This window comes from Ziziphus jujuba, chromosome 4 (genome assembly GCF_031755915.1).
Source record: "Ziziphus jujuba cultivar Dongzao chromosome 4, ASM3175591v1".
NCBI classification, from domain to species: Eukaryota; Viridiplantae; Streptophyta; class Magnoliopsida; order Rosales; family Rhamnaceae; genus Ziziphus; species Ziziphus jujuba.
Window position 1 is genome coordinate 12,649,720 of NC_083382.1, and position 139,983 is coordinate 12,789,702.

The 139,983-nt window shown below is 33.5% G+C and overlaps 19 protein-coding genes, 1 non-coding gene and 1 pseudogene across 32 annotated transcripts; 15 read left to right on the forward strand and 6 right to left on the reverse strand.

The window, feature by feature from the left end:
• The first annotated feature begins 8,612 nt into the window (after window positions 1-8,612).
• On the forward strand, window positions 8,613-16,825 carry LOC107416972 (calcium-transporting ATPase 12, plasma membrane-type). Its single transcript, XM_048471766.2, is given in 3 exon segments — window positions 8,613-9,218; window positions 9,834-14,737; window positions 16,231-16,825. Coding segments are annotated over 2 exon segments (3,177 nt in total). The 5' UTR covers window positions 8,613-8,783; the 3' UTR covers window positions 12,576-14,737; window positions 16,231-16,825.
• On the reverse strand, window positions 13,714-18,068 carry LOC107416977 (probable pre-mRNA-splicing factor ATP-dependent RNA helicase DEAH2; annotated as a pseudogene).
• A 1,422-nt stretch (window positions 18,069-19,490) lies between these two features.
• Window positions 19,491-20,521, forward strand: LOC107416999 (chlorophyll a-b binding protein 151, chloroplastic). Its single transcript, NM_001323867.1, is given in 2 exon segments — window positions 19,491-19,701; window positions 19,864-20,521. Coding segments are annotated over 2 exon segments (795 nt in total). The 5' UTR covers window positions 19,491-19,558; the 3' UTR covers window positions 20,516-20,521.
• Window positions 20,522-20,698: 177 nt separating this feature from the next.
• On the reverse strand, window positions 20,699-23,517 carry LOC107416998 (pentatricopeptide repeat-containing protein At2g29760, chloroplastic). The gene has a single exon (XM_048471848.2). The coding sequence runs from the start codon at window positions 23,365-23,367 to the stop codon at window positions 21,310-21,312; it is 2,058 nt and encodes a 685-aa protein (XP_048327805.1). The 5' UTR covers window positions 23,368-23,517; the 3' UTR covers window positions 20,699-21,309.
• A 1,763-nt stretch (window positions 23,518-25,280) lies between these two features.
• On the forward strand, window positions 25,281-34,153 carry LOC107416997 (pentatricopeptide repeat-containing protein At5g65560). Of its 3 annotated transcripts, none has more exons than XM_025073080.3 (4): window positions 25,281-28,831; window positions 29,002-29,101; window positions 29,849-29,925; window positions 30,975-34,153. In XM_025073080.3, the coding sequence occupies exon 1, from the start codon at window positions 25,530-25,532 to the stop codon at window positions 28,299-28,301; it is 2,772 nt and encodes a 923-aa protein (XP_024928848.1). In that variant the 5' UTR covers window positions 25,281-25,529; the 3' UTR covers window positions 28,302-28,831; window positions 29,002-29,101; window positions 29,849-29,925; window positions 30,975-34,153. The 3 variants fall into 3 exon arrangements, with proteins under 3 accessions (XP_024928848.1, XP_024928847.1, XP_048327552.1); XM_025073079.3 differs by lacking the exon at window positions 30,975-34,153 and adding an exon at window positions 30,038-30,413; XM_048471595.2 differs by lacking the exon at window positions 30,975-34,153 and having other exon boundaries at window positions 29,849-30,413.
• Window positions 34,154-37,240: 3,087 nt separating this feature from the next.
• On the forward strand, window positions 37,241-44,056 carry LOC107416986 (heat shock protein 90-6, mitochondrial). Its single transcript, XM_016025538.4, has 20 exons — window positions 37,241-37,518; window positions 38,646-38,825; window positions 38,913-38,986; window positions 39,559-39,684; window positions 39,798-39,891; window positions 39,992-40,075; window positions 40,194-40,337; window positions 40,459-40,572; window positions 40,676-40,735; window positions 40,854-40,928; window positions 41,023-41,127; window positions 41,403-41,543; window positions 41,645-41,737; window positions 41,843-41,920; window positions 42,348-42,602; window positions 42,686-42,788; window positions 42,942-43,116; window positions 43,204-43,309; window positions 43,394-43,483; window positions 43,731-44,056. The coding sequence occupies exons 1-20, from the start codon at window positions 37,411-37,413 to the stop codon at window positions 43,887-43,889; spliced, it is 2,364 nt and encodes a 787-aa protein (XP_015881024.1). The 5' UTR covers window positions 37,241-37,410; the 3' UTR covers window positions 43,890-44,056.
• Window positions 44,057-45,791: 1,735 nt separating this feature from the next.
• Window positions 45,792-49,541, forward strand: LOC107417007 (OBERON-like protein). Of its 2 annotated transcripts, none has more exons than XM_016025564.4 (3): window positions 45,792-45,950; window positions 46,946-48,103; window positions 48,821-49,541. In XM_016025564.4, the coding sequence occupies exons 2-3, from the start codon at window positions 46,969-46,971 to the stop codon at window positions 49,432-49,434; spliced, it is 1,749 nt and encodes a 582-aa protein (XP_015881050.1). In that variant the 5' UTR covers window positions 45,792-45,950; window positions 46,946-46,968; the 3' UTR covers window positions 49,435-49,541. The 2 variants fall into 2 exon arrangements, with proteins under 2 accessions (XP_015881050.1, XP_015881051.1); XM_016025565.4 differs by lacking the exon at window positions 45,792-45,950 and adding an exon at window positions 45,977-46,285.
• Window positions 49,542-58,794: 9,253 nt separating this feature from the next.
• LOC107406671 (histidine kinase 2) lies at window positions 58,795-69,032 on the forward strand. 2 transcript variants are annotated; one of them, XR_001580599.4, is made up of 14 exons: window positions 58,795-60,044; window positions 60,974-61,240; window positions 61,898-62,440; window positions 62,996-63,271; window positions 63,943-64,112; window positions 64,246-64,458; window positions 64,535-64,721; window positions 64,934-64,985; window positions 65,071-65,300; window positions 65,404-65,502; window positions 65,642-66,306; window positions 66,827-67,336; window positions 67,820-68,244; window positions 68,397-69,032. XR_001580599.4 is itself a non-coding variant. In XM_016013839.4 (13 exons), the coding sequence occupies exons 1-13, from the start codon at window positions 59,649-59,651 to the stop codon at window positions 68,067-68,069; spliced, it is 3,858 nt and encodes a 1,285-aa protein (XP_015869325.1). In that variant the 5' UTR covers window positions 58,795-59,648; the 3' UTR covers window positions 68,070-69,032. The 2 variants fall into 2 exon arrangements, 1 of the variants encoding a protein (XP_015869325.1); XM_016013839.4 differs by having other exon boundaries at window positions 67,820-69,032.
• A 132-nt stretch (window positions 69,033-69,164) lies between these two features.
• Window positions 69,165-70,853, forward strand: LOC107406672 (glucan endo-1,3-beta-glucosidase 4). The gene is made up of 3 exons (XM_016013840.4): window positions 69,165-69,584; window positions 69,839-70,096; window positions 70,638-70,853. Exons 1-3 carry the CDS (start codon window positions 69,521-69,523, stop codon window positions 70,670-70,672), a joined length of 357 nt encoding a protein of 118 aa, XP_015869326.3. The 5' UTR covers window positions 69,165-69,520; the 3' UTR covers window positions 70,673-70,853.
• A 5,904-nt stretch (window positions 70,854-76,757) lies between these two features.
• On the forward strand, window positions 76,758-79,646 carry LOC107417002 (scarecrow-like transcription factor PAT1). Of its 3 annotated transcripts, none has more exons than XM_016025557.4 (2): window positions 76,758-76,916; window positions 77,578-79,646. In XM_016025557.4, the coding sequence occupies exon 2, from the start codon at window positions 77,750-77,752 to the stop codon at window positions 79,394-79,396; it is 1,647 nt and encodes a 548-aa protein (XP_015881043.1). In that variant the 5' UTR covers window positions 76,758-76,916; window positions 77,578-77,749; the 3' UTR covers window positions 79,397-79,646. The 3 variants fall into 3 exon arrangements, with proteins under 3 accessions (XP_015881043.1, XP_015881044.1, XP_048327358.1); XM_016025558.4 differs by lacking the exon at window positions 76,758-76,916 and adding an exon at window positions 77,003-77,160; XM_048471401.2 differs by lacking the exon at window positions 76,758-76,916 and adding an exon at window positions 77,143-77,164.
• An 808-nt stretch (window positions 79,647-80,454) lies between these two features.
• LOC107417003 (WRKY transcription factor 1) lies at window positions 80,455-84,440 on the reverse strand. The gene is made up of 5 exons (XM_016025559.4): window positions 84,081-84,440; window positions 82,591-83,300; window positions 82,339-82,504; window positions 82,061-82,219; window positions 80,455-81,356 (listed from the first exon to the last, which is right to left on the reverse strand). Exons 2-5 carry the CDS (start codon window positions 83,186-83,188, stop codon window positions 80,774-80,776), a joined length of 1,506 nt encoding a protein of 501 aa, XP_015881045.3. The 5' UTR covers window positions 83,189-83,300; window positions 84,081-84,440; the 3' UTR covers window positions 80,455-80,773.
• A 2,845-nt stretch (window positions 84,441-87,285) lies between these two features.
• LOC107416985 (uncharacterized) lies at window positions 87,286-89,169 on the forward strand. The gene has a single exon (XM_016025537.4). It carries the CDS (start codon window positions 87,500-87,502, stop codon window positions 89,030-89,032), a length of 1,533 nt encoding a protein of 510 aa, XP_015881023.3. The 5' UTR covers window positions 87,286-87,499; the 3' UTR covers window positions 89,033-89,169.
• A 1,943-nt stretch (window positions 89,170-91,112) lies between these two features.
• On the forward strand, window positions 91,113-94,311 carry LOC107416987 (probable serine/threonine-protein kinase WNK11). Of its 4 annotated transcripts, none has more exons than XM_016025539.4 (3): window positions 91,113-91,321; window positions 92,343-92,860; window positions 93,497-94,311. In XM_016025539.4, the coding sequence occupies exons 2-3, from the start codon at window positions 92,357-92,359 to the stop codon at window positions 93,881-93,883; spliced, it is 891 nt and encodes a 296-aa protein (XP_015881025.1). In that variant the 5' UTR covers window positions 91,113-91,321; window positions 92,343-92,356; the 3' UTR covers window positions 93,884-94,311. The 4 variants fall into 4 exon arrangements, with proteins under 4 accessions (XP_015881025.1, XP_015881027.1, XP_015881026.1 ...); XM_016025541.4 differs by lacking the exon at window positions 91,113-91,321 and adding an exon at window positions 91,475-91,699; XM_016025540.4 differs by lacking the exon at window positions 91,113-91,321 and adding an exon at window positions 91,476-91,660.
• Window positions 94,312-95,286: 975 nt separating this feature from the next.
• On the forward strand, window positions 95,287-98,632 carry LOC107416978 (BTB/POZ domain-containing protein At5g48130). The gene is made up of 4 exons (XM_016025530.4): window positions 95,287-96,246; window positions 96,368-96,437; window positions 96,589-97,740; window positions 97,822-98,632. Exons 1-4 carry the CDS (start codon window positions 96,152-96,154, stop codon window positions 98,518-98,520), a joined length of 2,016 nt encoding a protein of 671 aa, XP_015881016.1. The 5' UTR covers window positions 95,287-96,151; the 3' UTR covers window positions 98,521-98,632.
• Window positions 98,633-98,775: 143 nt separating this feature from the next.
• Window positions 98,776-100,170, reverse strand: LOC107416993 (thymidine kinase a). Its single transcript, XM_016025549.4, has 4 exons — window positions 99,908-100,170; window positions 99,607-99,751; window positions 99,371-99,492; window positions 98,776-99,284 (listed from the first exon to the last, which is right to left on the reverse strand). Exons 1-4 carry the CDS (start codon window positions 100,087-100,089, stop codon window positions 99,002-99,004), a joined length of 732 nt encoding a protein of 243 aa, XP_015881035.1. The 5' UTR covers window positions 100,090-100,170; the 3' UTR covers window positions 98,776-99,001.
• A 3,679-nt stretch (window positions 100,171-103,849) lies between these two features.
• On the forward strand, window positions 103,850-110,783 carry LOC107416979 (heterogeneous nuclear ribonucleoprotein 1). The gene is made up of 5 exons (XM_025073085.3): window positions 103,850-104,277; window positions 104,385-104,527; window positions 104,883-105,110; window positions 105,369-106,560; window positions 110,087-110,783. The coding sequence occupies exons 3-5, from the start codon at window positions 104,889-104,891 to the stop codon at window positions 110,098-110,100; spliced, it is 1,428 nt and encodes a 475-aa protein (XP_024928853.2). The 5' UTR covers window positions 103,850-104,277; window positions 104,385-104,527; window positions 104,883-104,888; the 3' UTR covers window positions 110,101-110,783.
• A 1,666-nt stretch (window positions 110,784-112,449) lies between these two features.
• On the reverse strand, window positions 112,450-114,661 carry LOC107416992 (cytochrome b561 and DOMON domain-containing protein At2g04850). The gene has a single exon (XM_016025547.4). It carries the CDS (start codon window positions 114,235-114,237, stop codon window positions 113,026-113,028), a length of 1,212 nt encoding a protein of 403 aa, XP_015881033.1. The 5' UTR covers window positions 114,238-114,661; the 3' UTR covers window positions 112,450-113,025.
• On the forward strand, window positions 112,645-112,725 carry TRNAL-CAG (transfer RNA leucine (anticodon CAG)). The gene has a single exon. It is a non-coding gene; the product is annotated as a tRNA-Leu (tRNA).
• A 911-nt stretch (window positions 114,662-115,572) lies between the features above and the next one.
• On the forward strand, window positions 115,573-122,007 carry LOC107416988 (GCN5-related N-acetyltransferase 9). Of its 4 annotated transcripts, none has more exons than XM_060816598.1 (7): window positions 115,577-115,807; window positions 116,031-116,102; window positions 116,742-116,829; window positions 117,330-117,462; window positions 117,700-117,738; window positions 118,175-118,228; window positions 121,538-122,007. In XM_060816598.1, exons 1-7 carry the CDS (start codon window positions 115,618-115,620, stop codon window positions 121,550-121,552), a joined length of 591 nt encoding a protein of 196 aa, XP_060672581.1. In that variant the 5' UTR covers window positions 115,577-115,617; the 3' UTR covers window positions 121,553-122,007. The 4 variants fall into 4 exon arrangements, with proteins under 4 accessions (XP_015881030.3, XP_060672581.1, XP_060672580.1 ...); XM_060816597.1 differs by lacking the exon at window positions 121,538-122,007 and adding an exon at window positions 118,979-120,621; XM_016025543.4 differs by lacking the exon at window positions 121,538-122,007 and having other exon boundaries at window positions 115,578-115,807; window positions 118,175-118,551.
• A 5,919-nt stretch (window positions 122,008-127,926) lies between these two features.
• On the forward strand, window positions 127,927-129,737 carry LOC107417005 (cytochrome b561 and DOMON domain-containing protein At5g47530). Its single transcript, XM_016025562.4, has 3 exons — window positions 127,927-128,613; window positions 128,807-129,061; window positions 129,178-129,737. The coding sequence occupies exons 1-3, from the start codon at window positions 128,002-128,004 to the stop codon at window positions 129,505-129,507; spliced, it is 1,197 nt and encodes a 398-aa protein (XP_015881048.3). The 5' UTR covers window positions 127,927-128,001; the 3' UTR covers window positions 129,508-129,737.
• A 1,177-nt stretch (window positions 129,738-130,914) lies between these two features.
• On the reverse strand, window positions 130,915-134,932 carry LOC107417006 (putative MO25-like protein At5g47540). The gene is made up of 11 exons (XM_016025563.4): window positions 134,623-134,932; window positions 133,905-134,066; window positions 133,621-133,739; window positions 133,460-133,534; window positions 133,236-133,329; window positions 132,414-132,473; window positions 132,039-132,107; window positions 131,794-131,892; window positions 131,638-131,682; window positions 131,437-131,539; window positions 130,915-131,318 (listed from the first exon to the last, which is right to left on the reverse strand). The coding sequence occupies exons 1-11, from the start codon at window positions 134,740-134,742 to the stop codon at window positions 131,209-131,211; spliced, it is 1,056 nt and encodes a 351-aa protein (XP_015881049.3). The 5' UTR covers window positions 134,743-134,932; the 3' UTR covers window positions 130,915-131,208.
• Between the last annotated feature and the right edge of the window lie 5,051 nt (window positions 134,933-139,983).

The window sequence follows — 139,983 nt, forward strand, 5'->3', positions numbered from 1 at the left end:
GATATATTTGCTTATTGCCATCCATGCCCGATGCAATATACATGTACCCTTTGTATTTCCCTTTCAATGTAGTTGCATCAACAGCCAATACGGGTTTTATGTGGGATTTAAATCCCCTAATGCTTGCTCCAATCGCCATAAAGAAATATACAAAATTATTATTATCGTCTGTTTTGATACGTGTAACAGTCCCAGGGTTCTTCGACACTAACTCAAAACAGTAGGCAGGTAACTTAGCAAAATTCTCCTCTGGAGATCCCCTAACACTGTTAAGTGCATACTCTTTACCTCTCCATGCTTTGTTGTAGCTTATATTCACCCCATATTTCTGCAAAAAATCATGTTGAATTTCTTTGGGTTTGTAAACACGTGCAATACCTTCATATTTAGATTTGATACATTGCCCGATAACCCGGCTACTGGCTTGCTTGTGTTCTCGATGCACGATATCTAACGAGCAACTGTGTACATTATCAAAAATTCTCACAACAAATATTTCTCCATTTTTAAATGTGGTTGCACGTAGTCGCCATTTACAAGTATTTTCCAAGCATACAACCTCATACCGTTGTGTAGTTTACTGTGTCACCTTGAACTCCTTATTTTCTCGCATGCAATAGATACTCAGTTTATTCTGTAGGTCACGTTTGTTGCGAAATAATTGTCCAACTACTATGCTCTCACAGCCAGTGAACTTTGACGAAAATATGGCCATAGAACCACTTCTGTTGCTCGATGATATGTGGTCACTTGTAGCACGATGAACCCTAACATCATCAACTCCTTCATTGTTCATTTCAGGATGCATATCATTATCATTGTCCGGCAACTCATGATCAAAATCTACATCATTATGACCAACATCATCCCCTGCTGCATTGTAATTCTCATCATGATCAATATGATGCAACTGCTCATACTCCTCGTCGTTAGGAAACCGTTCAGCATAGTCACCTCCAACATCAACTCCTTCGTGAATGTTAAATAATGTCCAGGCCCCCCCACGAACATCAACTTGATCTCTAAACTGAGTTTCTTGAACCATAATTTCCTGAGATGTAGCCTGAATTGGTTCAGTACCGGAAGCTTGTGGTAGACGACCGCCAATTGGAGGACAAGAAAAAGAATGAAGATTACTCCCACTATCCGAAGCAAATGCTGTTTGATGAACATTTCTACATACATGTTCAACTTTTGAAATCACCTCAACATACAATGGAGGCCGCATCATTGTCATCCCTCCATTCCTCACTTCTTGAAGAAAGCATTTCACATCCCTATCACATCGTATTTCTGTATGATCCAACTTTTCTGCACATCGTCCATATATCCATTTTAGCTTTAGCAAATATTCATTTCGATCTATCTCAATACAATTGAAAATCTCATCCTCTAACTCTGATTTTGTGCATCTCTTGCCGACGGAAACCATTACATTTTTACCATTTCGATATTCCCAATCACCACTATCATTTTGTACCAATGTTCCATTGTATAAAACCGCAATTACAATGTCATTATCTTCCATTTGACTACAAAATTAAATGAATAACGTTAAACTAAATCAATAAATATATAAAATTTTGAATAATATTAAACAAACATATTAACTGTATTAAAAAAGTTGATTCTGTTTTTTTTTTTGGGCCAAATATAGCTTTTTCCTACTGGCGGAAAACTGGCGGAAAATTGGCGGAAAAATGGCAGAAAATTGGCGGAAAACTGGCGGAAAACTGGCGGAAAATGGCGGAAAATTGGCGGAAAATTGGCGGAAATTTGCGAAAACTGACAAACTGGAGGAAATTGGCGGAAATTCATCCTTTTCGCCAAATTTCCTCCGTTTTTACTGTTTTTCGCGATTTTTCAGTTTTACACAAAATTTCTCCCATTTTCAAACCATATGCCACCTAAAGTATCTTTAAAATCACATAGAACATCTCATAAATCAATTTCTTGCATACCCATATCAAATAAAAAGCTTAAAAAACCCTAAACTAATAAAACTTACAAGAAAAAATAGAAAGAGAAAAAACAAAAAAAACACATATATCCGTACTTTCATCTAATAAGAAAAAAGATAAAATTTTTACCTGATTTTTGTTTGAGATATGAGAAAATACAAAAAAATGAGAGTGAGAGGCGATGAGATGCAAAGAGTTTAGAGAAACCCCACGAACAGTTTTGTATAAACCCCACCCCCACGAACGAACGGCTGTGTAGAAGAAAGGAAAGCTTTTGTGTAATTTTCAATTTTATCAAGGGTATTTTTGTCCCAAGGTGGCTAGTTTTAAAAAAAAAAAAAATTTTGCTATTTTTCTAAAATGGAGTTGTAAGGTGGCTATTCATGGGAAAAACCCTTATATATATCGGAAGAAGAGAGTGTTAAATATTGGGCTACATTTTCATTGAGTCTCGGAATATCAAATAGAGAAGGGTGTACGCCCAAAATAGAGTCAATCCGGCCCGAATTTAGACATCCTAAATTGCATTAAACTATGCAAATTGTGCGCCCATTTGATCCTTTTCTTCTTTCTCCCTTGTTTTTTCTTTTTTTTAATTATGAGAAATGGTTTTTTTTTTCTTTGAATAAATTAATTAAATTACAAATTATTTAAATTTTCTGTCTGCTGTATAATTCGATCTCGTATTTTTATAAATATAAATAAAAATATTCAACCATTGAAATTAACCTATTTTGCTATGAAAAATAGTTGGATGGATGGATTTACCAATTTGCATGGACCATCATTTTTACTTAAAATAAATATGGTACCAGTATTTAAGATGATTCTTTTAATAAAAAAAATGTAAAAAGTAGCGATCCACATATCCTTAGAATTTTGAGCGCTCGATCCACTCAAAATGGTAGTCAAATTTCTATTCTCGTAATTGAAGTCCAACAACTTTATCAACCCATTTATTAGCATTATGAAATATTATATGACTATTCTATATTTTGTAAAATTTTAAAAAAAAATTTATTGTTTTTTGAATAAAAATTATGAAGAAAATAAAATACAATGTAAAAGTAAAAATATATACATCTAGATAATTACTTAAAATACTATCATTGCAGTTTGGTTCAAATAAATAAATATATATATATATATCCTTTGCACTTTATGTCAATATGTAATAATAGATTTTCTTAAAAAATAATCACCCTTGCACCATAAACTGTCAAAATATCTTCTTCTTCTTCTTCTTTTTTTTTTTTTTTTTTTTTTTTGTATTGTGTTTTCCATTAAACATCTGACAGCATTTGCACATTAATGACATGAAATCTACATCAAGATAATTATTTATTGCTCTGAGCATTTTTGTCACATATGCTCCTTAATTTCAATTCTTAATTAAGTCCAAACTTCATTATTAATACAATGAGCATATAAATCAATAACCTTTAGATAATATTATTTGTAACCATTAATAACAAATATTAGTGTTGACTTGCATGATATTTGGTCAAATGGAAAACTGAAATTTTGGGATTTCCAAACCCCAAACTAGACTTGTCTTGAATGTTATTTTCGTAAACCTTTTGCACTAGTGCATGCGAATTTTATAGGTCCATCAACGATCCAACCAAAAAGTCAACAAAAGCGTGTATTCGTGACACCATTTTATTGGGTACTCTTTTTCCATATCACTTGTCACATGCTTAGGTATATATAAAGTTTGATATATATATATATATATATATATAATAAAATCACATCGTTTTTTGAATAAATGATAATTTAACATCATCATTAATTTAATTTTGTCACTAAATTATTACTTCCTCGTGCATATACACAGGTACTAATTACCATCTGAAGCATGAACAAAGCTCAAAATTCTCCCAAAAAAATATTCTTTAAGGGAAAAAAAAAATGTATAATAGACATTAGTTTTGTAAATATAAGGTAAGTTATACAGGATTTCATCGTCTACACATGCAACCTCCTCCAAGTCCTTATAAATCTGTGAACAATCCATACAAAAAGTCAACAAAAGCGCATGTTCATGACATAATTTTATTGGATATCTCTTTTTCATATCATATATTAGATATATATATAATTTAATATATACATTAAATTCACATCCTTTTTGAAATAATAGTAATTTAACATCACCAATAATTTAGTTTTGTTACTAACGTACACTTCCTTAAGCATATATATATATATATATAGGTATTATCATCTAAAGCATGAATAAAGCTAAAAAATCTTGTAAAGAATATTTTTTATGAAAATTTTAAAAAATGTATAGTACATATAATTTGTGTAAATATAAGGTAAGCTTAGAGTTATACAAGATTTCATCATCTACACAAAGGCGGAGCTAGGATGTTCATCTTGGGGGCCAAGATTCTTTTCATAAAAATTCAAAACAAAAATGTTAACATTCAACATTTGATTGTAGAAATATATATATATATATATATAGTTTAAAATCAACTTAATTAAGTAATGCAAATTTATATAGTTGTTTTTTAATTAATTTGTCTATAAGCTCGTTGAATTTCATCGTTTTAGGATAATTCCCTTTTTGTGCATGTAATTCAATAACCCACTTTAAAAAACTAATAGCATCAATTAGTAATTTGCTTACATAATAATAATAATAATAATGGTTCACAAACATGTTATTCTCTACCAAAAAAAATTACCTGATTTCCTTGTTCTTATGTGGATGGAATTAAAAAAAGTAGAAGACTAAAACTACGAGGTTAACATAAAAGGAAATTTTTGTATTGTGTTTCCGTACATGAGTAGAGCAGGATGGAACATGTGTAATTTGTCCAGACGATTTTTTTTTTTTTTTTTGGGGCTCAAATTATATTTAGATTAGGGTAAGTGCTAGTATCAAATAATAAATATATAAAAAAAAAAGATTAGGTAAGAGATAGTTATAAAATCTTTAATATAAATATTTTATAAGAATAAACTAATACCTAATTCAAAGATTATAAGTGCCAATCAAAAAAACAGATTATAACTGAATGGAGGCCAAAGAAAAAATAAAAAATAAATTTTAAATTGGGGGGGTGACGCGGCCACCTAGGGCAAGTAAAGAAAATACGTGCAAAATATACATTTGAAAAAAAAAAGGGGGGCCAAGGGGCCCCGGTACCCTTTGGGCCGATGCTTGCCACCGCCCCTGCCTCACTGCACACGCGACCTCCCCCAAGTCTCTATGGATGACATACAAAAATTCAACAAAAGCGCGTATTCATCACACAAAGCCAAAAAAATCCAGTAAAGAATATTCTTTATAAAAATTTAAAAAAATAAAAAAAGGTAATATATATAAATTTGTGTAAATATAAGGTAAGCTTAGAGTTGTATAGGGATTTCGTTCGTCTACACATGCAACCTCTTCCAAGTCCTTATAAATCTATGACCCCACTCAAACCCCCTTTCACAACCAATTCTTCTTCTTCTTCTTCTTCTTCTTCTTCTTCTTCTTCTTCTTCTTCTCCGTTGCTTTTTGTAACATTTAGACAGTATAACTAAAACCGAGGACTTTACACTCAGCAAAAAGAAAAAAAAATATATATATATATATTGAGGACTTTACTTGTTTATTTCTTTTTCTTTTTTTTATTAATTTTTCAGGTTAAAATTTCGTATTTTAGTTGCTGTTTTACTAATATAAAAAAACAAAATTGTCTTTTTTTTTCTGGTCGAAAATGCATATAAAATTAATTGTGCCGGCCCTCTTTCTTTTCTCTCCCCACACGTTAAGTGTGTAATCCAACTTTTAATTTCTTCACCCCCCAAAAAAAATAAAAAATCCAACGTGGTTTTAATATTTTTCTTTCAGTTGTCAGGTGTATATATATATATATATATATTGGTTTATCAGCGGCCAGTTATTTACAATTTAAATTATTTAATATAGTTATAATACATACCTACAGCTAAATGATAGTACTTCTTTTTTTAAAACAAAAGAAATAATTGATAGCGATTGTTTTGTTTTAATTATTGATAAATTTTCCTGGGAGTTCGTTGGTTTTAATTACAAATTTCTTTGTCAAATCATATAATATTCGCTAAGGTATTGATTTTTTTTTTTTAACCAATTTTTCTTTCCAGAAAATAAAAAAAAATAATAATGATAAAATAAAAAACCACCTAGATTTTTTGGGCTCTATGGCTATTCTGATTAGCTAGGTTATTTTCTTTTTTAAAAAATAAAAAGGTTATATATGATGTAACAAAACATTTTTGCATTTTTGTGTATTTACAAAGTAATTAAATAATAAGAAAGCATTGGGATCCCCTGGAAAATTTTCATCGATCTGCCATTAAATTTTACTTAGAAATTTCCATTGAAAGGGGAAGGATAAATTTGAGTTAATTAGGACTTTATGCGACTCATATAAATTAATATTTAAAATGGAAAACAAACCCCTTACGCAACATTTAAGTTTCTCTTATATTTTCTGTAAAGTCAAATCAATTAAAAAAAAATATCCAAGAGAAGCTATTTTTAAAAATTTAGAAGACCATGATCAACATTAATAAGGAACACCAAAATCCAATTTGTTCAAGTACAAACTTCTTTTTCTTTTTCTTTTTTTAATTTTTATTTTTATGTTGAAGTACCAATTAGAAGAGAAAAGAAAAAGGACAAATGGTGGATAATATAACATCATCAAGGTCCCCTTTTTTGGTCTTCGCATTAAGATCCGTTGAAACAAATTTTTTAAAAATTTGAAAAAGTTAAAATAAATGAAATACAAAGTATATATTGTTATTTGTAAATAAAATTTATTTGAGTAACATTAAATAAAATCGGTAAGGATTCCATGAAAACCTTATGATAACACCTCCTACATTGCAAATTGTCATCTAAATAATACTGTAATATCACACAAATATGTTAATCGCCACCAGAGAAAGCCTGAAATCCCAAGCAATCCTGATTTCATCAGAGATCGGTTAACCCTTTGCTGCACTTCTTCTTCTTTTGTCTGCGCCTAAATCCCCGGATCTTTTTTTCCCAGCTCCCAAACATTTTTTCCCTAGATTTTCTTGATAGCGAGACTTTTGCTCAAGAACCCTAATTCCTAACCCTCAAAACCCAATCATTGGTTATTCCAAGAGCTCTTGGCCATCCTATTCGGTTCATATGTTCAATCAGATGAGGCTGAATTGCCTAGACCCAAATAAATTTACACTCGCATTCCTGCTGAAATTGATGTCAATGATGAAAATCATTCTATCTTTGGTTGATTTCAAACAAATTCCCTTCTTGTTTAAATTTCTCAATGATTTTGTGTCAAAAACGTTGCATAATAGCCAAGTGGAAGTTGCTATCATAAACTTTTTAAAAGACTTACTACCATTTCTCTGAAACATCTTTGGATCAACCAGCATACCCACACCATTTTAGCCCAGCACTATTATTGGTAGTCTTTAGCTTTTTTTTTTTTTTTTTTTTAATATATTTTACAATTTTCGTTTTAGACCTCATACATTTTTAGATCTAGGATTGTTGTTGTTGTAGATCACTTGGGAGGAGGAGGAGCTCTTAATAAAGCTGAATAAGTAATTTTTTATATTATAATAGTGTTTGCCAAAATATTAATAAATAAAAGTGTTTATATGATATTAAATATATAAATAATTATTAATTTTTTATTTTTTTTTTCAATTGTAAGGATATATTTAAGTAATCTCATAATAATATGTAGGAGGGAGAAATTTTTTCAGACAAAAGTTAATGGACATAAAGTGTTTCAAAAGAAACCCGATCCATATAACAGTAACCCTTAAAGTTATTATGTCAGCCTTATCTGTTTTGTTGAATCCCCAGTGGACGCCACAAAAGCTATAGCATGCCAATTATTTTTTCGTCTTGAGCAATTTTGTCACATAGGCTCTTTAATTTTAATCTCTTGATTAAAGTCTAAACTTCATTATTAATACAATGAGCATCTAAATCAATACCCTTTTTAGTAATATTATTATTTATTATAGTAATAACAATCATTATGGTTAGCAAAGTGACAAACAACTTACTAGAAAATTAATAAAGAATATATATTTTCAATTTCTTTAATGTTTATTTTACTTATCCTCCAACCAATTTATTATAATGATTTTACAAATAAGACATTGATTGTATTGATAGCTGTTGTCGAGAAATAAAATACCTATTAATATTCTGATTTTAAAATAATAATTCAGGTTTATAGCTAATTAGATATAACCATCATGTAAACAAATAAAAAATTATTATAATGATTTTTTTTGAAATAATATAATTTTGGCTTTCTTTCCCCAGCTATGGCGTGTCCTTAATCTCTAATTGCGTCGATGAATTTTATACGTCCATCACCGAAACATGCCATGCAAAATTTCCAAAAAAACCGTGTACACGTGGCAAATCTGCTTGTACTGTTTTTTAAATATCATCATTTTAATTTAATTTGGTTGACTAAAAGTACCACCTACCACCTAAAGCAGGACCCAAAGAAAATATATATTTTGTGTTAAAAAAAAAAGAAAAGAAAAGAAAAAAAAAAGGTAATGTTAGAGTACAAATATTCTTTTGTGAAAGAAAAAGAAAATATATATTTTGTGTTAAAAAAAAAAAAAAGGAAAAAAGGGTAATGTTAGAGTACAGAGGATTCCATTGTCTGAGCATGCAACCGTCCCCCACTTATAACTAGAACTCCCACTCAACGCAGTTTTGCATCCTCTACTTCTTCTTCTTCACCGGTATCATTTTCTTCTTTCTTTTTCTTCTTCTTCATCTTGTTTCTGGCTCTTTGTAAAATGTGCCCGTCAAACACCAATACCGGCAGCGACGATAATCTAAGTGCCGGATTAATCATAGCCACCACCACCACCACCACCACCACCACCCCCAGCGACACCAAGCTGGCGGGCAAAAGATGCTGGCGGTTAGCTCGGCATATAGATATTGGCGTCGTCTTTTCTCTAAAGAGAGTCCCTATCGAAGCAGAAGAAGCTTCGGCTTCCTATGTTCCTCTACCAACAACTCCACCGGCGTCGGCTCCGGCTCCGGCTCCGGCTCCGACTCCGACCTCAGGGGAACGTCACGTAGTGATCGAGGTCCCACCTTCCGAGAGTCAGAAGCTTTTGGAAACACTCAGTGCCATGGTGACAAACCGAGATTTGAGTCGTCTGCGAGAACTTGGTGGTGTTCCCGGGGTTATGGACTTGCTGCTAAGGCAATCTTGTTTTCAGGTATAAATCAAATTACTTTAATTAATGTTTTCCCTTATTCGGAAATCCCACAAATTTATAAAAATCAAATTACTTTAATTAATTTTTTTCCCTTATTCGGAAATCCCACAAGTTTATAAAAGGTAATTACTTTTATTTATTTATTTAGTTTTGAAATCAGAGTATAATTATTAATGGTCTTTTTTTTTTTTTTGGGGGGCATAAAAAAGCTGTAATCAATGTTTATTTAATTTGTACCTCATTATAGGAATTTACTTTTTTTTAATTAATATTTAAAAGTTTAGTATTTAAGTTTTTTTAAGTTTTTTTCGTAAAAAAAAAAAAAAGTTTTTTAGCTTTATGTAAATTTTAGCATCTTTGTTTTTATATTTTATTATTTTGTTTTTGATAAGTAAAAAATAAATAAATGCGTTGTATATAAAAAGTCAATTTTCATTCTTTCTTTCTTTCTTTTTTTTATTTTTTTATTTTTTATTTTTTTATTTTTTTTGTTGGATAAAATTGATCTGTGATTTGTTTTCGGTAGATTTTAATGTCAGAATTTTCAATTCAACATGATCATAACTTGATTGACAATGGAAAAGTAAAGGGTAATTGTCTGGTCACCAATTTCAGCAGGAGGGAAGTGACCCACAAGCACGGATGAGTGGCAGCAACACTACATGGGAATCAAAGGGTTTCTTTTACTTTTTAATACAGGCTTCCAATAGCTATACAATTCTTCTTCTGTTTGTATCAGCTGCCTTAGCCTTTGGCGCAGACATCACGGATCAAGGACTCAAATATGGTTGGCACGATGGGGTTGCCATACTCATCGCCATTTTCGTGCTTGTTGTTTTCCCTTCAGTTTCCAACTTCTACCGTGAAAGGAATATGTTGAAGAAGCTTTTGAAGGACAAGAGAAAATTGGAAGTGAATGTTCTAAGAAATGGAAATACTCAATGTCTTCCGATTTCTGATGTGAAGACGGGAGATCGAGTGTTTTTGAAGAAAGGTGACTATATTCCTGCAGATGGTTTGTTTGTAGATGGTGAAAATTTTATTTTGGATGAGATATTGAACTCGAAGATTGATCATGTTCGAAACCCATTTCTGTTTGCTGGCTCTAAAGTTATGGATGGCCATGGAAGCATGCTTGTGATATCAATTGGTGCAAACACTGCCTGGGGTGATGAGGTTCTGAAATTGTTTAGTACTCATGGTTCAAACGAGAAGAAGCTATTTCCATCTTTAATGGACAAGTCATATGCTTATATGGACACTCTGTCTCTTTGTATTTCTGTAGTAATTGCTTTGGTGGTACTAATACGTATACTAGTCTCTAGAAAAGAGAGCAACCGTGATTTGCCAGAATTAAAAGGAGAAGTTTCGATGAAATTCGTAATGGAAGTGTTTGAGAGAGTTTTATTGAAACCTCAAGGCAAGGTTTCCATCTTGGCAAGCATGCTCGTAACAATTGTCATAGGGATACAACATGGAATGCCCATTGTGATTACTTTTTCGCTTTGTTGCTGGAACGAGAAATTAGAGGCAAATCAGGTCAATCCTCAAAATATATCAGCTTGTGTCTCAATGGGACAGGTAACAAGGATATTTCTGGATGCAAGTGGAATTTGTAAAGAAGTCGAGGTTAAAGAATTCTGGGCAGGTGAAAAGGATATAATTAGTAATGAACTGGGCAATGAAAATGATGGAGAGGTTCTTGCTGCTCTGCATCGAGGGATTGGATTGCCGCTGCTGCCTGAGGTATCTGTTAGTCCAAGAAATGCTCCACTAATTTCTTGGATGGAGGGCAGATGGAATTTGAATATGGAAATTTTGGACAAGAATTTTATCATTTCTAATGAAAGATTGAACTCTAGTAGCAGGGTTGATGGGGCTTTAACGTGGAAAACCAGAGATGAAGGGTACATTCATTGCAAAGGGGCTGCATCGATGGTGTTAAAAAAATCTACACACTTTTATGATACCGAAGGGAAAAAGCATGCCATAGGATCTCAGAAAGGATCATTTGAAAAAGTGATTGAGAATATGGAAAACCATGGTCTTAGACCCCTTGCATTTGCTTGTAGAAAAACAGAAGATATTAAGGAGTTCAAAGAAGATGGATTGAACTTGTTGGCAATATTAGGTCTGCAATATTGACGTATACATGGGATCAAGTCGGTGGTGGAAGCTTTAACAAAGGCAGGAGTAATGGCTAAATTAGTATCAGATGATGAGCTATCAGCAGTGAGAGCCATTGCTCAGGAACTGGGATTCTTTATAGAGGGCACAAACAATGTGGCTATAGAAGGTCTAGAAATTCGAGAAATGACCGAGCCAGAAAGGATTGAGAAGGTGGATCAGACCACTTTGATGGGAAATTGCCTCCCGAGGGACAAGTTACTTATGGTGGAGGACTCAAAGAAAAAAGGTCATGTTGTTGCATTCTATGGAGGGTTGACAATAGGAGATGCTCTAGCTTTAAAAAGTTCTGACTTGGTAATAACAGAGAAGATCAGGTGCACTGAAAAGGCAAAAGAGCTTTCTGATATTTCCATTAGTAATTTTTCTTCATTGTGTCTGATTTTGAAGTATGGTAGATGTGCTTACCACAACATTCAGAAGTTCTTTCAGCTCCAGTACACTGCATTGATATCTGGGTTAATAATATCTTTTGTTGCCACAGTGCATTCTGGAGACTCTCCATTAGCAGCACTGCATTTGATATGGATGAATTGGATTCTGTGCCTTCTCGGCGGCTTCATGATCGCAATGGATTTGGAAGCTCAGGAACTACTCAACGCTCAACCTGCTAAGAGGACTCGGTCACTTCTAACCAAAGTCATATGGAGAAACATAGTAATTCAGGTTTCGTACCAGGTTTCTATCTTCTTCATCTTCGAATTCAGAGGACATATGCTCTTATCCTTCATAGGCGAAAAAGATGTGCAGAAAACCATGATCTTCAATACTTTCATACTATGCCAGCTTTTCAATCTGTTCAATGTCATGGCCTTGGTAAAGAAGCAGGTCTTGGATGTTGTTCTCCGCAGCTATTGGTTTTTGGTTGCTTTGGGCGCTGTTGTGGTCGTGCAGTTCTTGATTATTGAGTTTGGAAAAGATGTAGCCAATTGTGTGAGACTGAATGCACTGCAATGGACTTTCTGCTTCCTTCTTGCTGCATTTTCATGGGTTTTTGATTGGGCAATAAAACAGGTTTTGGCTTCCTTCCCAAGTTACAGATCTGCTTGGGATTTTGCAAACAGGGGACTATTTCCCTATGTTTCATATTTGGGTTTTCCAATATTTTCCATGTGCCTTATCTTCTCTGTATCATATTATGTCCATCCAAATATTGCATATAGTAATTAATTTCCTAATAAGTCAGTGGAGGTTAAGACTAGCAGCAGCTTAGTAAACTGGGCAATCACTAGCTGCTTAGTAAACTGGGCAATCTCCCAATATATATGTAAATAGAGAAAGTTCTATTCGTTATTCATTTTTTCAATTTATTGTTTGCTCTTTATTCCACAAAGTGTATATGTATGCTGAAGTATCAGTGGCCTTCACTGGTGTAAGCGTGCTTACTGTTTACTCATTTGGCTGCGGCCTTTAATCAGTTTTGGATATTATACTTTTTTTTTTTTTTTTTTTCCCTAAGAACACTTATGGTTTTAAGCGTAATGAAAACATGTTATATCATTTGATTTGGCATTATGAGCCTCTGTTAAATACTCAAAATATGATGTCCTAATAAATATAATGATGCAATTTTTATTATTATTATTATTATTATTTGTTTTATGCCGATATTTTTGCATCAATTATATAATCATTGATCAAATAAAAAATTAAAGTAACCAAAAAAAAAATCAGGAAGAGAATTATCATATCTATGTTTCAATTACCAATCTAAAATTAAAGAAATAGTATTTCTACCTTATATGTAGTTAATATCATACTATTATAACAAAGTGACAAAAATCTTATATACAAAATCTTGTAACTCAATTGTAAAACTCAAAACTATTATTAACCAAAAAAAAATAAACTCAGTCGCACCGTACAGCCCAAAACCCAAATCGAATCCTTCCCATATAATTTTCACTTTTTCAATTCAAATTTCAGTTCCTGCGCAATGTCCAAACGAAGAAAACTTCGATTCCTGCCCGAAGATTTTGCGGAATCGGCGATCATTTCCTTGCCGTCGATGAACTCCAGAGAACGTTGAATTGAAGATGATGAGCTTGATAAGTACACGAAATTTCCTATCAAATTATTTTTTTTATTTTATATTTCAACAAATTTTTCGCAGTGATTTTGGGTTATTAGGTTCCAGATTCAAATATACACATGAAGCTGGAATTTTTTTTTATTTATTTTTTTTTTTTGTACCTTTTGCTTGAAACTGGCATAAATTTCTTTGCTCAGATGGTTCTAACTGGCATTAATATGTTGTTAGTTAGCAAATGGGTTTGTACTGACATTCCACACTTTGTTTCAATCGCAATTATTATTATTGTTTTTTTTTTTCTTTTGAATTTTCCTGTTCCAGCATCGTTATGATCATGAAGTTTAGAATATCCCCTATTGAGGTACCTGGTCATGTATGTATTTTTAGTGAATTATGATTTTCATTTCCCAGATAGATTTCCAGCACTTAAGTGTGGGTTTCCCAACTCTATCTTAATCTGTTCAATCTTCAGTGACTAGTGTGCTTGGGATGCAATTTTTTTCCATACTAAATGGGTGGATGGATCATATAGCAGACTGTGATTGCTTTAAATCGATACATTTGTCCTGCTCTTCCATCATAGGGGTTTAGGTTAGTAACATATGTATATGCTAAACTACTCTCCTTCTAGAATTTTAATATTAACCTCTTTTCTTCATAGTCATTACCTGGATTTGGCTGCGGCAATGTAGTGGATCCAAAACAATCCAAGCTTGCAAGGTATAGAGCCATCGATCTCTCTGCATACTTGAGGACTACCAGGATGGTAGTTGTTAGGAATTGTTAGAATTAAACATGGTGTAAGCGGCACTTGATAACCTGTAGAACATGTCCATACAAGTGAATAAGTGGTAATGCTATCATGGCCACCGAGATGGAGCAAAAGAAAAGAGATCCAGAGTAGAAGTGTCTTTGTTTCCTTTGGAAGGATCAGTTTGGCTATTAGAGATTGGTCTGTTAGCAACAGTAGCAAACCAGTCTGCCATCAGGTATGCAGACCATAAAAATATGTGTCAAAAAGTGTTTCTGCTTCTCTGGCCTATAGGATGCGAAAAGGACTAAGAAAACCTGTAGGGAGAGGTTAATATATCTATATCCTAAACTATTCTCTTTCTAGGTATGCATATTTCTCATCCAAGGCTCGTTAGTGAATAAAAGACACTTAAAGTTTTCAAAATATCTTAACCAAATGACCTTGCATCTTTACCTTGTTAACATTTTCTCATGTTAATTTTGATGCTCTGATTGATTTGTGCTTTAGGTAGATGGATAAGCTCATTGGGTTGCCTGAGAAACTTAGGTATGCATATTCCTCATCCAAGGTACTAGCGTTTTGAGAATAAGATACACTGAAGTGTTCAAAATTCTTAACCTAATTACCTGATATTAACTTCTTTGATGAATGATATTAGAGAAAAATGTAAAAGTTGCTAGTTGTTACTGTGGCTGAGCTTGATTGGTCGGTTGGAATCAAAATTTTCCTCTATATTCTGTGTATTTGAGAAATCATTTATGCTGTGCAGTATTAGAACTGATACTTAAACAACATAGCAGTTGCACAAGAGACTCACTACTATACATCATGCTCTTTTAGGTATTATTAAAAAGGGATGTTGAGTGACAAATTAGCTGCGGTGACAAGTTCGATATCCATCATCATCAATCACATAGGTTGTCTGAATAACAAGCATATAAGCCTACAATTAACAAATTCAGACACCACTTGAGGGTTGTGACATTAGTACAGACACAGGGGTTTTCCTAACTGAAATATAGCTTGTCTAAAAGCAAGCACATTACAAAGCTCCCACTAAACTCATAGGAATCTACGATGTAAATGCTATTCTGAAAGCAGAAAGTGAAAATGAAATCTTAAAAGTAAACAAGACTATAAGAAATATACATACATATGTATATATATATATATATATATATATATTATATGCAGACATATATATATATGTATACATTGTCTGCAAATTGAATATTAGGAAATACAGAAAATTAGGAATCCGGTCTACAAATTTTACAAATTCTTTTCATCTTCATCTTCATCCCTCACTGTCTTTGCTTCTCGTGTAGCTTCTGGAGTGTTCGTCTGGCCTTGCACTCTGGAAAGTTGTCCAAATCATAGTAATGACTAGCTATATCAACCAACCACTCACCTTGAATGTCATTGACTGTACGGATGAAGTTTTTAGTGGTTTCAACAAAATCGTTGTAAATCACCCATGTTGGCCCATGTACCACACGGGTTGAAGGATGTAAATGCACCATCTGTATTCAAAGTAAAAAATTATTAGTGAAGGCATATCAAAGAAAGATAGGCTTAATCCATGATAAAATATATTAACAATATAAATTAATAAAATTATTAAATGTTACATCGTTGTCTTTCACAGTCACTTAGTGTCCATGCGGTTCAATGTGAGCATCCTGCATGAAATTTCCAGCTAGCATGGCCTTTCTAATGTTGAGGTAGTAGTCCTGTCTACTAAAATCACCACATTACTTGAGTTGAACCATTTCCATGGTGTGGATCAATTGCTTCCTAACATTATCAGCAGCTTCCATAACCTTGTAATTGATAAAATTCGATCACCAAGAAGGGTCTTCGTCTGCTAATTAGACATCCACAATCAATAAGATTGTTAGTTAATTAATTTCAAGTTGCATTTTTTAAAATAGATTGAAAATTGTTGACTTGAAAAAAGAATGAAACTAAACATTTGTACTTGTTATTTTGCTTGTAAGCATTATACACATTTAGAAACCTGAGATGATCTCCATCAGTGTGTGCAGCTATTGCTTCATCAGCTGCTTTTCTAGCTTTCCTTGGCCTCATAAAGCAATTGGGTACTGAAAGCATAGCACAGATGGAAACAATTTCGTTCGAACAACCAAACTTGGGACTGACCATGAGCATCTTTGACATCTCAGGATCCAAAGGAAACTCACTCATAATCTCCCCAAGCTCTGTCAAGTTTCCATCATCATCCAATGCTCCTAAGTAAGTCAACATCTCATGCTCTCATCAATGTCTTGGGAGCTGGCAGATCCATAAAATCAAAATGAAGCAAATCATCAATCACAAGCTTCTTCAAAGTCAACACGGTTTTTGAAATATTGGATCTCAATATTTCTGGACAAGTTTGAGGCTCAAGTTCGTTATCAAAACACATTTGAGTATACAGCCTATAGCATTTTCCTGGTCTAGTTCTTCCAGCACGTCCTGCTCTTTGATTTGCACTTGCTTTGGATGTAGGAGATAGGTCCAATGATTCAAGACATACTTTTGGGTTGTAAATTTTTTGTTTAACAAAGCCTGAATCTGTAACCTTAAACTATTCCATCAATGAAGTTTCTGCAATATTTCTTGATGCTACAATTTTCCTTCCTCCTTCATCGGCAGGATCAAATATCTTTTACTGCATTTCAGGAGGAAGAGCTGAATACCTAGGCAGTACACTAGCAGGACCAACTTGTCTAACGAGTTCCTGAATTCCTCTCTATTTTAGAGCATGCATATTCTATTTCATCACATCTATTCAAGCAGTTATGCACCCACGGACAATTTGACCGATCCCGCTCCGGCCACAATGCTTGCATATTTAGATGCTACTACCGTACTATCAAGAGGATTGGCTGCCAAAGGTATCTACCTCCAGTTAAAAAACCTAGAACATCTCCTGGAGTCTCACACATATGAATCTCGAGAGCCTTCTGAATCGCCAACTTCAAGTAATTCTTTTTGAGTAGATCCTTCTGATTTGCCAACTCCAAGTCATTCTTTTGGGGTTCCACCGGGTAAAATATTTCAACAGGATGAAGCCTACCAGGAACCTTGATGAGTGGTGCGCCTGAAAAGAAGTTCTGCAACTTTTCAGCCTCAATGGTTACACTTATCACTACCAGCTTAAGGTCAACTCTTTTTTTCATTACCCCCTTTAGAACCCCAAATAGAACATCTGTTGCCAAAGTTCTTTCATGAGCTTCATCAAGAATTATAGCTTTGTACCGTTCCAACAAGGGATCCGCCATTGCTTCTGTTAAAAGCACACCATCAATTAAATACTTGAGAACAGTCTTTAAAGTGAATGCCATAACCTACCTCTTTTCCAATCTTGACATCCATTTCTTCAGCGATATGTCTAGAAACAGAGATTGCAGCCAGTCTACGGGGCTGAGTGCATGCGATGATCTTGTTGTTTGTCACATTGCTATCACCGCCAGAAGCTTCTGAAACAAACAGAGGAATCTGGGTTGTTTTACCACTGCCAGTTTCACCTACCAAAGTTACAGTTGATTGGCTCTTAGAACTCCTCCTTGTGTTGCCAAATAGGCAACATTTTCCTCTTCCTAAAGCTCTCAAAACAGTTTCATGATCTTCATATTCTTCATGATTACCAATGAACTGCGAATACCCAAGATAAATAAATAAAGAAAAATTCAAAATCAAAACACAATAAGGACTTTTTGACCCAAAAAAAAAGGACTTAGAGATTTAAAAAAGATTAATGATCATAAAGGAATGGCCAAAACATATAAATAAGTAGAAATTCAAAACAAGAACAAAAATAGGAAGTTCTCTTAATATAGGTGCGTACTATTTACCATGCTGAACTAGACATAGCAGACGACTTGCTGCCCACGTATCTGAATTTCTTTTTTTTTCATGAAAATAATTTTTAGTTTTACTTTCTTTACTGAAAATAGGACTTTGCAGTTATTTTTCAACATCTCACTTTTATTTTCCATTTTTTTTATTTGTTTTTGTTTCTGCCTCTTAATTATAATTTATTTATTTTAGGGATTTGATATGATGAGGGAGAGCGATTTATAATTATATTGTATTGTATATGTAATTGTCGGGAAACTGATTCTCCGTTTTAGTTGCAATAAAATATATTTAAATTCTAACTTCTTTATATGTTTATTTCCTCCACTTTTAAGTTTTAAATTCCAAATGTTAATCTAAACTTTATACTAAAGTCTCAGTGTCCTTTACTAATGTAAGCATGCGTGTTTTTTACCCACTTGGCTTCCTCTTGTGATTGGCTTTGGATTTTAATTACAAATCCTTTTTTATTTTATTTTTTATTTGGCCATAAATCATTTTTGATTGACGAGAAACAGTGAAAAGTGAAAACCTTATTATGGATACATTATTTTACTGCATGATTGGACCATGAAAAATACTTAATTTTCGTAGTATATTCTTAAAGACTTAAACAAAATTTAACTAAAATAAATTTATTTAACAAAGTAAAATTATGTATGTCTTCGATATATTTTAAAGTATAAAAGATTATACTAACGACAAATTAATATCAATTAAGAAATAAATATCAATTGGAAGATTGATTTATAAGCTAATAATCAATACAATTATGATCGAATTGAGTTCATTTATTTGTTTAAAATGTTGAACAACTTTAAACCTTCAGTTTTTTTTTTTTTTTGCCTTTCTTTCCCCCCCCCCCCCCCCCCCCCTTTTTTTTTTTTTTTTTTTTTTCGTTTGTTTGGTTTTAAAAAAGGGGTTAAAGAACCAAAACAAACAAAAACCAAACTTGCGAGGTTGAGCAACCCAAAAGCAATCCTCACTTAAGATACGAAAAACAGAACTAAGAGGGTCACCAATTAGGCCTTTCTTTGGTTCAAAGAAGTCCACATCTCCCTTATAAACAAAATATAAAATAAAATAAAAAGCAGTAGTCCTATTATCCTAATCCAGATTTAAGTTTTTTCACTGGTCATTGTTTCAATATTTGTTCATTGGTGGGATGGACCCAGCCTTGCCAACAAGGATTTTCAATAGTCCAAAATACATATCTGTGGTCAGCATTCACTGCCCATGACAACCCACCAGCCAGATCTTTCCTTGCCACGTGGCAGACCCGTAACCTCTATTTGTGTCTCAGAAAATCTGCATGGAAATCCATATTCAATCTGAGGACCAATAGAATTCTGCTGATGTGTAGATTTCCTGATCCTCAAAATCTTCCAATTCCCCTTATAACGTCTCTACTCCCATCCAGTAATACCTCCACAGGCTTCTTTCACTCCGCCACAACTTCACACAGAAAAACATCAACAAAAGCAGGAAGATTTACATAACACCATGGCCACCTCTGCCATCCAGCAGTCAGCCTTCGCCGGCCAGACCGCTCTGAAACAGTCTAATGAGCTCGTCCGAAAGGTCGGCAGCGGTGGCGGCCGTATTACCATGCGGCGCACTGTTAAAAGTGTTCCCCAAAGCATCTGGTAACTGTCTATGCACTTTCAAGTCACATATCTATATGGAAAAAATTAAAGTACAAAGGCTTCTATATTACATAGTGTATATTGTTCATACAGCATTTTATAGCTCAGATAGTAATTTATACTCCAAATTCACTCACCCTCTTATGTTAATTGATTAAACAGGTATGGCCCAGACCGCCCAAAGTACTTAGGACCATTCTCTGAGCAAACTCCATCATACCTGACAGGTGAGTTCCCAGGTGACTATGGATGGGACACTGCTGGGTTATCAGCAGACCCTGAGACCTTCGCCAAGAACCGTGAGCTCGAAGTCATCCACAGCAGGTGGGCCATGCTTGGAGCACTAGGCTGTGTCTTCCCCGAAATTCTGTCCAAGAATGGTGTCAAGTTTGGTGAGGCAGTTTGGTTCAAGGCTGGTTCTCAAATCTTCTCCGAGGGTGGTCTTGATTACCTTGGCAACCCCAACCTAATCCATGCCCAAAGCATCCTTGCAATCTGGGCTTGTCAGGTTGTGCTCATGGGATTTGTTGAAGGCTACAGGGTTGGTGGTGGACCACTTGGTGAAGGGTTGGACCCAATCTACCCCGGTGGGGCCTTTGACCCTCTTGGTCTTGCTGATGATCCTGAAGCATTTGCTGAGTTGAAGGTGAAGGAACTCAAGAACGGTCGGTTGGCGATGTTCTCTATGTTTGGATTCTTTGTTCAGGCTATTGTTACCGGAAAGGGACCAATTGAGAACCTTTACGACCATGTTGCTGATCCTGTGGCCAACAATGCATGGGCCTATGCCACAAACTTCGTCCCCGGAAAATGAAAAGACCATAGATGGTTGGCTTCCCACTGTAACATTACCAAAGTTTCATTCTCTTGTTGAAGTTCTCTAGTATGGACTCCATCTACTGATGTAATTTTACTAGTACAAACTGCTTGTCCTGGAACGTTCACTAAAACCGCCATTCCTTTGTGCTAGAATTTACTATTGGTCTTACTTGCTGTATGGGTTTTTTTCATTTACTCAATTATTCTTCGCTGCAGTAGATAAAAGTAAAGTCGTTACAAAAAAATTAGTTTTCAGCTCAAAAAACAAAGTCAGTAAAGATTATATATGTTTTATAACTACATAGCAGGGGTTAAAAAAAAAAAGGAATTTGGAAATGCAGTAAGCCAACTATAAAAGAAAAGTAAAAGCATGAGTTATAATTTATGCACAGCAACAAAAGACGTACTTATCATAGAAAAAATAGTCACTGCAACACTTGCCCTGCAAATGATAGTGCAGCCTGGGTATGAACCTCCTGGAGTGATGATCTTGAAGGTATAAAATCAAACTGAAATGAACGGAAGATGCCCCAAAACTTGTCTCTTATAGGGGCTACAACCAATATCGATCCTAGGAATCCCCTCCGTGCTTACTAATAATTCTTCCAGCCTTCCTCAATAAGACTATGTTCAAAAGGCTATCCAAACTTGTTACCCAATTGAAACTGCTGGAAATGAATAACGCAGATGATTTATTTTATTTTTCACACTGCTCCAACCTCTTACTCCATAAGCGACTCAAAAATAAAATGCGACGAAGCCCCAATGAAAGACAACAAAACTTGATAGTTACCAAAAATCTTTGCAAGAACATAACCCGTTTTTAAAATGATGGAAACGGCTTGTATCTCTCACAATAATCTCTCTATTATAGATATCAGATAGGAGCTTTGTTACGGTATGGCAGTCATTACAGACACGAAGATTCTTTATGATCCGAATAGGATTCCCAGGTTCTACATTGATGAGACCGAAAGCAATGGCCAACCTCTCGCTGTGGTTTTCTAGTTCAGCTTCCTTCTCTTTCTCCCCTTCAAGACACAATAGAACTTGGCTTGTGTCAGGAACATGACCCATAGATAACAGCTTCTCTCTCATTTCTTTCAATTTAGAATATATCTCTTTTGTTTGTGAATGTGATTTATCACCCACAACAAATTCATGAATTACGCCTTTGTGCTCTATACAACTGAATCCTGGCTCCTTTTTGATTCCTCTCTTTTTCATTTGTTCTCTTACCTGTGAAACTTTGTCCCACTGACCATATGCAGCATACATGTTAGAAAGAACAACGTAGCATCCATTAGTATTTGGAGCCACTTCCATCAAACGATGAGCTGCATACTCACCAATGTTGACATTTCCATAATTCCTAGAACCACTTAGTAAACTCATCCAAATTACTTTGTTCGGCGTCATTGGCATACTGTCAATCATATTCTTTGCCTCTTCAAGATATCCAGCACGACATAAAATGTCTATTAAGCAACCATAATGTTCAATTGTGGGTTCAATACCATAATCGTGTATCATTTTATTAAAATAGTAACGACCAGTATCAACCAATCCCGCATGACTACATGCATTCAACACCCCTAGAAAAGTTATAGCGTGAGGCTGCATTCCAGCCTTGCACATTTCAGAAAATAGCTCAAGAGCTTCGTTGGCCATCCCATGCATTCCTAATCCTACAATTATAGCAGTCCAGTGCCCCAACTTCTTCTGGCGTATTGTTTTAAAAACTGTTTGAGCACTGTCAATGCTCCCACACTTGGAATACATTTCTATTAGTGATGTGCCAAGAACACCATCTAATTCAAATCCATTTTTCACCATGAAAGAATGAATCGATTTTCCCTTACTGAGGACAGCTAATCCTGAAACTGCAGAAAGAGCACCAAGCAATGTCACATGACTAGGCAAAAGACCATCTGACAACATTTCTTCAAACATCTCCAAAGCTTCCATAAACTTCCCATTGAACTCATAGCCAGCAATCATCGAATTCCAAGTTATTTGATTTTTCGTTGGCATCTGATGAAACAATTGGCGTGCCATCACAAAATCCCGGGATTTCATATAACCATTGATCATGGCATTCCAAGAAACTAGATTTCTGTCTGGCATCCGATTAAATATCTCCCTAGCCTTCTCAATCCTCCCACATTTTGAGAACCCATCAATCAGTACAGTACATGAAAAAGAATCCCTGTCAGGCATTTGTTCAAACAATTCCATTGCCAGCTCAACTTCCCCACACCTTGAATACCCATCCAGCAACGAATTCCAAGAAACCAAATCCTTATCACCCATTCCATCAAACACTTTACGTGCCGAATCAATCTCCCCACATTTAGAGTACATACTAACCAAACTACTCTGCACAAACTTATCCAAACCAAACCCAATTTTCAACGCCAACCCATGAATCTGTTCCCCTTCCTGGATCGCATTCAACCGAGCACAACCCTTTATCACACAAGGCAAGGTAAAAACATCAGGTGTGAGTTCATGAAGCAACTCATAGAACAGAGCAACGGCATCGTTGGATCTTTGGTTTTCAATGTAACACTTTATGATAATATTCCAAGATAACAATTTGGGTTCTTGAATTTGCTCGAACACGGAGCGAGCATAGTCTAGATTGTTAATTTTGGGGTCTGCGTAAAAAGCTAAGAAGCGAGAAGCCATTGAAGGGTGGTTGAAATTGCCAGTTTTGAGGGATAAAGCATGAAGCTGCTTTATCTCTTGCTGGGTTTTACAGGTTTGGAGACGAGAAAAGAGGAAGCTTTGACGTGAATCTGGTTGTTGAAGCAGGGAATGAGAAGGTTCTGTATGCTTCAGCATTTCAATGGCTAAGAGTTAGAACTGACTTTCAGTGGCTGAAAACAATTTGGTCTTAAAAGTGTTCCATTTTTTAGTTTTGGCCCGGATAGAGTACGAGAATTTACGGCAAACTATAAAATTCAATTGCTTCTGAAAATTTGGCCAAAAACAAATAAAATTACATATTCCCACACGGCTTTTTGGCTTTTAATATCAATTTTTAATCTTTGAATTTCTTTAAAACTTCGTTAGCTTTGAACTTCAAAAAAGCAAGCAATTAAAACATTTTGTTTATAAGTATTAATGAATATTGTACAGAAAATAAAAACATATTGAATTATATAATTTTCAGTCCAAAATAATGAAATTGTTGTTCATAATATATCGTTTGTTTTTTTGAAAGAATTTACAGTATAACATCACAAAACTAAATATATATATATATATATATATATATATAGTCCGTTTATGATTCAGACGGTTCTCAAGCGGTTCATAGTATTGGTGATGATTTTTCATAGTATTGGTGACGATTTTCTAAAAAAACATCATTAATACTATGAAAAACCGTCACTAATACTACAGTCATAATGCAGACCGTCTTTACTATAGAATTTTCGCGCATATATATATATATATATATAAATGTAGTACAAAATTACTTTAGAAATGTAATATGGTTTGACTTTTAAATTTTTTATTGTATTTTTTATTTATTTATTGTATTGTTATAATTTAGGTTAAGATCATATATTTTCAATCAATACAAACATTATTTAACGTCTATCACTTACAATTTATTTAGCAACAAAGTATAAACTTTACAAATCAATTGTTGACTTTAATGTCAAAGTTGATAATTGCTGTCATATCCAATTTTTTGATAAAGAAAATGTATAGTTATCAAGAAATAATAATAAAGAAAATTTATAGACCAAATTTATTTTGATGTCAAAGTTCAAAAAAAAAAAAAAAAAACTCTAATTTCCCTTTAATTAACCATATCAAACTCGCGTGTTCATTAATTTGGTTCAATGTAAAACTTTAGAAAATATAATTCAACATTCTCAGTTAAACTGTATTTGTTTGATTTCTGATAATATCATTGAGAATATAATGTTAAATATGTAGGCCAAATTATCTCTTTTTTTAGTTTATAATATATTATAATTTAGACAAAAAAAATCATTTATAACCTTGTTCAATTATGCTTGGAAAATAATAATAATAATAACACTCACAAATTCAAATAGGTCAAAAAAGTTAATTGTAAAATAAATAAAAAAAAATTAGCATTTCCTTTTTTTTCCATCTAAAATTAAACAAGCAGGTTAATTATACTTTAATAACTTGTACGTTAGTTAAATTGTACATTAAATTTTAGACTTTAAAACATTTCTTAATCTTCAATTTATAATTTGTTTTATATGAATTTAATTTTCAAATTAGCTAATAAAAAATGTAAAAATTAAACAAATTGACTAGTTTTTTATTTAAATATTGATCAATTTTTTTTCAAATTTTGTTTGTAAAGGAACAAACTAATCAATTATTTAATTTTTTTTTAATTTATTTAGAGAATATTTTAGTAATTGAACTAATATAAATATATTGTAATTTGAAAATTGAAAAGATAACATGAAACTATTAAAATTTAAATATTCTATATTAAACGGAAAGGATAAATTTAATAGTTAAATATTTTTATTTATGTTTATAAAAATATAAATTTGAATAATAAAAAAAAATTAAATAGTTTATAATCAGGTGAATTATTAATCCATATGCAATTTAACTAAAATATATAACATTAAAATGTAATTAACTAAAAAAAAGTAAAAGAAAAATTAAAACAAGTTTTTTTTTTTTTTTTCTCAAATATAATGGGACAGCGTCACAGCAAACAGCCCTATAAATTACAAACAACCCTAATTTACTGAACTGTCGTTTAACGGACCTGTTCAGGCATTTTTCTTTCTCACCGTCCCTCTCCTCCTCATTGACATAAGAGTATGGTCCTCCAATGACCACGTTCACCGAGTCGGCGAGTCCACCCACTACGCTCCCACCAACCCAACCCCCCTAAACCCCCCAGTTCCTAGATCTCTGAAAACCCAAGAACCCCCCCCCCCCCAACGTCTTCATCATGTTCCCCATCCCTCAATGAACTTCCACACCCCGAAATGTTAAAGCCCCCCCTCATACCCATATCCTCCATTCGCCTCCAAACCATTCAATTGCTATTGGGTTCTCACCGTTTTCTCAAACCAGCATCAAAATCTGAGCTTTCTTTCCAGTTCTCAACCTCACCCTCTGGACCTTTCCCGTATGTGATTTCGAGAATCTGTGACATTCTATGCGATCCCCAATGGGAAAAGAGCTCGGAGCTCCGGCGCATGTGCCACAATCTGGGAACCCACCACGTTTCCAAGATTTTGGAAACCCACAGGAATACGGACACGGCTTTGCGCTTCTTCTTCTGGGTTTCCAAGAGACGTCCATACCAGCATGACTTGAGCTGCTACATATCAATGCTGAATAGACTCTTGCGCGAAGGGGTGTTTGCTCCTGCGAACCATGTGGTGATTTTGATGATCAAAGCTTGTAGATATGAGGAAGAGCTTAAGCGGGTAATTTTGTATTTGGATGAATTCAGCAAAAACGGGTTTGAGTTTACTTTATACAGTTTCAATACGCTTTTGCTTCAGTTGGGCAAGTTTGAGATGGTTGGTGTTGCTAAAAAAGTGTATACTCAGATGCTAAATAGCGGGATTAGACCAAGCTTGTTAACACTTAATACAATGATTAATATACTGTGTAAAAAGGGCAAGGTTGAAGAAGCAAAGTTGATTTTCAGTAAGATTTATCAGTTTGATATGTGCCCTGATACTTTTACATATACGTCTTTGATTCTTGGGCATTGTAGGAATGGCAATTTGGATAAGGCATTTGAAGTTTTTGATCAGATGGCGAAGTCCGGGTGTGATCCAAATGCTGTTACTTATTCAACTCTTATTAATGGGCTGTGCAATGGGGGCAGACTGGATGAGGCATTGGATATGCTTGAAGAAATGATTGAGAAAGGGATTGAACCCACAGTATACACTTACACTCTCCCAATTAATTCTTTGTGTGAGGGTGGTAGAATGTTAGATGCAATTAAGCTTTTGGCAAGTATGCAAAAGAGGGGTTGCAATCCTAATGTTCAGACATACACAGCATTGATCAGTGGGTTGTTTCGGTCAGGAAAACTTGAAGTTGCTGTTGGACTATACCACAAAATGTTGAAGGATGGTTTAGTTCCAAATACAGTTACATACAATGCGTTGATAAATGAGTTATGTGTGGAAAGAAGACTCAGCACTGCACTGAAGATTTTTCATTGGATGGAGGGACATGGTGCCTTGTTAAATTCACAAACATATAATGAAATTATTAAGGGATTGTGCATGATAGGTGATATCACTAAAGCAATGGTTCTTTTCGACAAAATGCTCAAGGCTGGACCCACTCACACTGTGATTACCTATAACTTGCTCATTGATGGATATGCCAAATTGGGAAATATGAATAATGCTATAAGATTATTGGATTTGATGAAAGAGAGTAGATGTGAACCAGATCAATGGACATATACTGAACTTATTTCTGGCTATTGCAGGGGGTTTGAGTTGGATAATGCGACGGCTATGTTCAATGAAATGGTAGAACGGGGTATAAGTCCAAATCATGCCAGCTACACTGCTTTAATTAATGGATACTGTATGGAAGGGAAGTTAGATGTTGCCTTATCACTATATGAGAAAATGGTGGACAGTGGTTGCTGTCCAAGTATTGAGACATACAATGCCATTATTAATGGTTTTTCAAAAGATAATAGATTTTCTGAAGCTGAGCAACTGTATAATAAGATGACAAAGCAAGGATTGCTCCCAAATGTCATTACCTACACGACTTTAATTGATGGTCTCTGTAGGAATGGCAGGACTGACCTTTCCTTCAAGATTTTCAATGAAATGGTCAAGGAAAATTGTCTGCCAAATGTGTACACCTATACTTCACTGATGTATGGCTTCTGTCTAGAAGGCAAGGCAGATGTTGCGGAAAAGTTGCTTGAAGAAATGGAGATGAAAGGATTGATTCCTGATGAGGTAACATTTACCTCTCTCATTAATGGTTTTGTTATGATTGGTAATTTAGATCAGGCATTCTCACTCATAAGGCGAATGGTTCGTATTGGCTGTAAACCCAACTATCTAACTTACATTACGTTGTTAAAAGGGTTGCAAAAGGAATTTCAGCAGCTTACTGAAAAGGTTGTGGCACAACATGAGACTGTCTATGCTTGCAGCTCTGATGAGCAATATACAAACTTTGAAATGCTGTGTAATCTCTTAACTAGGTTGTCAGCAAGTAAGTGCGAACCGACTGTTGATACCTTTGTTACTTTAGTGAAAGGCTTGTGCAGAGAAGGTAGATGGTATGAGGCTGAGCAGCTGGTAGAATACATGAAAGAGAAAGGCTTGTCTCCCAATAAGGAAATCTATCAGTCTCTATTGATTGCTTATTGTAAAAACACAAAAGTGGACTCTGCTCTGAAAGTCTTTGACTTGATGGCAGTTGGTGGCGTTGAGCATCAGTTACCAATTTATAAGGAGCTTATTTGTGCCCTCTGCAGGGCAAGTCGGGCAAAAGCAGCTCAAGCAATATTTGAGAGCATGCTTGAGAAACAATGGAATGCTGATGAGGTTGTTTGGACGGTGTTAATTGATGGATTACTGAAGGAAAAGCAATTAGATCTATGCATGAAGCTCCTTCATGTCATTGAATCTAGGAATTGCAACCTCAATTTCCAAACATATGTAATCTTGTCCAGAGAATTTTCAAAATTAGACCTATCCGAGGAGGCATCTCAAATGGCTAAAAAGATAAGATTTTTCAGAGATATAAATTAATCGTGGTTCCTTTACATTGTGTTTGGAAGGAAGAAAGAGGATATGGAAAGAGGAAGGAGATGTTTTTAGCAATTTGGTGGAATGACTGGCTCGAGGGAGGGATAGTAGCCTCTCCTGCTCATCTTTTGTCAAATTATTTAACTTTTTTGACAGTAAGTCAGAATAGGAGAGAGAAAAACGAGATGCTCCTTTAATTACATTTTACCGTTACTGCTTCTCACAACTTTTACAGAGGTGGATACGATGGTAAAAGATGATCATATGATATTGTTTCTTCCTAAACCTTTCCACCCGACCAAACAACTCAAGGGATGAAGAATCTCCCTCTCCGTGCCCCTTTATCTTTCTGCTCCCTCTTATTTATGCAACCGAACATAATGTTCTAAATAATGAGACAGTGCTTTTGTGTTGTCTTTGGAAAGTAAGTTGGGCATATGTTAAATGAGATCAAGTAACCAACTGCTTAAGATGACATTTTCTATGCATGATCTTTTGCTGTGATCTCTATCAGCTCAACCGTCCAATAAATGGTGAGCAGATGATGCTTTTGAACCCCATTATGATTTGTTGGTTCTCTTTGTGTTTTTTGTTGTTTGTGGAAAGACCTTGCTTCTATGCTTACTTGTTCTGTGTTAAATTTTGTTTTGGTATTTTCTTAAAGAAATTTACTCTAATATTGTTTCTGTATTGAAATTGACAGGTTGGGAATGTATTAGAAGAAGGAAATTATATATAGATTAAACTGGAAGTCTGGTACACTGTCATTGAGGTGAAACTGCATGGTGCTAAATCTGCTAGAGGTAGAAACTGCAGCTCTTTTTAGCTAAATTTTACATGAGAAGCTTTACGTGATTTATGTAATTCCTGTTAATGTGTCTTTACCTGTTTCCAATGAAAGTTGAGTTAGTCTGCAAAATTTCTGAGCACCTTGGTGAAAGTTTCGCCCCTTTAATATGCATCAGAAGCGATTCAAACAATAGAAACATGCACGTTGGGAACAGTAGTTTACTTCCTAATGGGAAATATAATTATATGATGGTGTTAGTGTTATTTTGGAAATTTATTTGCTAAAGTTAAAAATAATAAATAAATAAAAACCAATATTTTGTTTTCACTCTCATATCATGAAGCAATTTTGGAACAGTATATTTGTTGATCTTTTTTGATAATCTGAATGTATAATCAAATACCCAAAATTCTCCCTGCAAAATAGACTACAGGGATGAATCTGTTTCTTTCTCTTTTTTATTTTTATTTTTTTATTTTTATTATTATTATTTTTTTTTTTTTGAACATTTTTCTTTTGAATGCTAAATGGTTTAATTACCAAAAAATGCTAAACAGTTTAGCTGCTCATTGATATAAAAAGCAAAGGCCTGTATAGATGAAAATCTGCACCACCCTTGATTGGCTCCTCAAGACATGGATACCTTGTTTGTTGTGGTGTCAATGTTTTTACATGCTTAGAACGTATTCTTGCTGGCCATATGTTTGTAAATGCAGAATTAAGTGTCATGCATTCTTGACAATATACATATACTTTGCAGGATCATGTGATGCCGTTTGGATGCTGTCGGTAGCTTGCTTCCTCTGTTCTCAGTAACCATGATAACATGATGCTAAGGTAGGTTCTATGGGACACTTACACTGATCATTTGGCTGTTTTTGTAGCCCACATAAATATAATAGCTAATCATTTATAATTACTCACCTAACAATATTCTTTTGAAATATAGATGGGTTTTTTAGTACCATACGTTGGTCATCTATTGATTCTATTCCAAGATTGCTAATAAGAGCATGAAGCTGTAAATTCTTGAAAAGAATTAACCATAAAATTTTTAATGGAGGAATTTTGAATAAATGGCTGAGTCTTGTTTCTGGATCATTGTACACAACTTCAGCTTCTGCATATTTTCTTTATACGGTTCCTCCTCCTACTGAATGCTTATACTTGAGTTACATTCTATGGGGAAGTTGTTTATAGTTTTGAAGATAAATGAGAAGTTCCTCATCAAAGGGGATGTATATTTTCCTGTAGCTGATTACAATTTTGTTATTTTTCAATTTATTATTGTTTTATAAAAACAAATTTGGAACAGCTTCAATTCAGCTTTCAGGTTATTCATTTTGTTCGATAATTTCTCTAGAACAAGTCAATTTTTTATTTCTTGCTAATACATACATATGCACAAAAACTAATTTGATTGTCCTTCCACAAATATTTTATTTTTTCTTCGTTGTCCTTAACTAATCTTTGATCTGGGGTATTAATGTACTATGGAGGTTTATTTTATCTTAATCTGCTGCTGATAATAATAATATAAAAGAGTAAAATGTTCAAATTGAAGCTGTTTTTGCTAGGATTATTAGGGAAGAAAGCACAAAACAGAAGAATTAAAAATTAAAAACAAATGAAAGAAAAGAAAGCCATTAAATGGAGTGAAATACACACTCTCTCAATTTTTTTTCTGATGCATGTATGCCTTTTTCCTGGGATATAATTTTTCCTTTTCAATTTGGATTTGAATGGGAACAAAAAGCTTTTATGTATATCATCGTTTTTTTATTTTTTATTTTTGGTAGAAATCTTCTCTTTCAATTTGGTTTTATATATAAAACCATTACACAGATCTTCAAGCTTTTATTTATTTTAATAAATGTATTCGACAGAGCCCAGTGACTTAGTGAGAATGAGAAATCAATGGACAACTTTGGAGAAGATGAGGCAGTTTGGTAGACATATGGATAGGAATTAAGAATTTGGTAACATTGCAATATCATAAAACCTACTAAACTGCATTGTCCAACCTCATCTTTTCCATGAATCTATCCTATATACTATATAGAATTGTTGTGTGTGAATAGTTGCAAGCATTGGATTCAATCCTGATGAGATGCATTCTCAGAGGAAAAAAATAAAAAATACACCATCTCTTTCAAACTTTGGATGCTTTCTTTGCTTAGCTGCCTCCGCAAGTATGTTTGCTTCTTTAAATATTGTCCAAATCCAGTCACGTCATGTGATACTTGATTTATTCTATCATTTCACTAGTTTTAGTGGACGTTTGATAACGTTTATTTATTTATTTATTTATTTATTCTGGGCTTTTCTATTTATTGGTTTTGGTTTTTTCTTTTCAATTATGTGTAATTTGCTTAGTTCAAATGTCTGTTAGTGTTAATGAATGGTAGTTAAGAGTTTATTGAGCATCTTAAATGGCTATAAACTTTGGAAAAAAAAAAAAAAAAAAAGATAATAAGAAACGTCAACACCAAATTCAAAACCATAAAACCATGTCAAAACCATCTTTAATTTGGTGCTTGTATTTTCTTTTCCCTTCTAATTAATTGAGATGATTCACTAATACTAACATTTGAAGTAAGCATATTATACACAAGTTAAATAGGAAAAACCAAAAACATAAACCTTATCAAAACGATGCAAATTAGGAAGAAAAGAAAAATGTTTGATAAATGTTTTGTTGAAAGTGGTGGGGGGAATTGAGGCATTATTTACCTCCACTTTTGCTCTTGGCTACAAGTGTTTGGTTTGATAGGAAGAAACAAAGAAGAGCAGACACTATAGCAAAATATTTTACCTTGTTTTAATTGCGTGACTGCTTTGTTTGGTCCACCAAAACCAATCACTTTGATTATCGTTTGATTTTACAACCTTCTTTCATGCACAGACAAATTGCTCTTTGTCAGTAGCTCTTTGGGAGTTATTCAAAAATTTGAAGGAAGTGATTTTTATCTCTGTGGCATGCATGCTTTTTTCCCTTCTTTTTCTTTTACTGATATCAAACTTTTCATTTCATCCAAACACTTGGGTTCCAAGAAAACCAAAGCATACATACTCTCCATAATTGCTGTCACTCGTTCTTTTTCCTTCCCTGATTAATGGCTAGATTTTTGGCAATTACAATAGAATTCAGGAGTCACATTACAGAGTTTAATCAGAGAATTTAGATTCTTATTGTTTTGACGGTATTTTATTTGTTTTTAACAAATAATACACAATCACATCCCTTGGTTTAAGACCAAATCACCGACACTACGGAATATTTTGTTGTTTATATATTTTCTGGTGGGTGGGAAATGATGTTCTAATCTTATTCAACATTTGATCTTACGGTTCTGAAGGGCAAAAACCAAAAGGGTGGGGGGAGTAGATGGACCCAGTTTCCTCATGATTAGGCTTTTGCATGTAAAATCTTTGTCAAATTTCGGTAGAGAGAGAGAGAGAGAGAGAGAGAGATAGATGAAACTTTCTTTCTTACCATGTTTGGAACATGAAAATGCTAAATTTTCCAAGAAAGCTTCCCATCTTTTCATGCTTATTCTTAGCTAGGATTAGTCCAAAAATTAAAGGAATAATTACCATGTTTCTATTTTAGCAAAATAAAAAAATAAAAAATTACCATGTTTCTAACATGATTATTTTAATACCTCCACTGACTTCAGCTTTATAAGCAAAATGCATGAACTTATACAAACAAATAATAGTGTAAACCTTTCTGAGGATTCCTTTTCACTTTTTTTCCTCCATGTGAGATGGGGTCCTAATAAAGAGCACCAACACTCCAAAAAATATTCCTTCCAATCCTTGTCTCTTCTGCATTTCCTGTGTAAACACTGTTCTGTAGCCTTTAAAAAAATGCAAGGATAAGTTCTTGGAGTTGAAAACAAATACAGAATGAAAGGAAAAATCCCTTCCCAATTCCTCCAAAAATATTTGTAAAATCAAATGCCAAAATAGTCTTTTAAAAGACAAGCAGACACAAGCATTACCTAATTGATGATTCCCATTGAAACTCACTTCCAAATGCTATTTTCCATTTTCATTTTGGACTCTCTCTCTTACACTTTTTCTCTTTAAAAAGTCCTTTTCCCTACACTTCCACCAACCCAACCGTCTCTAGACTAGCCTTTGAACCTTTCTCTTTGGATCTTTTTGCCTCAGCAGCCGATTCTCATTAGTATTTAAACACTCAATATGCACAAAATTAATTATCAACAGCAAACGTAGCCTTCTATATATACATTTTGTATGTATTTTATTTTTTGGCACTTCAAAATCCAAATATAGCTCACACCCACCAAATATTACCTACTCCAAAAAGCTCTTCTTCAATGGGTAGGCAAAATGGTGATCCAACCATGGTTAATTCCTCCATTGCTCTCTTGCAAGAGAGGTTCAGACAGTTGCAGAAAGTAAAGGAAAGAAGGGAAGAGAGAGAGCTTCAGAAATTTTTGTCTGAAACAGAAAGGGTTTCCAATTTGGATCCAAGTAAGCAGTCTTTCCAATCCGAGACGATTTTTCCTCATGATCATAGGAAAACTCCTCAAGAATCACTCTCCCTTGGACTTGACTTGCAGTCAAAGCAAGCTGATCTTGATCTTTCCATGAAGACAGAGACCTTGACAAACCCATGGTCCTTGAATACAGCTTCCTCAAGCAGTTCAAAAGGCTTTGAGAATTCGGAAATCGACACCTCTCTTCATCTGTAGATCATAATTTTCTATTTTAAATCTTTTTTTTTTTTTTTGGTTAAGGGTATTCCTCCTTACGTTTACTATATATCTTCTACCTCTTTTTCTATATACTAGGTTTGTTTTATTTCTTTTTTTTTATATATATATACATATATATATATATATATATTAAAGTGAGGGGATTCGGAAAACAGCATATTTGTCACCTAGGTTATCCCCTGTATGCTAGGTTTCTTAAAGGTTATTTTCTTCCTCCTCTGTTTATGTAAGAATCGAGGAATAATGTAGCAAATTTGTATTCACCCCAAAAATGAGCTTTTTCACTGATATTATATTCAATGAATATTGTATAGAATGTGCATGTATAGGGGTGTGTGTGTATATATATATATATATATATATACACACAGAACTTCCATGGGCGTGGCCACCAAGGAGGCTGCAAGAATATGGATTTTAGATATCGCTCCACACAGAATGGAAATGGTGCAACGAGATTAATGATTCTTTTTTTTTTCTTTTTCTTTTTTCGGATGGGTCAAATTAATCATTTTGAAATGGTTAAGGTCTATTTGAACCTCTTCCAAGATTTGACTTAAGCAATGATGAACTTTATTATCAGGTTTCAAAATCCTTATTGAATTAAAAGATGAGATACAGGAATAAGCTCCTGTTATTTTCTTCCAAACTTTTTGTTTTGTAAAACACCAATTGCCTAACAAAACCATAAATCTCATAATGGTGCGAGAATAATTTCATCTGCTTCTCAATTTTTTTTTTTTTTTTTAATCTTTCAATTGGGAACATCATTGTATATTGTTTTCAGAAAAATAGATGAATTGCTGTAAATTTAACTTGATTAATACAAACAAAGCCCTTTATTATTATTATTATGATGATGATGATGATGATGAAGATGTTAATTTCGAGATGAGTCATGTCCCTTGGAAAAATTAAAATTTGGTAGGGCCATACGAGTCAACTACAAAAAGCATTTTTACACGACGTCAATTATTGATGTGAACTTGGACCTTACTTCGGAAACTGACCCAAAATGAATTTAGGAAGGCCCTGTTCATTGATACTTCCCAATTGGGTTTTAACTTTTCATTCTTTCCCTTTTTTTTTTTTTTTTTTTTTTTTTTGGGTGAATAACTTATCTTTCTCTTATGTATAATATATATACATAGAGAGAGAGAGAGAGAAAGATATACTGTATTAGTTCGTATCCATTAAGGAAAAGAAGGAAAAAAAAAAAAAAGACTTTATTAGTTCGTGTATCTATCTATAGTTGTACTTTAGCTTCTAAATATTTTTTCTGGCATTTTAATTGGCATTCTAATTCTTAAGTTTTGTTTTTAGAGTAATTTGGATCTTAAATTATTTTTCATTTACTTTTTAATAGTTTTGAGATGTACAATATACTTCATGCAACATGTAAAGGTCTAGTAGAGTTATTTAATTTTATAATTTCATTATTTTTAGGGTCAAATATATTTTATCCTTTTAAACTATAACACTTTTTATACATTGTTGTCTAAGTTTTAAAAAATCTTATATTATCAAATTTTTTTTTTTTGACACTTTAATCTAATTATGACATTTTGGTGATGAGTTTTATAAAATTAATCATATGTAACTAATGTTACTATATTATATAACAATTTTATTCGAATTTGTTTAATTTTTAACTAATATTTATGGCTTAATCTTGCAAAATTGAAGAATTGCATTAAAGTGACAAAAAACAATTATAACACTTGTTAAAGTTTAAGTGACAAAAGTATATTTAAGTGACAAAAGTATAAAAAGGTATAATAGTTTAGGAGATAAAGTGTATTTAACCCTTAATTTTATATTGCACAATGTGCAATGCATGTCTGAAAATCTGTTAAAAAAAATTTTAAAGATCAAAGTTTAATAAAAATTGAAGTTTAGAAATCAAAGTGCCATAAAAATAAAATGAACGATGAAAGTGTAAATATGGACAAATTCAAAGACTAACAAACTAATAACTTTTTATAAAATATGTATGTGTGTGTATATATATATATATATATATATATATAATAGGAAGTGCTCATTTTGGTGTGTTTAATTAATCCTTTTATCTAAAAATACTCTGAAAGAAAAATTAACTAAAATTATCCAATCTTTTTCCTAAAGAAAAATGAGAAAAAAAAAAAAAACTATCATCTGTATTTTTTGTAGAAATGGTCTATAATAAATCAACCTTCAAAATTTATTTTTGTAAAAATAAAAAAGTCTATTAGCTATATATTTGAATTATATTTAAAGTTGTAATTTAATTTTTTGAATTCTTTTTTTTTCTTTTGGGTTTTTAAACTTCAATTTTGAATACATTTTGATTTTTAAAATAATTTTTTTTTTAACAGGTTTGATATGTACACTGTACCAATGCCATCTCATAAAATTGTATAATCTCGTAATTGCATTGTTAGATTTGTTTTGGTTATTAATTTTTGTACAATATGTTTTATGTTTAAAAATTGTTAAAAATTAGATTGAAAATAAATTAAGGCCAAAGTATACTTAAAAATATAAAGTTTAAAATACCAAAATATTAAAAAAATATATATATAATTCTGAGAAGTTGTAGTTGTATTATCAAATGAACTTTAAATAATTTAATTATAAATTTATATTTTTATTCTATTTAAAATTACCATTAATGATATTTACTAATTAAATATATTTTTATTTAAAAATATAGAATTGAACATTTTAAATATTTTTAAAAATATATGATTAAACATCTTAAATATATTTAAAAGTATACAATTAAATATTTTTATATCTTAGATATATTTAGAAATATATGACTAAACATCTCAAATACATTTAGAAATATGTAACTGAACATCTTTATATAAGAACATATCAAATATGTTTAAAAATATGAGATTAAACATCTTAAATGTGTTAAAAAATATACAATCGAATATTTTTAGAGATGTTTACAATTTAAAAACTGAACAATCAACTAGTATACTAATTCATTATCTAAAAGTATTCTAACAAAAAATAAAACTTTGTAGAACTTTTATAACTATCAATTTTTTTTAAAATTTTTTTATGGAATTATATTTGATTCCCAAGCGATTTGAAAAAAAAAATATTTTAGTTAAGATTTTAAAAATTATGAATCTTTTACGTATTGAAATATAAAATTATTTTATATATTTAAATAATAATAATATGTGTTGATCGATTGTGTAGAGTTTTTTTTTGTCGAAATGGTGAAAAGGATTTAAAGTAAGAGTCACTGACCACTAAAAACACTTGCCAAAATTATCACACACGTGCAGACAGGTATATAGCGCGGATGACCGAACAATAATACCCAAAAAGTCCTCAAACACGCAAATCGCAACCTTCTAAAATGACCGAAATACCCAGAAACGCAATGGCCATTCACTCTCTCTCTCTCTCTCTCTCTCTCCAAATCTCCAGAAGCTTCCCAAACCCCTTTGTTATCAGTCACAAACCCCTACTACTAAAACCCTAAACCTCCCGGCCTCACAAAATAGTACTCTCAGGCTTACTCTTTCTCAATCTCTCTGCGTCTTCGCCGTACTCGTCGATCACCATGCACAGGCTTTCCAGGCGCTCCGCCGTCGCTCTTTTGAGCCGTGGCAGTTCACGTTTTCGGAACGCCGCGGCTCCTATCTCCACGTCCTCTCACCTCTTTAATTTGGTGCGCTCTCCATTTGCACATCTTTTATTTTATTTTTTTTTATCGTTTTTTCTCGTAAAATTTTTAGTCTAAAATTTTTTGGTTGTTAGAAATGCCAATTGTTTTTGCTGTTTTGTGATTGAAATCTTCGTGTATATGTATTTATTTTTTTGTAGCAGATTGAGATTGTTGGCCTTTTAATCGAATTACGTATCAGAGAATGATAAACCTATAGCTAAGTTATTGTTTCATGGACTTAAGAGTTTACTGGTTTATTTAATAATTAATCCCTTTTGATTTCTTTGTACTGAGTTTCCATTTTGTTGTCTGGGTACCTGAAATATTATGGAAAATTTATCTGTATATGACTAGGTGGTAAAGAGAGACATCAAACCCAGATGGTACTCGGCGATGACACTGGGAAGTGTCATTCTTCAACTGGGTTGAACTTTTTGGTCTAAATTTTGTGGTTGCGAAAAATGCTAATTGTTTTTTATTGTTTTGTGATTGAAATCCATGTTTCGAGATTGGAATCCATGTTTCGTGTATATGTATTTACTTTTTTGTAGCAGATTGTTGGCCTTTATGTCGAATTACGTATTAGAGAATATGATAAACCTATAGCTAAGTTATTGTTTCATGGACATAGAGTTTACTGGTTTATTTAATAATTAATCCCTAGTGGTTTATTTAATAAGTAATCCCTTTGATTATTTTTGCCAAGTTTCCATTTTTTTTATCTGGGTAGCTGAAATACTATGGAAAATATATTTACATAAGATTAGGTGGAAGAGAGAGACACCAAACCCAGATAGTACTCGGCAATAATCTCTGGGAAGTGTCATCCTTCTACCGAGTTGAACTTGTTTGTCTAAATTTTTGTGGTTGCTAAAAATGCTAATCGTTTTTGTTGTTGTGATTGAAATCCATGTTTCGTGTCTATTAAGTCATTTTTTTGTAGCAGATTTTTGGCCTTTTTATCAAATTACATATTAGAGAATATGATAAACCTATAGTTAATTTATTGTTTCATTGAAATGGAGTTTACTGGTTTATTTAATAGTTAATCCATTTTGATTATTTGTACCAAGTTTCCATTATGTTTCTGGGTTGCTGAAATTATGGAAAATATATCTGTGTATGAGTAGGCAGGAGAGAGAGACACCAAACCCAGATGGTACTCGGTGATTTCCGCTGGAAAGTGTCATTCTTCAACTCAGTTGAACTTGAATACTGGCCTATTTTTCAACAAGAGATATGAGTCAACTGCTGCTGCCTCTGATGCATCAAGCACAACACCAGCTGAGAGATATGAATATCAAGCTGAGGTATGGAACTTTTACTGTTGTACTAATTCCTTTAACCTTTTCTTGCAAGGCTCGATGGTTTCTTGACGTTTCCCCTTTCCTTGACAGGTCAGTCGCCTCATGGATCTCATTGTGAACAGCTTATATAGTAATAAAGAAGTTTTTCTCCGGGAGCTTATCAGGTGACCTTGTACTTTCATGTAATATGCAAGTGTTGTGTGCTTTTTCATGTTTGTTTGGCATTTTAATTTCTATGGTTGGTGAAAACTGGGGCATGAATTGTGAAAACTGCTACTGGAAGACAGAAGATCAGGGGATGCTACAATTTGATGATATTGTGTGTTCGAAAACTTATAATTATGGGCTTAAACTAATGATTGTGGATTATATTATAAGAGGGAATGTGTATGACATTCGTTAATGGTTTTCACATCCTTTGTTTATATACTTTGTTGCACTTGTGAAAGGAAATTATTCCTCTTGTATATAATTTATGTACAATGTAATCAGAATGTGGTACTCCCTTTTTCTGTGAGTTTGTGAATTATAGTCACTTAGACTTTTTATGCTGATGTGTTGGCCGAACACATGTGATTTATTTACTGTAATGTTGTGGTGTGATTTAAATATTGTTTCAAGAATAGATCTTTGAGTAATAAAAGAAAACTGCTTGGTTTGGTAGAATATAAATCTTAATTTGATATTATCTAGTTAGGAAGCATCTGACTTCCTAAATTTATGAACTTTTCCACAGCAATGCAAGTGATGCCTTGGACAAGCTGCGGTTTCTCAGTGTGTCAGAGCCTGAGCTTTTGAAGAATGCAGTTGATCTAGATATCAGAATCCAAACTGATAAAGACAATGGGATTGTAACTATCACGTAAGTTTACCAACTTGATTACAAATCGGTGAATGATCTTAATCGAACAGAAACTCTTCAATCTTTTTTTATTTTTATTTTCATATTTATTTTTATTTGTTTTTCCTGTGCAGTGATACTGGCATAGGTATGACTCGGCAAGAGCTTGTTGACTGTCTTGGAACTATTGCACAAAGTGGAACTGCAAAGTTCTTGAAAGCATTGAAGGTCTAGTATCAATCGGAAGAAGTATAAAAATTGTCTCAAATCATAGCCTATATGAGAGCTATTTATTGTATGTGCTAACAAACACTGTATGATTTGGCAGGATAGCAAGGATGCTGGTGGTGACACCAACTTGATTGGTCAGTTTGGTGTGGGTTTCTATTCAGCATTCCTAGTTTCTGAGCGTGTAAGTCCTTCAGTGAAAAAATTATGAATTCTATGTTTTTCTATAGCTTATGGTAATAACCTGTATGCAGAATTTTCTATTTTTGTGTATTTAGTTATTCAATGTTTCTTGCTTGTAGGTTGTTGTATCGACAAAGAGCCCAAAGTCTGACAAACAATATGTATGGGAAGGAGAGGCCAATACTAGCTCCTATACTATCCGGGAGGAGACAGACCCAGAGAAGCTCATTCCTAGAGGAACTCGTCTTACATTGTATCTCAAGGTCTGTTAATGAACTTCCTTTTAAGTAGCTTATGACTTTTGAGTTCTAATCTCCAAGCCAACTGAGTTGCATTTTTTTTTTTTTTTTTTTTGGTTTCTTATGTATTTTTTTTTTTTTTCAGAATGATGACAAAGGTTTTGCTCATCCAGAACGGATTCAGAGGCTTATCAAAAACTATTCCCAGTTTGTTTCTTTCCCTATATACACATGGCAGGAAAAGGGATACACAAAAGAGGTAATGGTACTTAATGCTATGTTTTCCTACTTTCGGTGCTTCTAGGTATTTCTCTTTTAAATTTGTCAAATTTTGTACATTATGATTATGAGGTTTCTTTCAGGTTGAGGTTGATGAGGATCCATCTGAAGCCAAAAAGGATGAACAAGATGAGAAAACTGAGGTACCACACGGATGGGCATGTTTAAATATATTTTCTTTTAATGTTGTCAACCATATAATCAATCTTAGATTTTAGAATGGCAGTTTTTCACAACTGATGTATCTCTTAACTATGGCAGAAAAAGAAGAAAACTAAGACTGTTGTTGAGAAGTATTGGGACTGGGAGCTCGCTAATGAGACCCAACCCATTTGGGTAAGCCTTAACATTTCTTATTTGTTATTTTGTTATGCTTTAAAAGTGACATTGCTATTAAGAAATATTGATGTAATTCTGTTGATATGTGCAGCTTCGCAATCCCAAGGAGGTCACCACAGAGGAATACAATGAATTCTACAAGAAAACTTTTAATGAATACTTGGATCCACTAGCATCTTCGCACTTTACAACAGAGGTAGATGTTATTACTTTTTGCATAGAGATAAAGGTTCCTTTGGCGTACTTTTTCATTCGCCTTCTATTCCCATTGTTTCATTTTGTCTGCTTTTTGTTTTGGAGTCTCTCGTCTAATTCTATGACAATCAAGGTGCCAAATTTTTGAATGTCAGTTATGATATAATCATGGCCTGATGCTTTTTGAAATAATGAAATGATATTGTTGCAAAACCTACTTTAGCATTATGGTCCCCGGTTGTTTTGGTCTTTAACTTGAAGATTTGGTTATGACAGGGTGAAGTTGAATTTAGGTCCATACTCTATGTGCCGTCTATCTCTTCAACGGCGAAGGATGACATAGTCAACCCCAAGACAAAAAATATTAGGCTTTATGTGAAAAGGGTGTTCATTTCAGATGATTTTGATGGAGAATTGGTAAATCTGATGCCTAGATTTTTATTTTTGTTATGAACAAGAGAAATGCGTGGTTTTAGGCAAAAAATTAAGTTTAATCATTCTTATTTTTGTTTGAATAGTTCCCTCGATATCTAAGCTTTGTCAAAGGTGTTGTGGACTCTAATGACCTTCCCCTCAATGTCTCACGTGAAATTCTTCAAGAGAGTCGTATTGTAAGTACATCTTGCAAACTTATCCTTATAATCATTTGTTGGTTCAAAGATTTGTTCTCCGTATCACTAGCTTTTTGTTTCACATGTTTTGTGGTCTGCTTGAAGGTACGGATTATGAGGAAGCGCTTGGTACGGAAGGCATTTGACATGATTCTGGGAATATCCATGAGTGAGAACAGAGAAGTACGTCTTTGCTTCTGAGATTATCTTTTCCTGCATTTAACTAATTAAGACACAGTATTCCAAGTCTTGGACCTGATTCTGTTTTCCTCTGGGTTAGGACGGTCTTTTAATTCTTCTTCCTGTCTGGACTCTGGACAGTTTAAATTCCATTGGCTTTGCCCTGCATTATGCTCTCTCTCTCTCTCTCTCTCTCTCTCTCTCTCTCTCTCACACACACACACACACACACACACACACACACACACACATGAGTGTGCTGATATCTTAATTGCTAGTTTTATAGCATGGGAATTCTTGTCACTCTTTTATATTATTTAACAGTTGTTATGATGATGTTACCAATCTTTGTGAACTGGTCTTCTGCTATTGGTAGATGGCCTTGTCACCTTTCTTTGTTCTTCACACTCGCTCTTTGGTGCTTGTTCAGGATTATGAAAAATTTTGGGATAATTTTGGCAAATACTTGAAACTGGGTTGCATTGAGGATCGTGAAAACCACAAGCGCATTGGTCCATTGCTTAGATTTTTCTCTTCCCAAAGTGAGGAAGAGATGATCAGCTTGGATGAATATGTTGAGAACATGAAAACTGACCAGAAGGACATCTATTATATTGCTGCTGACAGTGTTACAAGTGCAAAGAATACACCTTTCCTGGAGAGACTTCTTGAGAAGGATCTTGAAGTATGCTCACTTCTTCAAATAATTTAATAATGTTTTTGCTGTCGTTTCATGTGTATTCATGCATGAATGTGTTGTTGATGCAGGTCCTGTTCTTGGTTGATCCTATTGATGAGGTTGCTATCCAGAACCTGAAATCATACAAGGAGAAGAATTTTGTTGATATTAGCAAGGAAGACTTGGATTTAGGTAGTGAAACCTTAATTCTAATTAGTTTCAGTATTTTCAGATTTATATTGGCTGTTTTTGGTTGCTTTCTTTTTGGTGATGATTGCCGGTATTGTTGTCTACCCTAGGATGGTTATGAGAAATCTAATTGGGATGTGAATTGAACTCCTGTAGGTGATAAAAATGAGGAAAAAGAAAAGGAGATGAAGCAGGAATTTGGCCAAACTTGTGATTGGATTAAGAAACGCTTGGGGGACAGAGTTGCCAGTGTTCAAATCTCAAACCGTCTGAGCTCATCACCGTGTGTTCTTGTATCTGGGAAGTTCGGTTGGTCAGCCAACATGGAAAGGTAGGAGCTGGATCCTTATTGGTGATGCCAAATGATGCTTTTACAATTTCATAGGATATGTTTTGGATCTGATTGCAATTCTCACAGGCTGATGAAGGCACAGACTGTTGGTGATACTGCTAGTTTGGACTTCATGAGAGGCAGAAGAGTGTTTGAGATCAATGCTGAACACCCAATTATCAGAAACCTGGATGTACGGTGGACCAAACTGCCTTGTTACGGTAAATCCTGTGATACCTTGAACAATCTTCATTGATAGTTTGATTCTCACTTGCAGGCTGCATACAAGAGCAACCCGGATGATGAAGATGCTCTGAGAACAATCGATATTTTATATGACACAGCTTTGATTTCTAGTGGTTTTACGGTGAGTATCATTATCTCTCTGTATTTCTATGCACTTACTGAAACTACCCTAGTTCTACAGAGTTATAATGAATGTCATCCATATTTCTGAGTCCTAGTCTGCAAGATGAATTTGGACCTGACCTTCCTGTTGGACATGAAATCTGCTTCAAATTCTATTTTACACTTTTGAGTTTAGCTCCCACCGAGAAATTGAATGCACAGTCCACGGTATTTAGTTAATAAACCCCATATGTTACTTGATGCAGCCCGAAAATCCAGCAGAGCTTGGAGGCAAGATATATGAGATGATGGGTCGGGCTATTCAGGCGAAACAGTCGATGCCTGGTAATTTTCAGCAACCTCCCACCCCACAAACTTTAGAGGCTGAGGTGGTTGAGCCTGTCGAGGCTGGTAGTCAGAAATGAGGAGCTCAAAATTCTTCTTTTTTTTTTCTTTTTTTTTTTTTTTGGGTTAGTTTTAGTTTATCTTGTTTCTATATAATTATCCAACGGGTCCTGGTGCTTCCTTCATGAATGTTTGGAAACGCTTGTAATTTTGGAAAATAGATGAAGAAAGACTTTTACCTCGGTCCTCTCTTTTCTCTTTTTTCTTTTTTCTTTTTTTGGGGTAAAAAAGGGTTTTATGTTTATTTATTTTTATGCTATTTTTGTCCTTCATTGTTTATCTTCCACTCAATTGTGGTGTATAAATTTTGTTGGTTTGGGTATTTTTCAATTATACGAATGGCACTAAAACAATACTTCCGGGGTAATGTTATTAGAGGTATAATTTGGAGTTAAAAAAGGAGGATTCTATTTACAGTATAAAAAATGCAAACCACACCAGATGATATTTTCATTTTCTAAAAGACTCCTTAATAAAATGTCGAAACTATCCCTAAACAAAATAAAAATCTAACTTTAATGATATTTTTATTTTCATTAACCACACTCTATTTTGCAGAGATTTTACAAGCAGAGACACGAAAGAGACTGTTTGAATTTAAAAATTACACATTCGGTAAATTTGAAAACATAGGTTTTGGGGAGTTTTTTGGTGTGAAGTTAGGTGTTATCATACAAAAAACGTATGGGGACCTTGTTGAAAGCTTATGTTTCTTTTGACTTTCCCTTTGGCTGTGTAGTTGGAAGCTAATACTGCAGGGAATGATTTTTGGTAAAGAGATGCTCATACCCCGTTGAAAGATGTATATCTATCTACTATATATACATATATATATGGAAATTTTATGATGAAGACGGTCTGTATGAGGATCGCAGTATTAATGACGGTTTTTTATAGTATTAACGACGGTTTTTTAGAAAATCGTCACCAATACTATGAAAAACCGTCACCAATACTGTGATCCGCATGAGAACCGTCCGCATCATAAACGAACTGCATACATATATATATATATATATATATTTAAGTTTATTTTATTTTATTAAAGATAAAATAATAATATTTTATTAGTGTAGAAAATAAAAATCAGAATTAATATAAATGTATGTAAAGTAGAGTGTAATTAAATAATTTTTTATAATGCAAATCGAATCATCCAAAATGTTAAAATATGTCGTAGTTTATGAAGTAAAAATTATTATAATAACCCATGAGATTATTATGATTGTGGTTTTATGTTTGTCAATCCTCTAAATAATTTAGGAAAGTTATATATACCTGGTGATAAAAAAAAAAAATGCTATTTAATAAAATTTACGAATTAGAAAATTTTTCAGTTTATTCTATACCAAACCATTTTTTCAACTATATTACTGAAAAAGAAAAAAAAAACCATTTTTTCAACTATAATAATCCAAAAGTGGGTGATTAGTAAACGCAAATAGTTTTATCGAATTATATATAAAAAAAAAATTTTTCATTTTTTATTTTATATATATACATATATATATATATATATTTTTTTTAAATGAGGAAACTAGCCAGCAATTGCGCAGAAGGAGAAGAGAGACACGTCAGCCAGCAATTTTGGCAAAATAGTAGTTTATTAAAGAAGGAAACCATGAGCAGTAGTCAAAGCACTCCGCCTCTCGAAATTACAACTTTGTCCTCGACAAGTATTTCGGGGCGGTGGTGACAGGTCAGCACGTAATATAAAAACGTGGTGATCCGGTCAACCGCCAATGAAAGACCGGCTGAGCCGGTCATTCCCAGCGTTGAAAAATCCAGCCGTATACGGCTTGTCCGTTGTTGCTGACCAGTGGTGGACTTTTTTTTTGTTTTTTTTGTAAGTCTAGGGTTTTTGGCAGGTTAAATCTCCATTTCCGTGTTTCAAGGGCAAAACGGGAACAAAATCTCTTTTCTTTTTTCTTTCTTTCTTTTTTTTTTTTTTTTTTTTAAGTCTTTCTTTTTTGAAAAATTAAAATTCCCCAAATCTATTTCACAATGTTTTGCTTTTCATTTTCTGCTTGAATCGATCTACTTAGCTGGTTGGGGTGTCTCCTTGGGCTTCGTGTCCACCGGTGAGCTTTTCTTTCTAATCTCTCTCTCTCTCTCTTTCTCTCCCTCTTTGGGTTTTCTTGCTTTTGATTTTTTTCTTTTTTCTTTTTTCCTCTTTGTTTGCTGAGAAAACGGTGGAAAATGAAAATAGAATGTTTTGGTTCTTTTTTTTTTTTTCTTTTTTTATATTAAACTGATTGGAATTGAAATTAAGACGGCAGTCAAAGTGGAAGTAGCTTCTTGTTTTCTCTTTTAAGGAAGTTTGAGAGGCTGAGAAGCTAGATAGATTTGAAATTTTGGATTTTTATTTTTCCTGAGTTTATTTTCTGGGTATCAAGGAAAGATTCTTCAGGCGGAGGTACAACTTTAGAGTCATGTCATGCATCTTAACTTTGAGATCTACTAATTATGTTATATATATGTTAATTTTTATTTTTTATTTCTTGTCAATAAAAATTTCAAAGTGATTTTTTTTTCTTTTATTATTATGATTATTATTATTGTTCTTTTTTCATTATATGACCGTTGCTTGTGGTTGAATTTTATTGCTTCACTTCGTTAGCTGTGGCCGAGTATTTGTTGATCTACGTTCTTTTAAGTATTTTTCTTTTTGTTTAAAGTGAATTGTGAGTTTCACAATACGAATTATATAAAGTTATTACACTGGATTTTATATGAATTAACAGATGGATTAAGTTCTCAAGAAAATTACTGAAATGAATATATCTGGGAAATTTTATATGGAAAAATGATGAATTTGTGGGGTGCAGTGGATTGCTTTTTTCTCCCTGGAAATAACAGGTTTGGGAACTAGGTCTAGATGGAAAATTTGCAATGAATTTACTGTCAATATTCATAGAAATTATTGAATCCTTATGGAGCTCTATTGTATGGAAACAGTGCAAGGAAAATGATATGCTTTTGTTCCGCTTCATCTTGGGGCTAGATTTTGTTTGTCTAAGAGAAAATGTTATAGTAGTAGTAATGGTGCATAATGAATTACGTTCTTTACCTGCAGTTACAGAATAGCAGAATTGGTTGATGGGTACATCATCTGGTTCTAATATCCACCACCAGCCTTCATCGAAAATGCTACCCCCACGCCAGCAGCCGCGTCCTGGAGGCCTACAGACCTCTCTGTCTCTTGTCTCTTCAGATCCTCGGTTCTCCCCTGAGGAACCCAGATCAAATTCTGATCATATTCGTGAGTCCCCTACAGAGAGTGCCAGTTCTCGAGACACTTGGCCTACTGCTGATGCCATCATGGCAAAGAAGATAGAGAATGGGAAAATGGATAATGATTGCCCTGAGCAATCAGTTGTTCGGCGTGTTTCAAGTGCAGATAAGATATCACTCCGGGACATAGCAAGAGATAGGGTTGACGTAATATCTGAAAAAATGCATCGTTTACCTGATGAGTATCTAGAAGAAGTAAAGAACAACCTGCGGGTTATCCTTGATGGAAATGGTGGTACACAGCATAGAGAGGAATTTTTTATTTTGCAGAAGTATGTTCAGAATAGGGCTGATTTAACTGCTAAGACATTGATTAGGGCGCACAGGGTACAGCTTGAAATCCTTGTTGCAATTAACACAGGGATTTTGGCATTTTTGCATCCCAATGTCAGTCTTTCTCAGACCTCCCTCATTGAGGTTTTTGTTTACAAAAGATGCAGGAATATAGCATGCCAAAACCAGCTTCCAGCTGATGATTGTACCTGTGAGATTTGCACCAACAGAAATGGCTTCTGTAATCTTTGTATGTGTGTAATCTGTAATAAGTTTGATTTTGAAGTGAACACTTGCCGCTGGGTTGGCTGTGATTTGTGCTCTCATTGGACTCACACTGACTGTGCTATCCGTGATGGACTAATATGCATGGGTCCTTCAGTTAAAAGTGGAGCAGGTCCCAGTGAAATGCTTTTCAGATGCCGAGCTTGTAACCGGACATCTGAACTGCTAGGTTGGGTCAAAGATGTTTTCCAACACTGTGCGCCTGCCTGGGACCGGGATGCTCTGATGAGAGAACTTGATTTTGTAAGTAGGATCTTTCATGGGAGTGAAGACCCCCGGGGGCAGAAACTCTTCTGGAAGTGTGACGATCTAAAAGAAAATTTGAAAAATGGGGTTGTGGAGTCAACAGCAGCTTGCAGAGCGATACTAATATTCTTCCAAGGTATATTCTGTTGAACTATTAATTTGTGGAAAGTAAAATGTCTTTGGTTAAATGACTAATCTGGATCTCCATGTATATGCTCAAATGACCTCGTTGAAGTATGCATGTTTTCTCTTGACAGATTATATTTTTCTGTACATAGTTTTTTCTTGTTTTCTTCTTCGGCTGGCCCTGTATGTAGTTTAATTCATAGAAGTATGCATGTTTTCTCTTTATGTTGTCTGTAATTTCAATGGGGCTTATCACGGTCAGTGGCTTATACAGAGTTTAATTACATCCAAGATCAGGTTTTATTGAAGGAATATCCCTATAAATACTTTGTTATGGGCTTCCGAGGCCTCTCATGTTTTATTTCATATTTTGAAATCCAGATCTGTTGCCATAACTTGAATATTGGTTCTATATTATGGGACAGACTCAGGTTGGGGCAAGACCCACAGATCAAGGAATACTAGAGATCAAATGTAGGATACATAATGGTTGATTACTGGTTCTGAACTTTGAAGAATGTTAAAAAGCAGTAGATTGTATTGTAATATCTGTAAATCAATGTCCAAATTTAATTAAAGTATAAAATTAGTCAGAAACAATTTTGAAGTTGATAGAGGAGTATAATCTTTATTAGCTTTCAGATTTCTTTTCTCATCATGATTGTTTGCTGTCAGATATTTAGTATTGATTTCTTATTCCCTTATTTGTTGTATGTTCTTGATGAAGAGCTTGAGGTGGATTCACCAAAGAGCCTTGAAAATGGGGAAGGTGGACGACTAATAGCCCCTCAAGAGGCTTGTAATCGAATCGCTGAGGTGGTGAAGGAGGCTATAAGGAAGATGGAATTGGTAGCTGATGAGAAGATGAGAATGTACAAGAAAGCCCGTTTGGCTGTTGAGGCTTGTGACCGTGAACTCCAGGACAAGGCAAAGGAAGTGTCGGAACTAAAGCTAGACAGGCAGAAGAAGAAACTACAGATTGAAGAGCTGGAGAAAATTGTGAGGCTTAAACATGCAGAAGCTGATATGTTCCAACACAAGGCAGAGGAAGCAAAAAGGGAAGCGGAGAGGCTGCAGAGGATTGCTCTTGCTAAGTCGGACAAATCAGAAGAAGAATATGCTAGCAGTTACCTGAAACAGCGGATGAGTGAGGCTGAAGCTGAGAAGAATTATCTATTTGAGAAGTTAAAGCTTCAAGATAGTTCACGGGCATCGCAAAGCAGTGGTGGGGGTGATCCTTCACAGATGCTAATATATAACAAAGTGCATGATCTACTCTACAATGTCCCACCTAAGACAGAGGGCTCAAATGAACGCCTTCCATTCAGGAAGAATCCTTGAGGATTATATGCTTTTAATTTCTAGGATGTTTAATGTATGATTAACTATATCATTCCCAACTTCATTCTGTGCTGAACCTAATGTGAATGAAATGCCATCTTTGTTTATGACTCTAGTTTTCAAACAACATAAAAAGATAAAATATAGAGAACAGTATATATATATGGATTTTACTTTTGGAAACTATTTTTTCAACTTATAATGTAAAATATGTCGAAATGGCAGATGGGATTTGTTACTTTCCCAAATTTTTAGTAGGTAGGTCTTTCATTACATTACTGAGAGGTGTTTTCGGGTGGAACTAGTTTGATAATATATATTATAAGGAAATTTGGATACTCTGAACACAGTAAAGGGCACAAATGTCTCTAAACTTTTCCTCTTGACAAGCTGGGGTTTGCTTGAAGCTTTGATGTTGGAATCCAGTAGTCTAGTTGGAATTGGACAGCTTGGTGTGAAATCAAGTATTGGAAAAGATGGCAATTCCATGGTACTCTTGCAGGTCAGTTTGATTGATGAGATCACATTGCGCTGAATTATTATACAATACTGTTGTTTCTATGATTTTTTTTTCTTGTTTGATTTTGGGAAGTTGAATTCCCAGAAAATAATAATAATTTTTTGCTATTGGACTTTTCATACAGACCAATCTTGGTTTTAATTAATTCAAAGGATTTAGAAGAACTCAAAAATCAAATGCAGTCTAAATTATTTTGTTGGTGATGCCATCCTTCCCTAAAAAATAAAAATAATGCTTGTTGTCATGTCTTTTTTCCTATTCAGCTAAAAATAAAAAATAAAAAAAAGATAACATATTTTTCTTCAGTTTTTTTCCTTTGTTTCCCAAGCCAAACTTACAAACAATGAAAACGACAAAAGCATACCCATATCACATCCAAAAGCAGCTATCAATAACACAAGCATTCAAAACTGGTGGAGCAAGATCTCAAAACACAATCTCAGCCTTCTCTATCATACAAGATAAGCTCCATTTTTTATTAGCAAGATATGCCCCACAAAACAAACATAAACATTTTCTCATTTCTTATGACATGAAACTGGTCAAAATATTTAATTTTTTTTCTTTTATTTGACTGATTTTTTATTCTTTAAATTTTAGCTATGTTATCATATTAAAGAACCGTAGCTCAACCTTGTAGAAAATAAACCCAAATAATTTATATACTATAATAGCTACATGGTAAAAGTTTGTTTAATATGTTCAAAATAAGTTCCATACAAAACATTTTTTTAATTAATAAAAAAGAATTGTCTCATTATTTTTTTTATCATAAGTGATTGCTTTAATAAGGTCGCTAAGTACAAAAAAGGGTACCAAATTGGTTTGAAGACTTCCAACTTGTGACCCAAGAATAAGTCATATTTTGCAGGTCATACAGAAACTATAAAAAAGGGTTTCATAAACGTAAGGACAGAATTGAAGATTATGTGATCTTCAACAAAAAGATTTTATATTGAATCATCACTATCTACGCAGACCATGCCCTTTGCTTAGAATTTGGACCAAAAAGCTAACAACAAAAGCAATAAATCAAAGTAGAATGGTATTGATACTCAAATCTCTGTTCCCTTTTTCAATGTTTCAAATTTTTGTGATAATATTTTATGGAATTAAGCCAAACTAAATACTAGCTAGCTAGCTAGAATCTTTTGCCCCAAATTTGTCTAAGATCTAAGTCATTTATTCTCACTTTATTCATGGTAGGAATAAAATTTATAGCATATAAAAAGGATGAAAAATAATCCAAATCTCATAAAAAAAAAAATAACATTTATCACATTTTCACCCGTAGCATTACTTATGCACAAAATTGGTTTTATATACTTACCAAGGGATGATGAAAAAACAATATAATTTTAAAGTGGTTTTTTTTTTTTTTTTTGGGGGGGGTATTTATTTGGAATATTTTAAGATAATATTGTTAGATAGGCTCTTCTTCTTCTTCTTCTTCTTCTTTTTTTTTTTTTTTTTTCTTAACTTTTCTATTTTGTCTTTTAAGATAAAACATGGATAATAAGCCTCAAGACAAATCAATTCATGTGTTGTAAAAGCAGGTAGGTATGAAGTCATGTCTATGCCAAAATGGAAGCTGACTGAATTCTGAGACTCTGAAGAATTTTTATTTTTTATTTTTTATTTTTTAGGAAATTGGACTTCATTCCATCCTTGAATTTTTGATTGTGATGAATATCGTTAGGTGAACAGCCGTACATTATCATTAGCCATTCACATATTAAATTGTCATATCTAGTTGGTATTATTCTACAAGTTAAGCATGTTTACCGAAACAAAATATTCTATAAGTTATATACTTGCTTTTTTACCCCAAAAAAACAAGTCACACGATCCTGAGATTGCTTAGCTCTTTGATTTTTAGCTTTTCTTCCATAAGCAACTAGCTAGATAATAAGAAATGCTAAAAATATGAGACCAACTTTGATTTTTTTATGTTAAGAAAGCGATTGATGTCTAGATCAGTTCCTGAATTTAATTGAATATTGAAAATAATGCAAACAAATGTTCTTCATGAAATTAATTAAAAAACATTGACAAAAAATTTCTTTAACGTTTTTTCTTTTATTAAAAATGAAGTACTTGAATTTGGAGTCTTTGCTATAGAAAGTAGTAGTGGCTTTACTTGCAAATAAGAAGGCAATATAATTTTATTATTATAAAATTGAAAAAAAAAAAAAACACACTAAGATATTGATATTTAGAAATTCCTAAAATTATTGTAAAATTTAAATATTCCCAAAAAATAAAAAGAAAGTAGAAGAAATAATATATTTTCAAAACTATAATAAATGAAGGGAATTTTTTTTTTACAACAGTAAAGAAATAATTAACAATTAAAGTACAAGTAATTGAATTTTTTAAAATGAAAATTAGGACTATCGTAAACTAAGAGTTATTTGGTCGACTCTCCATATGAATACCTGCCATTATTGAAAGCTAAATACAAAGAGACAATTATTCAAAAAATTAAAAGAGTAATCGATTATTATTATAATTGTTATTATTAAACTATGAAATAATTATGTAGTATAATAATTTTTTGTCTCATTTGCTTTCAGATTAGGTGGCTATACATCAGACTTGGGTTGTAAGACATGGTATTTAATTTGTTTTGTCTAATGATTTGTAAGTTGTCAGTAGGTTTTGATTGGTCTTGGGCAACCAAAATTGAATCATACATGCATAAAGAAGTAATTATAAATAAACAATTGAAGGCAAATCATTGTCAAATAAACTTATAAACATATCATTAAATAATTCTAAGAAAATTATTAATTTTTATGGCTTAAACTCATTATAGAACCAAAAGGGACCCCAAAAAAAAAATTAAAAAAAAAATAAAAATTGCTATTTGTACAATAAGTAAGAATGAGAAACACAAAGGGTGGCAACAAATTACTATAATATTGTTAGTCAAATAAGCTTTATAAATATATTCATAAAAGCGGTACAACTCATTGAAAACAAAATTTGTTTGTTGTCTCATTAAAGGATTGTACTCAGGAAATGTCTTATAAAATGTAGTTTAAGAATTGGGGATCTAATTTATCATTTTTCTTTTTCCTACTTTCTTGAAGCACAAGGGTTGAATAAATTTTCATAATGTACTTTGATTGTATATATTAAATGTACTTGTCAATCATTCAAGAGAATATGTTTTAATTTAATTATCAAGTGTGAATATATATGCTCAATAAAACAGAGCTTTTTCCCACAAGCCCCCCTCCAAAATACTAAATAGTAATAATAATTTCAAAAGCATTTAAACTCCATTTTGGTTTGTGGTAAAGTTTAAAAGGTAGTTGTTTTCTAGTTAAAGCATTTAAACTCAATAAATAGATATCTTAAATTAACTTTTCAAAAAATATAGAAGTAACAGGTAAACTGAAAAACTATACCTTTTCAAAAGAGTCATATTTCCACCAACTTTAGTACAAACCGAATAGACGCTTAAACATTTAAAAAAATAAATACAAAAAATAAAATCCACCAAGTTACTGCAAAAGTTTTTCTCATAGCTAGCTAGCTAGCTAGCAAAATCCTTCATACACAGGGAGAGAAAGCTGCAATAAATATTAAGATTATGTGGTTCAAATTGAAATGGAAATCCAGAGTGATTGATAAGCATAGTATCAAAAACTTTTTCTCTTAAAATTTGAATGAAAGAACAAAATCTTATGGAATGTTCTGTGTTAGACTTTGGCACCCATTAAACTCCACTTTTACCTCTCCAAGCCCGCCCCCCCCCCCCAAAAAAAAAAAAAATTGGAGAAGATGAAGGCTTTTTTTATAGAGATAATATGCTCCACGTATCAAAGTGAACCAGACAAAGCAATGGTTACAGTGTATATATTTTTTTATTTGTTTATTTTTCCTACTCTAATCTTAAAGTGGATACTGTTTATAGTGGTGAAAGATATCTTTGCAACTTAAAATCTCAAAAAACTGAAAAGATAGCACTATTAATTATGTGTTATATATAGATCATGATGATTAATATTTATGGGACTGAAAAAGAATCTTTTTTCCCCCTCTACCCCACCATCAACTTCTTCACATGGCACACAAATTCTACAGTAACTCTTTTTATTATTGATTCAAGCATCATGATTATTTTTTTATTCGTTTATATTAAAAAAAAAATTATTATTATTTTTTTTCTTTTGGACCCAGATGGATTTTTAAGAGCAAATTTCATATGCTTCCAAGATCCGGTGACCCTTTTTCATTAAAAACTGTTACATCATATGAATTGTATATGAAGATTTCATAAAATTTATTTTAAGTATCATATAATTCTAAAACCATCTAATTATTTTTGAGATTTTAAGACTGTAAATGAAGAAACTATTGATCAAATCCATTTTACATAAGCTTATCTATTGGTTGTCTATTGGTTGCCACTTCTAGACGTTTGGTGTAGCGTTCTCTGTCTATTTGTGAGACGTCCAAAAAACATTTTCTATCAATATATATATTTTTTTATCATGTATTATTATTAGAAAAAAAAAATTCATTAAGATTGAAAAGGTGGGAATATATCTAGATTAAGATTTAAATTATGAACCTGAATATGTATTCTTAATGATATTACTATTTTAAGGTATATTAATTTTATATTTATAGTTAAAATTTTGGTTTTTTGTGGGGTAGAAAAAATAAAGGGGATGGAATTTCTCATTTTACTTTTGGCTATATGTCATTTTCTATGCTTGTAGTAGTGGGGCAGACTCAGAAAGGAAAAAGGTTGGTTATCTTCTTCTAGTGACCTTCTCTTAGGTAGCCAAAGGCAATTTATGGCTTTTTTCCAAGGGCTATTGGAATTGCTATGAGTAGTGGGACATGAAAGATATGGACAAAAAAAAAAAAAAAGTTATTATTGCATACATAAAAACAACAATAACTTCAATAATTTGGACTATTCTCCAACAGGCCAAAAAAAAAAAAAAAAGAGCCACAAGAGATTATGAAGCAGTACACCCAAAATAATTGCATAGTATTTATTTTGTACAATTATATAAGTTTATTAAAATTACATGTACGTAAATATTAATTGCCCATATAAATGTAGTTTGTAAACTACATATTAGGTAAAATCGTATTACCCAAGGAATATAGCTAAAAGGATTATAAAACTTGATATTTAGTGTAAAAATGAGAGGGGGAGAGAGAGAGAGAGATAGGGAAAGAAAAAAAAAAAACAAACGAGACAATTTGGCAACATTTTGACTTTTGAGATAACAAAATAGATTGTGCCAAATATAATTTGGTATTTGCAAGTAATAAAATCATAATATCATAATCAATAGGGTTAAAAAGCAGCTAGTTGTTGACCTAATTTATCTATCAATATTATATATTAAAAAATTAACAAAATATAAACATATAATAAATTTATAAATTCCAACAGACATAATATAGTTGGTTTTGATAAATAAAATTAATAAAAATATAAATATATATATATACACACACACACACACACACCATAGTTTAACGTTCTTACCAAGACAAAAACTCAAAAAGTCAAAATTGATGTTGGTATTGACTTGTTCCCTATGTGAGTAATTTTAGGTTGGGAAACAAAGAAGGGACAAACAATCTCATAATTTCATACAATACACACAACAACTCCCCCAAACAAAAAAAAAGAAAAAAAGAAGAAGATAAAATTACGAAAGCAACCCACTCTAACAGGGAAATGACATGTGCATGGGAGGAGAATGGAAGGGTAAGTTGGTAATTTCGGAAAAGGAAGTGAAGGAGGCGTAGAGCATGTGCTAGTGAGTGAGTGAGTGAGTGGTAAAAACTAAACCTGGTCCGTTGTCGGGTAGCGGAAAAAGAAGTTTTGATTGTGGGGTGGTGGGCCCAAGCTTCCTCTCAATCTCTCACTCTCTCTCTTTCTCTCTATGAAAAACAGCAACAGCGTTTTACAATTTACAGCCAGCACAAACAGTTTGAGGGACCCACATCCTCGCTGACGTGTCGACCTTCGATGCTTCCCCATTTGTTTTATTTTTTGTTTTATTATTATTTTTTAATGTGTTAAAAAAATATTAAAAAAAAGGGTAAGAAAAGATGGGAAGCGTGATTTGTCAGATGAAGCTGTCATGGGACCCACTTCATTTCGTCACGACCCCCCAGGCCGAGGATTTGGATTTTGGCGCCCACTGCTCCCTCTCAAGGCCATGTTTGTTTATCCTTTTCTTAGTTCCCATCTGACCTCCTTTATATTTTTGGTTTTTATTTTCTATTATTTTTGTCCATATGAATTTGGGAATGGAGATTTTTTAGCATTGGATTTCATACATGGAATTATAACTGATTAGATCAATGACATTTAACTTGTCCTAAAATAACTGTTTTATTGGGTGGTTAATATTCAATTTGATCCATTTCTAGTTTCAAAAATATATCATCTTCCATTTCAAAAGGTTTTTATTTATCTCTTTTATTGTTCATGCCCTTTTGAGTTTAATATCCATCCCTATTTGTTTGCATTGATATCTTCAAAACCTTGCGTAGATCTTGTTGGCATAAAACAAACTTTAGAGGCTAAAATGGAATTATATCTATTTTGTTTGACTTGGGATTAATTTTTCTTTTAATACAAAAGAAAAAAGTAAAATTAAAAAACAAAAACAAAAAAGAAAAAACACGAAGTGAATCCCTTCACTCCACACCACAACAAGAGGACCCAAAAAATAAAAATAAAAAAAAAAGCATAAGCTATTTGTTATTTCCTTTATTGTTTTTTAGTTTTTATTTTTCCCATAAAGTAGAAAAGGTTAAATCTTAATGAACTATTATTTATATCCCATCACTTTGCTTTATTCCCAGGGATTTTTCTCTACATTGTTGTTTTCGCTTGAGCCCAAAAAAGGGAAAAAAAAAAGTTTGTTTTTTCTTTTTTTAAATAAATAGTAAAAGGAGTATAGAATCAAATCAATATATAATTAAAAAGAATTTTATTTCATGGTGTAAACATGTAGTTGGCTATCTATGTGATATTATGGAAAAGAATGTTTTATCTCAAGTTAATTTAATTATATTATCAATATAATTAAAAAGAATTTTATTTCATGGTGTAAACATGTAGTTAGCTATCTATGTGATATTATGGAAAAGAATGTTTTATCTAAAATTAATTTAATTATATTATCTAAGGACAATAAAAGGTAAAAAGGTGCAATTGTTTAAGAAGATTACTTTACATGAAGAATAAATCAGTGATTGATTAATTCCAATTTGGATATAGCAATTATTAAGCTTACAATTTGTTGCTTAATGGTGGCCCATACAAAATTGAGCCACTTCTTACATGTACTTTGGTAGTTTCTATTACAATTATTAAAAAAAAAAAAAAAAAAGTAAATAAAAAGTTTCTAAAAAAGAAAATGCAATAAAGGATGAATGTGACTTTTTTTTTTTGGTGAAAGAGGTTGACTGTGATTTAGAAAGCATGTTCCTACAGATATATCATAGTATTTGTTAGAGTACTTAGCTTTCCCTCTCACCTTAATTTGACCATTCAATGGTTGGTGATAAATTTTTGAGTTGGAAACTATTAGGCTTGGGTGAACCATCATTAACCATGGTTACATATAATAATATTTTCGAGTCAACTTTCATTGAAGCTAACATTTAAGCAGCAAAAAAATTTAAAAAAATAGTGCTAAAATCATGTGAATTGGTGTCAAATATGTGTTACATAAAAAAATACTTTCTAAAATAGAATTATAAAAAAAATAAAAAAAAATACATTAATATTAAATAGAATCAATAAATATAATATAAATATTTAACTTTTTCAAATTTTCATATGATACAAACAGTAAACTTCTTTTAATTTTTATGCTATATAGATTATAATTCATACTTCCAATGCTTTAAGATCTAATATTCATCATATAAATGATTATTATAGATATCTAGTGAGAGATAAAAAATAAACAACTCTATTTTTCTTTTTTTCTTTTTTTTTTTTGTGTGTCTCTTGCTTATGATATTGGGTTGAGTGGTATTATTCTTGAGATTAAATCATGTAACGTACACTTGGTAACACTGAAGCAAACTCTGAAAAATGGAATTAAAAAAATAAGGTAATAATGGTGAGACTAATCATGTTATTGATTAAAAAGATTAGTTTAAAGGGGAAGCCTTTTGTTTAAGTCCCCATTAGTTGTGCATTTCACAAAAAGAATGAAAAATAAATCTTATTTTATATTTTATATATTTCTTTTTTAAGTTGGGTGGGTAAGGTATATAGCCGACATATATTTTCATTGATGCCCACATCATTAATAAACCATCCAAACACAGTGCACATTGTGAGAATCTTAAAAAGGCCAGCCGCATGGAAAACCACTTGCCACCAATTCCCGAGTAATTGCCGATCTTTTGCCGTATTGTTTGAATTAAAAAAAATTTGACAAAAAGTATAAAAAAAAAAAAAATATATATATATATATAAATAAAAATATTGAACTCTGCAAGTCTGAACTGAAGCCACTGTCTCCTTCTTCCTCTACCCTCTCTCACCTAAAAAAATAAAAATAAATAAATAAATAAAAATGACCACACACTCTCTTTCTTCTACTTACATCTCCGTATATCTGCAGAGCAGGATGAAACAAATACCCCATCTTGAAACACTGAAATGGTACAGTCACTTTCAAGTCCTTGCAAAAGTAAAAGAGACCCAGAATGACAAATACAGAGTAAATAAAAGTTAGACCCAATAAATAAAAAAATATATATATATTGAAAAGGTTGAATTTTTTTTTATTTTTTTTTGGGGGGAATAATTTGTGCTTTTATTGAAAAATATTTTGATGGGGGTGTTGATCTCGGGTTTTTGTTTGTTTATGCTTAAGCTTCCCCACTGGATGATGAGATAATGATGTGCCCAACCTCATATCAACTGTTGGACACCAAACTGAGGAGAGAGAGAGAGAGAGAGAGAGTGTGTGTTGGGTTTAAAAAAGAAAAGAAGCACCTCTTTTTCAATTTTTTCCTCGCTTTGATCATTGATTCCAGTTGGAATTCTAGAGAAACCAACTGGGTCTAATCCAAGTTTTTTTTTTTTTTCTCTTTTTTTCTTGGTGTTGGGTTTTTTTTCTTTGAAAATGTTGCATCTTTGATGCTTTTCTTTTTTGTTTGTACAGAGCTCTGCTGTGGAGAGGTAGGAAGAGCTAGATATAGGAAAAGGCCAATTTCTTTCTCTTATCTCATTAAATGATTCCCTCACAGGTTTTCCCAAAATGATTACTGGGTTTTTGTTCAGCTTGTTGTTTTGGGCATGATTGTTAGTCCTTCTGCGTTGTTGAGTGAAAAAAAAAAGGTGCCGTGTGGATGGAATTAAATGCTCTCCACACTGTATGTGTAAAGAAAAGAGATTTTATATTGAACTGCAAAATGGAAAAAAACTGAGGAGGATAGCAAAAGAGGGACCGGATACCATTTAGCTTTTCTTGGTATAGTGGGGGATAATTTGGAGCTTGCTTTGCAAAGATTTAGTTAGTCTCCTGCAAATTTCACCTTTTGGTAGAGTCTTCTGTGGTGGATTTATCATAAAGCATTGATCTCGATGAGTTCTGTGATAGTTGCAGCAATTTCATTTTCATAAGCTGAATTGTTTCTGACTGAGGGGGTTTCTCATAGCTGTCTGATTTTCATGAGTTGCTCTTCTGAAGGAGGATCGTTTTTCAAGGTTTCAAGAATCCTTGTGAAGATTCATAGGTGGGTTTTGTTTAGTATGTCTCTGAATTTCAAGATCTCTGGTCTGAATGGAAGATTACCAGCCAAATTCAAGTTGAAGAAGACAAAGGAGTCTCCGCATGGGCCTAACTGTGTCAGAAAATGGAGAAGGAAGCTTTTATTTCTCTGGTTTTTTGGTATTATTTCAATTGGGAGCATTTTGTTATTCTTGAGCTTCAACCATTGGACTTTGGGGAGGAAAGAGAGGACTCTAGCTTCTCGTGAAGGAAGAGCTCGAATGTTGCAGCACCATTTCAATATTAGCAAGGACCAGCTTGTTGCTTTAGCTTCCTTAGTTTCCAAATCAGATCAGGTTCTTCCTTAATGTCACTTACAGTTAAAAACTTTACTAGTTGTAGGCTCTTCTTCTTTCCCCTTTTGATTGTTTCAGTTGAATTTTCTGGGTATTGATAATAAAGAAGTCATTTTGAAGTTTCTTATTGTCGTTGATTAATATGGCAGTGAACATGATGGCTTCGTTCTATTTGGTTTTCTTTCTGAAGATATAATTTGCAGTCAGTCTATTGTTTTTGAAAATAATTGCACACTGAATTGAAATTTAGCTGAAAAATAATTGTGATTGAGAAAGGGACTGAGAAATTAGTATATTTTCGCTGCATGGACAAAGTCAACTTTTCATTTTTCTGAAACATGCTTGTTACCGATTCTCAAATAAGCTTAAGCTGCGTGGATAGTTCAACGCTTGGTGATTTTATAATAGACTATCAGGTTTTGAAAGCGATGTAATTATGTTTGAAGTATTTGGGTCGAGATTTTATATTGAGTTCAATAATGATAATACTTTGCAATTTGCTTATTGAAGAATAAAAAAATGAATTAAGTCAATGATATATTTTATATATATATATATATATATCATACAATTATAGATGATCTGTTTCAAGTTTGCTATTTGTTTGAACAGACAACAACTGTTTACAAAAATAGCAGGTTGTTAGCAGACACAATAATAAACATCTGTCATGCTGGGAAAGTAGGATGAAACAACAACAAGAACACATGCATGTTTGGATTTCCATTCTGGCAGATACTATCAGACAATCTGCCACATGTTTGTCCCTTTCGATAATATGATATTCTTTTAAGCAGAAGTCCCCCGAGACCCCTTTGTTGAAATGAATATTAATAGGAACAAACTGCATACTTACAAAAAATGTACCTTGCTTTGGACTCACATATTAGGTTCTTCCAATAACTTTCTCTATTTTATGTGTCTTGCAGATAGCATCCCTTGAATGTACTGAAGAGCTTAGATATCAAATGTCATTTAGTGATGGCATTGCCTGTTCTCTGAAGTTACCATGTTCGGAGGAGCTAGAGTTTCAAAAGCAGCAGAAATTAGTTGCAGAAATTGTAAAATCTATGGACCAATGTCCTGTTCCTCAGGATGAGAATATCCCCACGAAGCTTTACCTATCCCTGCTAAAGAGCAGATCTGTATCATGTACTTTACAATATATGGTTTCAACTTATCAGCTTTTTGGAAAGGTAGTTACTAACAGTTTGAGCCTTTCTCTGAAACAAGTTTTATTTTCATAACTCTGTTTAATTTGAATTTGTTGGTGAAAAATTTATATAACAAAAGACAGATAACTCCAACGTTGTAACTCCAATACCACCGAAGACAATGAAGTCCACCCATTTAAATTTTGTTTTGTACTTTTTGTTTTTTAAGCTCTCCTGCTGTTTAGTATAACAAGGAAGAAAAAAAGTATGTATCTTGCCCTTGTTTGGTACGAGATAAAAAAGGAAGGTCTAGTGTAAATAAAAATGTGTAAGTGCTACACCTTTCTCAATCCCTTCATTTTTGGAAGGATTAATTTTGGTTGGTTTGGAAGGGTTTCCTCACAACTGTACTACCCTTTTCTTCTCCTCTCTCTCTCTCTTTCTTTGCTCTCATTACCCTCTGCCAAACATAGGTTAAGCTTCATAAAATAGCCCTCTTATCCTAACTGCATAAAATGTCAGTAAATCTTAATTGTAGATGTATGGCCTGGTCCATGCATGTAATATAGCAAATATTTAGACTAGTTTGTAATCCAATGTTACCTCATAGTTTGTAAACATAAAATTATATTTTTGAGTGTGACATGAAATAATAATAACTTTTTGTATGGATTTGCTGAGAACATCTTGCAATCACAGGCATTGGTGGAGTGTCCAAGGGAGCATTGTCAAATGTTGTGTAGTTTGTTAAAAGAAGTTTGGTGGGTCCTTGTTGGAATCATTGTATGTTACAAAATATTTGGTTTTACTTTGAAATCATGGAGGAAGCAAAAGCAGAAGCTGGTGCAAGAGCAGCCATTGGCTCAGCAGCAGAAGCTGGTTCATGATCAACCATTGGCTCGGATTAATAAGAAGCTGGTTAATGAAAGGCCACTGGCTAGGCCACAGAAGCAGCTACCTAAACAGCAACATCAAGTTGATAATCCTCCTAAGGGTGCTGGAAAGTGGAGGAAGACACTTCTAATTGTATTTGTGGTGTTTGGAGTCAGTATGTCAATTTGGTTATTTTGGCACTTGAATGGAAAAATCATTTTGAGGAGGGAAGAAACACTAACCAATATGTGTGATGAGAGAGCCCGCATGTTGCAGGACCAATTTAATGTCAGCATGAACCATGTTCATGCTTTAGCCATTCTTGTTTCTACCTTTCACCATGGGAAACATCCTTCTGCAATTGATCAGGTAATTTACAATCTCAATTATGATGTGATGACCTATTGGGTTTTTCTACCATCAATACAATAACTTGAACTTTGACCTGTCTGCATTACTTATGGATCAAAGTTAATAAAAATTAGTAAAGAAATAAATGGATAAATTTTAGCCAAAATTTGTATAATTGGTTCAATTCTGATGAAATTTTATATGTAATACAATATGTAGTTGATGTTATTCTTGTATAGTTTATTTACATGTTGGGGGTTCACCATGTGTTAAATTATCATCAAAACCTTAAAATAACACTAATGGGATTTAGCAGAATTTGATTACAAGATCAGTTAGGGTAAGCAATTAGGCTTTAGAAGTAGCTCCAACCCTGTATTTTGTTCTTGGTTTTGTTCGTGGTTATGCAATTCAAGAAATTTTACTAGATAATCAAGGCCATAATTATGCTATATGTGAAAGAATGCCCCTCTCTCTCTTTTTTTTTGGGTGTGTGTGTGTGTGTTAAAGAAATGATACTTTGTTGTTATGCTGATCTCAACCTATACATCTTTGTCTTTCTTTGTGCTGCAGAAAACATTTGGTGAATATACAGAGAGAACAGCTTTTGAGAGACCACTTACTAGTGGTGTTGCTTATGCTTTGAAAGTGCTTCATTCTGAGAGGGAACAATTTGAAAAGCAACATGGATGGACAATAAAGAAAATGGAAACAGAAGACCAGACTCTCGTACAAGATTGTATTCCAGAAAATTTGGATCCTGCTCCTGTTCAAGATGAATATGCACCTGTCATATTTTCTCAAGAAACTGTCTCCCACATTGTCTCCATTGACATGATGTCTGGAAAGGTGATGTTGGCTTTCAGATTTTCAATTAAGTCTTCCTTATACAAAGTGACTTCAAGTCTTGATTACTTTAGCCTCATGTTCTGGCAATTCTCCCTAACAAATTTGACAAATTAAATGTTTTTTTTTTTAAATGCTCGGGACATAATATAGTTCTAAATTCTAAGGCCATGTGTATTTAGGGTAGAATCCAAGTTATACGCTGATTGATGAACCATAGAGTTACTTCTATTTGTTACATCGAATAGAGTGTTAAGGTGCCATATTTATTGGAATTCTGCAGTCTATTGCGTTGGCTTGGTCAAAGCTCCATTATTAAAACAAAGATGTCTTGCTGTCACTGGGATGTGATTTCAGCACCCAGATTCATGCTGTGTTTTTTCTGTTACTCTTTTGCCATGTGGTTCGGTTTGCAACAATGGCAGAAACAATCAACCATTTCCATGCTTGTTAATTTTCTGATTGTGGGGGTACTTGTACCAATCAGTTCTTTAGAACTCTATCCAGCCTCTTGAATGTAATCTCTATAGTTTGTTAAGTGCTGCATGATATTATAAGTTCTTCGAAAAGTTTTATGCTTGTGAGCATTTCTTGTAAAGTCATTTCAATTTGCATCAGTTTGCCTGGTTATGCTAATGCCAGAAACTCAGAGTTGCTATTCTGATATAATATAGGAAGACCGTGAGAACATCTTGCGAGCAAGGGCAACTGGAAAGGGAGTACTGACATCCCCTTTTAAGCTATTGAAGTCCAATCACCTTGGTGTGGTGCTCACATTTGCTGTCTACAACACAGACCTTCCTTCAGATGCTACCGCTCATCAACGCATTGAAGCTACTGTAGGGTAATAATATGTTGCCTAGAGTTTCCTGATGCCGTGCATGGTTGTGAACTTGTGTAGTTATTGTTGTTGAATACTTTGTGGCATATGTTAGAAGCAGAAATTAGTTCTTAAATCAGAACCGCTTTGCTAACAGGTATCTAGGTGCATCTTATGATGTCCCATCTCTGGTGGAGAAGCTTCTGCACCAACTTGCCAGCAAGCAAACAATTGTTGTGAATGTTTATGATACAACTAATGCATCTGCACCTATCAACATGTATGGTACTGATGTGACTGATACTGGCCTATTGCATATTAGCAACCTTGACTTTGGAGATCCACTTCGCAAGCATGAAATGCACTGCAGGTTAGATTCACATCAAATATCCAGCCAAAGTCATGGAACCACCATTGCCCTCAAAATGTTTTCCCTTTTGCTGCAGGTTTAAGCAGAAACCTCCTTTACCTTGGACAGCAATAAATTCATCACTGGGAGTCCTAGTGATTACTTTGCTAGTTGGCCATATTTTTTATGCAGCCATAAGTCGGATAGCAAAAGTGGAGGCTGACTACCGAGAGATGATGGAACTCAAAGTTCGCGCTGAAGCTGCGGATGTTGCAAAATCGCAGGTGCATTTTATTTATTCTTGTACTGATTGTTGTGTTTTCTGTCATACCAATTAATAATTCTTGTAATAACTGTAGCACTCTGCAGAAGGAATTTGGTTTTCAGATTTACAGTGGTAAATCAATTGTTTGAGATTTTATTTTTAAGTTTTCCTCATGATATCAATCTTATGTACATGATATTCCTGCGTGCTGAATATCTCTCTGTTTTGCAGTTTCTGGCAACTGTTTCCCATGAGATCAGGACACCAATGAATGGTGTTTTAGGTAATTTTGAAATCATTAACAAAAATAGTTAGTATGCAATGTTCTTAATTCTAAGTAATGTTGTTCAAATTGTATTACCTTCCAGGTATGCTGCAAATGCTGATGGATACAGATCTTGATGCAACCCAACAAGACTATGCCCAAACTGCTCATGCTAGTGGGGAAGACCTTATATCACTGATAAATGAGGTCCTTGACCAAGCAAAAATAGAATCGGGCAGGCTTGAACTTGAAGATGTGCCTTTTGATCTACATGCAGTACTTGATAATGTTTTATCGCTTTTCTCAGGAAAATCAAATGAAAAAGGGATCGAGGTAAAGACAAATCTGATTTTGCTGAATTGATTAGTTTTTGTACAGTCGTTGATATTAATTCTTATCTAATCATGGCTATGGGTTTTGTTTTGGATGAGAGAAGCTGGCTGTTTATGTCTCCAAGTTGGTGCCTGAAGTTGTCATTGGTGACCCTGGACGCTTTCGGCAGATAATCACAAATCTTGTTGGGAATTCAATCAAGGTTAGTTATGCTTGGGATTCCAAAGTTTGTCATTATATATTGGGAATTCTTTGGTACACGCATCTATTTTTGCTTCTTGTGTTAAAATTGTGTTACTGGTTGAATAACTTTAGTGTAAATTTTCTGTTTTAAATTGCAGTTCACCCATGACAAAGGACACATATTTGTCACAGTGCATCTTGCAGATGAAGTGATGGGTTCACCTGATGTTATGGATGAAGTGCTTAGACAAGGGTTGAATTTAGTTGGAGATATGACAAATAAAACTTATAATACTTTGAGTGGATTTCCTGTGGTTGATAGATGGAAAAGCTGGGAAAAATTTAAACATTTAAGCAGCACAACAACAGAGGAACCTGATAAGATCAAACTACTGATAACAGTTGAGGATACAGGTGTTGGAATTCCTGAAGTTGCACAAAGTCGGATTTTCACCCCTTTTGTGCAGGCTGACAGTTCTACATCAAGAACATATGGTGGGACTGGTATTGGACTAAGCATTAGTAGTTGTCTGGTCAACCTCATGTGTGGAGAGATAGGGTTTGTGAGTGAGCCTGGCACCGGTAGTACATTTTCATTCACTGGAACTTTCAGAAAAGGAGATGTAAGTTCTCTAGATACAAAATGGCAGCAGTATGATCCAGCTGTTTCAGAGTTTCAAGGACTAAGAGCATTGGTAATAGATAAAAGGTCCATTCGGGCTGAGGTCACAAGATATCATCTTCAGAGGTTGGGTATATCCGTGGATGTAGCTTTTGGCCTGGAATCAGCATGCTCTTATCTATGTAGTACTATCAATGCCAGGTGGAATTTACATTGCTAACACTGCTATACTGCTCTTTCACCTCTCTTTCATTTTTTACAGTTTTCTAATGATTAAAAATAATCAATAAAAAGATTGGAAGAGTTTTATAACTATCATTGATACCTTTGGATGGAAAAATATATAAATTATTAGTTATCCATATAATCTTCATTATGAAAAAAATTGGAATGATCTTATAGTTTCTTTTGCATCTTAATGACCCACTCTAAAGTGGGACATTAGATACTGTGCATACATTTTTCAGCTGTAAATTGAATTTTATGTTTATCTTGGTGAATGGGTAAAAAATTTTCTGAGTTCTTTTCTTGGGAAAATTAAATAGTTAGGTTTGCGTGTAATTGCACCATTTTTTTCTCGTAAAAGCCCATCAATCTGAATTGTGACTGCTTTAAAAAAGTAACTGTATTTTCACAAAATTAAGGGAGAAAACCTGTTTTTAAGTATACTGAATGACTTGATTTTGACTATGCTATGCAATTGTTGATTGTTTCGTTTCAGCTTTGGGCCCACACATTTGGACATGGTTCTTATTGACAAAGATGTTTGGGATAAGGAAACTGGTATACGATTCCATCAGTCACTACAAGAGCTCATGCAAAATAACACTGCCAAAGCCTCCTTAAACCCTCCAAGGATGCTTCTCTTAGCTACCTCCATTAGCCCTGATGAACGGAATGAGCTCAAATCTTCTGCTTTAGTAGATAAGGTACTGATCAAGCCACTTCGATTAAGTGTCTTAATTGCCTGCTTCCAAGAAGTTCTTGGCAATGGTAAGAAGAGGCTTGCAAACAGGAAAAAACCGGCAACTCTTGGTAATTTACTGAGAGGAAAGAGAATTTTGGTGGTGGACGACAATATAGTGAACAGAAGAGTGGCAGAAGGAGCTCTAAAGAAATATGGAGCAATTGTTACTTGTGTGGATAGTGGAAAGGCTGCTTTATCAAAGCTTGAGCCTCCCCACAACTTTGATGCTTGCTTCATGGATCTCCAAATGCCAGAAATGGATGGGTAATTTTTCTGCCTGCTTATTAATGAATTTATAATTTATGTTTTAGTGTTTGTATGTGGAAAGGGAGTTGAAGTGGTAAACCTTTGACTAACCAGAACATTAAAAACTGTTCAACTAATTGGCTACCATGTGACAGAAATTGAAAAATTGATGGTGGCAAAATTGTTTAAATTGGACATAATTTACATGAATGCGTTCTTAGATTTTATAACCTCGCAGTCTCTCTTTACTTGTTTGGTTAAGACTCAGGTTTCAACATGCAATATTATTTTATAACTTCACAATGTCTCTTTAATTGTCTGGCTAAGGACACAAGCTTCGTTATACAATATTAGTATGACCAGAGACTATGCTAGGATAATCCTTTAATCGAGGAAAGGATATTAAAAGTAATACATTCTGAATACTTTTTGTTGTTTGGCATCAGTAGCCTTTCATTTTAAGTATGAGTTCCAACACTAATTTAGTTCATTATCATACAGGTTTGAAGCAACAAGTAAAATCCGCTGTATGGAGAAAGAGGTGAACGAGGCAATTGCTTCTGGAGAAGCATCAGTTGACAGGTTCGGAAATGTGGCCCATTGGCACACACCAATATTGGCTATGACAGCCGATGTGATTCAAGCTTCAAATGAAGAATGTATGAAGTGTGGGATGGATGATTATGTATCAAAGCCATTTGAAGTAGGGCAGCTTTATTCAGCAGTGGCACATTTTTTTGAGTCTGGCTAAGAGGGTCTACTTAACATCAACACGGTTGTTTATGGTGAACATCCAAGTGATAGATCGCTAGTATATTCGGATGAGCAGTCAGGATTTAATGTTCTCCAACAAATTACTAGCATTACAACGATGGGAATGGTGGGAGGACTAATCCTGACGATATTTTCTAGCCTTTCCAAACATGGTAACTATTCAGCATGACTCATATTACTTGGAATTGCTCTGTTCTGAGGCATGAAACATGTCAAAATATGTAGTTGTGCTTTCTGCATCTAACTTGGCATCTTATGGAAATTATGGCCTTTAAGAACTCGTTTAACCGGAGACATCTTTCAGGAATCCAGAGGTTGTGACCCTGACCGACAGATTCAAGCATGCATGCATATTGGAGAAGAAAAAAATGAAATGCTTGGCTGGTTTGTTTTCATCCGTACCACGCATGTGATTATCCCCACAGATATATTAGAGAAATGGCGGCTTTTTCTGTACATACCCTTGATTCTTTTTATTAGTTATCTGTAAATTTGTGTCTGCTATACCCTACTTTTTCTGGATTCTCCATTGAGGAAAAGTAGGTTGGCAATAAAATGCTATGGAGCCAAAATCTGTTCTTTTTTTTTTTTTTTTTTTTTTTTTCCTCTTTCCAACTCTAATGAGATGGGCAATCTTTCTGAGGCTTTCAAGGATGAAAGATTACAAACATTCATTTTGGTAAAAAATTGATTATGTGATCTGTATTGACATTGTATCATCCTATTGAAATCTTTTTACTTCGAGGGAGACAGTCACCAGAAGCAGAAAGTGATGGTCATCAGAGGCAGCAGCTATACACTATGTAGGATTTTCTTGTAGGTTTTATGCCATATGTTTGGATTTGTGTAATGAATATCTTGATATAACCCATTTCATCTTCCACTATATACTGAAACTGTATCATGTTTACCATGGTGAATATACAACTTTTTTCTGCCATCTTGGTCTGTTTGCAAGCATTATTTGGGAATAAGGAAAACCTTTTGGCATGGTGTAAAGTCAGGAAAACATGGTGGCACCCATTGTTTTTAAGTCTAAAAAGTACAAGTTAAGATCTGGTTTCTACTGTAGAATCTGGTTTTGTAATCCATGTTCCATAACCTTTTCTTACTAGAATGTGGTAAGTCTACCTGGATCCCATTCATCATTATACAAAAAAAATATTAAAAAAAATAAAAAAAGGGGAAAAAAAACATACGTTGGATCTTTGCCATTAAAGATTTATTGTTATTATATTGAATTCAATATCTTTTTTATTCTTTTTCGAAGTTACTTTATAGAATAGTGAGCATGCAACGTTAACAGAAAAAACAGTATACTTGGTTTGTGGCCATGAGAAACCCCCATTTGGATATATAGGTCATCCATTTATATTTTATATACGAAGGAACCACTGAACCTCCTCTCTCGCCGTCTTGTTTCTCAAAATGTCAAATGGTTTGGTATGGATGTTGCTTGCTCTGCTCTTTTTATCAATACTTCCAAAATCAGGTAACTAAACCCTACCCATTTTAGTTTTCACCTCAATTAATACACAAATATATAATGCACTATATATATATATATATATATATATGTATATATAATAGGCGCCTATTAGTGCTTGTAAGTGGCTAGACGCCCATCGTAGAAGAATTATATCTATATATAGAGAAAGATAGAGTATATGCTATACTATTTCTTGTGATAAATTATAAGGTAGCTAGTTTTTGTGATTCCATATGACGCTGTTGATATGTTTGAAGTGGTAGAAGGGGAGTTTGAGCAATGGTGCATAGCAGACGAGCAGACACCAGATGAAGAGTTGCAGGAAGCCATGGATTGGGCTTGTGGAGGAGGAGGTGCTGATTGCAGCAAGATTCAATTGAACCAGCCTTGTTATCTACCTAATACTGTGATAGATCATGCTTCTTATGCTTTCAACAATTACTATCAGAAGTTTAAACAGAAAGGAGGTTCATGCTACTTCAAGGGTGCTGCCATGACTACAGAACTAGATCCCAGTATGTACTAGTTCAATAGACATATGTATGTATGTCTGTATTTAAATGCGATCAGGAGAGGACATAAAACTTAAGAATATTGTGAAGATATAATATTTTGTAGGAGAAAATTTAATCCCACAATATGTTATCCGATGTGTATCCTTATTATGTCCTTAATTATGTTCTCATCTGACTAATACTATATATATATATATGTGTGTGTGTGTGTGTGTGTATTTCCTTTATTTTATTCTTTGATTCACATGCATGGAATTGAGTCCATGATCATGTGGCTGTAATGGGGTAGGTATACGTAGGCCATGTGAGATTAGGATAGATTCCCATGTGGAGCTGTTTGTCTGTTTAAGAATATTAGACCCGTTTTTCTAGTTTGGAACTGACTAAAATCAACTTTGACAAACACCCATATAATGTGGCTTTAATAATAATAACAACATAGAATATACGGGGTTTTCTTTTCTCTTTTATGGCTGCTACATATAATATATATATGTATATATATATATAGCTAAACTTGTTGAAAATGTCTCTCTTGCAGGTCATAATTCATGCCACTACGAGTTTGTGCCTTGATTCAACAAGGAATTATGTCCTCATAATAAAGTTCGAAAAATATAGAATTAATTCTCTGTACGGAGGGAATTAATTTATTTATTTTTTGATTGAGACGGAAGGAATTAATTGAGTATTCTCATGGATTTGTTTCTTGTATTGCTTTTTAGATTCATCAAGTGTATCAAAATTGTTTTTTCTATGTATGCTGAACTATTTTTTTGCCAACAAATTGCCCATGAAAATTTTGGAAAAAATATATATATTATATTTAAAAAAAAAAAACTACAAAAAATCAAGAAAATAGTAAAATAGAGGGATAGAAAATTGGGCTTTCTTAAGAGGGTTTAATGGTAATATTCGACATGGAAAATGTTCCCCATGGTTAGAATTACAAATTATTTTATAAGGTTTATATGAACAAGGTTATATATTATTCAATTTATATTGTATGTGATTATTAATCATTAGTTAGACAAAAATGACCTAACCCATTATATGTAAAATACTTTTTCTTTGTCTAGGATTTCAAAATTAAAAAATAAATAAATAAATAAATTTGGTTAAAACGTATTAGTCAAGAGTCAAGAGTCAAGACAAAGTGTAGAATCCAAGTCCAAATTGTTATTAGATTTTGGCTCATTGTATACTGTTCCATCTCTTTCAGATAACTATTGAAAGGTGCTTTCAGGCTGTCACTGAATAGATTGAAAACAACCATACAAATACAAAGAAGTTGAATATGTTGTTCAATCATTCATCAAACATGACACATCTATTTTTAGAAATTAAATTAAATTGAATCATTGATTTAATAGCCGAACTTTTTTTATTTTTGGGAGTGAAAAGAAAGTGAAAGACACTGTTTTTTGAGAGACTAGGAAAATTGCAACATGTCACAAAAAAGTCTAAATGACAAAATTAACAATAATTGTACCTGTTAAACTAGGAACGTCCAAGTGTTTATTTGTACTGATTGAAAATATTGTACAATGTCCAGGATCAAAAGTAGTAATAATAATAATGTGGTACCATTTCAACATGCCACGTATTGATATTAGTACTAGTAAGATAGACCATCTAGTTTTGAAAAAAAAAAAAAAAGTATGAATTATTATTATTTTTTTGGAAAAGAAAATATCTGAGTTCTAGCTAAATGATAAGGCAAAATTTTTAATTAATAATGTCTTGCCACGTTGTTTAATATCCAAACATTTGGAAAATGATTTTGATGATTAGTATTTGATTGTTAAATCTAACCAAGAAGACCACGTAATAAAAAGATATGGTAGGTTTGTAGGTATGTTGTCAATTTTTCTCGAATCATTAATTACATGAAAACTAATGTGATTTAGATCAAAATCAAACTTGTGAAGATATTTATTTCTCTCCTTTTTTTCATTTGCTAATGAAAATTGCAACGAAAAAATGAAAAGGACATTTATGTGAATATATTGCAATTTGTAGTTTGTTATCCAAATTATTATTGATATTATTATTATTTTTTGGCAATTGCATCTTCAAACTCTTTGATATTAACTTTTGAAAATCAACTTAAAATGTATGAGTGTTTGGTTAGTTTTGGAAAAGTAAGGATATATACACATAATCAAATTAATGTGCATTTTAAAATTAAGAATAAATCGATTTTTAATTAAAATACACAAAGTAAATTTTCAAATAATTTGATTTTCATGCATCCCTATTTTCCCATATTTTAAAATTTTCCATATACTAAAAATATTCACCCTCCTAAAAAAAGTAAAATTTCTACTTTGACACAATTGAAATGGAATCCTAGTCCTTTATGAAATTTTTGTCCAAAGTTTCAACAAATTCAACATATGTCAGTAGTAGCACTCTGATTCAAAAAAACATATCAGTAGCATGATATCAAAACAAGGGGCAATGTTGTCTTTTGGACAACTTTTATTTCGCACTCATTCAAGGGCAAATTGTTCATTTTACAATTATTTATTTATTTATTTATTTATTTATTTATTTTCTTCCACCCATACCTAGGATCGAACTTGGATAGATGTTACACTTGGATAGATGTCACAGCGATGCAAATATCCCAAAAATACAAAAAAAAAAAACAATAATAATAATACGTGCTGATGGACATGTAATTTTGGGCCTGTCCCACAAGTTAAACAAAAGTACCAATTGATTGAAGAGGATTGAAATAGTAGCTCAAAAAAAATTAAGGTCTAAAATGGGACACATAAATATAAAAAAAGGACCCACAAATGACCCAAAAGTGGAAAACAAAAGAGTGGGTATTTGGACCCCATTTGGAGTTAGCAATGTGCTCAAAACTTTGAGGGAGATGCAGACAGAGCCTGAAAATTGCAACGGCGCTGGGATATTGATGGATCTCCCAAAAGCTCCAACATGGTCGGCGTTTTGATAGGGATTTTTGGATACAAAGTCAAGATTTCCATTATAGCTTTAATGGGATTTTTGTTTCTAATTTTTTTGTTTTTTTCCCCTTCAATTTGCTTCATAGAACTTTGTAAGGTTTTTGGAGATAGAAAAGGTGGGGGAGTTACTAATTTGTTCTAAAAAACATTTCAAGTTACTATGCTTGTCTTTTTGATGAATTGTTGCTATGCTTTTCTTGGTTTTTTAACTTGCATGCATATAAAATAGTGGATCCAATTGTTAGGAGTCACTTTCTTTCAGGTTTTGAGATATGGATTGGTGGGGAACACCATAAGCAAGCATGCTTATTGCCTCTTGCATTATTCTTTAAACCAAATTATTTGGAGCATGGCAATATTGTTCCAAGTCTTCTTCTTCATCATCTCTATTATCATGGTTGGGAAGATAAGTTTTGTGTACTTTTTACAACTAAAATAATTAGTTTTAAAAACTTGGTGGAGACTTAAACAGATATTGAATTGTCTAGATAGACCACTCATGCATAAACAACCTTAACAAAACTCAATCTTGTTATCCTACTTGTACACTTTAATTCTATTATTATTATTATTATTTTTTCCTATTGTTATTGTAATTTTAAATGGAGGTGAAAGTAAATACACACATGCACATAAAAAATGAAGAGAAAAAGATGAAATAGAAGCTGTGAAAATAATACATAACATATACAATGCGAGTTTTTGTTAAAAAAACATTAATTTACTAATACCAAATATTTATAATTTGTTCTTTTTGGACAATCCAATTAACAATTACCATAGATAATAAGATTTAAGTTTTGAGTTTAAAGCCTAGTGATAAAATTTGTCTTCCTAATTTATTGAAAGTTTTATAAAAAAAAAAAAAAAATCATGATTTTGTTAAATTAAGAATGCCTGTATCATAAATACTTTGCTTTTGAATGCATTGAGATTGAATTTAAACCTAAAACTTTAGTAACTAATATTTGCCATATAAAGGTTCTTTATTTACTATAATAGGAGATTTCCTCAAAGTTATTTTCTTATGTTATATATATATATAGCTTACATCATGTTCCATTTGATTTTATTTCCAGACAAATAAAATATCACAAAGTACAAAACCCCATTTTAGAGGTCATTTTCACTTAGGCTACAAGCTTAATTAAACTAGAAAGTAAAATGCTTAGAGTACCAATTCCCCTTCTCTCTTTTTCTTTCTCCATCCCCATCTCCATATCTAACTCTCACCAAGCAATATAGAGACACAAACACAAAATTCCAAATCAAAATGGAGAATCGAGAAAGGCTGATTGAAGATAAGAAAGTGGGCCATGAGTGACACTAACTTTAGGGGGACAAGGAAGCAACACGATTCCCCTTTAGTTTCTTAGTTTTCTTTGGCACATTTTGATTCTGAAATACATTTTTTAAGGGTTGGAATCCCTTTGCATGATAACATCAGTGGGATTATTATATTTCTCCTCACCCCCAGAAACCAAAAAAAAAAAAAAAAAAAAAAAAAAAAGGTGTAAAATGGGGACATCTCATGAGTTTGATACTTGGTTTTAGTTTATTTATTTCTATTTCTCTTATTTGATCCTCAAATCTTATTCGCTCATTTGTTTATTTGTTCTTCTAGAAAATGAATTTTGTAATCTTTTACAAATATCCATCTTATAACTTTAAAATATTCGTATAAATATTTATAAATTGTCTTTTTATAGTAGCATGCGCATAAAGTGATATTTAAGTATAATTTCAAACACCAACATGAGCAAGAAAAATACAAGCACCTCAACGTGGCTTATATTATAAAATATTTGTTTTTTGCTTAACTTAGAATGTTTCTCTTGTTTATTAAATATATATATATATATATATTTATCTTTTAGACAAAGTGGATCATGTTTATTTGAATATTGAGTAACAATCAATTCTAGTATGCTACAAAAAAATATAAAAAATTTCACAAAAATGATTTTATTAATAATACAAATATTGACTAAATGAAGTAAAAAAGCGTTGGTAGATTATCTCTGTCTTAGTGGAATATAATCTTTTAGATTCTCTAAGAAAGTAAGAGTTTTATAAAGAAGTTAATGGAATAGCAAATGAATTTAAAGATTATGATTTTTGACATCACTGGTGTTTACAGATGTCAATCAAAAACATTAAAGGATTATAAATTTTAAATAGAAAAATGAATAAAAAAAATAATTTAATTAACTATTATCGTATCATTAATTATTTTAATAACTTTATCAATATAATAATTATTAATTAAAAAAAAAATATGGTTCGAAAAGTGCATAAAATTAGAGAGAAAGAGTGAGGACGAAAATGGAATATGACAAAAAAAAAAGGAAGGGCATGTTAGATGAAGTGGGAGGCACAACTTTCCTACGTCATTTTGATTGATGCCTTTACGGTAACTAATGTTCTGATCCCCTTTGCTCTCAACCGTGTGGGTCACTGTCTCTGACTCTTACCCCAATCTGCTTTGAAAACCAAACCTCATTGTTCACCCAAAATTACCATATTACCCCTCCATTTTCAATAAAAAAAATATATATATATATTATTTTTATTTTTTAATTTATAGATTTGCCTCCTTAAGTCTTTAATCCCACAACTTCTGCATCCTGTTTTTCGTCTAATTTGCAAAAGGTTGAAATAATAGTGGCATTTGCCTAAACATGACCAACTTGGCAAATTGCAAGGTTAGACTTGTTAAGACTTTTTCTCTTTTTGCATATCCAAACTCCATTATAATGATTGATGTAGTTATTTATAATTTTGAACAATCTGTTTACAGTTTTGATCTTTTTATGACTAAACTTAAATTCACTATATTAAATAGTAGATATTATTCATGCTTTCAAAACTCTTCAAATGGTAAATTTTACTCATAGTTGATACTAAAATTCCAAAATAATAATTTCTCTTACTATGATTTCGAATTCAAATACTCAACATTTTAAAATGTTTACTTATGAGAATAATTGGTTTGGTTAGTTCTTGATGTTACAAACCCATTGACCATATCATCTAAGTCTTAACAAAATATTTGGTATATACAATGTGAATGGTCTTTTTAAGAATTATTTTATTTTTATTAATATAATCTCACACAGACACACATATATATAACAAACATCTAATTCTTAACAAAATATTGGTATATGCAATGTGAATGGTTTTTTTAAGAATAATTTTATTTCATTAATATAATCACGCAACACACACACACATAGATATGTATACATATGTTGGATTTGGACGTATATATCATTTTGCAGTTGTATGAATATCAAAATTATAAGATGACAGTGTGTTGGCATTAAACCTTAGATTTACCTTATTGGAAGAATAAAAACCATACATCACAAAGAATAACTTTTTTTTTTTTTTTCCAGCATTTCAATAAATGTATAGTGACAAGTCCTATTCACCATCTGTCGTGTTCTGTATTATTTTATTGATAAAAAATAGAATTAAATGTACTTTTACTTTGACTCTGATTTCTTACTTTGAAAATATGTCTGATTGAAAAATAAAATCTAATGAAAAGGATTCCACGGTCACAGCCAAACCAACAATACAAAAAGATAGCAATAAATAACATTTGCAAACCCAAAAAATATAAAATAAACATAAAAATATCAGTGGTGGTAAAAGTAATTTTGGTACAATTCGAAGGGCTTTTATTGACTCACTATTTCATTTTTATAGTCACAGGGTTTGGTTCTCTTCGCAGGACACTGCTGATGTCTGTGTTTTCTCTGTTTTTGAAAGACTCTGGTTTTTGGACCATTAGTGCTGAAATTCCACGAACTTTATATTCCTCAGTTCAGGTAGCTTTGTCAACAAACTGATTTGATTTTGAAAAACTTGAAATTGATTTATTCTCTCAAAACACTGTAATTCTATTTATTTAATATTATTGCTTTTCTATTGGAATTACTCTGTTTTTTTTTTTTTTTTTTTTTTCGCTTTTTATCACTTTGCTATGCAAAACCAGTCAATTCTAGGCAAAGTTTGGGCAATCTGACCGCCCAAAGTTCAATTTCTGTAATATTTCGATGTTACTGGAAATGGGTTGGTGATGTTTTTTTCTTTTGTCATCTACTTACTAATTAAATTTTCTTCTTTTCCTTTCCTGAGCTTTCTCTGTTCTGTTTTTCAATGAAGAAAGACTTTGTTGTTCTTGTTTGTGATTGATATTTGATTGAAAAGTTCAAGAAATTAGATGGTTTTAGAGTATTTACTTGATTTTTTTAACAGTTTTGGTGAAATGGATTCGCATGTTTTCTACTCCATGGACGGCAGAATTCAAGACCATTCACTTTTTTCATATTGCTTTGTCTTCCTTTATGATCTTGAAATTGTTTGAAGTTATGTTTGTTAGAACCACTGAAATTGGTTTCCTTGGTTTTCATGAATTTGAATATTTGCTTCGTTTATTTTTCTTTCTATTATGATTGTGTAACACTAACACGAAACTCTTTTCTGCAGATTATGACGGATTTATAGCATAATACTACATTGTATCTGCAGAGAAATCATCTAGACTTTTAGATATTACTTGTCTTTTCCATGTAAGAGAATCCAAGTTTTCCCATCAAGAAGGTATTGTTTAAGCTCTAAATACAGCTCTCAGGTCTTTTTCTCTAAAAGCAACCATTCAATGCAAGCATCTCAGCAACAAATAAGAAGTTCAAGGATGTCAAATAAATTGTTCTATCGTCCGATTAAAGAAGAAGAATATTGCCTGCCTCAGTACCAAACTTTGGATCATAAACTGTGCTACAATGACAGCAGCCAAAGCACCCACTTCTTTCCTCAGATTTCCCGGGATTTGTACTGCACTTTGGAGTCATCCTCAGCAAATGGAAGCTATAATATTTACAATTCTCCATCAACTGTCAGTTTCTCACCCAATGGAAGTCCAATGTCACAGCAAGATTCTCATTCGTATCCACCTGATCAGCTTCAGTCTCCGGAAAATACCTATGGCTCTCCGATAAGTGGCTCCTGCATAACCGATGATATGAGCGATTTCAAGTACAAGCTGAAAGAACTAGAAAGTGTAATGCTGGGTAATGATTTTAATATCATTGACAACTATGACAATGTTTTTCACAATGGAACAGGCAATATCTTGCAGCAGGAGATTGATGACTGGGGACAAATTGTGCAGTCAATCTCTAAAAGGGACTTAAAACAGGTTCTCATATCCTGTGCTAAAGCTGTATCTGATCATGATATTTCACTGTCGAGAGTGTTGATGAACGAATTGCGTCGGATGGTTTCGGTTTCTGGCGAACCAATTCAAAGACTGGGAGCATACATGTTGGAAGGACTTGTTGCTAGACTTTCCTCATCAGGTAGTAATATCTACAAAGCATTGAGATGCAAAGAACCTGCCAGTTCTGAATTGCTCTCTTATATGCACATTCTCTATGAGCTTTGCCCCTATTTCAAGTTTGGATACATGTCGGCGAATGGGGCTATTGCAGAAGCCATGAAGGATGAAAACAGAGTTCACATCATTGATTTCCAAATTGCTCAGGGGAGCCAATGGATCACTCTAATCCAGGCTTTTGCAGCTAGGCCTGGTGGACCACCCCACATACGCATAACAGGTATTGATGATTCAGTGTCAGCTTATGCTCGCGGAGGAGGACTAAATATCGTGGGAAAGAAGCTATCTGCACTAGCAGAGTCGTTCGGGGTGCCATTCGAGTTCCATGCTGCAGCCATGTCTGGTTGTGATGTTCAGCTTAAGAATCTTGGTGTTCGACCTGGGGAAGCTTTGGCTGTAAACTTCGCTTTCACACTTCACCATATGCCTGATGAGAGTGTTAGCACTCAAAATCATCGGGATAGATTGTTGAGGCTGGTTAAGAGCCTGAGTCCAAAAGTGGTGACACTTGTCGAGCAAGAATCAAATACGAATACCGCTGCATTCTTTCCCAGGTTCCTCGAAACACTAGACTATTACATGGCTATGTTCGAGTCAATTGATGTAGCTCTACCACGGATTCTTAAGGAAAGGATCAATGTTGAGCAGCATTGCTTGGCTAGGGAGGTGGTTAATATAATAGCTTGTGAAGGCATTGAAAGGGTGGAGCGACATGAACTTCTTGGGAAATGGAGGCTGCGCTTCAGAATGGCCGGTTTTACTCCATATCCCTTAAGCTCCTTGGTGAATGCAACAATCAAGACACTGCTAGTTAACTATTGTAGCAAATATAGGCTTGAAGAAAGAGATGGTGCTCTCTATCTTGGCTGGATGAACAGAGATTTGGTTGCTGCTTGTGCATGGAAGTAGAAACCATGGAAGCTGCTGATGTATGCATTCCCTAGGAAGTAGGAAAACAAGCTTCGGTTGAGCATGTAGTTCGTTTCTTTTTTGCAGTTTTCGGTTTGTTTTTTTTTTTTTTGTTTTTTGTTTTTTGTTTTTTTTTTTTTTTGTTTGTTTGTTTGTTTATTTTACGCTCTGTTTTTACCTTGCTCGCTGCTAAGTAAAGAAAAGCTGTGTACTCTTCACAAATCAAAGTTAGTCATTTCGTTTGAAATCAGTAAGTATGCTTCAAACCTCCTGTTCAACTTGCCAAGAACGAACACTGGTTTATACAATCTCGTCTTGTGGCTTTTTTCTTTTCTGTTTTTCATTTTTGTTTGAAAAATCAAGCATACATGAATGATAAGTAGTCATTTATAATAACAAAAAGAAAAATGAAGTAACACTTATAAGAAAAAGTCAAAAACAAAAAACATAAACGTTATGAAACGAGCATGATGAAATTGCAGCTTGTTTATGGATGTCAAGTGAACAGATACAAATTTCTCCAATTTTTGCTCATGAGAGGAAAAGATAAATTATAGTAAATGAAAGAAGTGTGGTTCTAAGTTTTATAAGCCATTCAAAATTCCCCTCAAAATGCCAGCCTTTACAGTTTTATTTGATTATAATTTACGGTACCAAATCGATAAATTTCAAGCAGGTTATATTTTAAAATGTAGGAGTTCTGGACCTACCAGTTTAAGCCGAGCGCAATGCACATGCATGCTCAAGAATCTCCACGGTTAGACTTTAAAAAGTGCTGGCACCCCACAACTACTACCAAAAGAATAAAGAATCTTCCACTAAGTCAACAAATGTAATAATTTCAATCAGTTCAACCAATCTGCACAGAGCTTTTATGCTACAAACATGCGCGCCATGCCTAAGGAATACAATCATCAACCATGTTCAAACTTTTGCATACAACCATGTGAACCAAGTCTCGAAGTTGTTACCTTTACTACAATCTCTAAATCCCAAACTGATGAGCAATAGGGGCATAATAATTTATAGGGACAAAAAAATTAAAAAAAGAGACAGCATTTATGCAATTAGCTAGGGACTACAAAAGCTTCAATTATTAAGTTACTACTGAAAATCTACATCTTTGAATTTATTTGACCATATAAATAATTTACACACCTGATCATACATTTTCCAATCTGCCTTCTGATATTATTTGGCATTTCCACCTACTCACCCACTACAACGCCCCCCAGGAAAAAGAGAAAGAAGAAATAAAATATAAATTAAAGAAAGAAAATTAATAAGACAAAGAAACCATAACACCAACATGCCTGCCCAAATCCATGTCAACATATGCCATCATTTAAGGCCTCATGTAGATACAGCACCATGTGTTCAGCTGTGAACTGGTTCTGCATTTGGCTTTTGCCGCTCACTTATCTTACTCTCAGGACCCAGATTATCATGGCAGACAGCATTGCCTTCTAATTTATTTCTTGTCTCTCCTTTTACCTGATCATTTGGTCTACTTACAACGGCTGAATTAGAATGCTCAACCACCTTAACAGGACTACTTGCCTCTGAGATGACTGGCTTGCCATTTTGTTGCTCGTTTGATTTAGTTTCAGCACCCGAACAAGATTTGGTTACCTTATCAGAAGCAGCAACTCCACTTACTCCTGATCTAGTTTTCAACTCACCATTCAGCTGATCCTTTGATTTACTTTCATGATCTGAGGTTTTATGAGCCCTATCAGGAGGACAGACAGCAACATCTTCTGTTTTGGTGCCAGCATCATCATCATGGGCTATTTGTAACACACTTGATCCTGTTGTGTTATGAGTTACAGTCCTCACGGGTGGTATATCATGATCATGTTGTCCCTCATATGTGGCTATAACCACTTTTTGATCATGGGATGCCCTTTCTACATGCTTTTTGACAGGGCATCCAGGATTTGAGCATCTGTAGTAACTCCTACATTACATGATTGCAGAACCAAGTCAGCATGGAACCGTAAACACATAATATATGCAAAGAAGTTTAAACGATTCCAAAACAAATTAAGATTCTAATGTGTTATAATCTTCTCTGACATCCAAGAAAGAAGACAAACCTAAATAAACCTAGAGGTAGACATACGACAAGCCAACTTAAACCAAGGGATCTTATATCAATTTAAGATTGTACTGTATCCAAAAATAGTTGTACAGGGTGTCAAACTACTAAAACAACATAGTTTAGATGACCAAAGGGCCTTATAGCAGTTTTGCACCAGTTGTGTCTTATCTAAATTTAGATGCTCAAGTCAGAGTTGGCATGAATTATGGAAAATACCACTGCATGTACACATCCTGAGTTTTTGATATGGTGTAACAGTGGAAAGTTCCTATAGTTGCAATGTCTACTGTAATTAATATTTTCTCTTTCTCATTCCTCACGGGGGAACCAAAAATAAACAAACAAGATCAACAGAAAGATTAGGTGATAATCTTCATAAACAGCTGAGCAATTCAACTCATGTCCAAAATCCTTTCAAGGAACCATGGACATCGGCAAAGGGCAAAAGTAGATGTACAGGAATTTTGCATTTCAGGTTTCTAAACCAATGAGTAGAGACACAATGCATTGCACAAAGCTTGTATAATATACGAATGAATAGACATAAAAATAACACAAACCTTGGGTTTGGATTGCCTTTTACTAGTTTCTGCCCATATTTTCGCCATCTGTACCCATCATTCACAATATCAACCTCACTCAGAGTCTGAACAACAATGCGTGATTCACTGGTTGGCTTATCCACTGAGCTAGAGTTGACATTTTGTTTGTCTTTCTTCCTGTTTTGTATATATATATATATATATATTTTTTTTTTTTTGAGAACATCAATTGACAGGAAGTGAGAACACATATGTTTGTGCATAAACAAATCAAATTATCTAATGGATTTGCATACCGTCGTTTCGAGTCGGGATCATCATCATTAAAAACCTCATCTTTTATCTTATTTGATTGCACAAGCACACCCTGACCAATATCATTAGCTGCAACATTTGAAATCTTAGGGGCATCTACTCGCTCAGTTCGAACAGGCATCTGGCCATGCTCATCCATTGGGGTGTCTTTAAAAATGAGTTACAAAATAAATCAAGCAATTCATCACTTAAGGATCAAAAGTAGATATTAATTATTTAAGTTTCTTGCTCACCTTCTGCAGTGGTCAAAGACGGCTCATCTCGTCTTTCTTCAACAATAGACACAACAAAGCCAACAGCAACTGGGATGTTAAGTTGAGGTTTAGGATGCTCATGCTGGCCAAAGTAAATAGTATCTACAATCTGACCATCATGCGAGCGTTCTAATTGCTTTTTCACGAGGCAGTTCGGATGTGTACATTTGTAATAACTCCGAACATATTCATTTCCCTTAACAAGTTTCTGGCCATACTTTCGCCAGTTGTATCCATCTTCTGTCATTTTCTCACGTATTATAGTAGGAGTGCTGCTTTCTTGCCCAGATTGTGAGGCCGGAACACAAGTCCCAGGGGTTTTTGATGCTTTCTCCAATACCATAGTGGAGGACTTTCCTTCTTGATTCAATGACATTGCACGTACTGCAGAGTCCTGCACCTTTGTTGCTTGCTCAGGTTTTACAAAGGAAGACCTTCCTTCTTCATTGGGAGGTAATGAAGAAACCCTACTGCTAGGGGTCTCTTGTGATGTATGAGTTTCATTTATAGAATTCTCCCTCCGCTGCGACTTATCAGAAGCAACTTCATCTGTTACAGTTTCCCCTTCAGGAACCATGTGAACTCAAACTCTTCTATGTAGATTCAAGAGTTTGTAGTTCAACTCAGAGTGCCATTACCATAGTTGACCTAGGACTTGAATCAACCCCCACGAATTAAGGCTTTCAACCCTGAACAAATTTATTTAAAAAAAAAAAAAAAAAATTACACAATAACAAAAAATACAAACAGGACCATACTTAGCCAAGCCCCAAAAAAAGAAATAGATAAGATACCAATAATTAAAAAAACAAAAATCAAAGCAGCAAGACAAAAATACAACACAAAATGAAGGAGTTGATACATGGTAAATAATTATTAAAACTTAACAATTTAAGAAATGAATGTTTAGTTTTTAATCCATAAATGATCGCAAGAAAGGAAATACTAGTTTCGACGAAAATTAAGTGAAGCTGGTCATTCAATGTTCAAGAATCCCAATTTAGAGGTCCTAAATTTTTTTTCTTAGCATGCTTAGTAAAAAACGTATATCCAAACTATTAACTTGACTACCAATTCAGAATTCACAAGATATGCAAACACATAAACAAATAAAATTTTAAATATATAATACATCAAAATTAGTCTCCACTAAATAACTAAACTTGAAGGGGCCAAAAAAAAAAAATTCCAAAGTAAAATTCAAGTAATAAAAAAAAAAAATTTTTCCAAAGTAAAATTCAAGTAATTAAGTGAAGCGGAGTCACTCATCCTATCTTAGTTAAAGTTTAGGTTTTCAATTACAACAGTATCAGCATATGCAATTGGGAGCTAAAAAAATTACCATAATTGCCAGTTAAATTGGAGAATTTAAGGGGGAAAAAAAACAAAAAAAAAAACAAAAATTAAGACCTAGGGCATGTAGCTTAAGGATAAAAATTAGAAAGAAAAAGATGAGAGTAAAAGCCAACCTTCCCAAAATTTGGAGGTGAAATTAGGAAACCCTAGAATTGAAGTGATCAGACGGTCCAAAATCCACGTGGAAGATGGAAGCAGAAGAGAATGAAATCAGGGCCGTAGATCACGCCGGAGTAGTTGGGGAAGAGGGGTGATAGCCAGCGAGAAGGTGAAGTGGGAGGGAATTGGGTGTGAGTGAGAGAACTGAGAAAAGTGTGAAGGTGTGTGCGTGTGTGTGTGTGGGTTTCGGAGCCTAATCCATAATCCGACTTGGAGAGAGACGAGTGGGTACTGTACTACGACGAGACGACCAGATGTTTTTTTGTTAACCTGTTTTCAGGTTCACGGAAGAATCTGTGTTCCTCGCTTTCGATTTAAATGGGGGCATCTTCGATATTCGCGTTAAGACAGCAGTATTTTTTCTTATAAAATTAAAAATTATTAAAATATAAACGGGTTATTCTTTTATTTATTTATTTATTTATTTATTTTTTTACATCTCCAACTTTTTACGCGTTCAATTATTTCAAAATAAATAAATAAACTTTATTTTGTTGAACATCAAAGTAGAGGGATTTTGGAACCGTGCATTTTTTTTTTTTTTTTTTTTTGGCAATAATGCCCCTTACCTTTGAGGTTAGTGATATTTTACCCAAAGCTTTTGAATTTAGCACCCACGCCCTTGTTACATTTGGATGTTAAAATTGGAATTTGCTGCATACTCATCAGCCACCAACCTCAGCCACCACCATTTTTTATGAATGAAATCTCACGGCTTACTATTATAAAAATTGTAGGTTACTCATCTATATAGTTATGATAATCATTTGACCCAAATTCATTAGAAAACTTCCTTAATAAACATAGAAGCGAAAAATAATACAAAAAAGCTCACCAAAAACCAGCAACTTCAACAAGAATAAGACCTTACCACTAGCATTAAAAAAAATTTACATGTTGCCTATCCATGAAATGATGGTGATTTTGTAAGTCAACTTCATTGAAAAAACAATCCACAAAATACACTATAACAACTAACTTCAGCCACTATTATTTTTTAACGAATAAAAATTCTCACAATTGTCAAAAAATTCATGAAAAAACATCTCAATAAAAGAGTTAAAAATATAACTTGGTAAAATCCTAAGTATATAAACGACCAAAAATATATTGTCTTCTATATTACATGCCACAACTTGTGACAAATTAACTCCCAAAATAAATGCAACCAATATGGGGAAGGCCGCCTTCAAGGGATTCCCCGTTCCCATCCCATTCCTCAAATATTAGCGTGTCTGGGATATAAGTATTCCTCGTCTCGTTCTCCTAGGCAATTATTTTTTTAAACTTTTTTTTTTAAAAAAATTATTTAAAGAATATATTTAGAGCTCAGTTAATTTGTACAGCATTTTTAAAACAAATAATATATATAAATTATAAAAAGATGAATAAATAATAATAATAATTTTATTATTATTATGTAAACAGTGTGGGAATTATATTCCAACCAATCTAGAAACAAGACAGGGCACCCCAAGGGCAAGTTGCCATCTCTAAACCAATGCATTGGGACATAAAAACACAATTTCCCCATGATAGGGGACACTGATGTCACATTCAAAAATTTGGAGACAAAGTATCTCCCACCCACAAATGTTGAAGGGCATTACTACATAAATATATATATATATATATACAGTAAAGATGTTGAATTTTATGAGAAAAATATTTTATGTGGCAAGTTATGTCATTTATGTTGATTATCATAAAAATTAGAACATTAATTAAGTTTTAAAATGTATTCAATAACACGCATAATAATTAAAGATGAGTCTCATGCAAAATTTATTTACTTCCCTATTTGTGTTTATTTATTAAAAAAATCAAATCATATTCAAAAGATATGTCAACAGTTATGATAAGAATATATATATATATATATATATATATGTGTGTGTGTGTGTGTGTCATTAGTTTTTTTTTTTTTTTTTCCTCTAATAAAGTGAATGTCATTAGTCAGTTAAATGATATATCTTACCGTATTAAATGTTTTTACCATCAAATTATTACTGCATTATTATTATATAAAATCCAATCAAAGAAACTTAATTTTTTTTTTTATCGAAAAGAATATTTTTGTCCTTTTGATACTAATGGTGGTCCCATTTAATTCTAAGAAAAAAAAACATTTTTTTTTTGTTGGCTTTTCCTACACATTTTCTTATTTTTTGCTTTAATATTAATGTTCATTTATCTTTTATATGAAAACACCCTAAACATTAAAAATTTAAGTAGCTTCATGGGTTAATGGTTGTACGTTTTTATTTTAATATTGTTTTTCAAAGAATAATAATTCACAAAAAAAAAAGAATGAAAAATTAACAACAATATTCAAGCAAAATAAGAAAACAAAAAAGAAATCATGACTTTTTGGTTAAATGACAGGTGGTGTTCATCATAAATATCTGGTTCTCACTTCTCGCTATAAAAATTCTCACCATATCAAGTTCCCTAAAATTAAATAGTATGTTATAAATTAATAACATAAAATATACAAATACACATTTTCTATCTCTAATATAAAAAAAAAATGCAAAATTTCCATTAAGTAACTATAATCATAATATAAAACAATTGGTTAATGTCATTTCACCCTTAAACTATGTTTTTCATGTTCCTACACACTATAAAATTTCTCAAATGGCCTTTGAAATTGTATTTGTATCATTTTAGTCCAATTATATAATTCTATTTAAAGAATTTGATCAAATTAGTCATACACTATTACCCAAAAAAAAAAAAAAAGTCACTATATATACTGCACTAAAATAAAATAAAACATAATATAATAAAATTATAGATTGCGTATAATTAAGTTCATCTATTTCATCCTTTAAAAATATTTGATTGAACTAAAATATAGATGCTGGATTGAATTCATCTATTTTCTTCCTGTTTTGTATTAATTATTTCAATTTTTAAAATAATTTAAAAGTTGAGAAGCGAGCTTATTTAAACTTCGATATAATTTTGCATTTAGACCTTTAAAATAATTTTTAAGAAGAATGTCCTAAATCTTCCTAATCCTAAAATAAATAAATAAACAATTTAAGCATCATAATTATTTAAAAAATAAAAATTTCTCAAACCCATAAAACAATTTTAAACCCCAACAATACCTCTTACAAATACCGGTATACATGTAATTCTCCGTTTAATGACGCGTTTGGTTTGGCTAGTTGTATACGCCGACATCGTCAAAACGTATACATATCGCACGTGCTTTTCAAGATTAGTACCCAAACGCTGCGAGAAAGAAGGGCTTAACCCTAGCCCTCATTCTTTGCGATTGTTTACAGAAACTTCAATTCAATTCCAATTCCAATTCCAATTCCGCTTTCACCGAAACCCTACCCCTAGCAATCGAAGAAGAATGCTTCTATCTCCGGGTCAGTCTCCGCGCCATCTCTCATCCCCTTCACCTTCCACAGTTTCCGAAAATGCCGTCCGAAGCGCTGATCGTACGCCCCCAACCTCGCAGACAAACCCTAGAAGCCAACCCGCGGTCCTCGACGAAGACACCTACGTCGCTGCCATCGAGCAGATTATCGAGCGGGACTTCTTCCCCGACATCTCAAAGCTCAGGGACCGACTCGATTGGCTCGAAGCGATCAAGACGGGCGACCCAGTTCAAATCCGCGATGCGCAGTTAAAGATCATCGAGCGCCGTGCCAACAAGAAGGTAAGCAAACCGAACCCTGATGGTAAAACCCAAACACCCGGTTCTACTTTCATGCGTAATTTCACTCCCTTCGATGAATTAGACGGTAAAACCCCGAGAACACCAGGTGTTTCGGGTATGGTTATATCAGATGAGGCTGGTGACGGAAGAGACGATGATGCTGGTGGCGGCGTCGACGATTCTCTGACGCTGGACCAGTTTTTTAGGCGGTACACGAGTGAGGACAATCATAGTTTTTCGAAAATTATAGAGAAAGTGAATAGGAAGAGGAAAGAACGATTTGGGTATTTGACTGAAGGTGAAAAGGAACAAGTTCAGGCAATTGAGGATTCTAAGAGGGATAGGATTACAGATGGGTATGGGACATCCTATCAGCCTCCCAGTACATTGGAAGGTTGGAAATATACTGCAAAGAATTTGTTGATGTACCATCCTACTGATAGGGGTGAAGCTCCATTGACAGAGGAGGAACTTGCTGTTAGGATGAAGGCTTTGGAGAAGGAGATTAGTCGTTCCAATACAAGGTTTCATGGTAAGATGATGGATTGTAGGCCGAAAGATGATGGTACTTTGGAAGTACTTTATACTCCTATTGCTGGTGCAACCCCAATGCCTATGTTGGATAGAGATGGTGATAAGTCAAAGAGGTATGATTTGGATGATTTGAGGAGAACTCCAAATCCATTCTATGTAGAATCGGCAAAGAAGGCTGATAATGGTTATAGTTTTGTTAAGACTCCATCACCTGCTCCTGGTGTTGATGAATCACCATTCATTACTTGGGGTGAAATTGAAGGAACACCATTGCGATTGGAGCCTGAAGACACACCGATAGATATTGGTGGTAGTGGTGATGGTCCTCATTATAGGATCCCATGCCCACCTGCAAGAGATGAGAAGGCTCATTCACTGTCAAGGGACGCTGCACGAAAACTGAGGGAGAGGTCAAAAATGTTTCAGAAGCCACCACTACCATCTCCTGTTAGAGGGGGCAGTGCCAGTCCAAGCGTGCGGACTCTTTCACCTGCTGCCCAGAAGTTTGTAAGGAATGCAATTGCCAAGTCTTCAGCTTCTGTTGATGAAACTCTTCGTGCCAGTTACCGGGGTGCAAGTTCGGGCCTTGCTACTCCAAAGGGTGGAAGAAGTGTGTCAAGGCTTGGGAGAGATGGTAGTATGTCTTCAAGGTCCCCTTCTGTACGAGAGGGTTCTAATCCTCCTTGGTAATTTGTAATTTTAGCTAATGTTACATTATCATAAACAATGCTCGTCAAGCAGTGAGCGATCCTTTTGTTTAAAAGTATATGTAAAAAAATTGAGCTGTCCCATTGTTAATAAGATGAAATTTGAGATCTTAGATTGCATTGGGTGCCTAATGTTGGTGTTCAGGTTTATAATGCTGGTTTGATGATGTGAATATTATTTCTTTGTCAGCTTGCATTAGGCTTAAAAGAGAATATTAAAGTGCTTGCATTCAAATTAAATTGTTTAACCATGTTTAAAGTGGAACAAAAAAGCAGAAAATAGCATTATTCTGGATTGTAAACTTTTATGTGTTTTTGGTTTCCCATACCATGTACAATCTATGGTAAAGTGGAAGAAAAAGCAGAAAATAGCATTATTCTGGATTGTAAAACTGTTATATGTTTTTGGCTTCCCATACTATGTACAATCTTTGTGCTTCAGTTGAATAAAGTTTGATGTTTTAATCAAGTCGTTTAAAACTCTTTTTGATGGGGGATCTGATATCCAATCTGAATTAGTCACTGAATCACCTCCTCTTTGTGTATTGGAACGCTTGAATGGTGCTCGGTCATGTTTAATTTTGTCATACTTATTAACATGGCCTGTTTTTGCAGTCTGCAACCAGGAATAGTAAAGAATGAAGTTCTTCAAATAGGATCTGAATCTTTTGACAAACAGTAGATATGCGTGATCTGTATGAATTCCAAAACAACTTTTCGCTAACACTACTTTAGTCACATGTAAATTGGTTCTGTTTCTTGTGTAGAAAGAAGTGAAGTGAATTCTGGTTGATGAATACATTTACTGTCACCATATGTGTTTTGAAGGGCAAATGTATATGGTTGGGTCTTAGCTGTGTATGCAATAAGAAGTGTATCTTGGAGCGTAGCTTAGCTGGATGATGCTCCTTTTGTGTCGGCAAATCAAAAACGGGCAGTGGAAACTTTCAGAAGGGCACAGAAGCATATATATTATATATTTTTCACACACTTTTTTGTGATTTTGATATCCCAGGAGAGAATTCAATGTATCATGTCATGTATATATATATGGTAATGGAGTAGTGGCAATTAAATCAGCTGTCATGGAATCACCAGTTTATCATGAAAATGGATGTGGGGGTTTCAGAAGTCCAAGCAGAGAGATTCTGAGTTTTGTTAAAGCTTCCATCATGGCACGGATATTACATGAAACAATGACTCCTCATTTAATATTTTCTTGTTGGGTAAACTGAAAAAGCAAAGCTTTTTTAACTGCTATGCTTCATCACCAAGTCATCAAATTTTGATGCGAGTCGAAGATTCTCCAATGGTAGCCATTACAACTGAATTTGCTTTGTCAACTTTCACAAGCTTTTTGCGTGGTGTAAGGGCAATAGCTAGATTTCCTGTTTGGAATACTATGCTCTTAGATGTGACGCTTTTTTGACAGATGCAAAGAGCATTTTACAAATCAATTTTCCCTAACCCTTTCTCTGGAAATTGGACTTATGAAAGAAACAAAACAAAATTATCAGTGTTATTATTCTTTGCTTTCTATATATATATATATATATTATAGATCTCTTTTAAACCCAAAAAAATTAAAAAATTGATGTAGTATTATGGCAGAAATAATATAAGTATTACTCTTTTTCCTTTGTCACTAATTTTAAATATGGTTGATGCAATTAAAAAGAAATTCCAAATGCTATATAAATTAATTAATTTCGATCCGTTAACCTTTAACAAGTCTTTTTTGAGAACATATAAATATTTATAAAGCACAAATTTAATAAAAATTGAAAATAATAATAATAATATAAAAAAATTCAATAGGTGTGTGTGGAATGTGGATCCAACTGCAACGTGGCAAGTGCTGCGTCAGCTGATGAGTCACCAGTTGGTCTTTGCCCGGTGAGGCGAAACAACCGTTCCTCCGCAATTCCTAATTAATGACGTCAATAATTAATAAATAGTAGCTTAGGAGCACATATAAATAAAAGAATATATATATATATATATATATAAATTAGAATAGCAGACAATTTGGAAGTAGTAGAAAATCTCTTATTTGGCTTAAGCGAGAGCGCATAGATGAAACGACATCGTTTTAAAGCAGTCTAATCCCTGCGTCTCCGACACCTATAAATACCAGCACTCTCTCCTTCTTCATCTTCCACAAGCAGCAGCATTTGATTTTCTGGTGTGTGTGTGTGTGTGTTAATTAGGTGTGGTTGTAAAAGGTTCTTTTCCTTATCGTTTTCGTTTTCCACTTGGGAGCAAATTCGCGGTAAGTTATTCCTCTTTCGTCTACTTTGCTTCCAAGACTTGGCGTATCAGAATTCTTCATCTTCCTAGACCATTCATTTCAACGCATTTTATATTATATATATATATATATATATATATATAAATATATATAGATATGTATATTCGTGTACGTATCTGACTGAGAATCTGGATGCTTAAACCCTAGTTTCCGTGTCCAACTCTATATTTAGAGCTTTTTTCTTTACCGATCTAAATAGGAACTTTCTTGCTCTGTGTTCGCATTTCTAATTTTTGTCCACAATCTCCGATAGCTTTCTGCTTCATTGTTCTTCGGCTCTGATTTTTTACTCTTTTTTTGGTTCGTCATTGCTTATTTCGCGACTTTCTTTGCTTAATGGTTGTTCTTTCTGAATCTTTTTGCAATTGATTGTGTGGATTTTTGCGAAGCTTAAAAGATTTTATGGGTTTTGTATCTTTCAGTATCAACATGAAATAGTTTTCTTCGTAATTGATTGTTGAAATTTGTTATTCTTTTATGTTTTGCGATCGTATGGATCAGATACTGAATTTCGTAGTTGAGGCCAGAGTTTTTTGTTCGGCTTGATTGATTTTTCAGTCACCTTTCTTGATCTTTACTTCCAATCCTTATTTATCTGATTCTTGTTTAGTTTTCCCGCAAAATTTCTTGTTGAGCTTCTTAATTTCTTTCCTCTTTACCTTTTATTTTCTGAAATAGCTTCCTAGTTTGTTACGATTTAGTCGTACTGACTTTATTGTTGGACATTTTCTTTCTTGCAATTGGGTTTAAAGTTTCTGGCTGTAATGGCCTTATCTCTTAGCACTCAGATTCTTTGATATTCCTTTTTAAGTCTGAAAATATTATTATCGAATTAGAATTACTTTTCTCTGTTACGTACAGAAGTCACCTAGTATGTCGTTCTGTTCGGTATGCCTTTTGGTAAAAATGTATGTTTAGGGCTCTTGATTTCTTCATAAGTGCAGTAATTCCTGTCTCTTATAGTTTTTCTCTTTCTTGTCAGCTTGATCTTTGAAGATGCCAGCTGAGAGTCCCAATGCTTTTGATCGGGATGGTGAACCATTTGTTGAGGTTGATCCAACTGGGCGGTATGGGCGGTATAATGAACTGCTTGGTTCTGGTGCTGTGAAGAAGGTCTATAGGGCCTTTGACCAAGAAGAAGGTATAGAGGTTGCTTGGAATCAGGTTCGCTTAAGGCATTTCAGTGATGATCCTGTGCTCATCAATCGACTTCACTCAGAGGTTCAGCTGTTATGTGAATTGAAAAACAAATATATCATCGATTGTTACAGTGTTTGGAAGGATGATGAGCGAAACACCTTAAATTTCATTACTGAGGTGTGTACATCAGGAAACTTGAGGCAATACAGGGATAAGCATCGCCATGTGTCCATGAAAGCTTTGAAAAAGTGGTCGAAGCAGGTACTAGAGGGATTGGAGTACCTCCATACCCATGACCCATGCATTCTTCACAGAGATCTCAATTGCAGTAATATCTTTATCAATGGAAACATTGGCGAGGTAATGATGGCTTGTGTAAAATAGTTTTTCCCATATTTATGATACGAGCATGCATTGAATTGAATGAAGGGGATTTCTTAAATGAGTTTTCTTTAGTCTTCCTTCACTTGGATTTCAAGTAGCTTGTTGAAGATGTTAGATGTTGCTGTTTGCAGGCTTTTAGTTTCTCTTATCTGTTAGATTGAATATGGGTTTCATGCTACTGAGATGAGTTATAATTCACTTATCGAGGAATATAATTTTTCAGCCTATTCCTCTTATTGGAAGCTTCTATATTTACATTCCAATTCCTGTATCTTTAAATACGTCAGATTTTTGCAATTTTGGAGTAGGAAATTTATATTTGAGATTCAAAAATCTGTCACTTATACACAGTACATAATTACATATATGCATTCACATCATATATTTATATATGCATATGTAGTATACACATTAGGATTATAAAGTTGCTAATCGAGTAAGCTTTCTTCACTTGGACTTATAGCAAGACTAATCTATATGCATTTACGTACATATATTTATATATGCATATGTAGTATACACATTAGGATTATAAAGTTGCTAATCGAGTAAGCTTTCTTCACTTGGACTTATAGCAAGACTAATCTAAGCATTTATTTTTCTTCTGTGTAGGTGAAAATTGGTGATCTGGGGTTTGCTACAATAGTGGGAAGAAGCCATGCAGCACATTCCATTATAGGGACACCGGAGTACATGGCACCAGAGCTCTACGACGAGGATTACACAGAAATGGTTGACATATACTCCTTCGGGTTGTGCGTTCTTGAGATGGTGACGATGGAGATACCATACAGTGAATGTGACAGTGTTGCCAAGATATACAAGAAGGTGACAATGGGGATAAAGCCACAAGCCCTGAACAAGGTGACTGATCCTGAAGTGAGAGCATTTATTGAGAAGTGCATAGCCCAGCCAAGGGCAAGACCTTCAGCCTCGGATCTTCTCAAGGACCCTTTCTTCTCCGAGCTCAAGGATGAGGAAACTGAGGCAACAGGTTGATGCCATTTCTTTACGTAAATTCTAGTAGTACCTTGACTCTCCTCTGAACCTAAACTTCCGTTACCTTAGTTATGTACATAAATAACTCGATTGCAGCAATGCTGATGGTAGTAGTACTTTCTCTTCCCCCTAAGTCCACGATTTATGTGGGTAATACTGGACTGTGTTGAAAAGGTTACTAGATTAATATTCCATTATAGTTTCTTCATTTTACTTTCAAGGTCTTTAAAATTTTTCATGGACGGCCAATAAAAAATGTGTTTGGCAAGTCTTATCTACCTGGTTATATGTGTCTATGTGACAATGGGAGTCTCTGCTTTTTGATGGCATAATAATGGTTTGAAATCCTGAGGGAATTAAGCACGTGTATCTAAATCAAGATGTAATGCAAATGACAGTAGATATCATATTTGTTCATTTATTTTCTACTTGTGTTACTCTTTAGGCGTGATTTTTGTGACAAGTAATTTCGGTGATCAATCTTTATCATGATTGTATGTGTTTCGCACTCACTGTCATTATCACCCTATACTTTCCCACGCAAATTAATGCTTCTGCTTGTGAAGAAAAGGGTTCACAAAAGGCTGACACAAATTAAATACCAAAAACGAAAATAGGCTCTCAATTACCTTTCTTAAATGATTTACAGAAAAAAATAAATAAATAAAATTAAAAAATTAAATTGAAAAAAAAAAATAGAGAGAGTGAAAGAGAGAGAAAGAGAGAGAGAGAGCTCCTAGTTTATTAAAATAGTGAAAACTCCAATAGAAATTTAATTGAGCCTTTCTATTCGGGCCGAACTGTAAAAAATGCAAAATTCACAGCGAGAGTTGGACAGTTGAATCGTGTAGTTTTTAATCCAAAGGAGCTTGTTTCTAAATTTTCTTGGTTGATGATAATGTAAGAACTTTGTGACTCAGATTAGACATTTAGCTATCACCACCAAGTAAAGAAAGGAACTTGATCATGCTTTAGCAATGGTAGTGTGCTTCGCTGTTTAATAAAATTCAATGGGCACCCACGTTGTTCTCACATATATAGAATCCTCACCTCATTGTAATAAATTTTAAAAAATAAAAATACAAGTTTTCTGACCTCTGACTTATGCATCAATCCCTTGAAAATTCTTCAAAAATAATAAAATCTCTGCAGCTTTAAAAGAATGTATTGCTTAATTTATAAGGATCTAGCTGTGCTTATATATTAAACAATTTTGCAAATTCTATGGAGTATGACAATGATATTTGCTTTTAAAAAAACAACAACCATATTAATTGGAAATTAGTAAACACCAACTCATGCCAATTTGACATAAAGAAACACAATATGTATAATTTTAATATATTATTGAAACTTTTGTCATAATATTGGAAATTAATTCTGGGGATTGAGAGTTGGTAGAAAGCAAGCAAAACCACCTTCATCCAAAGCACCCTAATTTTCAGAAGCCGTGCCGTCTTGGTTGTTTGCTTCTACTACAAAATAACACAAAGCTTTACCAACAATTCATCTTCCTGTTTACCATTTTTTAAATAATTTTTTTCCTCAATTTTTTTGTACTCAAATTTTTTTTTTCTCATTTCTTTACCATCGTTCGTTCTTACTTTACTCTTTCCCAATACATCCTCCATATTTTCTCCTAGAGATCTGATCCTAATTACTTACACCTTCAATACTCTTTTCCACAAAATTTACCATCATTTCTTTTTATATCAATGATTTGATTTATTTAATTAGAAACCCGCATCAATCAAGCCGTTCATTCATTTTCTTGTGGGGGCTAAAACCCATCATACTACACATCAAGTGGACATTAAGATAATATGATTGAAAATGCTATATGGTACATGGGTTTCACGCTTTTGCATAAATTTTGTCATCCAAAGGAAAATTTACCATTTAAATAGTGGGAAGCGGTGGCACCAAGAATTCAACTTCTCACCAATCGAGAAACGTTTTTGAAGCCTTAAAAATTGGATGTTCACTCGTGTGCATTTTGACTTTTGACTTTGGAGGAAAAAAATACAATTAAACTGCTGGAATATGTGTGGACAAACTGATTAAACCACCTCTGTTTTCTCTTCCTTTCTATTTCTTTTCCACTGGTTTTCTCAGTTCTAGAAAGCCTTGTATGTACTAGTTTCGATTCTTGAGAAGAATTTCGAGCATTTATTGCCATTCAGAGAAGGGCATTCTGCTTCAATCCTTTGTAAAGTTTTCACTCTCAGAAAAATACTAGTTTTGCAAAATTTTCATGAGCAACAAGTAATGGGAACTACTAGCCCAAAAGATAGTTCAGTGTCTTCAAGTCCTTTCCCTTCACCTAATATTGGTGCCTTGCTCAAGTTTAGAATCATTTCATGGTATGACTTTTTTTTTTTTTTTTTTTTTTCTTTTATGGTAATCATAATAGTAAGATTGTTCATATTGAATTTTCTCAGCATGCCTTGAAATTCTTTTTGAGTTGTGTAATTTTTGTATCAGGAGTCAAGAGACAGGTCTGCCAGTCTCAGTTCGTGTTCAAGTCGGCGATAAGACCTTCAACCTGCACAAGGTTATAAAAACCATTCTCAGTCTACCTTACTGTAAAATTTTATTTTGTCAGGATTAGATTCAGACTAATAGTTTTTGTTTTCAATGGAAAATGGGTTATTCTTTTATTGAGCTTTCCCTAAAGGTCTTTTTGTTTCTTCATTTTCTTGCAGTACCCATTGTTCTCAAAAAGTGGATACTTCAACAAAATGTTAAATGAATCAAGTGAAGTTGAGCTACCAGTAGACTTCCCTGGAGGACCAGAAACTTTTGAGATGATTGTGTTATTCATCTATGGCTCTTCCACATTGATTGACCCTTTTAACGTAGCAGCACTGCGCTGTGCAGCAGAGTTTCTTGAGATGACAGAAGATTACAGCTCAGGCAACCTCTGTGAACGCTTTGACCTCTACTTGAACCAAGTGGTCTTGCAATGTTGGGATGATACACTGATTGTACTCCAAAAGTGCCAAACTTTGCTTCCTTGGTCTGAAGAGCTGCTAATTGTGAGCCGCTGTATTGAGTCTTTGGCATTCATGGCTTGCATGGAGATCCTTGATCCGGAAAGGAAACGTGACCAACCAGTGGTGACATTGGAGACATTGGCAAGCCAAACCTGGAGCTGCGAAACGGTGAAGGAAATTTTGAGTCAGGACCTCTGGATCAAAGATCTTATTGCTCTTCCATTTGGGTTCTTCAAGAGGATAATAGGTTCACTGAGAAGACAAGGTATGAAAGGTAAATATGTAAGTCCCATTATTGTTTTCTATGCAAATAAATGGGTACTTTCGAAGAAGATGCGCCAGTACTGGGAGAACTCTGGTGAAAAAATTGCAGATGAAGACATGAATCAGAAAGTTTCAGTAATCTTACAAGGTGTTCTTGATCTGCTTCCCATAGGGGAGAAGGCTAGTAGAGTAATTCCTGTCAGTTTCTACTTTGCGTTGCTTTCTAGATCCCTTGAAGTTGGTTTAGAAAACAAAAGCAAGGCGAAATTGCAAGAGCAAATTGCATCGCTGTTGCATTTTGCCCAACTGGAAGATTTTATCCTTCCAGAAAGTGGAACTCAGGCAATTTCTTCTAGCATGGAGTTGGCTGTAATGGAGAGCATAATTTCGACATATGTATCGTCTAGCTTGGATACTGACCATACTTTTTCATCAAGTAGCACAATCATTGCAGAGCTTTGGGATTCATATCTTTCCTATATAGCTCCTGACCCTGAAATGGAGCCAAAAAGATTCATGGAACTCATTGAAAGAATACCACTATCTTACAGAGAGAGTCATGATCACCTTTACAGGGCAATGAATGCCTTCCTACAGGTAAGCTTTTACACAAACTGATTCAGCCTCCAATGACTAATCAATCTCAGTGTGACCAAGCTTTATGTTTGTGCTATTCAGGCACACCCAAACATGTCCCAAGAAGAGAAAGGAGTGGTCTGCAAGTACCTTAACTGCCAAAAACTTTCACAAGAAGCATGCATCCATGCCGTTCAAAATGAATTGATGCCGCTGCGTCTAATTGTCCAGGCACTTTTTGTCCAGCAACTCAATACACACCAAACTTTCAAAGACTGTTCAGACTCATTTAGGTATGGGCATTGCGGGGAGTTTTCGGGAAGCCTCTCAAGCTCTAGGTGTCCGAACTCCAAAAACCTGAACCTTGGAGAGAGCCCGTATACAGATGGAGCAGAGCCAGGCAGTAGACCTTTGAGCTTTTTGCTACAGAAAGACCTAGCAATACAAAGACCTGAATTCTCAAGGAATGAATTTGAATCAACGAGCTTCAGAATTCAAAACCTTGAGGAAGAACTCATGGCCTTGAAGAGGACACTTCAATGCCAGAACATTTCAACCAAAGCAGAATCAATTGCCACCAAATCACAGAGCTTGAAACCATATGGTAAGGACAGTAGATCACTAAGCAAAAGGAGAAACCCAATTGGACATGTAACAAGTTGCATTGGATCTGTGAATTTTGCTTCACAAAGAAAATATGCCAGTCGACTACTCAAGGTCATTCGCCGGATAACCCTGTTCGGGAATAGAAAATCAAAGAGAAAAACAGATGCCCCTGGCCCATGGTCCAAGTCAATGTAGCAGAATTACTATTACCATAAGATGTATGAAATTCAAAAAGCAGTATGATTTAAAAAAAGGACTTTTGTAAATTGTAATGCTCCTTTTTTCTTTATTCCTTCTTTTCAATCCCCAAATGTTACACGAGAGAAGAAAAAATGTCGCTTACTGACTGATTGAAATACAATTAGGTAGGACATGTGTATGATATTGGTCAAAAATTGGAAAATAACTGTGGGAGAAAAATAAAAGATGGAGACCCTTCAAGAACAGAGATGAAAACCAATGAGAAAAGCATATATGGTTTATTCCAATAAAAGAACAATTCATGAGTTTTCTGAAAGAAAACTCCAATATATACATGATAAGGAAAGTTACATCAGAAAACATATCAAATCATGAAGGCCCACTGTAGACCTAAAACAACTTGATTCGGATACACATCAAGTCCAGCCATAATGATCAGATCAAGCTCTAAATAAGGCTTTTTTTTTTTTGGTTTCTAAACAACTGAAGCTACTTCTGAAAATGTTTCGTTCTTTATAGTCTTTACTTTATGGGAGTCTATAACACTTCTTGCTGCTTCAATGACAACTTGTCCATTAACATAGTGGGGGCGGCAAACAGGCATGTAGACATCAGATCCGGCAATCAATTCAGTCTGCTTGTCCTCTGTCTTCCTCAGGGTAAAGAAGGCCCTCTTGCCGCAGAGCTCGCACCGAGCCGTCAACTTGGTCACCGTATCAGCAAGAGGTACAACATCAAGCACCGAACCAAAGCTCCTCCTGGATAAAGAAACAGTAATACATTTAGTAAACAGTAAAAAGGCAAGTCCAGAAGACGTGAAAATTGAATTGAGTTTGAAGAGCACCTCAGATAATCGCCATCGAGGCCTGCAACAATTACAGTTTTCCCATCTTGATCAGCAGCTTTGCAGCAGAAATCGTAAAGATCTTCAAAGAATTGAGCTTCGTCGATACCGATCACATCCAACTTTCAAAGAAGATGTGAATCGGTTAAGGAAAATAACCCATAAAATAGTTTTTAGATTGCCCATATACAAAAACAATAAAGATTGACTTAAATCCAACTATGAAAGTTTTTTACCTTCCCATAAGCCTCTTCTCCAAATTTTTGTCTAAACGATGACAGATCCGGCAGAGCCCAACATGGGAATTTTGCACCGTCATGGGTAACAATGGAATCGACCGCATATCTATTATCCTTGCTAGATTTTATGACCGCCACACTCCTATTTGAGGCAACAACCAAAAAATAAATAAATAAATAAAATTGAATTTTGAATCTTTTCAAAAATTTCAAATTTTGAGACCCACCCGCCATAAATTCAGACCAAAATTTCAAAACTTTCCCATGAATCCCAACAAACCCAATGATCCAAAAATACCTGCCGTTGTTGCTTTCGGACTTAATTCGGCGGAGGAGGGATGTTGTTTTCCCGGCGAACATAGGACCGAGAATGAGATGGACCTCACCGGAGGTACGGTGGTGGTAGTGGTGGGTGGTAGGAACAGAGCTCAGACGGTCGGTGGCGCTGAATGGAAGTGAGGACTTGAATGAGGAAGCCATTGGAGAGAGAGAGGAAATATGAGAAGGTTGGGGGAAGAAGATGAGTGTGAGACAAGATTCATGCAATATTGGTGACTATAAATAGTGGAAAAATATTTTGGGAGCGTTTTTCTGGGTTTTTGAGTTTGAATAAATTGTTTTGGAGGGAAATATAAAATAAAATAAGTGGATTGGAGCGAAAGTTTCAGCTGAGCTTGTCCTGGACGCTTTTAATTAATTAAACCTTTTGTCCAATTACAATTTTGGTTATTTGTGGTGGAGCTCCATTGTTTTCCATCATCAATCCAGCCCAGCCCAGCCCACAGTTGAGTTGAATGATAATATAATTTCTAACAACTTTCTTTTCTTTTTAAAAGTTTTTGCATTTATTTAATTATTTATTTATATGCTGCGGCTATTACATTTGAAGTTGCCAAATATACCCCAGAGATTATGATTTTTATAAATTCTTATAAATCCATTTTCAATTTATAATTTCACATTGAAGTTGACTTTTAAGAGATGTTAATCATTTTAACTTGTTGAATTTGTTAGTTAATTTGGGAGAATATAAATTGTAATATTGTTACTATTTGTAGTTGGCTTTCATTGACAAATGAATGGATTTTGTGTCCTTTTTTTTTTTTAATTTCTTGACTTTTTATTGTCACAGGTGAATATCATGCCTCTAATTCTAATGAACAATCCAGAAAATAAAATAAATGACACATAGCATTTAGAGGAATGATCTAGTATGTACCCCAAGACCATGCTAAAATTCTAAACTTGCAAATTGTAATCACATGCTTCTTATATAATGTGTGCCATCCCATTGAAAACCCAAAAAAAAAAAGGTAAACTGCAAGCAACAAGATGATTGGATGATGAGAATAAAGGGACAAAAAAACAAAAGCATTTCTCTTTTGAATTTATACTTTTTTATTTTTTTGGATAATTTTTTGAATTTATATTTATATTTGCATGTAAAAAGAATACATAGCATGTGATGTGATTTCTATACCATATTATCACCACCTCAACAAGTTTTTATACCATGCAGACCAACCAACCAAACCATGTAACCCACTAACTCTAAAATCTTTTCATTTTCAATTGGTTTTTGTCCAACATGACCCAATTTCCCTTCTTTTTTTTTTTCTTTTTTTTTCTTTTTTATGGTTACTAATGACATATGCTAGTTTTGTATCATAATGATATCCATGATAAACCCTATTTGATTTTTGATATATAATTATAATCACATTATTCTAACTTTTTTTGACATGGGACAAAAAGAAAATATAGAAACAAATTGAATGGAATGGTTATAATTTTTTTCATAAGAAGGTATATTGATCAGTTGAAATCTATAAAAGAATATATAAAATATGATGGAAAACAGTAGGAGCTGAACTTGTAGATGTATCAGCTAGCAAACCAGCCAGCAAGTGGAAAAACCAATGCTCAGTTTTTAATTACTATTATATTTTTCTGTACTGAGGATACATATGCAAGTTTTGCAACTATACTTATAATTTATAAACTTATATAATTTTCTAGTTATTTATAATGATATTCATTATTTACTTGTTTACTTTTTATTGTATACTTATAATCATGTTGCTGATAAGTAATAGCATTATATTCATATAAGTTTTATGATATGAGAAAAATGTAAATCTAGAAGCAAATTGAATTTAATGGTTGTATTATATATAAAATAAAATATGAGGATAAACGATCATCTAGCAAACCAGCTAGCAAGTGGAAAAACCAAAATAGCTTTCGTGGGAAGCACAAACCAAAGACCATCAATTTGTACTCATTACAATATATATAATTTTTGTAAAGTCTTCGAAGTTTTAATTTTATAAAATATTTATATATTAAAAATTATATTAGGTAATATGTTATTTAATGTGTTTTTTCAAATTAGAACTGTATATCCACATCATACCAAGACTGTACGTACTCACATATATAATAATTTATATCTCAGTAGAGATTAAAATCTGGAATTTGTTTGAGACAATTGTATCCCTAAAGGCTATATGCTTTTTACTTTTCCCGATTAGGTGTGGTCCTAAAAACAACAAAATTTGGGTAAATTGTTGGAGATGAATTAATGTATATGTATATATATATATATATATATATTTATAACCGAGTTTTGCAATCAATTATTTATGCAAACAAAATAACTTTATTATTATTATTTTTTATGGATAAATGATACATAAACCAAAATAATGCTGGAATAAATGCATAAAGTAGTGTAAGAACTCTTTCAAAAAAAATTTAAAATAATAATTTCAAGTTTTTTTTTCCATAAAATTTTGAGTTATCTTACCTAAAGTTATATCATTGTTTGAAAATATTACTTTTTTAATTAACATTGACACACACACACACACACATATATATATATATATAATGTTTTCATTAATATACACACACACATATATATACATAAATATTATCTCTATGAAAGTGCTGAGAAATTTTTAATAAATTAATAATACCTGGTGATTCATAATGAAAGTAACTGATTTTTTTTTTTTTTTTAGTGTTTAATATGAAATATTGTTCATTTTGGGATTTTTGCATCGATAATAAATTTTATTTATTTATCGAATAAGTAAATGTATGTGTGAAATAGTATTTAATCAACAAGAAATTTTGTAGGAGAACAAAAGGCAGACAAAGGTAAAATGAAAATTAAAAAATTAAAAACCTATTGATATAAAGAAAAGAAAAAAAAAAAAAAAGAAAACCATGGAGATGCTTAAAAGAACAACCACACTGGTGGGTGAGAAAAGTATAACAGTAGGTAAAAATGTTTTGTTTTATTTTATTTATTTTTAAATAAAAAGGCAATATTTTGCTTGTGATATCATACAAATCGGCTGGTTGGGCCTGTGTCCCCTTGCTTGATTGTTGAGAATTGACCTCCAATGTGAAATCACCACTTTGCATATTTGTCAAGTCTTGGTCACTACACATTCTACCAACACATAAATATAAATTCTTATTTTTATTTTTTTAAAAAAGAACTAAACTAAATTAAACAATGTTTTTGTTTAGGAAAAGTTTTCAAAATTATTGAGGTTTTAGCTCTTTTTTTTTTCCCCCTAACGTAGCTAAAGAGTTTACTTTGTTTTAGATGTATAAAAAGCCATAGCAATGTTCATCATAACATTGCATAAAAATGGTATACAGCTTCTTGTTATTATATTTAGCGGAAAAATTTAAAAAGGAAAAAAATTCTTGTTAACATTGTACATTTGAAAAAGTAGAAGATTACAAAATTTAAAACATCTAGAAAATTATTATAAATGATTAAAAACGTTTTTGTTAATATGTATTGTTGTTTTTTTTTTTAAAAAAAAAAAAACAAAAGTCAAAATCATCCAAAAGATTTCTTATTGAAAAAAGAGAAAAAAAAAAAGAAAAGAAAGGAAAAAGAAATGTGGCATCAAGATTTTTAAACAATGGATCTTAACCATTCATCACAAAGAAGACCAAAATGGCATCAAGATTTATTGTTAATTCTTTGCAAAAGGTCCGACTTTAATGTGGCTGAAATTTCATGCATGGTCTAGACGTTTGAAATTATATACCTTCAATAAAATGGTTTTATTAATTTATATATTATTATTATTATTATATAGACATTTTTGTAATAAGTATAAAAAAGGAATGAATGGGAGAGCAAGCAATCCTTTCTTTTTTCTTTTATTTGTTAAGTTATTATTATTATTATTGTTTTTGGTTTTGCAATGCAGAATCAATTTCCAATTTCCAATTTTCAAATCAAATGGCATACTCAGAAAAGAAAATCAAAGAATACAACCCTCAGAGAAAATAAAATAAAATAGAAAAAGAAAAAAAGAAAATCTTCATCTTCCATTTTCAGACTCCCTATATATTCCTCACACCATACCTTCCTAACCTTCTCTTTCTCTCTCTAGAACTCTGTTTCTCTCTCTAGAAAGATACATTTTTTTTTTTTTTTTTAATCTCTTGTAATCTGTTTGGTAACTGAATTTGCATTTGGTAATCAAATTAACACAATTGAAAGAACAAAGGAAAACTTGGAGGGGGGCAATAAAGAGAGGAGGTTGAACATGCCCTCTGTTCTTATTGATAAAGTGCCTCCTCTCAGATCTTAGTTTTCTGCTAGATTTGGCATCTGGGCTTTTTGAATCGGTGCGTATGATTGCAATCTGGATTTGGGTTTTTGATCTTTTATCAAATTTACGTGGGTTTTAGATCTTAGTTAATTTTCATATGGACTTGTTTCTGGGATTTTTCAGGCTTGCTAAAATTCTGGGTCGAATATTTGATCGGTGAAGGATCCAATATATATATATATATATATATTTTAATTGAATTGAAGAATACTTGTTTTGAATCGGACTGCAAATTTGCGGAGTTTTGCCATTACCATTCAAACAAGGTACTGTTTTTCTTTGTTCGGTGTCTTGTTCGTCCGCATTTGATTTCAATAACTTTGGTGATTCTGATGAAAAGGCAAATTTTTCCATTCAATTTATGGTTTTTACTGTAAGATTTGATTGGTTGTTTATTTGAATCTAGCTATGCTATAATGGATTGAGCTGATATGGATAGCTGATACAATTCTGTACCCAGGATTGGATCCACCATTTTTTTTTTTTCTCTGTTCTTTTTTGAGTGAGCTTTTTGATTTTGCTGGGAAGCTTATTTTTCCTTTGCTTTTAAGATGAATATCATTTTGATTTGCATTTGCGAGTTTTCTCGAGCTTGGATTGATGAAATGCTTTGTTATGTAGAAAAAGATGCAATCTGATAATGGTAAGTTATTTATTGGTGGAATATCTTGGGACACAAATGAGGAGCGTCTCAAAGAGTATTTTAGTACTTATGGCGAGGTGGTGGAAGCAGTCATCATGAAGGATCGGACAACGGGCCGTGCTCGTGGTTTTGGTTTTGTAGTTTTTGCTGACCCATCAGTTGCAGAGAGAGTCATAAAGGAGAAGCACAATATTGATGGAAGGATGGTAAGTTTTTAAACCTCAATGTTATCTCCAGATTCGTGGCATTACCAATTTATTCTCTTTTTTTTCATCTTCTCCAAATGGAAAGGAAAGTTGGTTTCCTCATTATCAATTAAGGCAAGAGTACATTATGTCTTCTCTTCTACTTCATTATTTCTCAATTGGTTTGATTAGTGCTTAACTTTTTTCTCTTTAGTTGATCAGATAACTTGTTGAGCTTATACTGTTGGATTTATTCTTAATTGCATTTGTTATTCTCAGGTTGAGGCAAAAAAGGCTGTTCCTAGAGATGATCAAAACATTTTGAGTAGAAACAGCAGCAGCATTCATGGTTCTCCCGGTCCAGGCCGTACAAGAAAGATTTTTGTTGGAGGTTTAGCATCAACTGTCACAGAGAGTGACTTCAAGAAGTATTTTGAGCAATTTGGGACAATCACAGATGTTGTGGTTATGTATGATCACAACACCCAGAGGCCTAGAGGGTTTGGATTCATCACTTATGATTCAGAGGAAGCAGTGGACAAGGTTTTGCTAAAGACATTTCATGAACTGAATGGTAAGATGGTTGAGGTTAAGCGTGCAGTCCCCAAAGAGTTATCACCTGGTCCCAGTCGCAGCCCACTTGGTGGATACAACTATGGCCTGAGCAGGGTCAATAGCTTTCTCAATGGCTACACTCAAGGATATACACCAAGTACAGTTGGAGGCTATGGACTTGGAAGATTTAGTCCGGTTGCTGGTGGTCGAAGTGGGTTTCCACCATTTGGCTCTGGTTATGGTATGGGTATGAATTATGAGCCAGGGTTGAGCACAGGTTTTGGAGGCAATGCAAATTTTAATAGTAATCTCAGCTATGGAAGGGGATTGAACCCTTACTACATGAGTAATTCAAACAGATTTGGAAGCCCCATTGGATATGATGGTGGTAATGGAGGAAACAATTCATTTTTCAGCTCAGTGACTCGGAATTTGTGGGGAAATGGGGGACTTAATTATGGAACAAACTCCACTAATTCCAGTGCATACATGGGGTCAGGGAGTGGAAGTGTTGGAGGAAACACATATGGTAATACTGGAGTTAATTGGGGTTCGTCAGCAATTTCAGCTCAAGGTGGAGGAAGCAATGTTTCTAACAATAGTGGCAATCTTGGTTATGGAGCTGGCGATAGCAGTTACAGTCTGGGAGCTGTAGGGTATGGTAGAAACAGTGGCACGAGTTTGGCCTCAACATCATCATTTGCGGCATCAAATGGTGGTTTTGATGGGGCTTTTGCTGACTTTTATAGTAGCAGTTCTGTTTATGGGGATCCCACTTGGCGATCATCAAATCCCGAGCGAGATGGTTCTGGTTCCTTTGGTTATGGACTTGGTAATGCGGCTTCAGATGTTACATCTAAAAGTGCTCCTGGTTATGTTGGTGGTTACAGTGTTAACAAGAGACAGTCAAATAGAGGTAAGAGCTATACAATAATGTTTTTTATTCAACTCTCTGTTTTTTATGAATATTATCTGCATAGGGTATAAAAACCATTACAAATGTAGGGTGAGATGCAAACTTTATTACTTGCTTGCCTTTACCTGATTTGATTTGGTTTTCTCTGCGAGACATCCAGTGGTAGTTTGTATGTTAGTTATTGAATAATAGGATTCCGATTGATGACTCATGCTTTAATGTGTGGCTTATGGTGTTACATTGTGTCTTAAATTTGGGTATTTTTGGGACCCAATTTAACCTGAAGAATGGGAAACTTTGATGTGGACATTGCCAAAGTCTGAGCCACTTAAATCCTTATCTTGCCCTTTTTGCCTTTGCAAGTATAAACTTCTATTAAACTCATGATTGTAGTTTAAAATTCAACTTTAGTTGCCTAGTTTTGTCCATATTAATCATTTGATGAGGCAAACTTGGTAACCTCTAGCTCCTGCTGGAATTTATAATTAGGCTTCTTTGCTGCCGTTTGTTTTCAGCCTCACAGTTAAAAATGGGAGAATAGTCCTTATTTTGAAGAAACGTTTACTTCTCTTATATATAAACATATATGCACACACCCCCACAAACTCACACTATGTGGTTGTTTTTGTTGGATTGAGTGCAGTGTTCTCTAATGTTATTTTTGAGAAAAGAATGTTGGTTGGTGAAAATGTTATCATCAATTGTGTTTGGAGGGATAAATCCTTTTTTCTTCTACTTTGTTTTTGTTTTTGTTTCTGTTCTTTGTTGTTCCCTTGGTGTACATGGTATGGTGCAGGCTTTTAGGGTATCTATTTGTGTGTTTTAGGCTGGGGGAGGGAAATGGTGGTGCAAGGGGGAAGGATTGTAATCTAAGTTCAACAAACCAAATGTAAAAAGCCTTTATTTAATTGAGTTTTTCTACATTTTTTCCCCATCAATTCTTGGTCATGAATCATCTATAGGGATTTGATGGGTATATGGTTCCTGAAATCATATTTTATATGCTTTATTATCTGGCTTAAACTTCCTCATAGATATGACTTTTTTTAAGTTAGAAAGCTTTTCCCCTTTTTTTTTATTTTTTATTTTTATTTTTTTTTTATATGGGGCAATGCTACCGTTTTGCAGCAATTATTGTGCTCATTGTATTTCTAGGTTTTCTTACATTTGTTGTGTGACAGAAATTGGAGAATGTCTGTCTCTCTTTCTGATATTAGCTTTATGTTTTGGAGTTTGGAGAATGCATGTAGATTCTGTGGGGCTTGAGGCTTTCGGGGTTGGGCATATTTGGTTAAGTCCTTCTACTTAGCTTTAGTTAGTGGTGGTTGTGGTTGGTTTGGACACCTTAGCTATGTAACGGGATTGTCACTGTTAACCTTTTGGTGGTCATCAGGGGGACTATGTTTTATAACTGGTGTTGTTTGTGCAGAGTGGTGAAGAGGCTGTGGACAATAATTTGTCGTGGCATACTGTGGATAGGAATTATGGGATCTCCTGTATTCTTATTCCATTGTTCTTTGGTGATGTCAAAGACTTCTGATATTTTCATTCTGCTAGGAAAAGTAAGCTTCTCACATGGTCAACGGTCCTTTCTTTTGTATTTTGGAAGGAGAGGCCCTATAGCACTTCTTTTGGGGTGGAGCTTACATTTAGTAAGTTTGAATTTTTTTCTTGGTATTTTCCTATAGCAGATTTTGTTAGCTTTCTAATTTCTGGGAAATTATAGATTGTGGAATAGCTATTTAGTAGGTTATGGCTTTTTTCATATGCATATTATGTTTATATTACCAGATAGTTACATTATATTATACAATAATTTATTATATTCTATTCTATTGTGTAATGTTTTATTCTTCGGTGTTGCGTGATTCCTAAATGTTTTGCTTTCATCTTCCATCCACGTACCCATGCTTTATATGTATTTGCTTTGGTAGTTTTGTATCTGATAATATATTGTTATGTAATATGTAAAAATTTGCTGAATTAAATTGTACTTGATGTCTTGCTACTTAACTCTTTACTTTTGAGTCCCTTGAATCATTGAAATATGATGTCATTGCCCTTTTTAAAGATGCTCAGTGCATTGTCTTTGCACAGGCCCAACACATGTTTTGTAGGTGAACAAACACCATTCTCTGTTTCAAAAGAAACATTCGATCCTGATTTTTCCATCTTGAAAATCAGTTGTCTGAAGGAAAAATATTGTTTATTTTCATCCTGTTCATTTGAATAGAGGTAGTCCAGATTTGAACATTAGCTTTGCTTTTCCACACAATTTAGTAGAAATATGTTCTTATGGTGCATTGAGGATGAGTATAGTTGGTTCGATGCCGTCATTCTTTTCTGTCATTCTAGATTTGATTGTTTTAGTTACCTTAAAAAAAAAGGACCTCGAATGCTATCAATTTTGATGGGCTATACTTGGTTGTTTTCCTACTAAATTTAGCCTTGATTAAAATCCCAAAAATTTGAGAGAAATACAACAAATTTTGAGCTGAGGAATTTTGGGCCCTGCTGGTTCAAATTCAATCAATATAAGCCCTTTGTTAAGGTTTTGTGGGGCTACTCCCTACTCTCTTTATCTCCCTCAGGTAATGAACTCAGTCTTGGACCTTGGATAGTATATTAAATTAGATAATACAGGTTACTAACCAGGAGTAAAAGGTCAACAATGGGTATTGGTCAACAAAGAATGGTCTTCATCTTATAAATATTTTTTAAGTCCTGCAACTCACAGTTTGTGTTGTATACTGTTAATACTTCAGATAAATTGGATGTCTAAAAAATAGTGGCAAGCATTTTAGTCTTGACATCATAATCATTAAACTTGTGACATCAGAAGTAAAAAAAGGGAATCTTACTGTACTTAGGAACAAGCTAGAACTCAATAAGGCTGCATATGGTTTGTCGTGTCATATGGAACATTGCATCATTACTAAAAGATGGGGCATGTTATTAGCATAAAGCTATAAAGTGTTAGTTGAGATGCTTATTTTATACTTCTGTTGAAAATCGAATTGGGACGGATTAATACCAGTTAAAAGTAAATAAGTGAACATTTAATTTAAAACAATTTATCTGCATGACTTCGTTATGCAGTTTGACTTTGTGCATTTTAGTTTGGCATTTGTTGGCTAGTGGCTTATGCCACATCTGTGCGACTGGTAGAGAGCAAGATGTGTTGTCATGTTGAATATCTTCTTGTCTTTGTATTGAAATAATTTCAGTGAATCTGATTTTTACCACGTTCTTCTATGAAAAACTTAAATTTTGAGCTTAAGTTGGAAGAGGTTGATAAATTCTGCAATTTCTATATTCGATGCTTCGTTTTCATGACCCTGGAAACAAGCTGTTGGTAACATTTTATAACCGCCGTAAAGCTAATATCAAGAAATAAAATGATAACATGGAGTATATCATGTATGGTACTTTCATTTTCTTTTCATTTTAAGTATACGTTTACTACTTGATCAATTATGGATTAATTTATGTTATACTTACAATCTTCCAATTGTACTTGTTTCAGGAATTGCTACTTAGGATGATCATTTTGGATACGACAGTATTGTAGGTGATGATAATCTGGTGAAGCAGGTGAATTGTGAATTTTGCGCACCCCCCTCATCAATCAAATATATTTTCAGTTAAAAGAAATTTGGTTAGTAAGAGCTAACAGGAGTGCCTATTTGAAGATTTAAAATTAGACATAGAAAGTTACAAATGGTTTTGTGTTAAAGGATTGAGTTTTGAGTTACCATTTTTAGTTTTTTTTTTTTTTTTTTTTTTTTTTTTTTTTTTTTTTTTTTTGGTTTTTTGTTTTTTGGTCTTTGAGTGAGATGTAAAATCAGATTGCGGGATATAGTGAAGTGTATCATGCATCTCTGGTGAGGCGGCGATACAACCCCCCCAAAAAAAAGAAAAAAAAAAAGAAAAAAAAAAGGGAAAAAAAAAAGAAGAAAACAAAACAAAAAAGGGAAAACAAAAAAAAAAGATTATTAGACTGATCTTTTTTTCCTTCTTGTTTTTCATTACATTTTTATCTGTAACGTCTCTGGCGAAGGTGTGAGTTCCTGTCTGGAATGCTTTTCTTTCTTTTTGTCCCATCATTTTGGTTTGTCTTTGGCAGATTGTACCTCAGGTATTGTTGATTTTACTAGTGTGAAACAATTGAAAGGATACCCATCTAGGGTCTCTCCATGAATAAGTAATCATATATTCTGATTCTTAGCCTTTTTCAGAATATTTTATGCAACAAGTTGTAGCATTCTTTGTTGAATGGAGTGGAATTTCTGATATAAAGTTTTTCCCTTTTGTATGGAATGGACCCTCTAAATACTTACATATATTAATTGGCAAAAAATCTCTTAATTTTGTCAAGTGAAACAGGACACCATTAAGTATGCATTTCATTGCATGTCTTTCTTACTCAAATTATTTATTTATTTATTTTTTAAAAGTTATTTGGCATTTAGAAAATCAAATTAGCTTTTAATTGATGGGTGTTGAGCACTGGCCACAAAAGAAAACAAACCAAAAAAAACAAGGGGAGAAGGAAGAACTTTTGTACATGTTTTAGAGAACCATAATAGAGCTACCAAATTTTTATTTGCCAAAATGATGTATGATAGATTGTTATTGGGTCACTTCTCATGACTTTAGGGTATAGGTGGATATATATATATATATATATATATATATATCAACCACTGGTGTACATTTTCTGGCAAACAAAATTTCTTGGCTATAGCATAAAGTAATGTATGAGATCATAAAAAAATATAGTCTTTTTAAGTCACAAATATGAATTAAAACATCCGAATATGTGCTGATTTATTTATTTAATTTGAGAAAAGAGGAATATTTTGAAATTTTCCAGTGGGTGACATTGTTGATTGGAGTGGCAATGGAATCATATAGGCTGAACCATATTTTAGAGGGTTGAAAAGTAGTTTCTCTCTCTCTCCACCAAGGGATGTCCGAGTGGTGACCAGGCAAGGCATGCTACAAGTGGCATGATAAGCGGAAACTACTACTACTTTTTTCAAGCGATTGAAATTTTGAAAAGCATTGTGGTATGTATAGCATCATGAAAAACCCTCAAAGACCGACCATTTTGCCTCCTTTGTTTTTTTATTTTTTTATTTTTATTTTTACCCAAAAGTTCAAAAGAGAAAAGGAGGAAAAAACAAAAAAGCAAAAAAAAAAAAAAAAAAAAAGGTATAAGATATTGTCATTATGGAAATAATTTGCCCCTTTGATATTATCAAATAGATTTTATTTTGAACACACAAATTACACAAATTAAGATTGGTCCAATTCCTAATTACTCAATTGTTTCCTTTGTTTTTGAAGAGATGGATTTCTGGTGAAGAATTGAAAATTAGGTAATTATCCCCTCATATTGATAAATTATAGTCATGTGCAACGAAGCAGTAAGTTAACCAAGAAGCTAAGTAAGCCCCATAAAAAGCATTCAAAATTCGACAAATAAAATTAATACAAGCCTGTAAGGTCAAATCCATCCCACGTATCAAAACTTGAAAACAACCAAAACCCATAAGATAAGCAATATTGCACAGAAATTGATAGAGCCAAATCAATGGTGGCCGATAAAGATGGAAGAGAGACAGACATACATATTTATTTTTCTGTGGCATTTTGGAAGGTAAGCTTTATCCAGATATGGCCTGAGTTACCTGATACCAGAAATTATGCATACCTACTTTATACCATACCTTTTTTATTTATTTATAAAATTGCTTTATACCATACCTTACACAGAAAAATAGCCGACCACCTTCAACAATTATGAGCAGCACTATGCCACTTGGCTCCTTTGCCTATAATTTTTACTATATATTCTTGAAATGGCCTGAACATACATTATATGTGAAATATATATAATACACACACACACACACACACATACACATACACAGAGTCTAATGGAGTCATTACCTTGAAAATGAAGGCTGCATTTACTTTTATAGTTCTTTTCCAACTGAAAAAACAAATAAATTCAAAATGTATGATAATTTGTAGAAATTATTTCATTACATATTTTTGAGAAAACCATACTCAATCGTCAAGATGGCCGAGTTGGTCTAAGGCGCCAGTTTCAGGTACTGGTCCGAAAGGGCATGGGTTCGAATCCCATTCTTGACATCTCTATCGATTTTTTAGGCTTTTTATTTTATTTTTATTTTCTTACTTAAAAAAGAGTAATCATTCTTCTTCTTCTTCTTCTTCCTTTCCTTTTTTTTTTGGTCCCTAAAGTATTGCAACGATGAACACTTACTTAAAAAAAAAAAAAAAAATCTCCATCTATATATTTTTGCCCAAAATTATACATAAATGTATTCGATTCACTCACTCACTCACTCCTCAAAAAAAAAAAAAAAAAAAAAAGGATAAAATATTAAAAATAAAACTTTCAAATATATATATATATATATATAGTTAACACTACCTACTATGCATAATACCACTGCCTTTATCAGACCCACCAATCAAACCTTCCCTCCTCAACTTCTCCTCCTTAGCTTTCCTACAAAAAACCACCCAAGAATTCACTTCCAGAGCTATACAGGCCCCCAACAAGCTGGACAAGCACAGGCAGTACCCCAACTTCCCATACGACCTCCCTTCACCCATCACTTCAAGACCCTCAAACACATTCACCACCCCAATCACCACGCACGCATACCCAACAAAATGGTGGTAAGATTTCCAGTACTTCCTGAACTTGTTGGTCGTCTTTGGCCTGAACAGCAGCGCCAGCGTCTGCAGAGCTCCTAAACAGAACGCCGCGAAGCCCAGCTTCCGGTGGAGGCTGTACTGAACCCCCGGTGACAGTTCCCCTAGCCTTATGCCTATCGCAAACCCTACCGTGCCCAGGAAGAAACCGAATAGTTGGATTCCTGCATGCGCATAGAACCATGCGGGACCTAGGCTTTGTATGTGGCGGAGATAACGTGCCGTTACCGCTCCGATCGGGAGGAGGATACCCCACGAGACGGCGTTGATGACGGCGTGGACTGTTTTGAGGGTTTGGATGCTTGTGCTGCGCTGTGTTGCTGATGAGCCTGAGAGGACGTCTACGGTGGCAATGGAAGAGAGGTCGTTTGCACTTGTTGGATGGATGGTTGGCGAGTAGCCTTGGACGTAGAGTCCTCGGTTCCATACGTGGTTGATCTTGGTTTTGTTTGATGACAGCTTCACGGTGGCGTAGATTTGGACGGCGGCTCCGTTGTGGACGGTGGCCATTTTGCCGCCGTAGAGAGTGACGGAGGAGGAGAGGAGATGGATGTCTAGAGGACGGGAGAGGAGAGGGTTGCGCTGGAGCTTCACGGTCGGATCTAATATGTAGGGCAGCAAGACGACTTGACCGGAGTTTGGGTCCGGAAAGGCAATGAGAGCTCGTGTTCCGGTCATCTCGGGGGATGTAGGGTTTATTCCCCATCCGACCCAGCCGGATGGAGATATGAAGGTGCCGAAGAAGACTAGGTCTAAGGTGTGGTTGTGGGAATGGAAGGTCCATGCAATGGAGGCTTGTTGGGTTGGCAGCGTCATACATTTTTGGAAAGTTTTTGTTGCGGCGATAGTGGTGCAATGAGATGAGAATGATAAATTGGGAAACTTGGAGAAGAGGAAGAGGAAGAAGAAGAGGAGATACATGGTAGGTGTGGAAGAGAAATGAGAATGAGAGAGAGAGAGGAAGAAAATGGGGATGAATTGGATGGGAAGCTTTAGGAGGTGTTTTTATGTGTTTTGGTGATGATGATGACAGTGAGGTGATGATGTAGTTCTTGAAACAAATTATGAAAGAATATTGTAGTGTGAGCTTAGCTTTGAAGTTAAGGCAATATTAAGTGTGATCGTTTGGTGGATGTGTGTATATTTGTTGTTTTCTTTAGGAAATTGAGTTCCGTGATAGATATTTATTGTTTGGTTTTTCTTACTTTTGTTTGATTGTGGTTCCCCACTTTTGGATGATAAATTAATTAAAGTAAGAAATAATGTGGGGTTTCTAGAATTGTTCTTGACTTTGAAGCTAAGGGATATTCGTAATTAAGAAAAGCTTATACATCTCCATATTAATTTATCCAATATATCTCACTTCTCACAGAAGCTCTACCACTACCAGTAAATGCATTAATTACATATCTTAAGTTTATATATATTTATGTATTAATGTGGTCAATCTTAATCATTAATTCTATGACCAAAAAAAGCCAAGTCTTGAGTATTAGAGACTTTTCTTTTTTTGATTGGAAAAAAAAAAAGAAGAAGCTTGCACCTCTAGTGGTTATCAATGAGCTCCTATGCTAATTATTTTTGAACTTGGTAGGAACAATGGTGATCGTACACAACCTCCTTTTTAAGCATGACATTTCTTAGAATTAGAAAGAGAAAATAAAAGCAAACGTAAGCTAGGAAAAGCTTATTCTAATTGATTATTTAGTTGGTAGATATTGTTATTCTGTTAAATTTTTGGATAATTAAAAATATTATTACGAGCTAGAATATCTATCGAATTTATTAATGATTATTATTATTATTTTTTTTACCCTTTAGGGTTGATTTGACCAATTTTATCTGTTTAAATAATTTGAACCTATCAATGGAACAAATAGATTTTTGGGACAATAATCTTGAGTTGAAATCCTTACAGTTTTTTTTTTTTTTTTTTTGAAATTGTTAAATCCCTACAATTTCAGTGTAAAAAATAATTATAATTATAATTTGGAATCGTATACCTGGTATGATAACTAGGATATTAATGCATTAGAGTAGATGGGAGACTCATGTAAAACGATGTCGTTTTAACTAGTAGAAAAGAGAGGAAGAAAGAAAAAGAAAAGAAAAAAAAACAAGAAGACAAAAGTTCTAACATATTCAGTGCATTGAAAAACGAGGTCGTTTTGATTGAGTAGAAAAGGACAAAAGAAAAGTAAATAGGTAAATATTGGTTGAGCGACGAAAAACGAGGTCGTTTAGCTGTTAACGCTGTTATCAGCGGGGTTGGTAGCGTGGTAGAGCAGCGGAAAAATCCAAATGGAGAAGCAGAAAATGGAGGTGAGTCTGGAAGGAGAGAGAGTGGTATTGGTACCGTACATGAAAGAGCATGTGCCGAAATACCATGAGTGGATGCAAGACCCTGCTCTGCTCCAAGCCACTGGCTCTGAGCCCCTCTCCCTTGACCAGGAGTATCAGATGCAGCTCTCATGGAACCAAGACCCCTTCAGTTCTGTTCTGTCTCTCTTTGTTTGTTTCATTCATAGTCTATTTTTTTGCATTGCACTAGTTGAATTGGGTCATCTTGATTTTCATGAATGGTATATGTTATGTATGTGATTCTTATTAGTCTTCTTTGTGGTTTTGAATATTCATTTAAATTTGGCGAAAGATATAATGGGGTTGTTTTAATTTTAGCGAAAGATTAAGGATTTGGAGATGGGTTTTTGCAGAACGGACTTTCATTGTGTTGGATAAGCATTTGGTTGTGGGAGATTTTACTCACGGTGATCCCCATGTAGAAGGTTGGTCAAATTTGAAGCTTTATTTCTGCTATCTGTTTTGTCGGCTAGAAAATTGGATTTTTTTTTTTTTTGAAAAAAAAAACGTTATTTTTATTTTCTAATTTTTCATCTTTGTTTTGGTTGCGTAAGGTTTTTATCATTCTTTTAATGGAAAAAATCATGAAAACTGAAAAGCTAGTACTTTCTCAAAGAAAGAAATTAATTGTTCTGTTCCTACATTTCAGCAACCCAAACTGGGAATTACTCAATTCAGCAGATTTCTAATAATTTCTTCTGTCATTTATTTTTAAAATGGTACTTTCGAGAAAGAAGAAGAAATAAGTAAATATTGTCAACAAATATTGTCAACCCGGACTTTTTTTAAATTAAGATTTTATTTATTTATTTATTTTTAATGCACGTTGACTGTTTTTATCGCTCACATGGTTATGCATTAAACTCTGAAATTCAAATTCTTTTTGGGGTTGGGTTCATTATCGAGACGTGATCAATGATTCCAAAAGTCAAAGGTGGCTGTATATTATGCATTGTATTAGAAACTATATGTAATTTAAAACTTGGAAGTAGCTTAATGACTTGTGTGGCATACTATGTCTCACTCCATTGCAATTTCATGCATAACAATGTGCCCTTTTTCAGCTATGGTAGGTGATGTGAATATTTATATGAATGATCCGGATGATCCTCAAATGGCAGAGATTGAAATAATGATTGCTGAACAGAAATGGTACTTGCCTATACTTTATAAGATTACAAAGTCATATTACCAATGTCGTTTTTCTCTTCTTGATCTTAATTGTTTATGTGCTTGCCCACCTGAGAAATTTACACTTCTTTGATTGTGTTTACTTTATATTGATATTTTATGAGAAAGGATTTACTATTGATCAGTCTGTTGTGGAAAGCTGCAAGTGGTTATGCAATATGGTTGTTGAAATGCATGTGTTTTCCTTGTCCTTTGTGTCGAGGCTTGTACAGAATGTTTTTTTGAGCTTTTGACCCTGACTCATATTTATTATCATCCTGAACAATGATATTTCAAAATCAAGTTTAGAAATTCAAATGCCACTGAAGTGTAGCGAGATGTGGTTGTCGATAATAGTGATTCAACTTTGTATTCTAGCTTAATTCTTTTCTCAATCTCTTTCTAGAGACTGTCAACTTTGTATGTGCTATCATATACTTGTCTTTCTTGTAGTTCTCATTGTTTTGCCCTTGCTAGCATAGCCGTGGTAAAGGACTTGGAAAGGAATCCGTTTTAATGATGATGGCATTCGCAGTTAAGAACTTGGGGATCCACATCTTCCGTGCTAAAATTGGAGAATCAAATTCAGCATCACTTAATATGTTCCGGAAATTGGTATGCTGTCTCTCTTGTTCCCTCTCTCTCAAACAGGTTCATTTACTTTGGTTTTGCATAGTCGTTAAAAGTTGGACTTTCATTAGATGCATAAATTTTTTTACTCTAGCATGCAGGTGAAGGACCCTGCATATACTTCACATGCATGTTAGTTTTACTGGAAAAAGAAAACGTTCTACAATTTCACTTTAGACTTCCTTACACAAGGCTGACAAAATTCACTTATGTTTAATGCAGGGCTTTGAAGAGACCTCTTACAGTGAAATCTTTCAGGAGGTGAGCATTATCTTTCTAATAACAAAAGAAGATTGTAGTATCAGTTGGTCTTTGAGGACCTTAATAGTTGTTTGAATTTGTGTTTTCTTGTATTAATATAGAGAAATTTTCTTTCCAATTGACCCTGGAATTGTCAATACTATGGTTGTATGTCAAATTTCCTATATCATTTAACTCTTCTGCTGCACATGCTTATATTTAACAAAGGGAATTCCGGTTTATACAGACCTATATATGCTTGTCTGTGTATATGATGTATATGTATAACTTCTATATGTGTGCAAGTGGGTTTGAACCCTTGGAGAATCGGCCTTATTTTTTGTAACCATATAGAGAGTGGACTTACTTACATTGGAGGAATTTTGCTTGTTCCATATACTCCTTTGCATAATCCTATTTGTTTGACATATAAAATTTATTCTTAACATTTTGACAGGTGACATTGGAATTACAAGTAACTAAAGCCAAGCAAGAGGAGCTGCTGCCTTTGGTGGGTAATGTGGTTTCACATACTTAGTCTTGTCAAGAACCTTTAGATGCAATTTATTATATAAAATCCTTAGAATCACAAGTAACTAAAGCCAAGCAAGAGAAACTGCTATATTTGGTGGTTAATTCACATACTTAGCTTTGTTAAAATCCTTTACATGCAATTTATTACGATAAAATCCTTGTGTCATTATGTACTTTTGTTTAGAAGCCTCGAGATTATTTAGATTTTAGACTGTAAAAATTTGCTAATTTGACATAACGTATTAAAAGTACAAGAACATTAGTAAGATGCAGAACATAGAAGTTGTGATTTTAAATTAATTGCCCATGCCTAAAAAGTTATTTTCTGTATTTGTCTCAGATTTATGACAATATTTTTCTTAGACTTTCTTATTTTTTGTAAGAATACAACCAACAATTTAAACTACTTAATACTTGTAATTATCACCACACCATGAGTACAAATTAATAGCAAACCAAATAAGAAACTTATGAAACTAGTAGAAGTGTAAGACAGTGGGTTGCAAACTTGAGGGCAGTTATTTTGAAGTTCTCTAGTCTATATATTATGCTGAGAGAAAATCCACTGTTCCCATGGACTGAATATTTGGCCCCGAAGATGGGTGAACTTGAGGGATATCGTTTGAAACTGTGTTTCCAGCTTGCCAAACGTGATTGACTGCAGCTCCATTTTCTAATGGACCTATAATAACAAAGATAGTCATCTCACCATTGGCATATTCTGCAGATACGTTTGAAACTTGAAAGCTGAGAGATCCAGGTTGCATTGATGGGTTGTAACTGTTTATAGGTGTTGGATAAACAGTCAAATTCCCATTATGATTGTGAAAGGCTACAATAGCCTGTGATCCAGCCATGGCTTTTCTTGTTGGATTTATTCCCCATGCAATCCATCCTGTTGATGTTTGTGTGGCTCTATAAGCCATTTGGATGCTTCTGGTGGACTGAATATAGTTCCAGTGGAGGTGGGCTTGCAGTACGGGGAGGTCCTTGCAGGAGCTGAATGTTTGTTTTCTTGAGAAGGTATAATTTGAGCAGGTTTGAGCTGTGGAAGTAAGGATTTGAGAAAGAATAAAACAAACGATTGAGAACCATCTTGAGTTTGTACCCATGAATATTTGATATTAAACTAGAGAGTTGACAGGTCCAGAAACTTCAGCTTAAGAACTCCTTTCTTGACAGTTTTCTATTGTACCCCTTCTTTTACTGCTGAAGGCTAATGGCTCTGAGGGTGCTGCATAAAATTTGAAGATGCTCTAAAATGCTCTAGTAGCAGATATTGAGGGACTTGGTTGTATTTTGTTTGGGAGATAAGAGAGGTTGTATTCTATGGTTAATAGTGAAGAACTTGGTTGTATATTCTGTGGTGAGAGTTGGTTCTGTTCTTTCCTGATTCAGGCTCGAATTTGATGAGAGGAACTTTCAGGATCTGTTTGAAGTGTTGAAGAAATCAGAGAAGAAACTTGGGGCCTTTAATAAGCGAAGTGGACCATTGAAACCGGGACTAGTGTCAGTAGTTAGTTTACCAGTCACGTATATCAGCTTAATATAAGTGGTAGAAATCTAAGTAAACTACTCATAGTGATCTTTATTTATGCATGATAATCTTTCTTTCTGTCGTACATTTTTTTTTTCCCTCCTAACATATAACTACTATTTCAACTTTCAAGAGGAAAACTTGGTTCAAGTAGTGACATAGTTTGATAGACCAACAAGGAATGTATTGGAGACTTGCTGCTCTTTTCTTTCGAATCCTTGTAAAAATGATATTATGGGGATTCAAAATTTCTCATCTTTCTATCCTCTCTCTCTCTCTATTTCCTTTCCCTAGTCAATAAAATTTTGCGACTTTTTAAATGTCAGTTTCCTGATTAAACCCATTGAATAACTTGTTTAAGTATGAACTTCAGTAAATTAGGTGATAGTCACGTGCTATATAAGTCTAATAAATGAAAAAAATAAAATAAAATAAAAAAAGAAAGTAGTTGATGGAAAAGGTGGGCATGCCCTGGTGACAACAATATTGGCGTTATGATATGTGAAGTGGATGAATATAGACTGGTTGGTATGAAGAAGATGGTTTTAGATTTGAAGTGTGTACTTTATGGGGGAAGTTATAGATGACTCACAAATGGAAGAAAAGTAAAAGCTCTTGGAAAATTGATTGATCAAGTAAGCTTTTATATTGTTTATTATTGTTATCATTATTTTTTCAATTTTCTGAGGTTTTAGCATATATTCAAGAAAGTAGGTATAAGTAGTATCTTATAGATGAAGGAAAACTTTTATATGCAATTGCTATATGGATGATGTGGCGTGACAATCAGATAATAATTTTTTCTTATAAGATTAATATACTATAGTTTGATATGGGTCTATGTATTGTAGTTTGAGGTTGTACAATATTATAAGCTATTCTGATTCCATCGTATATAATAATTGAAAATTATATGTATGATAGAGCATAACCCTTACATAAAATGCTTTCACTTCCTCATAGATAAGAGAAACCAACAAAAACAACATGCTTTATTCTTATTATGATTAACACTTGGATAAAACTTGTTGCTTACTAGCTTCTATTTAGCGGAGAAAGATGGGTTTGGGTTTGGTAAACTTGGGTTTGGTAATGCAAATTTGAGGTATAATGGGGTTTGGTAGACAACATAATGGCGAAGTGTCATATGGGTAACTGGGTTGTGGAGATCTGACATATATGACAGACTATAGATTCTGCTAAATAGTGATGAAACATGGCAGTCAACCAACAATGATCAAAAGGAAAACTTTATAACCAAAAAACAAACAACATAGAACATTTCAGTCATCTGAGTGTGCAATCCAAAGAAACAATGAGCTGGCCACCTCAATTATTTTCGGATTTTATAACAGTAGAATATGATAAAATAATAATAAAAATTCCTGGTTTTGAAACACACTCATCGGAAAATTCTTCTATAAATTAAGACCCAATGCTCCATTGTGAGATGTAAAACAGCTTAAAAAAGAGATAAAAACCTCGAAAGTTAATTTCTTCCTCGAATTATAATTTTAAAAACCCCGAAAGTTGATTTCTTCCTCACGGTTATAGTCCCAAGTTTCTCTCTTACACTCTCCAAGAGTGTTCAAAAGCGTGTAAGTTTTTATCAAGATTTGTATTCTTCAATTTCTATTTATTTTCAATGTTTTCTTTATTTACTCTTTGATCTCCAAATGTTCATACATTATTCTTGTTCCTTTCCATCTGATATCTATATTGTTTTGTGCATTGTATATGTTTTTGCAGGATAATATTTCATGAAAAATGAATTTATTAAAATCGATGTTGTCCCATTCTACTTAAAGAAGGGACATTAATGTTGGTAGTGAACAGTTCCAAAAAGAATTGAACAATTAGAAAATCCCCAAAATCCCAACTCATGAGATTTACAAACAAGTAAAATTTAATCTAAAAAAAATTATACAATCGAAGTTATTGAACGGACAGTCTCTTTAGTCAGATTACATGAAACAGTTAGGCTTTTATCACAAAGGTCTGTAGAAAAATGCAGAGGCAAATACAATTATTTGCGTATTGGCTCACTCCAAGTTGCTGTAAAACCGATTTCGAGAAAAGCTTTAGATGCGTCAATTTTTATATGTTTAAGAGATTGCAGGCTGCTAAACTTTGATGATTCACTACTAACAATGGTGGAGATTAGTGACTTCTGCAGTAACGGACCGATTTATTCCAATTGTTATCCAGATATTTGCATATATTTACGTGACATTTTAGATGCTCTTACATTGAATATTAAAACAGTAGTACCCGATATGGATGATGAAACAAGCTCTGTTCCATTATTCAATTTGATGCATAGAGTGCATTGCAAGGCAATGTACTCTGCCTTTAACACAAAAGCATGCAAACGAAGTAAAAGAGACAAAACTGTTTTGTTCCAAGTGGATCTTCTGAGGTCTGGAATGTCAATCCCAAAAGTTGTTCGCTGGAATGGAGATTAACATTCCAAATATGTTGGAGTTTCCGGAGCTTGCTTCTCAAGAAACGACGCGATTTTGCAGCGCTGACATAGTTCAACACCCTGATGGAAGTGTCGTAGTAACGTTTGACAGATCACAGAAGAAAGGAAGTTTTAGTCAACCAGCTGCAAGAGCCTCAAGCTCTTCTGAAACCAATTTCCAAGCATTGGACATTTCTTCAAACACTTCAGAATGTTTTGATCATTCCATGAACATGAGTTGATGGCCGAATTTGAATCTCTGAAATTGACCAGAGTATGTCATCCAAAATCCAAATATGTGAAAAAAAAATGTTCAAAAGTTGTTTGGTTAGTGTTTGGCATTCCATGGTGGAGCATCTTCAACAGCAAAAGCAGAGATGAAAATTTTCCTCAACACGTAAGAGACCCAATTAATAATCCATATATGGAAGAAAATTCCACTTGAGTTTCAATATAAATGTATGCCAATCTGAATATTGCTCTCTTTGATATTACACTAGTAATTTCTGAGATAACTTGCATCATTGTCAATGGATTGGTTGCATATATTTTTAATATATGTTCCTGCATGCATGATCCATATATATCTTGTTGGGGAATTATAGAATTTATTGGAAAAGCATTTAATGCAATGGCTGATGAAGAGGTATAAATAACTAGCTATAGGCTTTTTTAAGGATGCAGTTAGCTGAGTTGGTAAAGGTCGTACTTCCTTATCTTTCCTTGGCTGGTTCGAACTTATGGCAAGTCGGTGATGCTGTTAATTATCCCACAAAAAAAAAAAAAAAAAAAAAAAAAACTAGCTATAGGTTTTTCCATTTTGGGTTATGTTTTAATGGTGAAAAAATGGTTTCTTCAATCCCCTACTTAAAGTACTCATAATTCAGCGGAGAAAAGGCTCCTGTTTTGTCTAGATGGGCTCTATACTAAAAGAAGAGTCTCCTAATTATGCATTATAGAAGGCTTCTTGCAATTTATAGATTTATAATCTTGCTATGTTGGAAGCCTAACCATTTATTAGTTTTAATTGGAGTTTATTAGGTGTTCAACCTTATAAGATGGACAATGTCGAGCATTATAGATAATACAAAGAGGGGTGGTTTAGGTTAAACTAAGGGATAATTGCAATTTGGTACGTTTTAAAATCATCTAAATTCATTTTGAGGTTTTAAAATCAATTTTGTCATATTCATAGACCTTGTTTTCAAAAATTTTACAGATTAGTCTAATTCGGTTAAAATTGGGAGAAACTGTCAAATAGGGATCATCTGCTGTGTGTGATTCCCAAATTTGATTTTTTAAATTTATTTTTCAGATTTTTCCATTTAGAAAAATCGAAAAAGAATCCAAGAGTCAAAAGTAAATATCAGATGTTAAAAAACAAAATCCAAAGTTCAAAAGAAATATCAGATGGTAAAAAAAAATTCCGAGTAAATAAAAAAAATACAAAATTTTCAAAATTTTTTTGAGAACTTAGAAAAATACCAAATAATTAAAAAAATTTCAAAAGCCCAAGAAAAATTAAATGTTTAAAGAAATTCTTGAAAGTCCTAAAAAAATACCAGATGTTCAAAAAAAAATTTTGAATGCCTAAAAAAATAAAATTATTAAATGGTTAAAAAAATTTCAAGTACTGTAAAAAAAAAATATTAGATGGTAAAATAAAATAATTCTTAGAGCTTGAAAAAATACAAGATATTAAAAAAAAATTCTGAAAGTCCAAAAAAAAATACCAGATGATTAAAAAAAAATTGAATGCCCGAAAAGATATCATATTGTAAAAATAATTTTAAAAACTTGAAAAAATACCAGATATTCAAAAACAATTCTGAGAGATTAAAAAAAATTAGATGGCTTAAAAAAATTTCTAATGCTAGAAAAAATACCAAATGGTTAAAAAAAAAAAATTTGAAAGCTAAAAGAATCAACTATTAAAAAAAAATTTGAGAGCCCAAAAAAAATTGATATTTTTATTAAGCTCTAAAACCTTTTTTTTTTTTTTTTTTTGGGGGGGGGGGGGGGCATTTCGAAATTTTTTTAACTATTTGATATTTTTTTTAAGCTCTCCGAATTTCTTTTACCATATGGAATTTTATTGTGTCCTCAAAATATTTTTACCATCTAATATTTGTATGAATATCTATTATTTTTTTGATTTCTCAAATTTGTTTTTGAGTAGCTAGTATTTTTTTTGGGGCTTTTGAAATTTTTTTAACCATATGGTATATATATATATATATATATATATTTTTTTTTTTTTGCTCTCAAAATTATTTGAACATTTAGTATTTTTATCGGGCACTTGAATTTTTTTTAACATCTGATATATTTTATCATACTTTTGTAATTTTTTTTTACCATTTAGTATTGTTTTAAGCTTTCAATTTTTTTAATATTTAATATTTTTTGGGGCTCTCAGAATTTTTTTTACCACTTGGTATTTTTATTATGCTCTTAGAATTTTTTCACCCTTTGATTTTTTTTTTTAAGCTTAATTTTTTTTTGAACATCTAATATTTTTTTAAGACTTTTAAAGTTTTTTTTAATCATTTATTTTTTTTGATAATTATGAAATTTTTTTGAACATCTGGTATTTTTTATTATGTTCTCGTTTTTTTATCACCCAATATTTTTTTGGGCTTTCAAATTTTTATTTTGAATATATGGTATTTTTTTAGGCTCTAAGAATTTCTTTTGGACTTTTTAAATTGAAAAATCTAAAAAATTAATTTAAAAATTGAATTTATGGGTCACATCCGCCGTACATGATATTTATTTGATGGTTTTCGTCGATTTTAATTTAATTGGACTTAATTTATAAGAATTTAAAAAAAAAAAAAACAAGAGATATCATATGACAAAATTGATTTTAAAGCTTTAAAAAAAAATTATGTAATTTTACAAGATACTAAAGTTGCAATTATGCTTTAAACTAATTTTATTTTTACTCGCCTCTCTTCATATTCACTAAAAAATAAAAAAAGGATAACTTATAGCAAAAGCCACTACAGAAACAAACAGAGTATAGAAGTTCAATTTTCTCCCAAAATTAAAATAAATATATTAAGCATGAATCTTACGTCTAAGGCTCATCATGCTGATATAATATGTTTTTTTAATGTAATATTATATATAAAAATATCAAAATTAACAATGTCAAGCCTGTTTTACACGGTGAGTCGATAAGAATACAAATATTTATATGTCAAAAAGTTATGACGTGCTGTCGGGGAGTTAGAAAATCAAATTAAGTTTGATTCTTTGATTTATGACCTGAAAACATAAAATAATTGAATAACTTTCCGTCAATGTAATGATTTATATATATATATATATATATTTTTTTTTTTTTAACCTCATCAGGAAAAAGATTCCAAAAGTATAGAAATTTTAGAAACTTTGCTAAATTGACATTCATTTTCCAACTAATACTTACTATTTTGATTGAAAATACCTAGTAATTTTGAAAAAAGGTCAAAAAAAAAAAAAAAGAAATTCGAAGTTAGGATTTTATTTTCTTGGTCACAAATTAGTTGCAAGAAATACATAGTAATATAAATGGAGGTAAAACATATTTTTAAGAAATAGTTAACAACTATCGAAAGCTAATTATGGGATCAATATATATATATATATATATATTTAGAAAATATTTCAATATAATTGAATAAGTCTAAAAAAATTTCTTCCACATTATTTGGAAGAGCAGTAGTTAAAACTGGTATTATTAGAATCGTACAAGAAATATTTAGCATTATAATTATCCAAATCTTTCACAAGAAATTCACAGCAAAACAGAAAGGGCCAAAAAAAAAAAGAAAAAAAAAGCAGAAATTGTGGAATTAATTTTTACGAACAAAAATGTGGAGGTAAACATTTTACGTACGTGGGATCGAGACTGAAAGACATGGACGTCTATGATTAGAGACGCGTGGCTTAAAAATGAGCCGACACGTATCGAGGTCAATTTCTGTTGTAGGTGCGGTCAACGGAAGCATGTATAAAACTGCGTCAACGCGTTTGTTTTCTTCCAAATATGTTTCTTTTGACGTGTTCTTTAGTTTCCTTTCCAAAACATTAATTATTATTATTTATTATCATTATTTTTTCTTTCATTTTCCATTGAAATACTAATCTCTTACAACCATTTAATTATATGTAATTCTTTTTTTTAATGAATTTTTACGTTATGATATATTATTTTTTTTTACAAAAGAATTCAAACTTAAAATTATTGTAAGAAAAAATAATAATTTTGTCATTAATTAGTGAAGTAATTTAACAAAAAAATTGATATAACATGGTGAGAAATTTTAAACATGAAATGAATGAAATAAAATTATGTTTTGATTTACTAGTAGAATAAATAAATTTACCGAATTATACTTTTATTTACTAGTACAATAAATAACTTTGGAAATGAAATAAAATCATATTATTGAGAAAATGAGAATCAATCAAAGATGTTTTCATAAATGAATATTTGAAATTCAACTATATATATATATATATATGTAGAAAATTAAATTAATGTAAGAAGTTTCAGCCAAAAAAAAAAAAATGAAGATATTGTTAGATACGGGTATTGGTACATTTATTTTTGCACAAATCATTTGTACTACACTGTACTTTCCATCTCGGTATTTCATAATTTACAAACATGAAATGGTCGTGGTCAAAATATATATATATATATATATATATTTGACGAAAATATTGGGTTGACTAATTGGACTAAGACAAAGAAAATTATTGGATGAAAAACCTACTATATAAGAAAAGTAAAAAGGAAAAGACTTTTATTTGTAATTTTATTTTCCAAGTTCATCAAGTCAACGTCAAATCTAGCTTTATATATGAACTTTTTTTTTTAATAAAATCTTTCTATTAAATGTAAATGACATGCAAGTATATAATGTATACGTACATGTACATACAAATCAGTTGTTGCTGCTGCTTGCTATATATCATTAATTTCCCGCTGCTTTTGCTTTTGAATTAGCCCTTTTTTTCTTTTTTTGTATATTTTTCATTTCAACTTTCTTTGTATTTATTGCTTTCTTGGAAAGTCCATGCACCAAAAGCAAGTGTGAAATAAAAGAAGATATATGCAACACGCTTGCTTCCTATGAAAATGGAGGCCAGGAGCTGAGAAATTTCCTTTTTTTGTCTTTTTTGCTCTTTCTTTGGAATGAAAAGAGAGAAATATCAAAACAAATAATTAATAATTTTTATTGCACTCTTTAGATTTAGCCACAAAAAAAAAAAAAAAAAACCACCGACCGTCAATTTATTAGTAAAAGGATATTATTAGTACTAACTTATTTATTAAATAATGTGATAATAAGTGACATTAATACAGATAAAAAAAAACAATGAATTTAAATTACAAATGATAAATAAATTTGATACAAACAGCATTATTGTTAAAAAAAAAAAAAAAGCCTTATTCACAAAAAAAAAATTAAGTAGGTGCATAGGAAAATTATTTATAAATTGGTCAAACTGTTCCAAAGCTCAAAGCACATTCTACGCAGCCTTCACATTACTTTTCTTTCTTTCAATTGTTTTCCGTCTCACATCTTAATTTCCACACGCTATTCTTCCAACTACAAGGTACCAACTCTATAAAAACCCCAACCAAGTTTTATTCTTCGTCATTCATCAGAACACACAGCCCTTGTTTTTTTTTTTTTTTTTTTTTGCAACCCTCAAAGAAAGTATAGCTCTTCCATATCTATAATCCACCATGGACAAAGCTTCAAAAGCTCTGCTATTTTCATGTGTTCTGTTTTCAATCTGTGCTTCATCGTTTGCTCAAACATGCAAGAGCTATACTTTCAGCAACAATGCCATATACAGTTCTTGCCTCGACCTTCCTGTATTGAGTTCATTCCTCCATTGGAACTATTCCCAAACATCAAGCACACTTGACATAGCTTTCAGACACACAGGAGCTTCATCCTCCAAATGGGTTTCTTGGGCCATCAATCCTCGGGGTCTTGCAATGGCGGGATCGCAGGCTCTTGTTGCCTACGAAAAAAGTGGAGTCTTCCATGCCTATACCTCACCTATAGCTAGTACCAGTACAGATCTCGCCGAGGGCAATTTGAGCTTTGGGGTTTCGAATCTTTCAGCGAGTTTCGCGAACACCGAGATCACCATATTCGCAAAGTTGGTGCTTTCCGATGGCGAGACTAAGGTGAACCAGGTCTGGCAAGAAGGTAATATGGTCAATGGAGTTCCTCAGATTCATGCCACCAGCGGCCCAAACATGCAATCCACGGCAACTCTCGATTTACTTACTGAACAAGCCAGCAACACCGGAGGAGGAACAGATTCTAAGCTTCGACGCAAGAATGTGAGTGTGACTCTTTTCTTATATGATTCTCTCTTTATCCTAGTTAGTAACTTGTGATAGCATGTTACACCAAAATTGATGTGATGTATGCTAATAAAAAAACAGAACCAATTCCCTGTTTTTACAAAATCTGATCTTTTTAATTTTTTTTAATTTTTTTGTATAATTGGATTCAAACCCTTTTCAATTTCAGGTTCATGGAGTACTAAGCGCAGTAAGTTGGGGAGTTTTGTTGCCAATAGGAGCAATGATGGCTAGGTACCTAAAAGTGTTCAAAGCAGCAGACCCTGCATGGTTCTACTTGCATATTGCTTGCCAAACTTCTGCTTATGCTGTTGGAGTTGCTGGTTGGGCAACAGGTCTTAAACTTGGTATTGAATCTTCTGGTGTTCAATATAACCTGCATAGAAACATTGGAATAGTCCTTTTCAGCCTTGGAACACTTCAGGTACACAAAAAACCATATTTTTACATTTTCATTAAAAAAAAAAAAAAGCCCATAATTTATATATATATATATATATATTAGAAATCTAATTTTGTTGTGCTTTTTTGTTTTTGCAGCTATTTGCTTTGCTCTTGAGGCCAAAGAAAGATCATAAATACAGATTGTATTGGAATATCTATCATCATTCTGCTGGTTATGCTGTGATTATTCTAAGCATCATCAACGTTTTCGAAGGATTAGAAATTTTGGAACCTGGAAAGGACTGGAAAAGGGCATATATTGCAATCCTTATTTGCTTAGGTTCCATTGCAGCCATGTTAGAAGCTGTAACATGGTACATTGTTATAAAGAGGAAAAGGGTCAGCTCTGACAAGTTTCAGCACAACATAAATGGTTCAGCATATGGAGTTAATGGTCATGGTAATGGGACACACCAGGTTGTGTAGATATATAAGAGTAATTAGACTTTGTACTTTTCTAAGATTCTCTGTAATTTTTTTTTTTTTTTTTTTATAATTTTTTTTTGGGGGTAGTTTTTAACACCATGGTTGAGAGTTACAGAGAGCTTGATAATTTGTTGTGCTGTTAGAATTCTTCTTTTCGCTTGTAGCCTACTCATGACTTTGTTGTATACAACTTTCTCGGTGATTATACAGAGTTTTATTTATTTTGTTTTTCTCGATGATTCTTTCTCTTAGATTAAGTTATTGCTAATAAATATTTTGTTAAATTATGAACAATGTTTATACCATATAACCCTTTTCATGTTGAGGCTGTGGAAACTTCAGAACCAAGGAAGGTTCCTCGTTTACTTTTCTTTCTAAATCTTTTATGGCTGTTGGGGGTTCAAGTGGGAAATTTTTCAACAATTATCAACCACGTGATTTTTCCACATTCATAGACAATTGATTACGTTTCCAAATTTTCATATGGAATGAAAAAGACACAAAAAAATAAAAAATTAAAAAATAAAACAATTATATAGAGAAAGACAAACCACAAAAATTCAAAGTATGCACCTTAACTTGAGGGAAAATTAACCACAACCCTGTCAAAACGTCTAATTCCAGATTCATCAAATGTTGAAGCCTGTGATTATAGTAAAACAACCAGGACAAACTTTTCTAAACCTATTACAAATCTTACATGATTATCAAAATTTGTTAAACTTAATGTTAATTTTAGAATTAAGGATTAATTACCAAAGTGAGGAAGAAAACAGAGATAGCCACATCTCAAACTGGCTTCTTTCTTCGGACAAGGAGCTTTTCACTATCTTCGAAACCCTTAATTATATTTCACTTGTCCTTGATGATTATATTTATTTATTTATTTTTTTGGCGTATAATGTCAGCTAACAAGGTAATTCTATTGATAATTTTATTATTTAATCACCATAAAAAGGGGCTTTGAAATATAGTTTTCATGCTTGTAAATTTGGTTACGGCTTCTTCTATTAGAGAGTCCTCAATCAACAGGCATCGTTGACCCATAGAGGACAATCAAATACGACAATACTTACGCTGTCGTCCTCGCACGCTCGACTACAATAGTGTTGAACTTGGTTTCTGAATCCAATATATTTTTCAACATTATGTTATTCAAATTCCTTCAATAGTTTGATTGCTTATTTTGAGCATATTTTGAAACGAGATTAAAGTTTTAACTTCATAAATCTATGTCCAATGAATAATTATGACTTGAGTTGTGATTCTATATATAAAGCTGTAATGCTAATTGTAGTGCTTGACTTTAACTATCGATTTTTTTTGCTAGTTATATACTTATGATAAATTAAAATGAAATAAAATAAATAAAGACAAAATATGTGAAAAAAAAAAAAAAATTCCACATATTTAACATAACATTTTATACTGGACCCTTTTTACACAAAGGCCTTTGTGGCCTTGCCCTCCAACTGGCCATGAGTTAATCAAATGGAAACATGCAATTTTTCATCAATGACCACCAAAGTCTAAACCAAAATGCAAGCTATATTTACATTGGTTACCTCCAGTACAATCTTCAGACTGCATTTACTGGGCCTTTTTTTTTTTTTTTTGGGGTCAATGATGCATTTCTTTGCATTGTGACTAGCTTAGGGGAACCAAATTACAAGGGGAAAAAAAGAACAAATAGTAGTCAAATCAACATGGAACCTCACCCTTGTCTAAATCTGTACACGGAGGATCTCTGGGTTCAAGAATAATTATCTCATTAATGACTTGAGCTTTGTCTGCTTCAAAATGCTCATTGTCTGCAAATACAACAATTGTTTATTTAAATAGTAAAAACTACCCAAACAAAAAAAAAAAAAAACAAAAAAACAAAAGGTAAACACTGAGAATTATCAGTCACAAAGTAAATATGTTTACCTTTATCGACATTGAAGTCTCTGAAGAAGCGGAGAAACTTACTCCTATTTGTGACAAGTACATTAATTATCTCAGGAGGCTTATTTTGGTTTGCCACAAATAGCTATTAATAATAGAAAGAAAAAGTTTAGAGTATAGCAATTAATAATATTCAACGAGTCACAGAGTTGAGAAGAAGCAAATGGATGTTATGTACAAAACCTTAAATACGTGAAAGGTTTCTAACTGAATTGTCTTGTTAGAATCCTGAAAAGATGTGATACAAAAACAAACAAAGAGACTCAGATCCATTCATGTTAACGGAACTGATTATTCAAATATGATAACATTTGTTCCTGTATGAGGTAGATAGAGTACCCTGAGAAGATTCATCAGGATTCTCATATGAGCCAATGAGCTTACATATCGAACCATCACAGCAGAATTTGAGCGATCAAGCAACATATCACCTAAAAGCTGAAGGAAAAAAAAAGTCAGTAATCCACCATTCTGTGGAAAAACTATAAAGATTAGAGCTTGAATGCAAAGATGTGGAGTTACTTATTACATGAATCTAGAAAAATACATTATTGATATAGGAGCACAGCACTAGCAAACTATACCTTTACTGCATGCCGTTTGGTGATATAACTGGGGGATTCCAGCAACTGCGAATTATACTCTTTGAAAAACTGGAATCAAGGACTACCAATTAAAGAAATCGCATGTAATGGATGACTATTTGACTGGAAAACTATCAATAATGTAACATTGATAATTCACCAAATATATGCTTCTGTGGTTTAAGTTAAAATCAATGAATCATACGTCAAAAAAATCCTTATCCATCAACTAGCTCAAGTGTTGTTAATTTCCAAAGAAGATGGTCAATACAACCATGTATAATAATTCTGTGTTTCATTGTATATCCATTTCTTGCCTTAAGTATGCAATTAATTGAGAATAACATTACATATGATAAGGAATACTATACTTACCCAGTCATAGTTTTTAGAAAGAAATTCTGCTACTGTAGATTTATGCCTAGTCAAAAGCTCCTGAAACAAGAAGCATTCAAAATGGGTCACAATGTCAGGAAACAGGTCGAATAGCAGAGCACGACAACAAAACGATGTGGAAACCCTTCAAAATGTCAAACCAACATTTTTGTAACTGAAACTGAGGTTTACTGCTATATCCAGGGAGTGAATGCTGTTGGGCTCTATGTTACGACTTATACAAGGCTCATGCACATGAGTACATAACACCATTAGAGGATCTGAAAGCATTCTTACAAAAGTACCTAATCATGGCTATCAAAGAATAAAAAATGTTGGCAAGCAGCCCCATACATAATAGCAAGCTCAGTCGTGGCATTTATTATCATACTCTCACAGGCCAGAATAGCCATGTGACAACAAGACTACATTCCATGTTAGTAAGAAACTTTAGGAATGATATTCCATGACGATTTGATGACAACAGCTATTATCAAATTAATAGCACTCAGAGTGCATATAGACCAGAGAAGTTCTAGTTCTACAAAAAAAAGTGCAACCTGTTTTCATTCTAGTGAAAGCAACACTTGCTTGTAAGTAGTAGTAATAGAAAGGTTTGGAAGTCTTCGCATAATAATATGCAATTTAACTTAATAAACACAACAATAATATTATATTCAATTTAGAAGTACTTCCAAACCATAAGCCACCAACCGTTGTTACTGTAGATAATGACTAGTTTAAAATAAGCAGTAGACTATGCTAACAATCTTTTGAAAAACATGAGAAGATAAAATGAATTTTATATAAAACATACTCAACTTTAAAAGTTGCTGCAGCATCCGATGCTATTTCAAAATTTGGAACTTGTATGTAATCAAAAAACTTCTTCATGTGCTCTGATTCCAGGACATATCTGGGAAACAACCACAAGAGAAGTAAAACAACCTACTATAGGTGAAATCATGAACTGAAAAGTTACAAATTCTCCTTGTCTTTGCAAGGATCGATCCTCCTTCAAAACAAAGAAAAATTTATTTGCTTACTTTGCAACTGTCTGATGACGTATACACTCCCTTGCAATTGCGCCATAAGTTAAAGCAATTTCACTATCTTCATAACTAACCAAACCAATTACAAATTGTTAATATTTTTAAACGTGCCTCATTAAATCTGTAAACATTGCTATGTAACCGTAACAACCTACCCAGGTATCAAAATATCCATAAGATCCATATTTGTTTCCAAGTAATCAGAAGCAATCAACCGTGAGCTGACCCGTTGCCTCTGCAAATTAGCAACAACACGAGTGGAATCTTGACGGGCCTGGAAAACAGAATAATACCATTAAAGTATTAGTTCTTAAATCAAATGCTGCTTTTCAATGCAACCACACAAAGCTGGAAACTCAAAAAAAAAAGAAAAAGAAAAAAAAGCCAAAAATTTTTCAATTTAACAAGCCCCTTTCACTTTTAAGTGTTTGATGCTTACCCCCAAGTTCAACTTTGGTAAACAATTAATGAGAAGCCGAAAAGTATCCTCTTTGAAAAACTCCGAGGTCAATTGTGAGCAGGCCTCAGGATTAGGTTCTGTTTCACCCGTACCATAAAGAACTGTTCTTATTTCCAATATCGTTTTACTTAGTTCAGTCATCTGCAGCAATTCCAAAACTCAAAATCATTTTTTCATATGCCATTGCATTGCACCTCATTATTATTATTATTCCAATTACATATACATATTCGATTTAAAAATTAAAAAAAAATTTGCAGCAACATTTATGAATCAATATTTCATGCATCTTCTACTAACTTAGCTCATTGTTCATGGCATTTATCAAATTCTTCTTTCCCCCAATTTCTTTACTTTTCAGAAACCCCAAAAAAATAAATAAATAAATAAATAAAAAATAAAAAATTACCCAGAATATCATTCAAACCTATTTGTTTATTATTTCGATAGCAAAATAAATAAATAAAAAATAATAAAAAAACCCAAAAAAAATTTTGATCAACCAGTTAAGTAACACAAATTTTTAACTTTTAATATAAAAGAGAAAATAAGAATGTGGGTTAGGAATGAAAAAGAAATAAATAAATAAAAAAGAAAAAAATTTGATAAACCAGTTTCGTATAAGTAACACAAATTGTTAGCTTTTAATACCAGCATTATGAGATAAATAAGAATGTGGGATGTTAAGAATCAAAACCTTCTCTTCGCGTTTGTGCTCACGTGGTTCTTTGTTTTCCTTAACAAAGATGAGAAGCTCTCGTAGGTGGCGCACAAGCTCCACTGGACTCCGCGGTTTGGATTTGAAAAGCCCCTTCATTTTTTTTTTTTTAATAATTTTAAAAAATTAATTAAAAATTATTTGGATTTTGGGAAAATAAAATTAGGGTTTAAGGAGGAAGAAGAAGAAAAATTGAGAAACAAAAAAGAAGAAGAAGAAGACAAAAGAGAAGTTAGTTAAAAAGAAATAGGATGGGGAATGAGAGGGACACTTCTTAGGTCAAAAACGCCGTTGCCGAGAAAGCTGGAGGATTATTTATGATTTGGGCTTTATTTGTTTAAAACCCCCATGCATAAGCAAACGTGTTATAATTGGGATTTTTAATATCTTTCTTTACCCTAATCAAATTTTAGTAAATACAAATTAAAATTCAACTAAATCTTCTTTTTCTGTTTTTCACTCTTTGTTTTGTTTGTTAGATCATTGGTTTGTTTATTTATTTATTTCCTAAATAAAACTAAATCGGATTTTTTTTTTAACTTGTATTTTTATAGGATATTTAGAGTTTTTTTTTTCCCTCCTTTTTCATTTATCCCTACTTAATTGATAGTTATTTTTACAAAGATTAAACATATTATCTACCATATTAATTAATAAGTAAGTTTGTAAATAAAATCAGTATATGCAAATATTATTCAAGAACAAACTAACAGAATTTCACTCCAAAAAATAGGAAAAAAAGCTAATAGAAAAATAGCCAAAACTAATAGAATTTCACCAAATAAAAAAAAAAAGAAAAAATAATATAAAAATACCCAAACGCAAACTAGAAACAGAAGAGCTACACCACGATGCCACGTCACCATCCTCTTTTTGACAAATAAAATATTAGTTTGGAATATATATATATATATATATATATATTTTGAAAGGATATATATATATATATATATATAATGTTGGGAAAAATAATTAGATTTACCAAATAAATAAATAAAGTCCAACTCAACGAAACCGGATATTCATTGTTGAGAGAATTGCGAATTTCCTATTCCCTCTTAGCCTCCTCTGCGTTTCTATCTGCCCCTCTCTTAAAGATAACGTCTTTGCATTCCTATTTTCATTTCAATCTCTGTCGCTTTGTTTCACCAAAACCCTTTTACGCTCCTTTACAACAACAGCAACAGAAATGGGTTTTTCGACCTCTTTGGCTATAGCTATGGATTCTTCCTCACCAGACTGCGGTTTCTACCTAGAATGAAAAAACTGAACCAGACACAGAATATGTTGGAATAAAGTTGGGAACTTTCCAACAATACTTTAAATCTGTAAAGAAACCTGTAACAGTTCAAAATTGATTATTAGAGAACAAAAATAATCTTATAAGGTTAGATTGCTTTGCCTTAATGCTTAAAAAACTTTTAAAAATAAAATTTCAACTAGAAACAACTAAGAATAATAAATTAAAAAAAGTAAATTCTAAAAAGAATAAATTAATTAGTCTATATTTTTGTAGTCGTTTGTAGATGTGCGTAGAAATCCTCAAATCCAATAAAGTTCGTATTTATATATATAGAGAATTTTGAGTTACTTCATGCGTTTTTTATGTGGAACTTTTTGCCAAACTCCATCATCAAAATTTCAATTTATACATGTGATAACTACAAGACTATTTAATCTTCAATCAATGTGGGACCAATGCCCAATTAGTTAGTCTCTCAAAAATAATATTCCGATAAATTGGAAATATTAATTTGGAAAATTAATATTTTGGCTCAAACGTTGCCCTTGATTTGTAATTGTGTAGTGAAATGTAAAAATTGCAAAGCAAATATTGATGTATTGGTCTTGTCATCACAATAGTCATGGAATAATAAGTTCAATTCCATGACATTTGATGGCAAAAACCATGCAAGATGAATATTTATTTCTCCATTCAAAAGTTAACGCAAGAATTGGTGCAACGTAAGGAAACCAATTGAAAAAAAATCTTCTCGACTACACAAGGCAATGAAGCTACATTTAAAGCATGCCTTAATTCTAATATAAAGCCTTTGACAAACAAAGACCTAAAGAAAATCAAGAAGGAAATTGTAAGCAGATTTCATTCATTAGTATTTATGCTTATGTTTCAACCATATTTTTTCTTTGAAAATTCTGGAAGCATTACAAGCTTTGGGAACCATTCGTTAGTCTATGTTCTCAGGGTATGAAATTTATTTCTTTACATTGCCTTTAGGATTGAATCACTGCTAGAAATTTTTGATAGCATGTAAGAGAAGAAATTATGAGAGATGATGCTCAGAGAAAAATAATGGCTCTCAATGAACATTACGAGTTAGAGATTTTTGATAGCATTAAAGAAGATCCTATTACCATCTATCATATTTGGAACATTACACTATAGGATGAGCAATTGTATTTTCAATTTAGGTGGGCAATAGTGTTGAATAGTTGACTAACGGGGAAAAGAAAATTTATCACCTTCTTGTGATTCCAATATAATTGTAGAGCCCTTTCAGTTTTGGCTGATGCCTGAAACAAAGGTTCCTTGTTGCTTTATTTGATTTTTCTAGAAACTCTTCCTTTAGGAATTTTATGATAATGAAGTATGTATATCTATATTTGTTTATAAGTGTACACATAAACATGGCATGTGAGATTTTAGGAGGTTTTTCAGCCCCTAAGCCTGGGTTGGGCCAAGCATGGTTGTGGTGTGCATGCTTGGGCCCTTGGCATGCAGTTGTGTGCCTAGGCGGGTGGCACACAACATGGTAGTGCTTGATGTGTGGCTGTGTGCCTAGGTTGGTGGCAGACAGCATGGCACAGTGCTGGCACATGGCAAGCGTTGATGCTTGGTGGTAGGCATTCGAAGGAATGCTAACCAAAGGAGCTTTGGACATGTGATTTGGCTTGGTTTGGGATTGAATATGTGTGCAGTAGAGTTTGGCAGTGAGACGTGTTCTTAGGTTGGAGTTCTCGGCCATTATGACTCATCGGGTATTTGTATATCTGATCTTGCTAGACTAAATATGGCTAAATTACTCTTTAGTGGGGTGGTGTCCAATCCCTTGGTGCGGACATGGTGGGCATGGCATGGCAGGGCACCCAACATGTCCGGGGCACGGCATAGGCATGGCCTAGTGTACCCATGAGGGGGAACCATGTCATTCAAGTGTGTGGCTATAGATGTGTGGCACATTGTGGTGCTAGCCTATGGATAGAGATGATGGGGGCAGCCATGCATGTGTGCGTGCAAACATGGACAAAGCTAATGCATGGTGTGGGCAGTCGTGCATGCATGTGTGCTAGCGATGGTAGCTCGATGTGCAACCAAGCATGTACAATGGCACAGACAATTGTGACTGTGTGTGCATGTGTGAGTAGGCATGTGCACGAGTTTGGCCATGGGTGTGCATGGTGAGCGGAGCAGGCACACAAGTGCACAAACATGGGCATGACGAGCTAAGTGTGGGTGAGTCATGCAGTGTTACACAGCGTTAGTGTCATAGGGGTCAAATTTTCAACCTAAATTTTTGCCTCTGTGCGGCCTAAAGCACCACCTTTAGTTAGCCTATCTCACACACAACCAAGGATAAGTATGCAACTCGCACATACACAAAGCAAATAGGCAATCACAATGCACAACACTACAACTCAAGGCGCACCACGATTACAGGGCCTTTGCCCCAACCTTTTTTCTATTACTCTTTAGAAAATAGGAACACCAGCAAAGAAACATACAAGGATCACCATACACCTTTTTAATACTCGTGTGTCTAGTGTCTCATGTAATGTTCCATTATATAGGCCATAAAATTGTGCAATTAACACCCCTAACTATATGCATATGCTAGACCAATGGCACCAAGCCATTTGGCCATAAGGTTATCCTCCCATAACTATCTATTAAATGTTGTCATAGACACCAAAAAGCCACATGTCAGTAGACCGGGTCTCCAGCATCCTTGAATTAAACATCCAAACTACTGAGAACCACTAGTAAAACTTGCTTAAAACACCACCAGGTGTAAGCAAAGCACCCCCACGATACTTCATGTCTGTAGCTATCTACGGATTATAACCGTTATCCACATGTACCATTGCATATCACATGCCAAGCATTCATGCCCCTGTGCATGCCCACAACTCGCACCCACGTGCACGCCCATCGCCTGGTGCCCCCATGCATTGCCTTCACACATAAGGCTCATTGATGCGGGTTGTTGCTTGCACACATTCATTGCTGCATGCCGATGCTGTGCGTTGCTTAATGCTGCAACTGTTGCTGCACTCTGCCACTAGTGCTATGCAACTCTGCATGACTCGTCCATACTTAGCTTGTCATGCCCATGTCTGTGCACTTGTGTGCATGCTCCTCTCACCATGCACACCCACGGCCACACTTGTGCGCATGTCCCACTCAAACATGCATACTCATGGTCACCTATGTCCGTATCATCATGCATGCATGGCTGCACATTAAACCACCATCTCTAGCACATGTGTATGCACGGTTGCCCACACGATCCATTAGCTTTGCCCCTGTTTGCACATATGCATGCATGGCTCCCCATACCATGCATCATCTTTGTCTACAGATTGGCATCATGCTATGCCACACATCGATTGCCACACCAAAACGATGTTTCACCCTCATGGACATGCTAGGTTGCATTCAAACCCATACCTTGGGCATGCTGGGCACCCGCCCATGCCATGCCTGCCATGTTCGTACAGTTTGTACTGGGGGGGTCGGCACCACCACCCTAAAGAGCTTATTTTTAGCCATATTCAATTTGATAGGATCAAATATACAAATCCCCAAGAAGTCATAATGGTCGATATCTCCCACCCATGGACTCATCTCGCCACCAAACTTGACCCCACATATATTCAATTCCAAACTAAGCCAAACCACACTAATTTGAAAACCTTTATTGTTTTTATGAAAAAATTATATGATATTTAAAGCATTGTCTCAAATTGAAAAATGATTAAATTGTTACTGTGCAGGTGCACAGTGGATTTTAACCTACCACAATATTTTGACATGTCATATATTGACTCAAACTCAGGGAAAAAGAAAGAAAAAAAAAGCGACATATTATGATCCATAAAGCAATACTTAGATCATTGGAGCGATTTTTTGGGGTTCCGATAGAGCAATATACTAGGGATTTTCCAACATGGCTTTTTGCACTCCAAGCTCGAGTTTTGCTGTTGTTGATACCCAGGTATTCAGATCAATTGATGTTTTAGCATATAGGGACTCTAGAAAATTTGAAGTGGCATCTTTTTATATTTTCTATAAATTCTAATTAATAAGAAATTATAGTG

Coding starts and splice junctions, on each gene's coding strand:
- LOC107416987 (XM_016025539.4), top strand. CDS start 92,357: ATGCCAGCTGAGAGTCCCAATGCTTTTGATCGGGATGGTGAACCATTT. Junction 92,861..93,496: donor TCAATGGAAACATTGGCGAG/GTAATGATGGCT, acceptor TCTTCTGTGTAG/GTGAAAATTGGTGATCTGGG.
- LOC107406672 (XM_016013840.4), top strand. CDS start 69,521: ATGTCAAATGGTTTGGTATGGATGTTGCTTGCTCTGCTCTTTTTATCA. Junction 69,585..69,838: donor ATCAATACTTCCAAAATCAG/GTAACTAAACCC, acceptor ATATGTTTGAAG/TGGTAGAAGGGGAGTTTGAG. Junction 70,097..70,637: donor GACTACAGAACTAGATCCCA/GTATGTACTAGT, acceptor TCTCTCTTGCAG/GTCATAATTCATGCCACTAC.
- LOC107417005 (XM_016025562.4), top strand. CDS start 128,002: ATGGACAAAGCTTCAAAAGCTCTGCTATTTTCATGTGTTCTGTTTTCA. Junction 128,614..128,806: donor CTAAGCTTCGACGCAAGAAT/GTGAGTGTGACT, acceptor TTTCAATTTCAG/GTTCATGGAGTACTAAGCGC. Junction 129,062..129,177: donor TCAGCCTTGGAACACTTCAG/GTACACAAAAAA, acceptor TTGTTTTTGCAG/CTATTTGCTTTGCTCTTGAG.
- LOC107416997 (XM_025073080.3), top strand. CDS start 25,530: ATGTTAAAGCCCCCCCTCATACCCATATCCTCCATTCGCCTCCAAACC.
- LOC107416998 (XM_048471848.2), bottom strand. CDS start 23,367: ATGCTGAAGCATACAGAACCTTCTCATTCCCTGCTTCAACAACCAGAT.
- LOC107416978 (XM_016025530.4), top strand. CDS start 96,152: ATGGGAACTACTAGCCCAAAAGATAGTTCAGTGTCTTCAAGTCCTTTC. Junction 96,247..96,367: donor AAGTTTAGAATCATTTCATG/GTATGACTTTTT, acceptor TTTTTGTATCAG/GAGTCAAGAGACAGGTCTGC. Junction 97,741..97,821: donor CAATGAATGCCTTCCTACAG/GTAAGCTTTTAC, acceptor TGTGCTATTCAG/GCACACCCAAACATGTCCCA.
- LOC107416986 (XM_016025538.4), top strand. CDS start 37,411: ATGCACAGGCTTTCCAGGCGCTCCGCCGTCGCTCTTTTGAGCCGTGGC. Junction 40,338..40,458: donor GTCTTACATTGTATCTCAAG/GTCTGTTAATGA, acceptor TTTTTTTTTCAG/AATGATGACAAAGGTTTTGC. Junction 41,921..42,347: donor CCATGAGTGAGAACAGAGAA/GTACGTCTTTGC, acceptor GTGCTTGTTCAG/GATTATGAAAAATTTTGGGA.
- LOC107417002 (XM_016025557.4), top strand. CDS start 77,750: ATGCAAGCATCTCAGCAACAAATAAGAAGTTCAAGGATGTCAAATAAA.
- LOC107416985 (XM_016025537.4), top strand. CDS start 87,500: ATGCTTCTATCTCCGGGTCAGTCTCCGCGCCATCTCTCATCCCCTTCA.
- LOC107417006 (XM_016025563.4), bottom strand. CDS start 134,742: ATGAAGGGGCTTTTCAAATCCAAACCGCGGAGTCCAGTGGAGCTTGTG. Junction 132,474..133,235: donor ATGCTGCAGCAACTTTTAAA/GTTGAGTATGTT, acceptor TTCTTGTTTCAG/GAGCTTTTGACTAGGCATAA. Junction 131,893..132,038: donor CCAAACGGCATGCAGTAAAG/GTATAGTTTGCT, acceptor TTTTTCCTTCAG/CTTTTAGGTGATATGTTGCT.
- LOC107416992 (XM_016025547.4), bottom strand. CDS start 114,237: ATGTATCTCCTCTTCTTCTTCCTCTTCCTCTTCTCCAAGTTTCCCAAT.
- LOC107416979 (XM_025073085.3), top strand. CDS start 104,889: ATGCAATCTGATAATGGTAAGTTATTTATTGGTGGAATATCTTGGGAC. Junction 105,111..105,368: donor ACAATATTGATGGAAGGATG/GTAAGTTTTTAA, acceptor TGTTATTCTCAG/GTTGAGGCAAAAAAGGCTGT.
- LOC107406671 (XM_016013839.4), top strand. CDS start 59,649: ATGAGTTGCTCTTCTGAAGGAGGATCGTTTTTCAAGGTTTCAAGAATC. Junction 64,459..64,534: donor AAGCATGAAATGCACTGCAG/GTTAGATTCACA, acceptor CTTTTGCTGCAG/GTTTAAGCAGAAACCTCCTT. Junction 66,307..66,826: donor TGTAGTACTATCAATGCCAG/GTGGAATTTACA, acceptor GTTTCGTTTCAG/CTTTGGGCCCACACATTTGG.
- LOC107416993 (XM_016025549.4), bottom strand. CDS start 100,089: ATGGCTTCCTCATTCAAGTCCTCACTTCCATTCAGCGCCACCGACCGT. Junction 99,752..99,907: donor TCCGAAAGCAACAACGGCAG/GTATTTTTGGAT, acceptor TGCCTCAAATAG/GAGTGTGGCGGTCATAAAAT. Junction 99,285..99,370: donor CTCGATGGCGATTATCTGAG/GTGCTCTTCAAA, acceptor TTCTTTATCCAG/GAGGAGCTTTGGTTCGGTGC.
- LOC107417007 (XM_016025564.4), top strand. CDS start 46,969: ATGGGTACATCATCTGGTTCTAATATCCACCACCAGCCTTCATCGAAA. Junction 48,104..48,820: donor GATACTAATATTCTTCCAAG/GTATATTCTGTT, acceptor TTCTTGATGAAG/AGCTTGAGGTGGATTCACCA.
- LOC107417003 (XM_016025559.4), bottom strand. CDS start 83,188: ATGGTTCCTGAAGGGGAAACTGTAACAGATGAAGTTGCTTCTGATAAG. Junction 82,505..82,590: donor GTCTTTGACCACTGCAGAAG/GTGAGCAAGAAA, acceptor TCATTTTTAAAG/ACACCCCAATGGATGAGCAT. Junction 81,357..82,060: donor AAAGGCAATCCAAACCCAAG/GTTTGTGTTATT, acceptor CATGTAATGTAG/GAGTTACTACAGATGCTCAA.
- LOC107416988 (XM_016025543.4), top strand. CDS start 115,618: ATGGAGAAGCAGAAAATGGAGGTGAGTCTGGAAGGAGAGAGAGTGGTA. Junction 116,103..116,741: donor CGGTGATCCCCATGTAGAAG/GTTGGTCAAATT, acceptor GCCCTTTTTCAG/CTATGGTAGGTGATGTGAAT. Junction 117,739..118,174: donor ACAGTGAAATCTTTCAGGAG/GTGAGCATTATC, acceptor ACATTTTGACAG/GTGACATTGGAATTACAAGT.